Below are 107,380 nucleotides of genomic sequence, written 5' to 3'. Positions count from 1 at the left end.
GTCTAAGAGGGGCTGATGGAATCTGGATGGATGGATGGACAAACGGCGGGATGGATGGAGGGATGGAGGGACGGATGGACAGATGGACGGATGGCAGCTCTGGTTAACAGAACACAGCAATCCCTCAGCTTTTTTGAGGAAACAGCCAAGAGAGTCTCTGCTCCCTTCCAAAACCAGGGAATGGAGGCAGAGGAGGAAGGGAGCCAGCAACATGGGGCAGTGAGGATACCGTCCAGGGAGAAGACACGTGTCCCCAGGGTGGGTGACCCAGGCAGGGACCTCATGAGTGTCCCCACCCCTCCTGGGCTGGGTGAGCTGGCCCAGGCTGCAGGCTCCATCACGGGGATCTGGTGCTTTTCTCCAGGAGCAGCAAGGCACAGAGGCAGCGAGCTGGGTGAGAGCCCTGCGGGACCATCCTTGGGCTCTGCCCCGGAGTGTGTGAGGATGGAGGCAGCGGGAAGGAGAGGAGGAACCATCCCTGCCCCAGGCCTGGCTGCACCGCGCCGGGCTGTGAATAACAATCCCCTCGCAGTCAATAAACGCTGCTGCGTTGTGTAAATCAGCGTGTGGGGCCGGGGATGCGCTGCTGCTGCTGCTGCTGCTGCTGCTGCCGCCAGAGGAAATGAGAGACACAACCGCCTGCACCACCTCCTGCTGCCGGGAGCGGGGCTGGGGAAAGGGGCTCCTGCAAATCCATCACAGGGAAGAAAACAGGCCAGGTGGAAATTTCCATCTTTTCTCCTTGGCCGAAATAGCCGGAGTTTGGCTCAAAGAGCACCTGACTGCTGTGCCAAGCACGGCCTGGAGCTGGGGCTCAGCCTTCCTTGCTCCCCTCTGAGCTGAGCACCTGCACAGCTCGGCCCTCTGGTGCAAACGGGGATTTTTTGGGCTCTTTGCTTTGGCACATTTGTTCAGCTCTAATTTCATAGCGTCACCGTAAAATCTCAAAGCACCTCACTCCCCTTGGGGTACATCCCCTTGCTCTACACCAGACTCCATCACCCTCTTCAGGGAACCTTAGAAATGTAAAAGCCCACTGGGGGGTGAGTGTGGTGGGGTTCCCTGGCCGTGTGTGTGTGTGCTGCTGGTTGGCACCCAGACAGGGAGAGTGCTCCAGAAAAGAGCAGAATGAGCTGCAGCATATGGGCACCCGCCTTTCCCAGCGCTCGCCAGGCAGCATTACTCACCACAGGGATTCCCCCCAGGAGCTGGTTCTCCCCATTCCAAAGCCTCAGGAACAGAAGCAGGGGTGGTCCTTCAGAGATGACCAAGCTGAGAGGGGGACCTCAGCTCCCAGGAGGATGTGGTGTTCTCCAAGCCAGGGGGAGATGCTGCAACCAAACGCCTGGTGGCAAAAATCAAGTTTTAGCCTCCTCTCTAAAACCACACAATCAAGAGATCCTAATTTCAGGGGACAAGGGGGTTCCCTTCCAACAGCTCCTGCTGTAGGTGTGACAGAGCCATGCTGGGACACCCAAGGAAACTGCTACAGCTTGGAGCTCTGCAGGGAACACAGGGAGATGAATCCACCACGGTGAACTTTGCTGGGTGCTTTCTCTCTGCTTTCCCCATCCCCAAGTGCAGTGTTAGGCACAAACAACGCTGTCCCCCCCTCCTAAAATGCCCAAGGTGCCCCCTGAGCATGGGCAGGCTGAGCTGCCTCTGCCTGACAAGGGTAGGGGGAGTCCCATGGGCTGCGCTCTCCTGGAGTTTTGCTGGGCTCTTCAATTTTTTAAGCTGGCCCTGAATTATTCAGCTTCCACATAGTTGGCTCAAGGTTGGCGAGCTCAGATGCTCCTTGGGTTTCTGCTTGACCCACTTTAACAGCCAGGCAAACCAGCCAGGCCTGGTGCTCCTGGTCCCAGGCATGCTGGTCCCTGTGGCATGAAGGGTATCCCTTACACACAGCCCCAGCCTTGAGTCTTTCCCCCACATCCAACAGCCTCATCCTTCACCCACACTGCAGATTTTTAGAGGTATTTTTCTGTTCTCCCCTTCTCCTGCCTCTCCCTGCTGCCCCGTGGTTCCCAGCACCAGTGGGTGCATCCCAGCAATGTTTGCAGGATTACAAGGAGGGATTTGCTTGGCTCCATGAACCAGCCAACACCCTGTGGCCACCTCTCTCCTTGCTATACAGAGCCTCACCTCACTTCCCAGGAGCCTGGATGAACATTGACTGATCCTGCCGGCAGAATAAGAAGCTGCTGATTCATTTGGCTCCGAGATGCTGGATTAGGACCATCTCCAGAAATGTCCTGTATTGTTGTTTTTTTCCTTGCCCTTCCAGCCGAGTCAGGTTTTATTAATCATTGCTGTTGCAGAGGGGAGAGGAAGGAGAGACCTTTCAGTTGTCTGCACACCAAAAGCCTCAAGCCAAGGTTTTAAACTCTTGGGGACCATGGGAATGGGCTGTCCCTACTGTCCCCATCCCTGTGGGCACAGCCACGAGCCAGGAGCTCCTTAACCAAGCCGTGCTCACCCTGCCAGGCTGCCCTGGTTATTCTGTGCCCAGTGGGTGTCCCCTCTGCACCAGCTGGGGTGGGTGACACTGAGGGGGGGGGGGGGGCAGGAAAAGAAATTAAACATCTGCACCCCCCTTCCCACCCCCCTGGCTCAGTGCTCCCAGGAGCCCTGCACATCCATCTTCTCCACTTCAGGGGAAGAAGAGGCTGCTCTCAAGGCTACAATCCCCTCTTGGAAAAGCTCCTTTACACAGCCTTGCATCCTTTGCATCCTTCCCGGGGTCTGCTCCCAGCGCGGCCGAGCGTGTCGTGCCAGCCCCAGGAGCATCCTCGGCAGCAGCGGCTTTGCATGGAGACGCCAGGGATTAATCAGGGATGTTGCCTCTTGGCCAGAGTCACACTCAGGGGATTACTGGGGCCTGCAAGGAGCGGGGAGTAGCCAGGGAATTTGTTCAATGCAAGTGGAGGGGTTTGTCACAATCCGATTGCAGGCAAACAGAAATCCCCAGCGCTGGCAGGAGCTCAGCACTGGAGGCCGTGGGGATTAACTGGTTTTTCCCCAAGATTTGCAGCGAGGCTGGGGTGGGAGGAGATGCTCTAAGCCCAAAGCTCTGGGTTTAAAACCTTCAGTGAGATGCAGGGGCTGAGCTGAGCATCAGCTTTGGGGCACCCAAACCTTGTCCCAAGGGCAAGAACCAAATTCTTTCACGTGGATGCTCCAATTCTCCTGCAAGGCATTACTCTGCATCCCTCCTGCCCTCAAACGAGCCTGGGAGAGCTGGAGAAACCCTGGGAGGGTACCCATGGCCTTTGCACTCCCCTCGCTCCTCTTTGTTGGAACAGATTTGCATCCATCACTAATTAATCCAAGATGAGCTCCTAATTCAGCTCCTTGATTGCAACTTTGCATAATTGCTGCACGCACAGGCAGAGTGGCAGGACGGGGTAAAAAAGGAGATAAAAAAGGAGACAATCAGTGGTGGGCGTGGAGGAAACAACGCCGGGAAGGGCCGGTCCAGCCCGCTCCCACTCACCGGGAGAGTGTTTACAGACACAGGTTGAGAGAGATTTTTCTCTGGAAGGAGAAAATGGTGATAGTAACACTTGGAGAGGGTGTTTTCCTCGTGATGCGTTCACTAAGGGCTTCACCAGCAGCCACAAAACCCTCAGGCAGTGGGAAAACCAGGAATTCCAGGCCAACCCTTTTTCCTATTCCTTTCATCAGTGCTGCCTTCCTGCCCAGGCTCCCCTTTGCCCAGGTGTCAGAGTGAACGTTCCACCAAGGTGAGCAGGCAAACAAACACATCCCCCTGAGCCGGGCCCCAGGCCTCTCCCCCAGTACCCAGGTACATCCATCACACCCTGTGTGTGTAAGGGCTGTTCAACCCCCCAGAACAAACCCCAGGGGCTGCCTCAGGGGAGCCAACCCACAGCACGTAAGGGTGACGTGACCTCAGACCCCGGTGGCACAAAGAGTGGGCAAACCCCTGTTTTTGCTGCCAGCGATGCCCAAGCCATTCCCAGCAGGCACCCTGAGCAGCCTCTGCCACACAGGCTGGACTGAGTGTGCACAAACCAACCCTGACACCGGCTCAGGGGTTACTTTACCTCCTTCCTCTTCCTCCTCTGCTCACATCCCAGCCACAGCCATCCCCCTCTGCCGGCAAACACCTCCGCAGAGCCCGAATGTGAGCGACAGGGCGGCAAACAGCGGCGGGCAGGTCAGCCCGGCGCTCCCCATTCACCCTGCAAAAGAAAAGCCACTTTCAGCTCAGCCTTTTCTCTGCAAAAATGCAGCTCCCAGCGCAGAGGCCCCACGGTGGGGGTTGGAAGGGGGTTTGGGCAGCCAGGCTGGCCCCACCACCCCTCTTAATCAGCCGGGGCATGCATGAAGCCTAATGCTGCCGCCAAGATTTGGGCACTATTGACACACACGGAGCATTAAACGCCTTACGGGGGGATTTGCATAAGCTCGGGGAGGGAGGAAGAGCTCGGAGAAAAGTGTCGACAATGGGAAAGTAAATGCATTAAAGTGCTTAGGGGAAAAAAAAAAATCTGATAAAAGAATAAACCAGTTAAGGGAATATATTACTCATAGCCCCGTTATTCAAATCCTGCCTTATAGGAAATCCTCTTAAAGCGATCACCTGATTGTGTGTTAAACTCCTAATTGAATAATAAAAGAATTATGTATTTCTTCCATAAAGGCACAAAGATGGGAGCCCACGAGGATGCTCGGTGGCAGAGGAGATGAGGGAGAGGGGCCTTGGGGCAGCAGCAGCATCCAGGAGATGTGGTGGGAGATGTGGGAGCTGGGAGGGAGGGCTGGGAAAGGGGAAGGTTGCAGGGCTGAGTGCCTGGGGGTGGTGGAGAGCTTTGCTGGGATGGGTTTAGGAATGGTGGTGCCTAAAGAGAGAGCAAGACTTGATGGAAATCCAGGAAAATGGAAATCCAGGGCTCCTCCAGCCCCACTGGTGCAAGAGCTAAGAGGAGACACCAAATGTGGCCCCTGGCCTGGAGCTGCTGGAGCCCCCCAGATCCAGGCAAAGGAAATTCCAGGGGGGCTGCAGCAGCTCCTGGAGCTGCTGGGGAGCAGAGGGAGAACCATGTGCAGCCCCAGATGCTGCAGGAGAGGCTCAGCCCCTGCTGCCCCCTCCTTTCCCCGGCCAGGACCGAGGGCGATGCCTGCACAGCCTCTCCTGATGCTGCTGCCCTTCCCCCAGCTCCCTGCTATAAATAAGATGCACAAAAAAGGAGGGGGGAGAAAAAGAAAAAGAAAATAAGAAAAGAGCACATCACCTGGCACTCAGGAGGTGAGGGAGAACAGCGGGATTGACATGCACCAAACCCTCAGACTGTGCAAGGAGGGTGGGGGAGGAAAGGGGGGGAGAAACAAAAGAGCTAAAAATAGCCCAGGGAGCTGCTTTCTTCCCGGAGATCATTTTTTTTCCCAAGCCAGCTGTTTCATTTAATAAACAGGATTATTTATTTATTTCTCCTTCTCTTTACTCCACTTTTTACTGATGTTTTTATGACACTTTACCCGTCCTCACATCTCCTTTAAATGCAAGGCAAAAAACCAAAACAAAGCACTCGAAACCAAGGAAAAAACACCCCTGAAACCAAGGAAAAAAACCCCGAAACCAACGGCCTTGATGCCTCCAGCCATGTCTTGCGTTGCTACAGCTTTTTATAGGTAATTGAATATCCCAGAGCTGCACCTGCTAATGCAAACTCTGATATCAATAAGTGGCAGCAGTGAGGGCAGAGGCAGCAGCTGAGAAAACAAAGCTCCAGTGCCCAGCAAGCCCCAGCGAAGCTGCCAGAGGGTTTTTGTGAGGCAGGATTGGGTTGTTGGAGCCAGGCTGAGTGTGGGAGCTGGAAGGGAGCAGGGCTTGCAGGGAGGTGGGTCTGGAGCTCTCCTTAGGGACCTGACCTGGCTGAGCCAAGCTTGTGCAGGGCAGGGGGGTGAAAAACCTCCCCCAGTTCCCAGGGGAGATCCCCGAGCCCTGGAGCAGCTCCAGCCACACCGAGGAGCTCGCAGGTTTGCTCCACTCACGTCTCCAGCAGTGCCTGTGCCTCCCCCTCGATCCTGCATCCTCCAGCAGCAGCCAGGGAAATCAGGGATGACAGGAGCAGTTAATTTGAGCCTGCAGAGGCCATCTTCCCGTGCATGTGTTGTTTTGTTTCCAAATAGACTTTGAATAACGAATTTCGGATGGTAAAGAGAAAAAGCTTCGTCCTGACCTCTTGAAATGCAAATTGCCTTTCACCCTGGGAGAGATGAAAGGCTGTTTCCTATCTGAAACGGTAAAAGGGGGTGAGATAACGTCCCTGGCTCTGTCTCCCGGCTTTCATTTCCAAAATTGTTTTCGGGTGAGGAGAGGAGAGATGCTCTGCACGATTTCTCTGTGCTTGGTGCCCACAGAGAGCAGGGGAGCAGAGAGCCCTGTGCCCCACGGTGCAGAGAGAGGGGACACAGAGGGTCTGCATTTCCCTTCACACCAGCCCTGCTCCAGGCTTCAGCCAGCAGCAGAGGTTGTGGGGCCAGGTGAAGCCCAGAGCTTTGCCCTCCCCTGCCAGAACTCAATTTTTGGGCCCAATTCCAAAAGCTGCAGCATTATTTGCTGAGGAAAACACAGCAGAGCAGCGGCACAAAGGCAGAGCCACTCTGCTCTGGCCCCAGCACAGTCCCCTCATCCCAGCATGGATCAAGCTCCAGGCAGGAGCCCGTGGCACACAGAGCAGCCAAGCACCCTCTGCCTCCCCCAGCAGTTTTGGCTCAGGTGAAGGCAAACACAGACCAGTATTTTTCCCATCTCACATTTTGCTCTGGGCCAAGGAGCACAAGTGGTGCCCTCAGCACGCACAGAAGGTGCTGCAGAGCTGCTGAAGAAGTGGAGGAGGGATGATTTGGGAGTAAACAAGGGAAGGAGCATGGATGCACCAAGGGGAAAAGGCTGGGATGCTGCCAGCAAAAGAGTAGGGGGGTTATGAGAGGAAAAAGACTGGGATGCTGCTAGGGAATGTGCAGGCTGGGAGCTCCCAGGGGAGGAGCAGAGATACTCCCAGGAGAGGAAGGAAAGAACATGGATGTTCCAGGAAAAGAAGATTGGGATGGTACCAGAGAAGGGCAGAAAGAACATGGATGCTCTGGGGATGGAAGGCTGGGATGATCCCAAGGAAGGGACAGGAACCTTCTGTGGCCCCAGGTCCCTGCAGCTGCACCCAGCAGCTGCACAAGAGCAGAGCACAGCCCCCAGTGCTGGCCCCAAGAAACCTTCCCTTCACCAGCCACAGGCCCAGGCTCCTGGCCCATCCCTCTGCCTGCCCTCCTCAGATAAAATAAATTATCTCAGATAAAATAAACTATCAGCCCCGATCTTGAGCTGCTGAGGAGCAGTGGCTGATGGTGTCACCAGCCTCCCTCAAGCAGGGAGGAGAGGACAGCAGTGACAAGGGAGATGCTGAGGAGTTACACACACCAAGCTGGCACCCAAAAGTGACTCTGTACCCACCGTGTGGCCAAGGGGGATCTGATCACATGGACAAAGTGCATCCGTGCCCCTGCAGCACTCAGTGCTCCCCAGCCCCAGACTACACTTGTGGGGAAACAAGTCTCTCCTTTGCCCCTGCAAAACAGTATCCAGAAAATCAAAATACTGCCTCTAGCTTACTTTATGGACTTACCCAGATACAGCAATCTCCAAATCCTTTATTAAAACCTGTAAGTTAGTATAGCTCTCTGCTAAAACCCCCAACCCAAAACATAACCCAGTGCTGGAGGAGCCAGCATCAGATGTCCTCAGCTCCAGCAAGCTGGGCACAATGCCCTCAATTAGCTCATAGCTCATTAATTAGCCAAAAATCCTTTGCCAAGGGCCTGTCTGAGTCTGGTGTGGGTTGGATGTGGCATGGGAGAGGTGAATGCTCACAGACCAGCTGAATGTGGGTGCTGCAGAGGGGGACAAGCTGCTCCCAAGCCTGGGCAGGATCAGAGTGGTGCTGGTGCTCATCGCTGGCTCCAGTTCTTCCTTTCTGCCCACTGGCTCTAAAAATGAGTGGTGCTGCATCCACCTTGCACAGCAGCCAGGCCAGGGACGGTGTGAGCTGCTCTGCTGGGGTCTCACTCCTTCCTCTGCTCCCAGCAGCGTGTTCAGTTCAGCCACAGCCCAAGTGGGGCTGTTCACACCAGGATTGTGTTTCTGCTCAGTTGTTTCATCTTGGACTCAAGCCCTGCATAGTGAAGGGTGTCAAGGCCTGACCTCTGGGCAGATCATCACAGCTAAAGCCAAAAGCCTACTCAGCACCAAGAGAAAACAAGGAGGAGCAGAGGGATGAGTCCGTGTTTACCGTTGTAATAAGACAAATAATTGGACATGGGCTTGCTCTGTCCCTGCCCTGGAAACTCATGCTCAGTGGGCCAAACTCAGTACCAGCAGACAGAAGTGAAACTGCTGTCCTGAAGGCAACCACAGCTGCCTATTTCAGAGCTGGGTGTGACCCACTGTTTACAATCTCCCCCGTGCTTACTGGAGAATTTTCTGCTTTGCTCCCCTAGGGCAGGAGCAGAGGAGCTGCTGGGCCTCCCAAAGCATCAGTGGGGCTGGATGATTTTATCCACCTGGGACACAGGGGACAGAGGAGGCGTTGGCATCACCACAGCAGATGGAAGTCACCGCCACTGCCTGAATCCACTTCAGATCTTCAGTTTGCTCCAGGCAGGAGACAGGGAAACATCACCAGCAGCCGAGTGAACACTGTAGAGACACTCATCAGAGCCAGCAGAGCCGATTTTGCCTGGAGCAAAGGGAGGCGCAAAGCAGCAGCGACAGGGCAGCATTGCCCTCCAGAGCTGGATCAGGGAGGCGGCGCCTGCAGCTCCTCAGCCGAGGCTCCACCATGAAACAGCCACAGGAGAACAGGGAGAGCCTCACCCTCATCTCATCCCGCGTGCTCCAACACTGCCAGCAACAGCAGAAAGGCTTTTGCTCCTCTTGTCCACCCCGATCAAAGCTCTCGTCGCTGCTTTGCAGGAGGAAGGATTCAGAAGCAGGAGCTGCCTCCTCTCCCATCTGCAAGAGCTCGCTCCACATCTTCCTCCAGGGCTTGAATGAGAGAAGCAACAAGCCTGGAGCGACAGCACAGGGAGTGGGCTGGGTATGAAAGCACTGCTTGAGATGCATCCCGTGGAAAAAAAAAGAATAAAGGCACTTATCAAACTCACCTGAGCAGCATGAGAAAAATACACAAATTCAAGTCCTGGGAAGAGCTGCTTTAAAGAGGAACAAGAGGGAAAATTACATTTGCAAGCAAAATGTGCCAGGAAAAACTCAGCTTGTCCTTTCCCAGTCCCTGCAAAGCCCAAGCTGACAGTGTCTGTGCAGAGCAGCTACAAAGCACTGCTGAGACTGAGGGCTCAGAACTGCTGCTGTTCTGTTTGGGCCACGTAGCCTTACCCTGATCTTATCCGGCCCCATCTCCAAGTAGCAAACAAAAGGAAGAAGACACAGAATACTTATCACAACACAGATTTAATTTCTTAGGCAGTTATAAAATTACAAAGAGCGACGGGCTAGCAGTGAGAGCCAGACACTTGGTGAGGTGGAATGTTAGACAGATTTTTCCACTTATCGACACAGATACCAAACAGTCAGTGAGCACTGCAGGATGCAGGGTTTTCTCCAGGTAAGGAAGCAAATGCAAGAGCAAATAGATCCAGGTAGACCTAGGGCTGAGTCAACACCCCACAGAAACCCAGAGCTACAGGTTTGGGGAGAACTCCCCACTCCTGAGCTGGACACATGCAGGGTCCCTGCAGCCACATGGCCAAAGCCACAGCACTGACACCTGTAAGGAGCACAACGGCAGCTGTTTGCAAGCCAGAATTACAACTTCTTGCCCGTTATTTTCAAAGCAGTGTAAGATGAGATTTGCCAGTCAGAAGAGCATTAAAATGAAGGCATGTCATGATTAGAAAAATAGGAATTTGCTGAATTCCTTTGGTTGTACAACTGGAATCTGAAAGGATTTATTTACAGTCAGAGCCATGCTTTCTTCATTGCAAGCCTTTCACAGGCCAGCAGATTCCAGGAAAAGAAAGGCCTGCTCTCCACATGTGGAGAAGACACTTGGGCCTTGCTCTCAGATATTAACAGGTTAAATAAAGTTGACTGTTAGCCAGGACAGCTGGAGCACAGAATAAAACTTCCCAAAGCTCTGCAGTGAATCCCCACCAACGCTTTGGACAAAGACTCCTGTCGCTCTGCAAACAGCAGTGGAGCATCTGCACACACCAGTGGGATACTGAACAGCTCAGCAACCCACAGGGAAAGAAATCCTACTGTCCTACTGCATGCTGGTTGGTGCTAATGCCATTATTGGAGCCAAGAAAGCACAGCATGGGATGTAACAGAGAGTGCTGTGCTTGGGCTCAGCGCTCACCCAGCCCGGGGCTCCTCTGCTCGCTCCTCCCTTCTCACTGTTCCACACAGGTCAGACCAAGTTCCCTCCGTGCAGACACCTGTCACTGCATTAAAGGTCTTCTCAGGTATTTATTTGCATTCAAGCAGACTTGAAAAGCCACCACCTCTACCCCCACCCTGTGCAGAACACAGCCAAGAAACTCGCCGTGCAGGACCCAGAGCAGCAAGGTACAAGCACACACCTGATCCCAGAGGGAGCACTCACTCGTGCCAATGTCTTGTTCAACAGGGCACCAGAACAAACAGCTTTTACCAACCCCTTCATGCTTTCTACTTCCTCCTCCTCCTCTGCCAGGCCCTGCCTTTTAACTGCTAGATTGGTATCTATCACTTGTATTTTGGAAACAGTGACATAAGAAGAGACCAGGGCAGATAAAAGCTTTCTGCCTCAGAACTTGAATACAGAGTAAACACAGATGTCGAGACAGCAGCGAGGACCTGCACTCGCTGCCCATTTGCACATCAAGAGAAACAGCTCCTTCCCCACGGTACTCACTGGGAACTGATCCCACTGCAAGCTAAGACCTGAGTTTAGGATTCCAAGTTTTTCAGTGTTCCCCCCTCCCCAGCTTTGGTTGTTTCAGCTCTCTGCCTCAACCCTCCACTGAGTTAAAAGCTATCAAGAAGTGCAGCCCATATGGAGAGAGAGAGAGACAGGCTGTACAGAGCAAACACTGTCCTTCCAAGGAAGGTCAGTCTGAACTGAGGGACTGCACAGGTGTTCCCATATCCTGTGACCAGGAGCTTGTGGCCACAGCACAGGGCTCGAGCCTCCTTGGCTTGCCCTGGGTCTGTCAGAGCATCAGAACAGAAATGTTTAGACACCACCTGACTCACAGAGAACAACAGTGCAATCACATGCTCCACACTCAGGAGAGGATACAGCTGCAAACAGCATTTCTGGTTATGTTTAAAGAAAAAAAAAAAAAAATACATCTTTGTGTCACTGGGATAAACCCTCAACCTGAAAGGCTTCTAGCTTTGGTAGCACACCACAACAGGGTGGTTACTGAGGGCCTAAGGCCATCACAGGGAAATTACATCAGTCATGTTTTATCTGAGAAAAAGTTTATATCCTCATGCAATTAAACTACTGTCACCACTCTTAAATACACAGCCAGTGGGGACCAGAAACAAGCTGCTCCACCCTACTAGCTGGTCACTAGCCTCAGAACATTAATATTTTTGCTCTACAAAAAGATTTTCTCATTTACAACAGCAAGAAGGTACTTTTAACTGGCTTTCAGCTTCTATTTAAGAGTGAACCATGTAGGGCACAGCAATTCCACAGTGTGTGGCTCAGGAGAAGGAACACACTACAGCATATGGAAGACACAAATGCAGTGAATATGGGATCTCCTACTCACCCGTGGAAAATAAGGTAAGGAAATTAAGAAGGGAATAAAATTAGTACAATAAATGATCTCCATTTTAACAGTAAAGTTAGTAATTACATTTAGGGGGGTAACATGGCCTTTGCCACACTCAGGAGTTGTAAGACTTGTGTGCTTAGCAGACCTGTGTTGCTGGTGCATGTTTACTGCTAACTGTGCTTGTGGAGTCTAGGCCAAACCTCCAAGGATGTTATCAGGAATGTTAACCAGCTTTAGTCTGGAATGAGAAGACATCTCCTGGGTGGTTCAGTTTGCCAGCAAAGCTCACTGAGCTTATATTTACTTCAAGATTTGTATTTCACTCTGCAGCTTGGAACATCACAGCAAAGCTGAGAGCAGTAAAGCAGAAAATAAATAAATAACTGCAGACCATGGAATTGAGTTGTCAGCCAGACCTTAAAGTCAAGAGACCAAGTGAGGCTTCAGCATGACTCAGGGGTTTGCTGGGAATGTGCTGGGTTCTGGAGAGGACACCACAAGCCACTCCAACCAACTACTTAGGAGACAGTCAAGGGTTTGCAGTGAATAAACAAGCCTGATCCTTTCTCTCCCACACACACTTGTGTACAAACACCTTCCACTGACATGGGCCCACTGCAGCCTCCCTGACAGAGCTCTCCTGGCAGGGGTTGCCTCCTTCTTTGTACTTGTAGAGGCAGGGGAAGCCCATTTGCCCACACAGGGCTCTGGGGACAGAGCCCACTGCCTGCTACTGCTCCAGGGAAGACTTGCTCATGGTACCAATGCTAAAAGAACATCACTGCCTAGTAGTGGTAGGGAGTTCACACAGAGCTGGAGCACTCAGCCTCTGTCCTCCTCTTAAGATCTGCAATTTCCTTGCCTCTCCTGGTATTTACTTCTCTGCAAGCAGTCAGTAGAGAGAAAGGAAACAACCCACATTGCTACACAGAAGGCAAAGCAGGCTCGTTTTGGCAAAGGGAAGTAACACTCACCAAGTACTTCACTAATCACTTTCTCAATAACTGTTATCCAAGACTTAAGAGAAGGCACATTACAACCCTAAAAATAGTCTGCAGCACTGCTCAGCCTTGAAAAGCCCTAGTCAGTGTCAGGGCAGTCAAGGATTTATTCCAAAACTGCCAAAGAAACTACCAGTCCTTGAGTGTATCTATAAGAGGTACTCTGATGAGAAGGGGAATGGGAAAAAAATCAGAAAGAAAAGCATTGTTATGTAGCTGTAGAGAACCCAGAAGTAAATTAAATTTTCAAAATCATTTATATTTACATCAGAATCTGAAAAAAAAATCAAGAACTTCCACTATTAGAGCAGGATACTCAGCCCCAGACTGAGAAGAAGCAGGAATTGAGAGCCTTCTAGCAGGAAACCTTAAGGCTGTTTATAGAGTGGGGCTGCCAAACCCTACAGGGACTTCCCTCCAGCCTGACAGAATCCTTGCTTTGGATAATTCAAAAAGGTATAAAAAAAGGTTATTGCTACTCTGCCAAGAAAACAGGACAATCTACAGGAAAGAAAGAAAGTGCTTTCCAAGTCTTTTCTCAAAAACCCACAAGCTTATCAGCCACCACAGGCTACAGACACCCAAGTACCAAAGGTGTACAGACAACATTCTCCAACAATCCTTCCCTCATTCTAGCTCTTCTTCCTGCAGCAATTCCTTTCCTTCCCTGTAAAGGCACTTTCTAAATTCTATATCCTTACGCAGGGAAACACTTCCAGTTTTCCATCCCAACAAACAGAACAGTCCCACAAATACACAACATTCAGAAGGAATTTTAATTAACAAAATGGTCCAGGAAAGGGAAGGGAGAACCCAAAAAAAACAGGCCATTGCATTTGAGAGGTTGCATGTCAGTCACTAGGTATGCCTGCAAGCCCATGCACAGGAAACCATTTGGACCTTTGTCAGTGCAGAACTAGTCTCAGCTTCCAGAACCACTTCTCTACTCCTTCCTTATATAGGCTAAATATTATATACATATATAAAAAAAATACAAACTCGAGTTTGTTATAAAGTGGCTTCTCTCTCTCTCTCCCCCTCCTATGCTTGCTTGGCACATGAATGCATGCAAAGCTAAGTAGGCTCTGAGGGCTGCACAAACAGCAGGTTTTGGCAACAAAAAAAAATAAACACAGCTAAAATAGATAAGCAAGATTAAAAGCCACTGAATTGAAAACCATATATTTTTCCAATTGTATAGAATTAGAACTACAGCTACGACTTAAAACTGTAAGAGTCTGTCATCCTCTCTCCCAACTCATGTCAAAGTTCATAGCAGCATAACACGAGATTCCTCAAGAAACATCAAGCCAGTGTTCTCTGCTTCAGGAGTGAGTTCACAGGTCCAAGTTTAGTCTGTCCGAAGGATCATGGGGGGATGCTCACTGTCTTCATCCAATCTAAGTGAGCTGGTTTCATCTTCCAGGCAAGCTCCACCCACAGCACCCAGGTCATCCGTATAGGCTGGAGAGAAAGGAACAAGGAGTTGGGGAATCAGCAGCAACAAACTAAGGCTTGGATCCAGAGTGAATGCGTGGAGCTGAAGTACCAGGCATTACTTCAAATAGTTTCACTGCCACCCTATGTTTGTTTTTATCATGACTCTGTTTCACGACTGTGTTTCTCCAAGCCAAGAGCAGTTCATGATCAAAATTAAACTCCTGTGTGTGTGCAATGCATACTGGAGCTTTGGGCAGCTGCTGTTTTCAGCCTCCACTGATGCAGTGCAGTGGAGAGGTTGGCATGTGCTGACCGTCCTCCCTTTGCAGCGAGGCACTAACCTGGGTGCCAGACGTGGCAAAAGCTCCACTGACTTGGAGAGCTGCAGCATTAACCAAGTTCTCATCCTCTTGATTTATCAGAGCAGTGAATCAGGCTAAAAGGTCGCTGTTCCCATAAAGGAACAATAGCAGCATTTATTAACCTTTCATAAAAATTTTTTTAGAAAAGGGAGCAGTGCTATAATTCAGATGCTTTGCACAAGGTCTGGGTGCAGAACTGCCTCAAGAACCATGTGGCAACTACTGAAACTATCACTACAGCCATCAACCACAACTCAAGCAAAATTCTACCCAGAAAGCAGCAAAGACAAGTGGCCCATCTACAGAAAGCTACTGCACACCACGAGTGCTCTTTTCCTACTGCTCACCGAGGCTCCACCTCGCACGCGCGGTTACGCAAAGCTCGGTGCGGACGTGGACCAGCTCACGCAGCCATCTAGAAGGAAGCAACAGGCAGAGGTGCTCCCTGCCCCATTCCCAGCCTTCTCCTTACCATGCCTGCTGGGTGAGGAAGGCACATATGTACCTTTAGTCACAGCGGCACTGTACGTCTGCGCTACCAACGGCCGGTCGTGCGATGCAGACTCCAGAATTTCGTTGGCGGGCTCCATGCTGCCATCGAGCCTGCCAGGAAGAGAGGGGTTAGCTGGAGAGGTGATCTGCCTGGGCACAAGACAGCTTGAGCTGGCAGCCACAGCAAAATATTTCATCTGATGAGCAAGAATAATGTATGTGGAAATGCAACAGGAGGAACTTGGTCCCTCTATTCCAGAGGCCTGGCTAGAAAGCACCTGACAACCCTTGGTATTTTTCTGAAGACTCATCAGCATCAGGATCTAAATCCTAGTAGCTCATAGCAAGAAAAGAAAACCCAAAACCAGACTGCACAATTAAAAAACCCCATCCCAATCACCAATACTGTAGGTTATCTTGAGCTCTGTCACAACACAAGCAGTTACTTCTTACACAGATACTAGAAAGCCCTTTAGAGCACTTCAAAGATTAACAACTTGGTAAAGGCTTCCTTCTATGAGGCTTCACTTCATCTCCAAGCAGAGGTCATGTCTTTCCATGTTCAGATAAATGTATGATTTTTGACCATAATTGTAGGTTGACCAAAGCTGCAAACCTGAATTATCATCACAAGTTATTATCTTTAATTCCATGATTGATCAAGTAATTTGACTGTATTACCCTGGCTTTTCCTGCCAACCCTTATTGACAAACTGCATTGCCCTATTTCTCAAGTACTATTACAGAACACCTGCCTGGCCTATATGCAGGGAAGTTTAATAAGGACACCAGCAGAGAGAGAACAGGGATAATTTCACAGGCCAGTATTCCCTCTGTGAAGTCAGAGTAAGATCTTTCTCATGTTTGTAACCACTTCATTTATTGATGAAGAGGATGGTGTCACACGTTTCAAATTCTTGTTTAAGTAACTCAACTCAAAGTGCCAAGATGAAACAGGAGCACAGAGAGAGCAGCGATTGATCCCTCCCTGCACTGGGACAGGGTTCAGTTTCTGCTGGTAAAGCGGTGCTTGGTGTAGGGGATATCTGGAAGGAAGGCTCAGGGGGATTCTGAAATTACTCATTCATGTCAGAGGTCTGGAAAAAGATCACTTTGAAGAAATGTGCTGTTTTAAGTTAGACTTTTCCCAGAACAGAACTAAGTTTGAGAAGAAACTGAATTTTGAGAGGAAATAAAACACAACAGTTCTCAGCGAACGTGGACTTACTTGTGCTGCTTCATTAGTGTGCACTCGCCTCCTTCCTGGGGGTCTAGGTTGTACATGTAGAGATACCCATCAGCAGCTCCCACCAGCAGACGAGGGATCTTCTGGATTCTAGAAAGGTTTAGAGCAGAAGTTATTAAATAGCAGATTATTATATAACATAAGAAAGCATGCTCTCCTCCCTTCCCATGATTTAATGGTTAGACTCAGTCTCAGAGGGTTTTTCCAACCTAAATGATTCTATGACTTCAAGGCATTATTTTCCACACTAGCTCCTGGACAAGGAATGCTGTTAACAGTTAGAGCACCCAGGAAAGAGCGTGTAAAAGATTTATAGCATAACCACATTTTGGGGCTAACAGGATGCCACAGGAATCAAGCAATTATATATAACTCAGTAAAACAGATTCAGAAGTTACCATCCTGTTATCAAGCTTTGTGCAACTCCAGAGACAAATATTCTAACGGGAAGGATTTACTTATTTGAGAAATGTTACAAAGCTTAATTATTGCTTAAAGGGTGCTTTGAGATCAGAGGAGTGAGAGTACAGACATTAAGTCAATTTAGCATAAAAACTATAAAACCCCCACAAAGTAAGTTTACTACTGCTCAGCTTATTACTTTGGTAGCTGTGCCAAATGGGACCTGCCTTTGAGGAAGACAGCATAAAAGATTAGATTTAGTCCTCAAAATTAACTTTAATGAATGCTACGCTGTTTTAGAGACAAGAATTATATGAACTTGCTTTCAAAGACTTCTTTAATGGTTAGGCTGGATTGCCTAATTTTGCAATTCACTAACAACATACACCATCACTCCCCATAGCACTAATGGAAACAAATGCCATAGAAGCCCACGGGTCTGTTCTCAATATTCTTGCTTCAAAATTAAAAGACATCTTTAAACAACACTTAGAAATGGGCTATTCCTATCCACATATATCCAAATATTATGCCCTTTCCTCCTTCTCTCACAGGACTGAGAGGTGTTGGCTCTGCCACGTTGCTCTTAAACTGGAATGATCACAGGTGAGCAGTGCTCTGCTGCAGATGAAGCTGTGTTTTCCAGTGGCAGCCTCTCCAGAGCCCAAACAGCCCAGCAGGGTGGGCAGTGCAGGCTCCCTCTCTGTACTCACGTGGCAAGTGCACAGATGTTTTTGTGCCCACAGAAGGGCAGACGGACTGTAGCAAAGGCTCTACCCTGGTTGAACATCTCTGTTACTTGAGAGGGCAGGTAGCTTGTTGAGGCCATCAGCACTTTTCCAAAGTAACCTGTCCAGGTTGTAGGCTCTTCCTGAGGTCTACAAGTCAGAAGAGAAAAGTCACCCACTTTGCCTTCACCTTAGAGAGAGAAGTGTGTAAACACTTGAAAACATTTTATTTTAAAAGATATTAAGCAGCTGTTTTTCTTCAGAAATAACTAATACCCTTGAGAATTCTAACACACTTCATTTATACAACAGGACAAAATGTGTCCTCCAATACCCTCAGCCTGTTATTTAAGCATGTTTGATTGTAAACTGATACTTCTGCATATAAGACTGCATTTTATAACATTCATTATACAAGAGCAGAATCTACTGGAAAGCACTATGCTTCAGGATTTTATTAATCTGTTTATCACTAAGCAAATCATTGTTTCCAATAACTTCCACTGAAATGGAATTAAGACTGTCCTCTCAAATCATAAATAGGAAGATTTTATAACTTGGTGTCTTTTAAAGCTCCCTATATGCAACTGGAAGGCGTTGATGACATAGCTCTTCCCATATGGATGTCAGAAGAGGTGAAACAAACGTAACTGAAAATGTTAAAACTGCTCCACACTCCTCTGTGAAGGATGGCCAAGTTCTCTTTGGCAGAAAAACACCTTTTCTACTCAGTGGGAGAACAGTACACAGCTCAGCTGCAGTTGCTGATTCATAAGTGACTTCTTATGCCCTTTACTTTACAGTAGAAGTTCAAAAGAAGTCTGTCCACACTTTTGAGAACTCATTCAGGTGAGTACAGAACTTTTAATCCTTTTCCTTGAAAAAATCTAAAACACCTTTGAAACCTACTTTTCTTTCACAGTCTCAAGTTTGAAGATATGCACCGTCTCTGTGTTACTGGATGCAGACAGAAACATGCCATCCATGCTGAAAGCCAATGAACAGATGCTCACACACCTGGCAAAAAAGAAAAAAGAGAAGAAACACAAGGAAGTCAAACTATTTGGCTTAGTTAAGAGGATTTCTAAAGTCACCACTACTTTGCAAGTAACAAAAAACACCCTTCAATAATTAGCATTTTGAATTCTCTGATAATTTCTTGAAGCTATTCAAGCATAAGACTAAAGATGCTCAGCTCTGATGTTTACCAGATATGGGATCAATTAGTAACAATCTGAACTCAGTGTTACCCTCTATAAAGTACAGCAGAAGCACAGAGTTACTGCTCCCACAAACCTCAACACCATTGCACAATGGCTTTCACTGGCCACAGCATTAGAAGGATTTAGAAGAGAGTAAGAATATTAGATGTACTGCCTCCAATTTCCATAAGAATACAATATATCTTACAAAAGGTGACCCACTTTAAACAAGTTCCCTCACCAATAAATTTTAAAAGGCAAGAGGGAGTACAATTCTGACAGGATTGATTTATAGAATAGTCAAGTCCAAAGGAAGGAAATTGGAAAACATTCAAGCTGAAAGTGTTATAAGCATACATGCAGGGATGAATGAAGATGAAAACAGGCAAAAAAAAAATCAGGATGCCAGCTCAATTGCTGTACATACTGGAAATCAACCATAACGAATGAGCACCAGGTAATTAACCCAGCTGAACTTTACCTCTTCACTCCCCTTCGGAATTCAAAGAGTTTCTGTCCCTCTGGAATGGAAAACACTCTTATTACTGTTCCCTGCAAAGAAAAAAACAGAAATAGATCATTTTCCATTTCAAGTTCATTCATGTTACTAGCTCTAGTGAGCACAACTAGAAGCAGCAAACCACTCTGCTGTTAACTCATTGCTGTGATGCAGCCCAGATACTACATGAAGTATTTATGGAGCCTGTTTGTAGGATGTGTTTGAAGAGTACAGAAACAAGAGGTGGGAGCTACTAATGCAGAGAACAAGCTGTGCATCAAAACCAGCCCTTCTTATCATATTTGATCATGAAAACCAGCACACTAGACAAGTACCACGAGTGCAATCACTTGGATGTCTTTGTGCCTTTATCAGGTGCAATCAGTTATACCTTTATAGTCTAAGCTTATTACTCCAAGAGCAGAGGCTTCAGACTCTCTAATTTACACACATTACATGAACAATTTGTCATCACATGCCAAAGACTAGCAAAGCACTTCTCTCTATCTGGATTTTAACTGTCTTATTTTCATTAGGAAGACAGAATCAAAACAAGACAACTAATTTCTATTAAGTATCCTGCACTAAAGGGAGAAACACTCAGAGGACTGCCCTAATTACAGCCAGATTAAAATGTTTTATTTAAATAACCTTATTATCCAATATTTCACAGCATGGAAATTGTGTCAAATATCATTAACAGATCTTAACTTAGATTTCCCATTTTAAATGTAAGCCTTCTTTCCTGGCACTTGCACATGGAACTGTGCACACTTAAAATACTTAATGACAAATTTGATTTTTATCACTGTTAGCAAGGCAATCAAAAGCTCCCTTACCTTTTCTGAGGCTGTGGCAAGTTTAGTACCACTTGCATCAAATGCCAAAGCAGCCAAGGGACTGTCATGAGCTGGGATCATATTGGCAGCTCTCTGTAGTGAATCAATAAAATAGAACCTTAGAACAGCACAAGTTAAAAGCTACTTCTGACTGCATATTTAAGCACATTCAAGGCAAATATGGTTCTTAATTTCTGGACAACAGCTTCAATATTTTTTTCAGTAACTAAGTACATAAAATTATCACTGAGGCATATACATAGAGAGTACAAGCAGCAAGAAGACAATTCAAATAGTAATTACTTGGTTCCATCCATTTGCCCAATTCTACTCAATCGAATCTAGTATCAGCACTTGCATTTTATTTGCTAACATTCTGTGAAGCAAGAGATGCTGCAAACTGTTCCACAGAAACCTAAGTGTCCAGTAATTCCCCTCTGAACAAGTTAAGTCATTTTCAAAACCTGCATCTTTAGAGGTAGAAACAGCATTCAAGGATTCTTACCAGATTGATGGTGTCAAAGACTTGTACTTCTCCAATAGTTGCACTTCCTGGATAGGCCAGGTAGCAATTATCATTGTTTATTGATAAAGCACACAACCCTAGAAGGGATGCAGAAACAGGATTAGAAACAGGAAAATTCCAAGACTTATGCAGTAAAACTTCCTGATTCTGTGCTTGAATGTCCCAAAAATAACTCAAATTATCAACAGAAATAGAAACAAAGATAAGTAATCTCAGAGTCAATCTGCAATATATGCAACTATTTAGCATAAGTTTGTTTAATATAATACAGAAAAGGAACAATACCAACAGAGTTACAATAACTGATTAAACAGTAGAACTTCCCATGTCTGCCATGATTCCTAAAGCATTAACCTGACAAAGTCTTTAACAACACCAAGTGCTGTCAAAATCCAGCTTTTATCTCTCCTGTTCTTTTCTAACATTTCAACACATCCACTCCAGGAGACCAAATAACTGGGAAGATGCAGTTTAGGGCACAGCCTGCTACTTGATCTCAGCTGGATCCAACATGTAGGCTTTCAGACAACACTCATATTTGTTATTGTATTTGAAAGCAGAATTAACAGCACCACAGTTCCCTGTAGAGATCCTCATACACTGACACAGAAGGCACTTTTCAGAGTTCTGCTGATCATACCATCACATTTACCTGCAGGATTGGGAGGTGTCTCCCTGATTGTATGTAATACCTTCATGTCTCGTATGTTGTGGATATAAAGAGACTCTTCCAGACATACTATCAGCCTCTAGAAAAGGGAAAGAGGACAAAATGGTGATGTGGAAATGGAGTTCATATGGAGCTATCAATCCTAAAAAAAATTCTATCCCAAAATGCAGTAGGGACCTTCCAATAGAGAAGAGGTTGAACCCACCTGATGGGGAGAAGTAAGAATCTGACAGAAGATACACAAGATCCAGCTCTTGACACAAGCACTGCACCCCACTTCCCTCAACCTCACCAGGGCAAACTGAATTCCCATAACTAGTTTAAGGCAGCAAGCCAGAAACCTTCACTTAATTCTTATTCTGTACCAATTTACATGTGGAAATAATGGAAATTACTTTCTGCTTTGCTAAACAGAGAAAACAGACAAGACTTTCTAACCATTCACAAAGCCTATAACTTAGCCATAATCATTTGTGAATGGTCTTTCTTTTTTAACTCTTAGTAAGTTCTTCATCATCTCATTTACTTTGTAGACTACATGTGGATGACTAATTAGACATTACTCATTTTACACTAACTCCCTGTGCCAGAAATCAAATTACCCACTCTTTCTCTCATGACTTTAAACAGGAAACCCCTCCTCCCACGCTCATTTTTTGGGGGCAAAGTCAGACATTAAGGTTTTCTCCTCCAGATGCCATTCTCTCTAGTTTGAATGAACTGGTTAAAGACACAGAAGTCTGTACTTGCTGAAGAGCCTACTAATGATTTAGTGATACAGCAAACTATGCTTCCAGGTGCTTAAAAAATTCACCAGTTGCGTGACATGTTTTAGATTTGATTTTTTGAGAGGAATTCAGCAACAGCACTTAGAACCAAAACAATTTAATAGATCCCTTTAAATTTTGACCTGAAGAGAAAATGTCAGTCTCACATACTTTCACATTTAGGATAAAAGGATGATTCACACTGGGAGGGACCTCAGGAGGTCTCTAGTCCAACCTCCTACTCAAAGCATGCCCAGCTTACTCAGGGTATTTCCCCAAGTAAATATATGAACACAGAACCAAAAATACTTGACCAAATAGAAGTACTGAGATGCCATACAGAAGGCACACTTGGAAAAGTACTTCTACATTTCAAATAGCAATTCTGTCACTAAAGGAAGAGACATCAATCAGCAGAGGAAGGGCCAGAATAAGATCAACAAACCCCTTTCCCACATTTCCACTTTGGTAAAATCACTACTTACCTGTCTATTGAGTTTGACAGCCAAGATGGTGTTGGAGTAACTGTAGTTGCAAATCTCTGTCCCCTTCTTAAAGTGACAAACTTTCAGCTTGCGTGGAGCTTTAAGGCTGACTATGGCCACCAGGCTACTGGAGAAGAGCCTCTCCACAATGCACACATCTTCTGTGTCAGCTGAGCAACCACAGGAAGGAGGGAAAAATACACAGGGACATTTCAGGGGAGAAGAATGATGCACATCAACAGGAAATATTGTCTAAGAAAATCATGGAATCATAGATTCAGTCTATGCAAAAATACAGTTTAACACCACACACAAACATTCTGTCATGACAGCTCAGAGTCAAGGTGGGACAGGCTGTTAAAGCAGAAAACCTACACAGTGAGTGATGATTTCCAAAGATTTCCTCCCCCCTTCCCAAGGTGTCACACAAGTTTATGTTTCTGAACAGTGTCTACTCCCCATGCCCAGAATCCAACAGAAAAAAATCCCAAAGATACAAAACCCAGAAAACTGTTGAATTCCAGAATTTTACAATTTTCTTTTATCACTGCAGAAATCTAGGAAAACAAACGTTTTTTGGCCTTTTTTTGTGGATGCATTTGGGTTTTGTTTTTAAAGCTGTATTATGCTTCAAAGGGTTTCTGATGACCCAAACCCTTGGCATTTCCATTTACCCCTCTATGGAGAAAGAAAGGTTACAGAACTCAGAGAAGCTGGTGAAACTCATTTACCACAAAACTGCTGCAGCCACCAATCAGCATTTCCACACACACCATCTTTTACCTGACAGGCCCTAAGAGCAATTTGTGCAGGAATCACTGATGCCCAGCATTCATGCAGAGCCATAAAACATCAGATTTGCCAAATGTTTCTACTATGGGAGCACTGAAAGCAAAGGAGGAACACAAATCCCTGTGTGAGCAAACAGCAGGAGGGAGGAGAGCCCAGGATCTCTGGCAAAGATGATTTCAGAGCATTTGATCATAGCACAGCACTGGACCATGCTGGCAGGAGGCCAAGTCCCAGCACCAGGTATCCTGGCATCTGTGCCTCCCCCTCCATCCCATAAACTCCTCTCCAAAACCCCAGGAACACAGTGCTCACAGTTTTCATGGCAGTGAGAAGCTGGAGAGAGTTTTACAATGCTCTGCAGCTCTTTCACAGCCACTGGCTACACCTGCCCTTTCATTACAGAACCCAGTCAAGACAAGTGACTTGAGCCTTTGGCTTCGATCCATCAAAACAAATTTTTCAGGAGTCAGCTTCTGGATTAGCTCAATGCTTAACACATTCCAAACCATAAAACTGCCAGTAAAAAAAAACCAAAAAAACAACCCAAAAGAGCTTGTTTCTGAAGGCTTCTGTTTTGGCCAAGAGAAACATTACTTAATTAATTTGCACTGTTCTCATCAGCAGTGACAGAAACTCCATGAAAAAAGTTCTGTTCAACATTCTCAGTATATGGCACTGCCATCAGTGTGGGACATGTCTGCTTCCCAAGTGATTTTTCTGGGCAGTTATTTCAAGAAAATTAACACAAAATATTTAATGTCCTACATTTTTTTGAGAGAAACAGCCTACTTATGAAAAAGGAGCAGGTTTACACTCTGCATTTTCAGTACTCCATGCTACATAATTGACTTTTATCTACATCTTGTATTTAATATGGTACTTTTCCAGAGAAGACATAACAGCTCACAGAGGCTTTGAAAATTCAATTTTCTCATGCAACAGGGATAATGCATTTTAGTAATTACTTTGTTTTCAAGGAATTGTTCTCCATTTTTCTGATACTACAAAAAACACACAAAAAAGAAATACAAAAATCTGCTTCAATAAATGTAAGCAGAGACTTTGAAATGCAGAGGTCCATGTTCCTTGAATCAGAGTAGCTACATGAAAGACTCTCAAATATTTTACAGATGGAAAGCTGATAACCCATCCTAAGCCTGGAGTCCTTCAAAATGGTGACATCCTTTTACAAGAGTCAGAGGAGCAGCACTCAGAGACCCTAAACCCACAGTCTGACTGCTCCCAGCTCCAGGGTAGGCACAGCTTCTTTCCCCAGCAGGGACAAGTGTGCAGACACAGCTTCTGGGAATTGTCATCCTCCCAGGCAGGCAGGAAAACTGGTGTTTCAGAAGAGGAACAGCAGCAGGGATTCATATGGAAATAGTGCTGTCTTATGCTGCACTGATGGGAAGGGTGGGCAGCAGGGAAGGTACACAGGGAAGGGCACAACTAAGCCACCAGACAGAAGAAAAAATTTTCAATAAGCCAAATGCCTCAAAGGTATTGATAATCCTTCAGTCTTACCATACAAAGACTATAATGCAGACAGTTACCTTTAAAGAAAGGCTTTGTGATGGGCATTTAATTAAATTCACTTTAAAAATACAGGATGCACCTCTGCTCCTTTGTCTTCCTTGAACAGGAAGAAGAGATAAAATCTCCTCACAGCTGCCAAGTAATTTATGCTTCCCAACAGCAACTATTCAAGAGGGTACCAGGCTATACTACCCATCCTATGTTCAGCTGACCTGAATTAATCATATGTTTAGCAGCAATAAACCCTATAGCAATGCTGTTACTCAGGTTTTTTTTTCTATTAGTATTATCTCCTTTACACTACACAACTGAGCATTGCCAGAAACTCAGATTCAAAACAGAGTAAGAACAAAAAGAACTGCAAAACAAATTAAGTATCAGCAGCGAGGGGAGAACAAGCAAACACATAACAAGATTAGTTTCATAAACACAAGCATGTAGCATCACAGACAAGAGCTGGTTAGAGCCAGCTAGATTATGATCAGCTGTGCCTTTATTCCATTTTTAATCCAAGAACAGGAGCATGTTAGAAGCATTCATTAAGCCTTAAAGCACCCTCCAATCTAATGCTTGTTTTTACAGTGGGATCAACTGCTCAGGGAGTCAGGAGATTTGCAGTCACAGCAGAAGTCAGTGATGGGAGCAGCCACATCTCCCATCTTTTTTTTGTATTTCTCTCAAACACAAGACAGCTGAAGCATATTCTGCAGTTTAGTTTTAACACCTACACAAGAGTTGGCAGATCAATCTTCCAGAAGAGAAGGAGGGGTCCTTAACAGTGCTCACTCAAGACAAGAAGTCTTTAGACTCAAACTAAACTGGGAAGTGGGAGGCACTGGGTTTGAGAGGCCTCAAGACACCTTTCCTTGAGGAAAGGAGGTACCCAATGCACAGGAAGCCCTCCACCCTCGTATCAAGTTTTAACAGGCATGGTTTACAAGTCCAAGACTGAAAAGTTATTTGACTCATACAAAGAAAATGAAGGCTTGTCAATATTTCTATCTGCTTTGAACCAAGACTGTCTGGCTTTCACAGGCCAAACCACTGGATTTTTTATAGTGAGAGGACAAAGAGTAATGGGCTGAAACTCACAGAGGGGAAGTTCAGGTTCAGTATATGGAAGAAATTCTTCCCTGTGAGGGTGGGGAAGCCCTGGCACAGGGTGCCCAGAGAAGCTGTGGCTGCCCCTGGATCCCTGGAAGTGTCCAAGGCCAGGTTGGAGAGGGCTTGGAGCAACCTGGGATAAGGGAACTGGGATGATCTTTAAGGTCCTTTCCAACCCAAACCATTCTACTAAATGTTACCTCATACTCTGTGCTCAGCTTTCACACACTTAACACTCAGAAAACTTTAAATACCCAGGAGTTTAAGTCAATACAAGCATCCCAGAACAGTATGAAGACAGGACTGGAATCAGCAGGTCCAAATTCCAGCTTTTATCAGCTTTTGCAAGATGTTGAACAAGGCGCTTTTTATTCAATCTGTACTTTTTCTCTCAAGGCCTACCCAGAAGATGCAGTCCTGCCCAGTGCAGCTGACCTCCCAGGACATTTTTCAGTGTCTCGTGTAACAGGGACTCATCTGCACTGAGTCTCCTGGGGTGACACCAGGCCAGACACTGCAAGTGCCTGACATGCTGCAGAGGTCAGGTACATAAACTCCATGTAGAAAATGGAATCCAAGCCACTTATTAACCAGTACAACCAGACCATGACTCAAATAGGAAGGTGTAGCTACAACACAATTTAATCTGACCACAGGTGCCTAATTTGAACCTCTCAATTACTTCTCTCCATTGACTGTGTACAGAAGCAGGCTGTCATTGCAGGTAATGGGTGCTCTGAATCACACCCCATTTCCAAACTCAACATGCCACAGGGTCAGGTCACTTTGGGAATGGAGTCTGAGCACAGCTCTGTCATGGGATCCCACTGTAAGTGCTGACAGCACAGCAACTGGTACCACCTGCTCACATGGAGTTTACAGGAAAGCAAGGATACTCATGCATAGCACTCATAGCTGAGTGATTAGCATCTCAAAAAAGGGAAGTCTGTGAACTGCTGACAGAACAGGGGACACCACTTCTCCCCCAGGCCTCCCTCCATTTCACCTCAGATCCTAAATAACTGTGATCACAATTGAGAAGTTATGGGAATCTGAGTTATTCACCCTTTTGGATGAGCAAGCCTGCAGCTACCATGTTAAAGAATAATTTTCTAACAGAAAATATTAGGATAAAGAAAATGTAATTAAGGCTTTGTTTTCTTACTTGATAAAGATATATCAGTGTTTCCATGCCCCAACAGCCAGTATAAAGACCCAAAAGACACACTCTCACATGAGTAAATTATTATTTTTATACCCAGCTGCTATGGAACCTGGCTGGACATTATTAGAAAAGCAGAGTTCTCATAGCTACTACCAAATTTTGTACCTTACCAGCAAAATTTAAAATAAATTTAAAATAAATAAAATTTAAATACAGAACATTGATTCATACTTTTACCCTGCCTGCAATTACTGTTTTGTGTTTGTGTGATATTTACACTTAAGGTTCTTTTTATGCCAATTTCAAGCAACCTGTGAAAAAGTGAAACATTTCTTATTCTTCCCACATTAAGCCAACTAAGGGGATTAAAAAAAAAAAAAAAAGAAAAAGATACTCACTGCATTCATAGATCTGCTCTAATTTGTCCACAGAAGAAAGAGAGAAGAATTTGTAGCCTGATTTACTGCCAACTGCAAGGGATCTGCAAAAGAAACAAGCCAGTCAGGAACATCAACTCCATCAGTTGTGATTACCCTGGGACAGATTCTTACCCAGTTCTAAACCTCCAGCTGGGTTAGCTCAGTAAGGAAAGTGATAAAAAGTTTGTCCAAAAGAGCCATAACAGACACAGACAGCTTCCTCAATTCTGATTAGACCAAACAGCTTCAGAATTACAGAATTTGGGTGTGGAATTCTGCTTCACATTTATGAAATGAGGGTTCACAGCCTAAAGTAAACCTACTGCCCAATTCTCACCGGTGATTTCTTCACACAGGCTAAAAGCTTTAGTGTGGAGGGAAGATGATGACTTGAATAATGTAATGCAAACCAATTACATCATTGCCTCATCATTAGAGGTGACCTCCAGGACCTTTTAAACTGGGCTGTCTGGGGATTTTTGTTCTTTACAGTGTAACCATCCCCAGGCATCCCAGAAGAGTTTTCATATTAAAAAAAAAGTAATTAAAGACTGCCAACTCTAATTTTCTCTGGCTTTACATGATGATGTTCTAGCACCCCCACTGTCAGGTCCCAGTCTTACAGATACTGCATCTGTGATCAGAGGCACCCTCTAAAAAGTGCTAGGGACTGATGTTAAACAGATTGAACAATAGCAGAACATTAAAAAACTGACTAAAACCCCTTCTTTCCTCCATTACTCAATTTTCACACTTAGCTCACAGACCATTTAATTGCTTTTCCAGACAGAGTCAAAGGCAGGTCTTAAATTTTAAGCTAGAAAAACCTTTAGCCTGTCTTGCAGGTCTTTACACATCAAGGCAGCAGACAATGGCTCATTCTTGTTTCCCCTCCCCAACCGCAGGATGATTTTATGCCACAGATAAAGAAAATTTAAAGTCAATACAGTTTTACAGAAGTGCATTATTATGCTTATAGTTCATATATTTTTTACTGCCAAGAGACATGGAGGAAAATTCCAATAAAATACACTTGGATACCCTAAATTGTGGCAAGTCATTCAACACAGGGCTGTAATCCAACCGTGCCAGTTAGGCTGCCAAAAATGCCTTTCTGAACTCAGCAAGATGATTCTCTACAGTTCAGATGCACTAACAATTAATACAGCATTTGGAATACAATGAAGATTCCTAGATTTCATGTTCTTTCTGTATTTTCACTTGTGGCTCCAAAGTGAGTCTTTTTTAAATTTCAGCATACCCAGAAGATTAAAAATTGCTGCTCATATAGTTCACCCCCCAAAATTAAGCTACAAAATCAACTTCTGTAGGATGGTATGACCTTCTCTTCTAGAAGAAAATACAGCTGGCACAATCTGGTTAGGAAATTATGTTTGAGAAGGTTTAAACCTTCAAATTAAAACATGAACCATGCAAGCAAGAGATTCAATTCCACAGATTCAATAACCAAGATATTAAAAAAGCATATTAGGCTTAAAGATAGAGAAGCAATCATAAAACAAAATTTTGTTGCTGCTCCTCTAAGTCACCCTAGAAATACTGAATTTAATTTTCCTTCAGACAAAATCAGTATGTTCAGCAGTCTCCATCTGATTAATCACCAAAGACACTTCAGTGGTTTTGCTCAACTACTTTTGTACAACTCAACAAAAACTCACATTATGAAAAAAAACCCCCTGAAAGTCTAACTTGGTAAAACAAAGCAATGAGTCAGCTTTTCTTATATCATCTACTGTTTTCCTCAGAAGAAAGTTTCACAAAGAATGACACCAGAACTGTCACTTTGCAAAGGTAAACAAGCACTCCACAGAGTTAAAAATAAGTGGAGTCCCAAGACTCCTTGCAATATAAACGATCCACAAAAGACACAGGATGATTTCCTCACAGAGAACCCCACCAGCAGCTATTTGTATTTCTAGGCAGAACTGATTCCTGAATTGTACTTACAGCTTTAAATACAGAATACTGCTGAATCACTGTTTTACTGACAGCATCACTGAAAGCAGCAAGGAAACCAATTTTTCTTGTCCTATGACTATACCTCATTCAAATGAGCTGTAGACAATGGCAAACCTGAATTGTGTACATGATAAAAGTCATTAGACTGAGTAGAACCCAAAATGCAGAAGCACAAAATGGACCTTTCCATCCATGACAACTGCTTTTTGTTATTTATTTCAGGATCGAGGTGATGGAAGTCACAAATTATTTGTTTACACAGAGCACTTCAAGTCAAGATAATTAAACCCATTTCAGTGTACAAGTGTAACTGCAAAATAACCCCTTTTTCTTCTGGAACAGCAGTCTTGCTTTTGGAGGGTTTGCTTTGTTGGTTTGGGTTTTTTTTAAATGTAATCTTAAATTACTTCTTATGAAACTACTGGAAAAAGGCTTTTTATATGTAATAAGAACCCACTAGGCTGAATTATACCAGCATAATCACAGTGATTTAAATCTCCCATCTTCCCCTGCACTGATATTACACTTAAGCCCTTAAGACACCCACAGCCATCTAAATGGCCAAATCCACAAAACAAGGACCTAGCCAAAATTACCTCACCTCTGCAAAAATGTGCAAGCATATGGGCAGGAAATATTATCAATAAGCCATTCAGCTCCTGCTCAGATAGACAGTGGCCAACAAGAAGCTGCTGTGGTTTATTAGAAGCTCCTTTTACAGCATAGGTGTTATGCTTTATAATCACTGATTTTCAGAAGCTGATGAGAGACTGAAATTGAAAATAAAATAAATATTCTCTAAAATGGCTTTTTTTTCCTAACATTATGCTATACACATGTGGGTTTTAGCTCTATTATGTGCAGCCTCTATTACACACTTTAGACTGTGGACTCTGAGCTCTTTCATCATGAAGGTTGTCTCCTCAGTATAAAATTATCAATATAGCCATGATTTATGGAACTGTGTTTATCCACTTTTTGCAGAGATAATGCTGCAGACTGATCCAAGGCTACATAAATCTTGATAGTATTTTCAAGAGTGACTACCATAAATAATTAAAACTATCCTCATCAAGCAAACAGTGCTGGGAGATTTCACACATTCATTGGAAGATGCTGACACTTGCTCCAAGTGCACTTGCCTAAAGTGGGAAATCAGCTGCTTCAGTCTCTCTGGCTCTTTAAAGGGAACAAGTTTTTTCAGCTGGGTTAGAATCCTAAGGTTTTCTTTTGTTTCTTTAATATACATAGAGAAGGAAGAAAACCAGTTTTTTCCTTTCCATATCACAGAGGACCTTAACTATTAATCAGAAATATTCTACATTAATCAGAAAGTTCCTAACAAGGGCAGCTCTCTCAAAGATTAAATCAATTGCAGCTGCAGCATAAACATGACTCTAAAAGTCATTACTGCTTTAAATAACTGGTTAATTAAGCCTACTTTCATTATGATACAGTCTCATTATACTAATGTTCCATCTCATTTCAAAACTAATGTAAATTTCCACAGACAAAACATTTTGGCTTATGATGAGGAGAGGGAAAATAATAATAATAATGAAAGAAAAATCAATGAAGGCATAAGCATTGGAATTACTAAGGAAATGTACCTTGCTTTATTTCCCCCTCCAAAATATCTGCTGTAACACATCTCATGGGCATGTCTTAATATCAAAGGTCATTATTTTGGAAAAGAGATACAGAACTTCATACATTCAATGTTTTTGCCAGCAACATTCTGACAACCCACAAGAGATTTTCCCATTATTCTTGTATTAAAAGAAAACTCCAACTTAAATCTGCTACAGCAAAAGGAGACCATGCCTGCTCATCACTTCACACGCAGGCTGGGACAACAGCAAGTCCATAATCCAATATCACTATTCTGGGGCCAAATCCCCATCCAAATGGTCACACACTGAGCACAGTTCCTCTGAGCAGCCCCCCTCAGCTGCTGTGCCCTGTGCAACAACAGCAAGAAACACAACATACGCTTGTCTGTCTCAGCTTGTCTGTCTCAGCTATCCTCCCTGAGTGTGGGAGCTACGGGGCCGCTCTGTCCTTCCTTTTTTTGGTCTGTGTTTAGCTTTAAATTCTCCTTGGAATAGAGAGCTCTCCTGTCCTCAAGGATCACGGGTGAAGGACACCTGAACCTAGGAGAAACAAAGGCAGAGGAGTGAATGCCCAGCACCTAACCCTTGTTCCTCCCACCACAAGCAGTTTACTACAGAGTTCCAAACATCACAGGATAAGGGAATGAGGATACAGCTTCTGGGACACAAAGCATGCCAGGTGCATACAGAGACAGCAGCATTTGCTCACAATGTAGAATGAAACTGATTTATTTGGGAAATAAAGGGTAGAATTAAATTGGAAAGAAGAAATATATGGAGTGATACATTTCATGTGCAACTCCACACATAAATGAATGCAGAGCCTGAAGAAATCCTTGCCAATAAGGCACACACCAGTGTTTTCCTTAGAAGTCCAAACAAAAGGTTTCCTCTTCCCCTTTCATCAGAAATCTGTTTTCAAAACTGCAGTGACTACTTTGTTTCCAAATGCTGTCCCACAATTACTTATTTTAAAAAAAGATGACTAAAACTTCTCTATTCTGCCCACTTGCACTATTGCACAAGCAGGCTGTTTGGTGGGGTCATTTTTTGTGGGTGGGGTGCAAACTGAATCTGAACACCATTTGTGAGTACTTCCAAAGAATACCTGTGCAAGAGTTTAAATACTGAAAGTTTTACCTATTATATAAATACATACAAGCTTTGGGGTCCTGAAGTTATGCTTTGCTTTAAAAGTCACAAATTTCTAATCCATTAGCATTTCCCTTATGAGACCTAAAGCTTCTATGAGTTTGTGAGGTGTTTAATTTTTCATAAACCTATCTATGCTCAGTTTCAGCAGTTTTCCCAGAAGTGACACAAACTGCACTTGGGTTTTTCTCCCCAAGTATCCACTGTTCAAGATTTACAGCTGTAAAACCTACCTAGCACTGAGGCCACCCACGAGCTTCCACTGCCTGGTTTTGCTGGGACACCCGGATTCCGATGGGTTGCTCCACTTTGATCTGCAAGCTGGAGCTTCTGCCTCTCAATCAGGGAATGCCACTCATGCCAAGTTGTGCAATGATTGATTCACTGGGGAAAAGGGCTCAGTCCAAAACAAGCACACTAAGATCTTCTGAAAATACCCTTCTCTGGGTTTTTACTTAATGAAAACATTATATCAAAGAGAAGCCACAAACCAACTGCTTCTGCTGCATTATAGGTGAAGTGTTTTCAGGCAGAGTTCCAGTCCCAGCCAGTAATTCAAAACTCTCATGTAAATAAAGCTTGGGGCAATGTGGCATAAACAGGCAAGACAACACTTGCAATAATGCAGATACTATTCCAAGAGACAATGTCACTACACACAGCATCCATGAATGAATATTAGCCAAGTCTGGGAAAAGTGAGTGACAAAAAGCAGGATTGAGGATATCTGCTTCAGTCACCAGGGATTGCAACAACTGGGAACAGCAACTTGTGTGATGACAACATTCTTCTAACTACCAGCAATCCAATTTCCCAAGACTGAGAGCCAGCATGAAGCTCATCTTCCTACAGGAGAGAGTAACCAATTAGCAAATCATAAAATCAATTTCCCAAGATTGAGAGCCACCATGAAGCTCATCTTCCTACAGGGGAGAGTAACTAATTAGCAAATCATAAAACCAAAGAAAAGTTAGCTTGATACTTCTTTTCAGCAGCAACAAGCCCCATCTTTTCCAAAGTCAAGGAACTGGCTCTCCTGTGCACATAAGCAGGACAGTTAAGCCTGAGTGGAACTGACACCTTATTAGGCTGAAGGTAAAAGCTTTAAATGTAGTAACAACAATAAGCCCATGTCATTTATTTTCCAGTTTTGTCTGTCAGCAATTTTTCTAATTACTGAAGCACCTTAAAGCATGATGTGAGCTCTACTGACTGGGCAGACATAAACAAAGCTTGTCTTTCATATACTGCCTGAAAGAATATACATTTGTTTACCTTGCCTGTCTGGAGAAGGGCTTCAGTTACCTGTAAAAGTTGAAAACAGGTGACCTTTCTGAGGCCCAGCATGGGAAAGTGTCTTGCCTAATAAGTTCTTGTCAGCTCCTCTCACCTGGTGAACTGTGATCTCTTAGATATATAAAATATATATTCTATATAGTGTGTATATATATACATATATATATATATATACATACACACACTATATGAAACAGTATATAGAATATGTAGTATATATATTCTATATACTTTAATACTATATATATAGTATATATTTATAGTACACTATAAACTCTGCTGCCTTCTTGTTCCTCCACTCAAACAAGAAACTAGGAGAGATCATGGGTGGGAAACAGGAGAAAAAATTAAATAAACTTCTGTTTAAAAAATGTACACAATCACTAAGTTCTACTCAGTTTAGGAACTCGAATGCAACTTGGTTGTTTGGGCCACTTCCCACATCAGACAAGTGTTTCACTGAGAAGCTGCTCACAAAGGCATCTGCAAGACTGGTTTTATACTTACTGCTTGTCTTGGGGAGTTTTATTTAAGACAATGTTAGTAAGAAGAGATTTTCCCACCTCATCAACCACCCCATTTTATCTCAAATTAAGTGGCCTTTTAAATTAATTTTAGAGTTTTGAGACAAAAATATGAACAGGAGCCTTTTGAGATTTCTGTCATTTCTACATCAGATACCTGAATTCATAAATATTCAAAAATGACACAAAAGATCTAGTAACCCAAAACTTAGAATTGCAAAGATCTATGGGCCAGGTCTGCCTCACATAAAAGATACATCACCAAAATTCTCATCAGCTAATCTCAAGGTGATTTATATATAAATTGTATGTTTAAAAAATATAATTTATTGACACAATGGATATTAGAATACCAAACACAAAAAGAAACCCCAAACCAGCTCTCAAAGAACATTTTTTTGTTATTTACAAAAATGAAATGGGAAAAGTAGTGCAGTAGCACAACCAACTGAGCAATGAAATCATTGGCCAGGTGTCCCTTTTCTGTCCCTATAAACTCGAAGTTATAAAGGGATCACCTTTATGCTCCTTGAAGAAAGATTTCAAGGTGTACAAGCCAAAACTAACTTAGATAAGTTTATGCTGTATTTGCTTTCTTGCTATTTCTGTCTTGGTTTTGTTCTCAAGCCAACCTGCAACTCTTGTTCAAATTAACTGGGTTTTTTTGGTCACAACTCAGTGATCTTTAGGTACATAAAGGTCTGCACAAAGCTAAGGTGCAACTGGAAATGCAGAGGTGCCACACTGGAGAACAGAGCTGAACTTCAAAAAGTTATATATGATCCTTATAAACTGCAGAAGAAAGAGGTGACAAATCCCCTAATTATTATGACTTGGGTTTTTTTTTCCACAGTAATAGGTAAAAAATGAATGGTAGCTGAGCAAAACTTGGGCATGTTTTATATGGACAGAGTGAGCTCTATATGGCACCCACTGAAAAAATGTAAAAAGCAGTTGCAAAGTCTCTGCCTCGAATCAATATAGGGATAATGATTTACTCACAAATACACAGGGCACTACTGCTCCCCCCATCATTTACCACAACTTATTTACTGCCAGAGTCTCTTGTCTCAAACCTATCCAGCTCCAATTGCCCATCTCTTCACCCCCAACAAAGCCTACAAAAGCAGAGACTCTCCTCCTGTGATGTAACTGTGCTTGGCAGCCAGCAGAAATAACCTTCACAACTCCCATATGCTGCAGGACCTGCTGACGACAGGCACAGATCTCCCTCGTGAGGACAAGATATTGTTGCTTGCAAAAAGAACAAGTCGTTAAAAAAACAAACCCTCCACCACACACGTGGGCTACACTTTGTGATGCCTACCTGAGATCATTTCCTCTTACTCACTTCCTAAAACAAACCCCCTTTCTTGAGTACAAGCTCTTTCAATTCTTACTCCCTCCCCGGTTTCATTTCTCAGGTAGTTAAGACAATCGAATCCTTCTTTAAATGAACTTCAGTGCTCCAATCCCAACTAATAGGGGGTTCCTAAATTAAAAATACTGCTTTATAATACCCCATATAAAAACAATATGCACTAATTGATCTAAATATGCTGCAATGATTAAGTAATTTGTGAGACGTGCAGCTTGAGCCATCCCAAGCCCAAGGAAGTGCAGTTTCAAGTATCAGAGAAAGGCCTCTTCTCTAAATCAAAACCAAAAGTAACATGGGCTCATAAAATCACCTTCAAGCCTACGTCTCACTGCTTCAACATAGCAGGTGACAATAAAATAACTGTGTGAAAAGAAAGCTGCGAGGAACTTTTGGATGAAGTCTTTGCACGTCCTGGAATACTTGGGGCTCGCGTCAGGCCCTCCTAGGGCTGAACATCAGCAAAAAGCAGCAGGACCCCTCCTTCCATCCCCTTCCCCAGGAACAGCGAGCGATGCTCCCAAGCAGGAGCTCAACTTCCCCGGGGAGGGAGCGGCCACCAGGCTGCCGCCACCACCCCCGAGCCGCGTGGCCCCGGCAGGAGCGGCCTGTCCCTGTCCCCGCGGCTCCCCATGCAGCCGGAGGGCACCGGGGGCTGTTCCCAGCTTTCCACCCTGCGGGGGATCCCGGCCCCGCTCCAGCCCCGAGGCCCCGGCACGGGCCGGTTCCAGCGGCGCTCCCCGCCAGGGAAAGGGGCGGCACCGGGGAGACCCCAGCGGGCTCTGCCCGCGGCCAGGCCCGCTCAGGGTCCCCCCAGGCCCGCTCAGGGCCCCCCCGGCCGCTGCCACTCCCCGGTCCAGGCCCCCTCAGCCCGCCCCCCTCAGCCTCCCTTACGTGTTGTCCTGGTTGAAGTTGGCGAACAGCAGATGGCCGCTACCGGCGTCGCCGCTCTGCCCGGCCAAGTTCATGGCGGGACAGCCCTCGCCACCCCCGTCCGGCGGGGGGAGGACGAGGAAACAACACCGGAAGGCTGCACCCCTCAGCCGCGGCCCCCGCGGCCGCCCCGACCCCGCCGCATCCCCGCCGGGCCCTTGTTTACGCGGCGGGCGGCGGAGCGGCCCCGCGCCTGCGCCCTCCCGGCCGCCGTACGGCCAGCACGCCTGCGCGCGCGCGGCGGCGTGGAGTGGGTCGTGTTGCGAAGCTAAGCAGGGCCCGGCGCGGCCGGCGGTGGATGGGAGACGCGGAGCCCCGGGTCGTCGCGTCCCCGCTGTCCCCGGGCTGAGCGCGGCCACCGCGGTGCCGTCACGGTGGTGGCCACACGGTCCCGGTGGCCCCGGTCACTCCCCGCGCTGTGCCCGCCCGCCCGTGCCTGTGCAGTTCCGCTCCGTGCCACGAGATGTCCCCGAGGCTCAGCGGATGAGCGGGCGGCGGCTCCGCACTTGGGGAAAAAGGAAAAAAAAAACCCAAAAGTTGGGGCTGTTCGGGATGGAGAAGAGAGAATTGCGTGGAGGTATCAGAGCGGCTCTCAGTGCTTGAAGGGGCTCTTGGTCAGGATTTGTAGGAATAGGGAAAGGAGGAATGGGTTCACATTGAAAGGGAAAAATAGATACCGAGAGGAATTCTTTACTTGATGGTGTGGTGCTGGAACAGGTTGCAGATGCCCTCCCAGCCCTGGCAGTGTCCAAAGCCAGGCTGAACTGATCATCCTGGTCTAGTGGGTAACACAAATTGCAGGGGGAAAAATAAAAAATAAACCCAAACAAACAAAAAACCCAACGGAAACAAAATAATAATAATAATAATAATAATAATAATAATAATAATAATAATAATAATAATAATAATAATAATAATAATAACCAACCAAAAAACCCCAAAACAAACAAAACAACAAAAAAACCCAAAAAAACCCCAAGAAAACCCCAAAACCAAAGTCACACACACCCACACCCACACACAAAAAAACCAAACCAAAAAACAAAAACAAAACAAAAAAAAAAAAAACAAACCAAAAACCAAACTAAAAAAAAACAACTAACCATCCAACCAACAAAAAACCCCACCAAAAGCAACAACAAAAAAACTCCACCCAGAACTGAAAAAGCAATTTTTGGAAATGGGATCAACATCAAGAGATTAATACAGAAAAGGGTAAATCTCACAAATATGAACCACCAGGTGCTGGGTTTGTGCCTCTGGGACCATCTGGCTCCAGAGGGTTCACAAGTGGAGCCCTGTGGAGTGATGGAGCCTCCCCCTCATCAGCCTGTGAGGCTAAAGGACCTCCAGCTGCTGGCACAGAGACCCCTCCAAATGGCCCAAACCCAAGTGCCCCAGCTCCCTGCTGCCCTGTGCCCACCCTGGTGTGTCCACCAGAGCCAGTCCTATCCCCCACAGTCACCTCTGCCTCTCCTACCCCTGCTGCCAGCACATCCACATGTCCTGTAGCTCTTCCTACCCATCCAGAGCTTCTTTTCTCCTGGGGAGACTTCCCCTGCTGATGGCAGATTTTAATCTCAAGTTGTCTCTTTTTGTACCTGTTGGCTCTGGCAGTTCCATGTGCAGGAAAAGGTCCCTCCCTGGGGAAATGGGATCCCAGCGTGTGCTGCCAGGAGAGCCCAGAGCTGCCATCCCTGCAGGTGTGGGTGCTCACACTGTCCGCTGGGATCCCCCCAACCCTTCCTCAGGGGACAGTGCACAGAGGTGTCTCCAGATGTGGGAATCCTGGAGGGAATCACAGAATATCCTGAGATGGAACACACACAAGGATCAGAGCCCAGCTCCTGGCCCTGCACAGACGCCCCAACAATCCCACCCTGTGCCTGGGAGCGTTGTCCAAACCCTCCTGGAGCTCTGGCAGCCTTGGGGCTGGGACCATTCCCTGGGGAGTATATTCAGTGCCTGACCACCCTCTGGGGGAAGAATTTTTTCCTACTATCCAAACTAAACTTCCCCAGACAGCTCCAGCTGTTCCCTTGGGTCCTGTGACTGGTCACCAGTGAGAAGAGATCAGAATGAAGGAAGAAAACATCCCTGGGCTTCATGAGCCATTCCTCATCTAAAGGAAAACTCTGCAAACTCCACCCTGCTTTGGTGACATTAAAAAAAACCCCAACTGTATTCAGGGCACCCCAGAGTATTGGAATTTCTCCTTACAATTACTCAGATCTTTGCAAGGTGGGGAGTGCACCAGGGATGGGAGAGGAAAGAAAAACAAGCTGGGCTCGTGGGCAGAGTTGAGAGGAGCTGCTGTGCAGGGAGGGGACATATCCCAGTGGGGTACAGGTGCTGTGAGCATGGACACCTCCCCACCCCAGCTTGGAGCAGCCCCTGTGATTCCCTGTCTGCCAGGTTTGGAGGCATTGCTGGGGCTGGAGCCATTCCCCAGCACGATGCTCCAGGCTTTGGTTGCCATAACAACTGGATTCAGGCTTCAAAAATAGTAACTTATTTTTCATTCAATTTGCCTTTTGCCCTCTGAGATGGATCTATTTTGGGATGGATGGTTTGCTTCAGGTGTCCCTTGCCAGCACCCTCAGCTGTGGGCTGGGGTCTTTGGGGATGGGGCTTATTTTGGTAAATGTGATTTATCATCCTTTCTCCTTCCTCTTTCTTCAGGCCCAGAGAACAGGTACAGCAGGGCACAAGAACCATGACATAGGCTCTGCCAGAGCTCATCATCTGGGGAAGGAATTTGAAAAAACCCTTCCTGGCTAAGTGGCAGAGCGTGGGAGAGGTTTTCAGAGATGATCTCACTCTGCATCTCAGCTTGGACCTGCCACTCTCAGCCAGGCCTTGGCTGTCCCAGATATCCTTCTGAAAATGGGGTTTATTTACTGCCTCTGCACCTCCTGGATCCTGCCTGGTCCCCACTGGTGTCTTCCATCCACAGTGGGAATCGTGCAGGAAGGCTGAACCTGCTGCTGGATCCTGGGGTGCTTCTGGTGTGCTTGGGGGACACCCCACAATGCAGCTGCACCTGCAGCACCCCCTGAGGGATTGAGCTGCTGTTGGAAGGGCTTGCAGAGGGTGCCAGGATTAATCCATGCTTTGAATGAAGGGATTCCTTCCTTTTGGTCTGCTTTGGCTTTTGGAAGAGCTGTGTGTGCCCCATTTCCCATGGAAGTGGCCATACAAGCACAGTCCTTCTCTCCAGGATGTCCTCAGCTGCCCCACTGCCACAGCTCCAGAAGGAGAGGTGCTGTTGGGGTGACCAAGGCTCTCCAGATGTTGCTGACCTCTCCTTTCTTGTCCCTCAGCTGCTGGCCTGAGGCTGCCTGCAGTCCCTGTGTGAAGGATGACCCCCATGGGCCCCCAGACAAGCCCCCATCACCTTTTGTATCCCCCCTCTGAGCTGCCCAACCTCAGACGTTCCTCAGGATGTCACCTCCTGTAGGAGCCTGCTTGAGTGATGTAGAGGAGGGAGGGGTGAAGGCTTTACCATGGAGATGGGCTGATTTTGTGGTCCTTAATCCTTGCCTTGCTGTCGTGCTGCTTTATCCCCCTTCTCCCCAGCAGGGAGGGGTGGCGGGGTGCTGGAGCTGTGCCCCCTCCCAGGGGCACCACGCAGTGATGGTGGCAGAGCCACCCACCCCAGCCTCTGGAAAATAATGGGGAAAAAAATCGTTAAAACCTAATAAATAAAAACAAAGCCAAACAAACCAGCTCCTTGGGGATGGCGCTGCCCCCGGGGTGGGCAGAGATGCCTCGGGGACGCTCGGGGGAGACCCAGCCGGGAGGAGCAGAACCGGGGGGAGCGGGTGGGTACCGGGGGGAGCGTCTGACTGCCGGCACTCGGCGCTCTCCCCCTCCCCGATGCTTTAATCACATTTTCAATTCAAATCTGCTGCTATTTGATCCCCCGGGGGTGGCAGCGGGGAGGGTGGGGGATATTTTTAGCTGTGCTTAAAGCTGCCGGGGGGCGGAGGGAGATCGCGCAGGTTGCTGTGGCCGGGAAGAGTTGGAAGGGATTCCCCCCCCACACCCCCCTTTCTTTTTTCCCTCCTCCTCCTCCTCCTCCTCCTCGTTGCACATCTGAGGGCGGCAGCGGGGCTGGCTCCCCCCTCCCGGAGGTCGCCTTTGTTTTGCCCGTGTCGCTTCTCCCGAGCGGCCGAGGGGGCGGGAGGGGGCCGGGGCCGGGCTGGGCTGTGCCGTGCCGGGCTGGGCTGGGCTGTGCCGGCCGCCCCTTCTCCCGGTCGGCAGCCGGAGCTCGCCGAGCTGGTGCCGTTCCCCCGGGCCGGGGCTGAGCAGCCGCCGCTGCCCGGGACCCCCATGGCACCGTCGCGATGTTCGTGTCTCGGCTCCTGGATTTCCAGAAGACACGCTACGCCAGGTAAATCCATCGGTGCGGCGGTCCCCGACCCCCGGTGCTCCCGGACAGCTCCCCGAGCCCTCCCCGGGCACGGCTCGGCGGGGATGGAGCCCGAAAGGATCTTGGAAAGCTGCTGAGTGCCTCAGAGCACAGGGCAGGTGCGGGCTGGGCTTTCGGCTACCTGCTTTTTTACATCCCTAAAGGATTCTCGGCATCCTTGGGAGCCTTTCGCTGGCTCTAACTTCACCGCGGCTCTCCCGCGGCAGGATCAGGATCCTGCCTTCCCGAGGGAACAGAGCCTAACGCTGGCTCCAAACCCCCATGGAGGGAGCGATGCGATCCAGGGTCCTTCTGCACCCCGGTGAAACCCCCTCGGGACGGCTCTGCCAGCCTGGACCCGCAGGCTCAACAGGGTCCCCATGGGATGGCACGGGCGGTGGATCCTTCTCTCCCTCCATGAAATCCCCAGGGAGCTTTTCCAGCAGCAGCCGGGAGTTGTTTGGAGAGCTCAGGTGTAGCAGGAAACCTCCCGGTGTTACCTGTGCGGGGGGGAAACCTGAGGATTGCTGAGCACAGGGTCAGAGGGCGCTTGGCCACACGCGCGGCTGCGGGATCAGGTGTGGCCTTTGTCAGGGAGCTGGCAGGTGACGCGGGGACAACACCTGCCCGGGATGAGGCAGGTGGCACCGGGTGCTGCACAGGTGGGGACAGCGGCTGCTGGGGGCGCTCAGCCCCGCACCGAGAACAGGCTTTGCTCCCAGCTCCCTGGGGCTGTGGTGGTGATGTTTTTCTGCCTGTGTAGGGTCCCTCGGGCTGGCACAGCCCCTGAGGGCACTGAGCTCTGTGCTGCCACTTCCAGACTTTCTGTGGTCCTGTTAGGGGTAGATACCAGAGAGAAAGTTGTGTGAAAAGAAGCGGTGATGGTGTTTCTTGCTTGCTCCAGGTAGGATAATCTCTGAGGGATGTTTGTCTGAACTGGGTAAGGACAGGAGACCATCCTCCGACCTCCTCCAGCCATCAGCTCCTTTCCTTACAGGTATCCTGTGGGGAAAACCCATGCTTGCATCTCCAAAACCCTGCCTGAAATGTGGCCCCTTGCTCAAAGACCCTTTTGAGGCTGTGGCTGCCTCCTGATAACCTTTGCTTGCTGAAGAGGCAGGAGGCACCCAGCAGATCTGCACAATGTGCCTGGTACAAAACCCTGTGAAAAATGGAGAATTCAAGACTTTCACACCCCCACCTTTCACTCCCCCACCCTGCTGGCATGCAAAGGACAGAGCTGGGGGAAATGGAGCTGAGCAGAGCTCTGTACCCCCAGAGCAGGAGGAAAACCATACCTTTACCCCATGACAGGGGTGCAGAGGCTCTTTGGGAACTGGGCAGCAGATCAGGGGCTGCCCCACTGACATCAACTCCCCTCAGCAGAGCCCATCTGCCAACCTGTTGCTTGATTTATCCTTTATCTGCTGCCTGCTCCAGCCTTGTGGTGGTCCTTTCTGGAGACAGCTTGTTCAGTGGGATGAGGCATTACAGGGATGGTGCCCACATGCAGGGCAGGGGCTCTGGGGCACAGGGAGGGGCAGATCCACAGGGAATCCTCCAGCTCTCACTGTGTGCCAGGGCTGGGTGGGGAGCAGCAGGAGACGGGAGCTCCCTTGGCTTTCACCCCAAGAAAGTCCCCAGCACGTGATGCTAACCCGGGGCTTCCTGTATCATCACAGAGATCCTCTTAGCCCAGTGCTCAAAAATAACAGTGGGATAATCCTTGTCCCCCCTCCCTCTGTGTACACCAGCTCTGCTCTCCATGGAAATGCTCTGCTGGGGCATGTCCCAAAAGAAACCCTAAAGCTGCTCCTTCCTTTGTGCCTGGGATGCTCTTTCAGGGAGCTTTGAGGTGGGAATTGGGGTGAGCAGAAGCCAGGGGACTCATGGTGGCACATATCCTTCAAGGCAGCAGAATCAAATCCTGTGCTCAGTTTTCACTACAGGAAAGGTGTTGGGGTGCTGGAGCAGGTCCAGAGAAGGATAATGGAGCACAAGTCTGATAAGGAGCAGCTGAGGGAGCTCAGCATGGAGAAAAGAAGGCTTGGGGGGACCTTCTCAGTGACCACAACTCCCTGACAGGAGGGTGCAGCCAGGTGGGGTTCAGGCTCTGCTCCCAGGGAACAAGGGACAGGATAAGACAAAATGGGCTCAAACTGCACTAGGGGAAGTTTAGATTGGATATTAGGAAAGATTAAACCAGGCTGCCTAGGGAAGTGGCTGAATCACCATTCCTGGAAGTTGTCAAAACCACATGGGGATGTGGCACCTGGGGAAGTGGTTTAGGGGTGAACATGGCACTGCTGGGCTCATGGTCAGACTCCATCTTAGAGGTCTTGTCCAACCTTAACAATTTTGTGATTCTATCTTGCAACATCTTTTCAGAGAATGTAGCCTTGCTTATGGTGTTCCTTGAAAAAAAACCCCAAAAATATCAAAGTTTTCCTTGTGGAGGAAAAGCCTGAAACAGGCTTCATTTTTCATGTCATTTTATCTAATTTTGAGCCAGGACCAAGAAAGGAGGAACTTGGCCATTGATACACCCAGCAAAATGAATAAATGAAACACAGTGTGGTGATGAAAGACCTGTTGTGTGAGAACAAAGAGATGAAAAGCCGTGATCAATGTGGGAACGTTCTGTGAACTGCCAGGAGAAAACTCAGGGCTGGAGGGACACCAGGCTGTCTCCAAATCCCTCCTGGCTGGGCTTTGGAGATGCAGAGCTGGGGCAGAGGGGAAGGAAGCAAAGGGAGGAGCTGCCACCGTGGTGGTGTAGGGTGCAGGCGATGCCATTTGAAGTTATAAATGACAAACTCGGTGGTTTCTGCTCTGCTCTGGGGCCCGGGAGGCTCTTTCATCACTGACACCGTGGGGAAATGGAGTTTCAAAGCTCGGTTGCTGCAAGGCTTTCCCTGTCACTCACAGCCCTGACAGGCAATATCCATCTCCTGCCCCACGGGCCGGGTTTAACCGCGACACCAGCACAGCACCAAGTGTGAGCAGATGTGATTCCTCCTGCTTTATCCAACCACCACAGGGTTATTCCTCCCTCCCAGCTCACCAAAACAGTGCTGGGTTCCTCCCAGACCAGCACATCAGACCAAGCTGCATCTTTATCACTGGGCTCATTGGTCAGGTTACACTGACCTGGTAACCAAACCCTCCTTGACCCTCACCACCAGCTTTGACCCTCTTTTGGCCCAGTTTTAACTCAAACATGGTCTGGTCCTTCCTGCCCACGTAGCTGCCATGGGGCTGAGTAGTTAGTTCCCTGAATGCTTCCCAGATCTTGGCCTCTCAGAGCGGTAATTGGAAGGAAATGTGATTAATCAGGGAGCTGCTGTACCCAGCCAGCTTCAGCCTCTCTGGAGCAGCACTGGAGAGGTCTCTGCTGGGAGCTGCAGGGCACTGAATCATCCTCACAGACTGATAGCAGCTCCTTGGGTTTGTCCATGGTAAAGGCTCTAAATCTTACTGTGTTACTGCCCTGCATGGGTAACACAAAGAGAATGGGAAAATCCACATTGATGTCTCAGCCCAGGAGCAGGGGCTCTGTAGGTGCATGGTCCAGGCTTGTCCTCACCTCCCTGTGCCTGCAATGCAGGCATTGCCACCTCCTCACCAGCATGAGGGGATGGAGGTCTGAGCTCTACACTTACTCAGACCCAAATCCTCTGAATTTGGGGAAAGGCAGGTGGAAAGACCTTCCTTGTTTCTCCCTGCACCTGTAATTCTTAAGCAAAGAGATATTAATCAGCTATTCTGGCACCTCTGGCCAAGACAGGAAGAGGAGAACCAGCAGGAATAGGAGAAATAGGAAATGTTGGGGTGCTCAGACTCCAAACACAAGGAAACCAATGCCAGGCTGACAGCCTGGACAGAGCAACCACATTGGGAAGACCTGTTCTCCATTGCTTTGCCATGAAAACATGAGCAGCCCTCTCCTGCTCCCACACACTCCAAGATGCTTTCCAAGAGCTCTGCTTCCCCCACAGCCCATGTGGGATGGAGCAGTGAGAAGGGAAACGCTTTCAGTGTTGATACCACAGCCTGAAGCTCCTCTAGAGGCAGGGGCTGCTCACCTTGCAAGCACCAGCCCCATCAGGACCTGTCAGTCTGTCCCCAGCTGAGCAGACAGATCCCCCCAGATGCAAAAGGCACTGCTCCAAGAGATGGGGAGGCCCTCAAAATCCCTGGGAAAACCAGGATCAGCTGCTATTACCAACCAATTCCATGCTGGTTGCTTTGTGGGGCCAGCTTGGCTCAGATACCCTCTTAAAATGGCACCAGTAGGAGTTACCTCAGGGTGCATAATGGGAGCCAGGTGTTTGGAAGGCAGCAAGCTCTCAGAGCAGCATTTTTGATGGGATGTCCACTCAAACTGCCCTGTTCCAGCCTCTGCAAGGGCTGGGGCATCCAGCAGGACAGGCTCAGGTGGGGACCAGCACACTGAAGATGTGCAGGAGTGGGCAAACCAAGCCCCATGCCTTGTGCTTTTGGGGCAATGACGGTCTCTTGGCTGCCTGGGAAACACATGATCCTTCCCCTCCTTCAGCTGGTGTTGGATATCAGCCTGATGTGATTCTTTGGCACAGTTTGCTGTGTCCAGCTTCATGAGGTAGCAGCCAACACCACCCATGGGAAATTCAAGCCAGTGCCCAGCCCTGCAGGTCAGTGACTGTGAGAAATGGGGCTCTGCCAGGGCTGGCCTCCCCTCCTCCTCCTCCTCCTCCTCCTCCCTTCCCACACCCCCAGCTCCACAGTGAGACAAAGCCATGCCAACAAGTACAACTCCCAAAGAAAAGAAGGGAAAAAAGCACAACTTATTCCAGCCCTTCACTCCTGAGGGGTGCCTGGCTGCAGCTGCACGAGGAGTTCTGTTTAATATCCAGAGATGCTGCTGCCAGGGGCTGGATCTGAGAAAGGCAGAGCAGACATGGCCAAACACACAGATCAGGTCTCTCCAGGTGTGACAAACGGAACATTTTCATGCAGAGGGAGTCCAGAGGGGCTCTCTGTGATAACACTGAACCTCTCATGATAACATGATACCACAGGTGTCATATTCCTGCTGGATGAGTCAGAGACCACTGAGCTGAGCCAAGCAGTGCTGACCTTCAGGAGAATTTGGAGTCAACTCTGTGCTCCTGTTTGAGTTTACAGCCCGGGTTTGCTGCTGCTGAGGAAAGGATTTTGTGCAGAAAGAGATCATCAGGTCAGGGCACGGAGCTGGCTCCTCTCTGTGCTGAGCAGCAGCATTAGACACAGCCCTGCTCTCTGTTGTAAGTAATACTAATGGAAATCTTACTATCTGTCTGCTTGGCTGGTGAAATACATGATTTTCCTTCTCTGCCTTTGCTGTCCAGAGGCATTTGCTGAATAATTTACAGATATGATTTGTACTTGAGCAGCATCTGGGAATCCTAAGTGAGAGCCTGGCTGTGTCTCCCAGGCCATGTTGTGGGGAGGTTTTATGAACCTGGGACTGCTCACCTGCCCATGTATTTCACAGTCACAGCCAGGGTTAGAGGCTGGGAAAGCTCCAGCCCTCAAACTATCCAAATCTTGTGCCAGCAGGCACAGGATCCAGTGGTCACACTCACTCCTGGGGCTGCTGCAGTTAAAGAGGCAAAGCCAGCTCAGGATTTATCCCACTGACTCCTTGCTCAAGGCAAGGCAGCAAGGAACATGCACAATGACTTTCCAAACAAGAAATTAATGAATAATAGAGGATTTGCAGTCCTGAAAACAGTCCTTCCAACATTCACCAAACACCTGGGACATCAGAGTCATTTTGTGACTAATCAGCTGTTGTTGGATGTCTCATGAGTACCAAATGAAACAAGAAGTCCCAGCTCAGAAAGTAATTTGGGAAACATTCACCAATCCCATCTGTTGTGAATAAACAAACAGCTCTGCTGTGGTTGCAGGGTCATGAATTACCTTGGAAGAGTTAGAGATACCATCCACATAGAGAGCTGGGGAGAAAAAGAAACATCCCTGCCCACAGGAGGGGGATGTGGACAGTTGGGAATTACTGGTGAGTTTCCACCATCAACCGAGCCTTGCTGGGTGTACATGGGCTCTGGTGGGTGCAGAAATGGTCAATGCCTGGCTTGGAGCATCCCATGGTTGTCCCTGAGTAAAAAAGGAATTTTGGATGCCCTTGGTACTGAGGGGAAGAGCAGCACAGTCCCTCCTGCATCCTCTGGGGGTGTGTCAGGGGTTGCCTCCTCTGTCCCTCCTCAGGGAACACCTGTGCCTGTGGCTCAGAGCCAGGGACAGCACGGACCTGGCTGAGCATGGGGCCCCTCTCTGGGAGCTCCTCTGAGTCAGCAGCAGCCCTTGCTCATGGGTTCTCAGGGTGTGCAGGTTGTGTAGTGCCAGGGCATGGTCCAGAGCCAGCCCAGGGTGCTCAGAGTGCTGGGAATGAGCAAAACTGGGATGGGAGGAATGAGGAGATGGGTGATAATTGGATCTGCTGCCCCTTTTGACTCGCTTTGTGGAAGCAAGGCTTGCACCGGGGGAATCTGTGTGGGTTACTCCAGAAATCTGGTGAACTTACCCATGAGAAAGGTGAGGAAATGCTGGCTTAGATAAAAAACCCTTAAATTTCCTGCTCCATGCCCAAGCTGCCAGCTCCTTGTGCTAGGAAGTGTGACAAAAAGAAAACCCTGGGTTGTCCTGCTCTGCTCCATCAGCCTTGCTGCCCCTCTCCCATGGGATGGGAGTCAAAGGAGGGGCCCAAGGCCAGGCCTGGCCCAGGAGCTGCTTCCAACCCAGCTTTGCAAAGCAGCAGAGCCATATGTGAGCGTGGGAGCAGGCAGGCTCTGAGGAATGGGCATGGAAGGGAGGCTCCAGCCCCCAGCAGGTGCCACCCGTGCCCGTGTGGGTGGCACTGCAGATGGCACTGCTGGGCAGTGCCAGCCTTGGTGTTTCTGCTTCCCAGTGGCAAACATTCCCACGTCAATGGGTAGGAAGGAAAAGCAGGGTTTAACAAGTGCTCCTGGGCTGGATAAAGCAGTAAATTCTGGGGGATCTCCTGGGCTCCAGGTGGGCCATGGGGGTTTCCTGCTGGTTCTGCACCCTGTGGGCCCTGTGGTGGTGAGCTGGACACAAGCAGCAGCCAGGCCCCAAGCCAGCACACGCTGCTCCCCAGGACTCAGCTGACTACAAACCACACAGCAGCTCAAGGGATTGAAGCCTCTTACCAGGGATGCAGCTGGAGCCTGAGCAGATCCCAGATCAGAGGCAGGGCCCCTGCCAAGCCCCAGCTTAGGGGATGCCACCACAGCAGCTCCCACGTGAGCCCCAGGACCAAGCCTGACATCTGTGCTGGGTGTGCAGCCTCAGGGCTGTCAGAGCAAACCCAGGCCAGGCCCTGAGGAGTGAGAGAGTGAGATCTGCCCTGCAGGGACACATCTGCTCCATCACTGACACCTCAGGCATCACAACACTTATTCTACCAAGGGACAGCCCCAGCAGGACTTCCCTCCACTGCTGATCAACATCCAGCAAATCCTTCCTCTCTGACCACAACCAGGATCTTCCTCTGTTGCTTTAAAAGCAGCTGTGACATCCAGGCACAAGAGGAAGGAGAAATGCTCTTCCTTTGCAGCCAGATCCCCAGAACTGCCCAGCAGGGAACAGAGCTTGGAGGAGCCCCAGCTCCTTGGGCAGGAGGGTGGATGTGCAGCAAACCCATCTCCACAGGCTTTAGGCCAACTCCTGAGCAAGCCCAGCCCTTTTATAATCCATCTGCAGGTGAAACCTGTAGATGTGAGCTGCACTGGGGAAATTTGTATCACCTGGGATGACCTTGGACCTGCTGACTGCTCCTTTGTCCCCATGGCACCCAGCCCACAGTGCACAGACACACAGACACATGCACAGCCTGATTTATGGCAGGCCTGGGGAGGGCAGGTGTTGGAGCAGCTCTTTCCAAGGGCAGAGGCCCAGCTCACAGCTCCCCATCCACATCATTGGGGTGATTTTACACCCTCCTCACATTATCCACCACTGGCTTGCCTAAAGGATGTCAAAATTATTATCCTCACTTGGAGAGAGGGGAAAGGGGAGTGAGAAGGACATGAAGAGATGTGGCAGAGGGCAGCCAGGGAGTTGTGTCAAAGGCAGGGCTAAATCCCATCTATGCCAAATTGCAGCCTGGCTTGGGCCTCTTTTGAGGCCTTTCCCCTCATGTGTGCAGGGGACAGCTTTCCTGAAAGTGTCCCATGGCTCTGCTTGTGTGAGTGTGTGGTGACCATGGAGTGACTGATTCAGGTTCTCTTGGTGCCCTCAGGAGAGCTCAGAGTCCCACATGAGCCCTCCTGAGGAATAATTTAACTCTATCCCTTTCTTCCCTTCTTCCCACCCTGGTGAAACAAGAGCCCGGCAGATCTGCACGATTTTGGAGGCTGGAATTTTGTTGGTGGATAAAAGTCTTTTAAAAAACTCAGTAAGAACCCCTAAAGCCATATTAAAAAAAAAAAAAAAACCCAGCCCAAGAGAGTGGGAGAAAGAGCAGGAGAAAGGAGCAGGCCTGGGAAGGCAGCTCTGCACTCTGCCCAGGGACAAGGGGCTCATTGTTTCCCTGGCCAGAGCCTGCTGTACTGGCCCTTTTCAGGCTCCCTCCCTGGGAAAGGGGCCAGGGGAAAGCAGGCACAAGTAGGGCAGGCAAAAACCCTGGGATTGCAGTGAATAACCCCTGGGCAGACCCTCAGCAGCCCCCCCTCTTCATACAGCAGTTGTAGGGGTGTGCCAGGAGCAGCACCAGGAGGAGAAGGTGCCCAGGAACCCTTTGGTTCCCTGCTTCCCAGACAGCATCCCTGGGAGTGAACATGATCCTGACCCTGCTCCTGCTCTGTCTTTGAACTTCTCTGTGTCTTGGATTTGCCATCCTGAAGCACCTGCTGAGTGCAAATCCAAAAATTCTTGGATTTGCACTGGGAGCACCCAGTGGTGTGTGAGCACCTGCTGGTGGCTTCCTGCACCCAACAATCACAAATGCTGCTTCCAAGTGTATCCATCTGTCTGTCCAGCTTGGAGCTGTGCTTTGGGGCTGGTTCTACACACTGTCTGCGGGCTGGGAATGCTGCAGAGCTCCCCATGCCCTGCATTCATGCCAGTGTACACAGGGATGGCACAAGCTGGTCCATAAAATCCTGGAGGAGGAGGAGAGGAAATGACCTCTGCACCCCTGGGAAATAAGGTGCAGCCAGGGACTTATCCTGCCTTGCCAGGAGATGTGCCAACACCAGCTGTTCCCATTTCTGCAGAGGGAGGTGACTGTGGAGTGACTGATTCAGGTTCTCTTGGTGCCCTCAAGAGAGCTCAGAGTCCCACATGAGCCCTCCCGAGGAAAAATTTCACTATATCCCTTTCTTACCTTCTTCCCACCCTATGAAATGCAATTCCCCTTTGCTATGCAAAGCAAGAGCATAGAGGACCACAGAAATGTGCCCAATTAACCCCAAAACACAGTGCAGGTGCCAAAAGTGGGGCTCAGGCTGACCCCCCAGGTCCCACTTCCCCGATGCTCCATTTCCCACCATCCATAGGATGATGCTTACTAGAAAGCAGGAAAATAAGAGCAACCTCTCCCCAGCTCAAAAAAACCCAAAAAGGTTCTTCCTCAAGGCTGTTGTCCCTCTGGGAAAAGCAGGAGTTTGTGGTGCCCCTCACCACACTGTTCTGGGCTTCAGGAACATAAATGCTCTCCAACCTTGTTACATGGACATGGCTTGGGTGGTCCTTCCCAGCTTCTCTACCCCTGTGCCAGAGCTAGGGAGGATATTTACACCCCAGGAAAACCTTCCCAAAGGGTCTGGGAGTCCCCCAGCCCTGGGGAGGGGGCTGTGGAATTGGATCTGTTTTGCTGTTGTGATCAGCACCAGCCAGAGCAGAGGGAAGATGGAGCAGGCTTTGTTAAAATCAATAAATTGGAGGAAAAGGCCTTGAATGTGTTTCTTCAGCAACTGTGACATCAGTGTCTGTCTGTCCATCCATCCTCTGTGTCCCATCACAGAATCCTGTGTTTGAATGGAATTTATGCATCATGTATGAAGTGTATGACTATGCAACAGGCTATTGCTTTTAAGGGTCAATCCTTTGTTAACGTGGGTTCTTTTTTGGGCTCGTGCTGCCCAGAAAAAGGTACCCGGATGTCCATAACTCTTTGTTTTTGTTATCTCATATTGTCCTAATTCAAATTGTCCAATTTATTATTACTCTAATTGTATTACTAATTTTATAACCATTTATAACCATTATTTTTATTATTTTTATAACCATTTATAACCATTATTTATAATCATTTTATTTTTATAACCATTTTTATTACATTCTATTAAAAATTTTAAAAACAAGTGATTGCCGTTTTCACAGCAGTCTGTTAGTTTAAAATTATCAAAAGATTTTTGTGAGTTTTCTAATTTTGGCATTAATGCTGGCGATTTTTCAGGGTTTAGTGTCCCCTTTTGGGTCGAGAAATCTGTCCCAAACACTGGGGGTACTCTGGGGGTGTTTGGTGACAGTTCTTTTTCGAAATTCTTTTGTGTTGGGATCAAAGGGACAGTTTTACGGCAGTTTTACGACAGTCGCGCTTTACGGCAGCTTTTACGACAGTCGCGATTTACGGCAGTTTTACGACAGTCGCGATTTACGGCAGTTTTACGACAGTCGCGCTTTACGGCACCTTTTACGACAGTTTTACGACAGTCGCGCTTTACGGCACATTTTACGACAGTCGCGCTTTACGGCACCTTTTACGACAGTCGCGCTTTACGGCAGCTTTACGACAGTCGCGCTTTACGGCACCTTTTACGACACCTTTTACGACAGTCGCGCTTTACGGCACCTTTTACGACAGTCGCGCTTTACGGCAGCTTTACGACAGTCGCGCTTTACGGCACATTTTACGACAGTCGCGATTTACGGCAGTTTTACGACAGTCGCGCTTTACGGCACCTTTTACGACAGTCGCGCTTTACGGCACCTTTTACGACAGTCGCGCTTTACGGCAGCTTTACGACAGTCGCGCTTTACGGCAGCTTTACGACAGTCGCGCTTTACGGCACCTTTTACGACAGTCGCGCTTTACGGCACCTTTTACGACAGTCGCGCTTTACGGCAGTTTTACGACAGCTTTACGACAGTCGCGCTTTACGGCACATTTTACGACAGTCGCGCTTTACGGCACCTTTTACGACAGTCGCGCTTTACGGCACCTTTACGACAGTCGCGCTTTACGGCAGCTTTACGACAGTCGCGCTTTACGGCACCTTTTACGACAGTCGCGCTTTACGGCACCTTTTACGACAGTCGCGCTTTACGGCACCTTTTACGACAGTCGCGCTTTACGGCACCTTTTACGACAGTCGCGCTTTACGGCACCTTTTACGACAGTCGCGCTTTACGGCACCTTTTACGACAGTTTTACGACAGTCGCGCTTTACGGCAGCTTTTACGACAGTCGCGCTTTACGGCACCTTTTACGACAGTCGCGCTTTACGGCAGTATTACGACAGTCGCGCTTTACGGCACCTTTTACGACAGTCGCGCTTTACGGCACATTTTACGACAGTTTTACGACAGTCGCGCTTTACGGCAGCTTTTACGACAGTCGCGCTTTACGGCAGTTTTACGACAGTCGCGCTTTACGGCACCTTTTACGACAGTCGCGCTTTACGGCACCTTTTACGACAGTCGCGCTTTACGGCACCTTTTACGACAGTCGCGCTTTACGGCAGTATTACGACAGTCGCGCTTTACGGCACCTTTTACGACAGTCGCGCTTTACGGCAGCTTTTACGACAGTTTTACGACAGTCGCGCTTTACGGCACCTTTTACGACAGTCGCGCTTTACGGCACCTTTTACGACAGTCGCGCTTTACGGCACCTTTTACGACAGTCGCGCTTTACGGCACCTTTTACGACAGTCGCGCTTTACGGCACCTTTTACGACAGTCGCGCTTTACGGCACCTTTTACGACAGTCGCGCTTTACGGCACCTTTTACGACAGTTTTACGACAGTCGCGCTTTACGGCACCTTTTACGACAGTCGCGCTTTACGGCACCTTTTACGACAGTCGCGCTTTACGGCACCTTTTACGACAGTCGCGCTTTACGGCAGCTTTACGACAGTCGCGCTTTACGGCAGCTTTACGACAGTCGCGCTTCACGGCAGCTTTACGACAGTTTTACGACAGTCGCGCTTTACGGCACCTTTTACGACAGTCGCGCTTTGCGGCACCTTTTACGACAGTCGCGCTTTACGGCACATTTTACGACAGTCGCGCTTTACGGCAGTTTTACGACAGTCGTGCTTTACGGCAGCTTTTACGACAGTCGCGCTTTACGGCACATTTTACGACGGTCGCGCTTTACGGCACTTCGTTTTATGGAACTTTTACGGCATTTTACAGCATTAATTTTTTAAAGTTTTTTTTTTTAATTTTAAAAAAAATTTCTATTTTTAAAGCTTTTTTATTTTATTTTATTTATCAAATGTAAATTAATAAATGTAAATCATTTATTTTTAATTAATTTTTAAACGTTTTTTTATGTAATTTTTATTTTATTTTTTTATTTTTAAAGCTTTTTATTTTATTTTATCAAATGTAAATTAATAAATGCAAATCATATATTTTTACTTAATTTTTTAAAGTCATTTTTTATTTAATTTTCATTTTATTTTTCTATTTTTAAAGCTTTTTATTTTATTTCATTTTTCAAATGTAAATTAATAAATATAAATAATATATTTTTAATTAATTTTTTAAAGTTATTTTTATTTAATTTTCATTTTATTTTTCTATTTTTAAAGCTTTTAAAGTTTATTTTATCAAATGTAAATTAATAAATGTAAATAATATATTTTTAATTAATTTTTAAAGTTATTTTTATTAAATTTTTATTTTATTTTTCTATTTTTAAAGCTTTTTATTTTATCAAATGTAAATTAATAAATGTAAATCATTTATTTTTAATTAATTTTTAAAGTTATTTTTATTAAATTTTTATTTTATTTTTCTATTTTTAAAGCTTTTTATTTTATTTATCAAATGTAAATTAATAAATGTAAATCATTTATTTTTAATTAATTTTTAAAGTTATTTTTATTAAATTTTTATTTTATTTTTCTATTATTAAAGCTTTTTATTTTATTTTATCAAATGTAAATTAATAAATGTAAATCATATATTTTTACTTAATTTTTTAAAGTTATTTTTTATTTAATTTTCATTTTATTTTTCTATTTTTAAAGCTTTTTATTTTATTTCATTTTTCAAATGTAAATTAATAAATGTAAATAATATATTTTTAATTAATTTTTTAAAGTTATTTTTATTTAATTTTCATTTTATTTTTCTATTTTTAAAGCTTTTTTATTTTATTTATCAAATGAAAATTAATAAATGTAAATAATATATTTTTAATTAATTTTTTAAAGTTATTTTTATTAAATTTTAATTTTATTTTTCTATTTTTAAAGCTTTTAAATTTATTTATCAAATGTAAATTAACAAATGTAAATAATATATTTTTAATTAATTTTTTAGTATTTTTATTTAATTTTTATTTTATTTTTCTATTTTTAAAGCTTTTTTACTTTATTTATCAAATGTAAATTAATAAATGTAAATAATATATTTTTAATTAATTTTTTAAAGTTATTTTTATTTACTTTTTTAAAATTTTTCTATTTTAAAGCTTTTTATTTTATTTATCAAATGTAAATTAACAAATGTAAATAATATATTTTTAATTAATTTTTTAACGTTTTTTATGTAATTTTTATTTTATTTTTCTATTTTTAAAGCTTTTTATTTTATTTTATCAAATGTAAATTAATAAATGTAAATAATTTATTTTTAATTAATTTTTTAAAGTTATTTTTTATTTACTTTTTAAAAATTTTTCTATTTTAAAGCTTTTTTATTTTATTTATCAAATGTAAATTAATAAATGTAAATAATATATTTTTAATTAATTTTTAAAGTTATTTTTTATTTAATTTTCATTTTATTTTTCTATTTTTAAAGATTTTTATTTTATTTATCAAATGTAAATTAATAAATGTAAATAATATATTTTTAATTAATTTTTTAAAGTTATTTTTAATTTTTATTTTATTTTTCTATTTTTATAGCTTTTTAATTTTATTTATCAAATGTAAATTAATAAATGTAAATAATATATTTTTAATTAATTTTTTAAAGTTATTTGCATTTAATTTTTATTTTATTTTTCTATTTTTAAAGCTTTTTTATTTCATTTATCAAATGTAAATTAATAAATGTAAATCATATATTTTTAATTAATTTTTAAAGTTATATTTTATTTAATTTTCATTTTATTTTTCTATTTTTAAAGCTTTTAATTTTATTTTATTTTATTTATCAAATGTAATTTCTTGCCACAGTACGTGATGAGGTTGTTGTGGATTTAAAAGAAAAAACATTACCATGTCTTTGTCAGTCTTCCATGCTCATTTAAGCTGGCCGTTGGTGATTTGTAGTATTTTTTAAAATAAAAACCAAATGCTTTCCCTTTGTAAGTAAGTATGCTATGAAGACGGCTTCAAAGGAAAGGTGATTAATTACCATCCAACTGTTGCTAAATTCATTGGTTGATGGTCCATATACTGCATTTTTTAATGTTACTGATACCTGATACAGACCATTCCCAAGCCGTTTGATAATTATTTATCAGCCATGTGCCTGCATGGGGAGGGCATCCCTGGTGTCCCTGGGGTGGAGGTGACAGTGCTCTGGGCACAGCCATGTCCCCAGGGATGTGGGGGGACATGTCCCCCAGCTTCTTCCCAGCCCTGCTCAGCCCCATTTACCCCCTGTGAGCCCTGGTGAGCGTCTGACCTCCCCTCTTCCCCCTCCTTCTGGTTATTAAAAGGGAAAATAAAGGGAAGCAGACAGTGGAGGGGAGCTGGGGACAGGCTCCTGGCAACGCTGGGGACAGAAGCCTCCTCCTGCCAGGGGGACATGGCTCCAGCACAGGCAGCCCTGGTGAACAGAGCAGTGGCAGCTCGGCCCCTCCATTCCCCCCTGAATTCCAGACATTTTTTGGTGACGAGGACCATGAATTTCTTGCCACAGTGCCAGGGTCTGGCAGGAGGCAGGGCAGAGGCTGGGGACAGGACCCCTCTGTGGGTTGTCACTGTCACCTGCTGGGGCTCCCCTCACCCCACTGTGGTTGCACAATTCCCCACACACCAAATCCTTGTCATTTGAGCCATTAAACCATCCTGCCTCAGTTTTAACAGGCAGTGGGGCCAAGCAGGCAAGAGATGCCAGAGTGGGTGGGTAGGGACAGGGAGAGGGGACATTTCCTGCCTTCCTAAGCATCCCCGGCCTGAGGCATCAGCCTGTGCCCAGCACAAGGTCGTGCCAGCCCCTGAGCCTCTTTGCTGGGCACAACTCAGCTGTGAAAGGCTGCAGATGGTGCTGGAGCTGGGGGCAAGCAGGGTCACAGAGCAATTAGCCCAGGTCCTGCCCTGCAGCTCAGCTCAGCCATCCTGACCTGGCCACAGCAGGAAGAGTCCTAAAATCCCTGATTTTGAGGAGCAGGGAAGGAACCCTCTCCATTTCCCTGTTTCTCATTCCCTTTGCTAAGCCTCCACTGCTGTCTCCTGCCAGAAGAGGGTGGTGGATGAGGCTGTGCTCAGAGCTGTTATATATGCACGTTTAATTTGTTGTTGCACACCTAGAAATGCAGTGACACTGTTTTTTATCTCTGTCTGTTGGTCCAGCCAGGAAATCAATATATTCCTGTGAACACCAAGAGCAAGCTGCTGCCTCCTAAGACTAAGAGAAACAGAAATAAAGATGCAGGTTTCCATGGAAGGGCAGCAGGCTTTCCCCCACAGGAATCTCTGTTGGGATGTGCAACCCTGGGGGTAGATGCAGGTGGTACCCAGAAACCAAAGGCCTTGCAGGGATACCCTTTTTGGAGCTGGCCACGCTGCTGTGACATGAAGGTGTCACCCCTGGATGGGTTGGGGTCCCACAGCTCTCCCCTATGTTCCCTCTTTGTTGCTGGTGCTCTTCCCACCTCTGCCCACAGCCACTGGCAGAGCTGACTCCTGCCTTCTTCTCTCCAAGCAGCAGCAGCAGCTCCCAGGAGCTGCTCCAGCCTCATCCATGGCTGAGCAAGACCTGGGCAGCTGGGGACAGCCAGATGGACAGGCTGTGCCCTGGTGTCCCTTCTGCAGGGCAGCTGGAGCAAAGCTGAGCCATGGTAGGGCTGCAGGCCCTGTGCAGATCCCTCCAGAAGGGTTTTGCTCCATCCCTGTCCCCTGAGTGTGTTTCTCTCCCCACTCTCTGCAGGTTCATGAATCACCGTGTCCCATCCAACTGCAGGTACCAGCCCACGGAATACGAGCACGCAGCCAACTGTGCCACCCACGCTGTGAGTCCCTGTCCCTGGGAGAGGGAGGATAGTGCTCATCCCTCTGGGGATCCACTGAGGAACCTCAAGGGACACCCAAAAACATCTTTGTTCAGCTCTGGGGCAGTCACTGCGAGTCTGAGGCAAATGTGCTCGGTGTATTCCTAGGGATTGGGATGTTCTCCCTCCTCTGCCCTGGGAATTTGATTTTCATCTCCCTTGCTCTCCCCCACTGTGGCCCCATGTCCCTGGGGAAGCTGGCTGTGGGCTTGGTGGGGCAGAAGTATTTTCAAAGCTCCCTGAAAATGGATTGTTTCACAGCAAGAGCTGTGACAGGTGCCCATGGGGCTGTCTGTGTAGCAGTGGGAGGGACCTCTCCCCCCACCAGGGTTTCTTTTGGAGCTGACAGTTCCCACTTTGAGTCCTGAGAGATGACTCAGACACAGTCATCCTCCTTGTGCCTTCCTCCTCCTCCTCCCTACCTTCTGGACAAACTATTTTGGAGCTGCACCATGCAGGGAGGGACCCTGCCTGCCCCTTAGGGGTGGTACCTTTGACCAGAAGCTAAAGAAACACCTGAAAGGAGAAGTGGAGGCTCTATTGTAGCTCCTTAATGGAAATGCAGAGAGTCAACAGCAGGTTTGCTTCCCCTTCCAGCTCTGGATCCTGCCAAGCATCCTTGGCAGCTCCATCCTCTATATCCTCTCTGATGACCAGTGGGAAACCATCTCAGCCTGGATCTATGGCTTTGGCTTGTCCAGCCTCTTCATTGTCTCCACCATCTTCCACACCATCTCCTGGAAGAAGAGGCATCTCAGGTACCATCCCTGACTGCTTGGGAAGGGGGGGAGGGTTCAGATGCCCCCAGTGCTGTGACCCATCTGTCTGTCCTGCAGGACCGTGGAGCACTGCCTGCACATGTTTGACAGGATGGTGATCTACTTCTTCATCGCTGCCTCCTACGCTCCCTGGTGAGTTCCTGGTGCCTGGGGCCTTCACCTGCCCCCACTGAAGGGGAAAAAAAATCAAATCATCCTGGTTCCAACAAAAAGAGTTTCCCTCTCTGGCTTTGCTTCTTCTTGAGATTGTACCTCACCCCTTTCCACAAAACCTTCACATCCTATGGATTCCAACCTCTTGAAGTTACAAGATGCTGTGGTGGGACAGCCCCGGGGGTGAGGGGCTGAGCCCAGCCCAGGGTGCTGCCCTGGACCCACCTCACCACAGCCCTGGATCTTGCAGGTTGAACCTGCGGGAGTTGGGTCCCTGGGCCTCCCACATGCGCTGGATCATCTGGATCATGGCATCCATCGGCACCGTCTACGTTTTCTTCTTCCATGAGCGGTGAGTGCCTGCACCCCCTGGGCTGGAGGGCGTGTGGGACCCGGGCCAGGAGCAGGGACTGCTGCCATGAGTTCCTTCCTCCATGTGGTGGCACCAAATAAAAAGCCAAAATCTCCAGATGTCACCCCAGAGTCCCAAGTGTCAGGTCCCAAGCCGGTCTGCACATGAGGACATGGGACCTGCTGTGATGGCACTGCCACCCCTTCCTCTGTAGCACTGCTGTGGAAATGTCAAGCATAAAACTCAGCCTCCCTCTGTCCCTGCTCCAAGCTGCCTCTCTGTCTGTCTGTCACAGGTACAAGCTGGTGGAGCTGGTGTGCTACGTTATCATGGGCTTCTTCCCCGCCTTGGTCATCCTCTCCATGGTAAGGCCCTACTTGGGCTCAGACTGAGGGACAAATCCCTCAGGATTTTCCTCAGGATGGATTTGAAAATTCAGAGCAGTTTGCCTCCTGTGGGCTGGTGCAGTCTCCAGGCTGGGTGAGGGATAAAGCCATCCCTGATATGATGTAGCTCACCTTGGTTCTGCAGGTGCTTTGGCTGCCTGGCAGCACCACATGCATCTCTCCCAGATCTCCTTCCTGGGCTCTGTGGTTTGAAAATTATAGGATCACAGAATCATAGAATGGTCTGGATTGGAAGGGACCTTAAGGACCATCTAGTTCCATTTCTCCCAGGGCTGCTGGGTCCCTGCTGCCTTGCTGGGGAGGAGGGTGTAGCAGAAGGCAGAGAAGCCCAGAGCTGCAGCTGGACACCACTTCTGGTCTCAGTGGGGTGGTGGGGAGTGGTCAGACTGTCTTGGCCTCACTGAGCATTGCCTGCTCCCAGCCCAACAGGGATGGCCTCCTGGAGCTGGTGGCTGGTGGCTTCTTCTACTGCCTGGGCATGGTGTTCTTCAAGAGCGACGGGCGCATCCCCTTCGCCCACGCCATCTGGCACCTCTTCGTGGCCATGGGAGCTGGCACCCACTACTATGCCATCTGGAGGTACCTGTACCAGCCTGGGGCACTGGAGACCAAAACCTCCCCTCGGTAGAAGCCTTAGAGACGTTGTTTGTGCCACCTGGCACGTGGGGGCACAGAGGGCACTGGTGACACAGTGGGCTCACCCCAAACCACCCCCTCGCCCCATGGACAGCAGCTGTTGGTGCCCTTCCTGCACACACAGGAGAGCCTGGAGGTTGATTTTAAATGTTTTTCTTTTTTAAGCTCGGGAACTGTTTGTTTTTTTAGGCAAAAGTTTCAGAACACAGTGACTGACTGGGCTGTGGGCTGACTCACAGTGACCACTCACTGGGAGCTTTGCTCACTCACCTGGTCTTGAGCATCCCACAGGACTGGGAAACTTGGCCCCACATGCCCCAGCTATGACACCCTGGGTTTGGCTCCTGGAGTCCTTAGAGTGTGCCACTGAAGGGACTGGAGGAGTCAGGGTGAGGGGAGAGACCCAGTGGTGGAGGGGGATGTGGTGACACCCCTGCACCACCTGGTCTGGCTCCTAAATCTTCCTGAGTCCTGCCAGCATTAACAGCTCCATCCCAAGCCCTTGAGGGGATGGCCCATACTCAACAAGCCTTACAAGAGATTGAAACTCGAATCTCTTCCAGGGCATCCCAGTCCCTGAGCACTGGGAAACCCTTTCTTTAAGCCAATATGAAGTGCACAACTCATCCATACATCCCTGGGATCCCCTGTGGACATTTTCTCCCTGGAGTTCTCGGTTTTCCTCTCCAGCCTGGTGCCAGTGGCAGCCTGAAGCACAGCCCAGCTCCCAAGCCCTGCTGCATGTGTGCCTTCAGCAGGGAGCACAGCTGGGATCCAGCTCCTGGTATCTCCCTGACTGGGGTCAGCCCAGGGCAGTCCCTTTCTCCTGGAGGGAGGGCAGAGAACCTCCTTGGACTGGGATCACAGGGCTACCTGCCTTCTCTGCTCCCATTTTGCTGATGAACCTATTGCTCATCAGATTTAATTCCACTTTTGGAAAGATTTCTGGCATTCCCAGGTTGCTGCAGGGCAGGAATGCATCCACACAAAGCCTGGGTGTGAGCTGTAACGGAGAGGTCCCATTGATGCTCAGTTTTTAGATGTCTAACCATGGCCACACAGTGGGACATGGGACATCCATCCAGCTGCTGGGAGCAGCAGAATGGCAAAACCACGCCTGATCCTGCTCCCCAAATGTTGTTGTTCTATTATTTCTAGAGTCCTATATTGTTGTTATCAGATTTCTAAAGTCCATACCTCTTCGGTGTGTTCTAATGGCTGCAGATCTTCGCAGACTCCTTCTTCTGCATGCTGTTCTCTCCCAGTTCAGGGCTCCTCCAAGGCTCTCCCTGACTGGCTTACCCACCCCCTTTTATCCCAGTTATCTTCATTGGTCACAGCTGCAGCCCATCAAGGACAACTGGGACCTCTGGGGCAAAGCCTCTATACAGATATTCAAATACATTTCCTCTACTGTACCCAAACACCCTGGCAGAGCTGCTGGAGCCAGGAGGGTGTGGTGGTTTGTGCTGGGCTGAGCCTGCACCTTCTCCATCAGCCCCAAAGGAATCAGTTGCCCATCACCTCTTTTTGGCCTTTGATTAATCACAGCTGCAGCCTCTGGCACCATGTGGCAAGCGAAGGAGATTTGTGGCCACCATCCCACATCTCCTGTTTCTCCAGCAGCATTCCAGGGAGCTGAGCAGAGCTTAGGGCCCCCCAGCCTGTGGCACCCCAGGACTGGCTGTCCAGGGCTGTGCCACTGTGCAGCACATCACCAAAGAGGAAGCACCTGGATACTCGCCCCCCTCCTGACGTGGTGCCTGTGCTTGTCAGGCTGGCAAAAATATCTGCTGGGTTTTACTTCCACAGGCAGGAGGTTCCTGTAAAAGGCTCCGGGAGCTGTCCCTGGCACCCCAGCCTGGCGTGGGGCTGCTGGGACTCTGTGCCCAGGGCACCCCAAAGCAGCCTTTGGGCTGGGACTGCCCTGGGGGTGATGGGTGGTCTTAGGGATGGGGGTGAACGAGCTGGTGTGAGCCCAGACTCTGTTGCTGCTGCTCTGCCCAGCCCTGGCCCTGCCACCTGCTGCAGGTGCAGAGGTGGAAAAGGATGAGCTGTGAGTAACCAGCAGCTGATGGAGCATATCCAGGGTTGGAACAGCAGGATGCAGAGATCCCAGAATGGGAGATGCCATATTTTCTGTCTGGCAAGTCATTACCCTTCTCTGTGCCTCAGTTTCCCCATCTGTAAAATGGGGGTGCAGACCCTGACCTACCTCACAGGGCTCGTGTGAGGACCCCGTGAAGCACTTGGAGGGCAGCCAGAGCTGCACAAACCCCTGCTTCACTTTTCCCTGGCTCTGGGGGAGCAGGTTCCCAGAGCCACCCTGGGGCCTGCTGACAGCTTCAGCTCTCCTCGCTCTCTGTGCCCAGATGCCACGGGGAGCCACGCTGGGGTCAGAGCAGGCAAACAGCGCTCCCAGCCCCAGGCCACTGTCCCCTGGCAGGGCTGAGGATGCCCAGGGACCACCATCCCGGGCTTCACCCCAGGGGATTTATCTCAGAAACTCTTTTGCCATTTGTGGTCTTTTGGCCCTAAATCTGTCCCAAGGGCTCCTGAGGCACAGGGAGGTGCCAGAAGGACCTTTCTGAGCCTGCTTCATCTCAGTCTCCTGCTGAAAATCCAGGGCAGGACACCCAGCAGGAGTGGATGGCCAGGCTCTGTTGGGAACAAAGCCACCCTGCCTTCAGCCTGGATTTGCAGAGTGGGCTTCTCTGTAAGTGAGAGGCTCCCCCTTTCCACTTGCTCCTAAATCCTCCCTTGCAAAGCATGGGGAACACAGAGCAAGTTATTGGATTGTCCTCCTGTTTTATACTAATTTTAAATGACTCGTAACATTCAGGATGTTTGTGGAGGAGGGCTCGAGGGATCTTTTTAGCATCTCATGTTTTTCACCATCCATCCTTGTTCAATCAGTATTTTATATTTAACACAGTATTGGGTCAAATACAAACAAATGTAAGGAAGATAACACTAGTGGATGTTGTTTCCTGTGGAGTAGGATCGAAATAAAAACTCAAGATACCTCACTCTTGCCTGCTTGTTAAATCAAAATTAGTTCCCCTGCAGCATCTGGAAATAAACTCATTTTCTGTCTGACTCATCCCACGTGGCTTTGCTCCCTGGTGAGGAGAGGAGCCACTCAAGCAACTGCAGGGATGGCACTGGGGTGCTGAGCACTGACTCACCTTGGTGCAGGGATGGCACTGCCAGCTGCTGAACAAACAAACAAACAAACAAACAAATCAATCAATCAGTGAGTTTGCTGACAGAGCCCCTGTGCCCAGCGGTGCTGGCTGAAGACTCATCAGCAGCATCTCACCATGGCAGCTTCAGCACAGCCTGCTCCAGCCCTGCCATTTCCCCTCCTCGTGGCTGAGTCAGAGGCTGAGGTGTGGAGGGAGCCCCAGGGCTGGCACTGAGGGGATGAAGGATGCCAGAGCCATGGAGGAGGAGAAAATCTGTGGCAGACTGGGCAGGGGGCAAGCACAGCCCCTTGCTGACCCCACCAGCCTCTCCTGTGGGCACTGGCTCCTCTTGGAGGGGGAGAATTTGCTCCTCTTGGAGGGGAGAATTTGCCCCCATGCTGGAGCTGCCTGGCCTGGGCTCTGCACGAGCACTGTCTGCCCTCTCTGCCATAATTACAGTGCTGCATTCCCCCAGGCTGCCGTGCTCAGCAGCTTTCCCAGAAAACCAGGGAGGGTTCCCTGCTTCCAGGGGCAGCTGAACTCACCCCCAAACCTGACCCACAACTTCCACCTCGCCCATCATTCCTGTGCTGCTGGCAATTGGGCTGGACTGGGAGGCCTCCTGAGTCTGCTTTGCTTTGGTGCTGTCATTCCCAGAGGGTGTCTGGGTGGCAGAATTGCTTTCCCAGCCAGAGCACCCCTGGACAGGGAAACACCCTTTACCAAAAGGAGACATTTTCACCAAGGCAAGCAGAGCATCAGTGACCATCTCAACCTGAACAAGTGATCCATCCCTCACCCCTGTCAGGCACCAGCCTGTGTGCTCCCCCAGCAGTCTCCAGGTCAGCTCTGGAGCTGCTTTGATAAAACCTGTCTGGCCAAAGCCAGCCTCTGCCTGCAGAGCCCTGCCTGGCTTGCTCCTGGCATTTTCACAGAATCCTAGAGAGGCTTGGGTTGGAAGGAACCTCAAAGCTCATCTTGTTCCAACCCCTGCCATGGGCAAGGACACCTTCCTCTAGACCAAGATGATCAAAGCCACTTCCAACCCAGCCTGGAACACTTCCAGAGATGTGGCAGCCACAGCTTCTCTGGGCAACCTGTGCCAGGGCCTCACCACCCTCACAGGCAAGAATTCCATCTGACCCTGTCCTCTGGCAGTGGGAATCCATTCCCCCTTGTCCTGTCACTCCATGCCCAAAGTCCCTCTCCATCATTTTTGGAGCCCCTTTAGGCAATGGAAGGGGCTCTAAGGTCTCCCTGGGGCCTTCTCTCCTCCATCTTGATCATCCCCAGCTCTCCTAGCCTGGCTCCATAGGAGAGGTGCTCCAGCCCTTGGAGCATCTTTGCAGCCTCACTCCAATAGCTCCACGTCTGTCTGTGCTGCAGACCCAGTGCTGCATGCAGTGCCCCAGGTGGGGTCTCAGAGAGGGGGGCAGAGGGAGGCAGAACCCCTTTCCCACATCCCAGCCCTTTCCCAGTGCCAACCCTTTCTACAACCTGACCCTTTCCCAGGGCCGACCCTTCCCAAATCCTGACCCTTCCTAAATCGCAACCCTTTCCCACAGACCCTTCCCTTATCCTGACCCTTTCCCAGTACAGACCCCTCCCTCATCTCGACCCGTTCCCAGTACAGACCCCTCCCCAAATCCCGACCCCTCCCCAAATCCCGACCCCTCCCCAGATCCCGACCCCTCCCCAGATCCCGACCCTCCGCTCCCGTCGCGGTGGCTGCGGGCAGTTCCGGTGGCGGCCGCGGGGGGGCGCCGCAGCCGCGCTCGCTCCGCCCCGGCGGGACGGGACCGGCCCGAGGTCCCCGCGCAGCCCCGGCGGCTCCGGGCGGCTCCGGGCGCTGCCGCCGCCGGGGTCGCGCCGAGCCTGCCCCGCTCCGACGGTGAGTACCGGGGCCGCGGGGCGCGGGGGGCGAGGGCGGACCCTACCCCAGGGACCCCCGGTCTTGGGGGGGGGCAGATCCCCGCTGTTGCGTCCCCGCTGCACCGGGCGGCAGCGTTTGTTTCTCGTCCCCTGGGAAGCGGAGGCGGGAGGAGCTCGGGGCTTGTCCGGTTGCCGTGGGAGACCCGCGCTGCCCGCGGAACCGCACCGGGCACGGCCGGCGGGAGGGCTGTGCCGGGAACCGCAGCGCCCGAGGGTCCCTGTCCCATGGCCGGGCACACGGGGAGCCCTCCCCGCACCGCGGGTCCCTGCGGGTCCCTGCGGGTCCGTGTCCCATCGCACATCCCTTGGGATCATCCCCGTTCCATCCCCCTTGGGCTCCTTCTCCCCGCGGAACTCTCCTTGGAATGCGTGTCCCCATTCCGTATCCCTCAGGATCTGTCTCCCCAGATCCTTCTCCCATTCGCATCCCCCTCGAGATTCCTCTGCCCCTTGCAAGCTCCCTGGGATCCCTCTCCCCATTCCATACCCCTCGGGATCCTCCTCCCCGTTGCATGCCCCTCGGGATCCTTGTCCATTTGCACAACCCTTGGGATCCCGCTGCTATCCCATACCAGCCGTGTCACCTGCATTCAGCTGCCTGCGACTGTGGTGGCATCCCAGGCCATGGCAGGGAGGTGCTGAGATGATCTGTGTCCCTGTGAGGCTGGAGCAGTTTCATGCTGAGTTGTAACTTTAGCAGAGAAAACTCAGGGGAGTTTGCTACTTGCTTGGGAAGTGCTTATTTTCAGCTCTCTCCAGGACCAGTTAATTATCGCTGGAAAAAAAAAAAATATATTGCTAAGGTCTTATAATTAGGCAGCCTACGGAGACTGTGGAGCTCGGGAGGCAGCAGAAAGCAAATGCTTTTTGTGCAGGGTTTCTGGGGTGTGTGAATAGAGCTGCCCGGGCAGAGGGCTGGCATTTGCACTGCTGCATTACCGGAGAGCTGGGGCACGTTGGCGGCTCAAAAGACTCTGCAAAATAATTACAGGGGGAAAAAACCCACCAAGAAAAGAAAACCTGCTAAAAGGACCCCTGTTGTCCTTGTGAAATCAGGTCCCAGACTGTTACAGTGTTTGTGGAGCGATGCCTTTGGGACAGGCTGTTGGTGTTTTTGGGGTTGCTTTTCCATCCTGTTTGAGCAGTCCCGGGGCCGCGGGGTGCAGGCTACTGCAGGGTGCCTGCTGCTAATAATAACGTGGTAAGGAGTTTACCCGCCCTGATCCGGCTAAAGACGGCACCGAGAGAGCCACGGACATCATCAGCCTCCGGTCCGCCCCTAGATTAGGTGGATAAAACTCACACAAGGAAAGGCCGGGCTCTGGAGCGAAAGGAAGGGAGCGGGGGCTCCGGTCAGAGCCGAGGGGTTCGGGCTTTGCCCTGGCTGAGGGGATGGGATCTGCAGAGGGGCAGGATCTGGAGCCGAGGAGAGCACGTCAAAGCCACCAGGGCGTTCTCATTTCCTTTGCTCTCCGAGTTGTAATTTGTTCCACATTGCAGCGCCGGCCTCTCCCTCCACTCGCAGCATCCAGGCTGCGGTCGCTGCCGTTAGTCCGGGGCTGCCACTCCAGTGGTTTCCATTAAAAAAAAAAAAAAGAAGAAAGAAAAGGCAGAAAAAGAAAATAAAAGAAAAATTTCAAACAAAGACGTGAAGAAACAGCTTTTCTGATTCCTATTCTGGGGTGGTTATAGCTGAAATCTCACCACCCATCTATGTGCCGGGATGAGCCCCGGGGAAATTCCAGATGATTAAAAAGTGTTTTAATGGTGTTGTTGCTCTTCCCAAAAGGGAATAAGATGACCTGGTAGCTACAGGTTGATTGGCTTCATAGCATCCCTCCAGGGAGAAGAGGGAGAAACCTGGCTCGGGCTTCAATTGATTAAAGACTTCAACACCAGGAATAAATTCCTGCCATCCAACGTGGCTGTATGGAAAATAACTCCTGGCAAGAAATGATTTCAGTCTCCAACATGAGAGGTGACTCTCTGGCTGTAATACACTTCTGAGAAGCAGTTGAGTTATGGGAGGTGATATTCTTGTAAAAATCTGCACTTTCCAGTATTAAAAAAGTCAATCCAGTCCAGTATTTAGAGCTGACATTGCACAGTGTCAAGAAAGCTGGTATTAAATAAACGTGATCCATTTCCAAGGCAGTTATCAGGGAGATTATCACTGCTGGGCACTGCTAGCTGGTAACATGGACTTGGTGTTTTTATCACTAATCTGGAAGAAAGGAGATGGAAATGATTTCTGGAAAAACCTGGATCTGACCCAGGGCAGCTGAGTGTTAATGGTTTGTACAAATCCGGGTGGTAAGCTGAGTGAGAGAAAGGCATCCTCACTGGAGCAGAATGGAACATGGAAATCTCTTACACCCAAAAATAATAACTGTGGCTGGACGTGGTTTCCTGTCCCTAATCTGGATGGTAAATTTTCAGCTGGAGCTGCTTGCAGATGCTGGGAGAGGCAGCACAGGGGCAGCAGTTTGGGGGGCGGCTGTCTGTCTGTCCCCATTTCTGCACTGGAGAATTGAAAATTTTCAGGATAATGTGAAATTTGGCTCTGGGGAACAAAATAAATAGCAGTTATTTGCATTTCTGGTCAGAAACAAATTTGGGCTTATGGCAGCCAAATCCAAATTTTCCTTCTCAGCAGAGGAGATGTGGAGTCTGAGGGGAAGGGACTAAGGGGCTGCAGAAAGGGTCTTACAGGTGGAGAGGAGGAGGCCATCCAGTGAGTCCACTCATAAATCAAAGAGGAAAGAGGAGGGCTTGGCAAAAGCATCTAAATACTCTCACAGAGGAGAAAATACATGGTAGCCAAAATCTCGTTAATTGAGCAGAGAAAAGATGGCAAGAATCAATATCTGGCAGCTGAGGGCAGGCACATTGGAAATAAGGCATAAATATTTTACCAGGAGGAGTAAATCATTGGAAGAAACGTGGGGCAGCAGAGGTGGGGGCAGCACCTCTTTGCCTTTTGCATCACAACCTGCAGAGTTTCTCCCACAGCCCCCAGGCTGGGCCAGCAAGAGGGACTGGATGGAACCACACCAAGGCCCTGATTAGGTGATTTAATTAGAGAATGATGCATTTATCTTTAATCATGGTGGAGCCATGGAAAGGAGTAGCTCTTGTGCCCTGATGGCTCTCCCTGAGGAGCACCCATGAAATTCCTGGTGGCACTTGGCAGGTGCCTCTTTCAGCTCTGTCTCTGGCCACCAGTGGCTGTGTTCTTGCAGATCTGCGGTGGGAAGGTGAGGGGACAGTGCTTGGTGGCTCTTCTTGATGTCCAGCAAACCAGACTGAGATTCAGGAGGACAGATCTCAGTGAGCATCCCAGCAAGCTGGGGCTGCTGGGGGAAGGAACTGCCCCAGGGCTTGCTGTGGGTCAGGGCATCCCCAGCCTGGCATCCTTGGGGACACGTGTGCTTAGGAGAAAGAGATAAAGGTCACAGGGCTGTTGCTGGTTCCATCTACTCCCCTTCTCCTTTCCTTTTTTTCCTCCTTCTTCCTTTCCTTTCCTTTCCTTTCCTTTCCTTTCCTTTCCTTTCCTTTCCTTTCCTTTCCTTTCCTTTCCTTTCCCCTGCTGTTCTCTCCTGGTCTCCCATGTGATGGGATAGGTGCTGTTGGTTATAGATGTGGTTCAGAATCCCACATTCAAACATCAGGACCATGTTGCAGAACCTCTGAGCCTTCCAAACCCACCACACTGCGAGCAGCTGACGTCCATGAGCAGCCCAGGACCTCTCCTCCTCTTCCTCTCTCAGAAACGTGACAGACGCCTGCCCAGGATGGTGCACAACGAAGGGCAAAGATTGTTTTGAGAAGGAGGATGAATGGAAGGGAAAAAGGCACGTGAGAAGGATGGCAAGGTAGGGCCTGAGTGCTGGCTGGGGGCCCTGGGAAGGAGCTGCTCACCCGTTCTGGGAGCAGGAACCTCAGGCCTGCAGGAAAGTCCCCAGTGGTGGCTGCAGAGTCAGGCGCGGTGGTGGAAGGACACGTGGTGGCCACGTGAATACCGTGGGCATTTGTCACAGCTCTGCAGAGCTCACACAGAGCTGGCTGTGGAAAATAGCTGGTTTTGGTGTGGTCAGGCACTGCTGGGAAGAGGTGAAGGATCTCACTAGGAGGCAATCCCAGGCTTTTGACTAATAGGTGTGTACCCGTTAGAGAGAGAACGTCACTGAGGCTGGAGAAAGGGACTTGGGAAAGTCTGGATCATGCTGCAGGCCTGTGTCCTTCCAGGGAATGGGCCTGCAGTGAGAAGAGGGCTCAGCTGGGCTGGAGATGTCCAGGAGCTGCTGGAAGGTGTGACACTCTTGCTGGCTTGTCCTGAGGCAGCTGGGGACAGCTGGAGCATCCTGGGTCCTGCAGCGGGGCTCAGGGGGATTGCACGTACCAGAGACTTCCCCTTGCACCAGAGATTTCCTCCTTGTACCAGAGATTTCCCCCTTGCACCAGAGATTTCCTCCTTGCACCAGAGATTTCCTCCTTGCACCAGAGATTTCCTCCTTGCACCAGAGATTTCCCCTTGCACCAGAGATTTCCCCCTTGCACCAGAGATTTCCTCCTGGAGGAGATGCCTGTGTCCAGCGTGCCTGAGCGCACGGATGTGGGAGGAGCCCCTTCCATTATCATCTTATCCTGCCCATTAGAGTCCTCAGGGGGATTAAGGCTGGGTGTGTCCTGCTGTCTCCAGGAGAATGTGATTTCTCAGGTCACCCAGGCTGGTGCCTGGTAAAATCACGCCTGTGCTGCTCTAGATGCTGAAAATTGGGGTGACACCACCTCCTGATCCAGGCTTCTGATTTTTACCTGGTGAAAAGTCTTTGCCCCTGACCTCTGTAGGAGCTGCATTTTATAGAAAGAGTAAAAAAATAGCTGTGCTATAAATAACACATTCAAAACCAGGGACCTGCAAGAAGCAAGGATGGTGTCTCTGTGATGTGGGCTTGGAAGAATGATTTTGCCACCAGCAGATGGTAAAAGGTTTCCCTTTGTGCTGGGGGGCAGTTCAGGGTGGAGGAGATAAAATCCGTGAAACCAGTGATTTGATGACAAAGCCTTGTCTTTTGCATCCTTGATGACAAGGTCCTGTAGGGACTCTGGGGCAGTTTTCCTTGTGGTCAATGTTAATGAGGGCTGGCAGGGCCGTGCTGGAGCCTGGGGCAGCTGTTCCTGAGCCTGACTGTCTGCCAGTGCCCTGACCTGCTCCCCAGGTCGGGGCTGCCAGGAGATGTCACACAGCAGACATCAAGGGATGTCCCCAGGGATGTCCCCAGCGGGAGCAGCAGCTCTGGGCTCAGCTGGAGAGGGAGGAGCAGCCAGAGCCCCAGCCCCATCCCTGCCTCAGTTTCCCCACTTGCAAGGTGGGAGCAGGAGCAGCCTTACCTGAGCCCAGTGATGTTCTGGGGCAGTGTAAAACACAAGGTCCTCAGCCCTGCTGTCCTGCTGGGACTCCTGCCCTTCAGCACTCCAGGAGTCAGTTTTGGAACCTGCAGCCTGGGGACAAGGACAAACCCCAGCATTTTCAGAGTCCTGGTGGAGCCGGGGAAGAGGAAAGGGGTGACTTGGGGTGCAGCAGGATTACACAGCTCCCAACCACATGCTTAGCATCTGGTGCCTCAGTTTCCCATCTGCAGCATTCCCTGTGTCTCTGGCTGTGGGATGGGGGGATGCACATCCTGCAGCAACCCTCCACATACAGCTGGGAGCTGGTTTCTGGGTTAGAAGGTGACCTCTTCCATTAGCAGCAGGGACTTTTTTCTCTGCTCTTTTTTCCTGAATTAGATGGTGGTTTGGAGGCTGTCCAGGCCGAGCATCACCCTGCTGATAGTGCTGAGTTTGCTCTGAGGCATGGCTGTGCCCCAGCCACTCGGGGCTGCAGCTGTGGAAGCTGCTGGCACCTCACCTGTGCCCAGCCAGGGACATCTGGGTGACCCAACTGCTGCATCCAGCTGTGGATGGGACATTTGGGGGTTCCTCTGTGTGTGCGTGGAGTCTCTGCATGTTAGGAGGAGAGAGAGAGCCCAGTTTTGTCCCAGCCAGGAATGCTCAGATTGTATTTCCTGACCCTGCTAGCAGGTCACAGTGTGGCTGTGGGTCACCAGCACCACACAAGCACCAGGTGCTGGCGCAACCAGGATGGGATTTCAAGCCATCTGCAGATGGGGACAGTGACATCAGGCAGGAGGGCTACCCACCTAAATCCAGAAGTGATTTGTGGTTCCTGGTCCATTCCAGGGGATTGAGGAGCACTGGGAGCTGCCACATGGCCTTGGCCCATCTCCTCCAATCACTGCCCACTTGGGGCTGCCCTGAGCAGCCCTGCCCTGGGCTAAGGAAGAGCATCCTTGTTAGTGATGCCACCCTGGGCCTGAACGTCCTCCACAAACAAGCAACAGCCAAGAGATTTGCCAGAGTCAGGGCATTTTTAGAAAGGCTAATTAGAGCCCATTTTCACCCTGTGCCTCTCGCTGAGCAAAAGCATTTAGCAGTGACCTCAGAGTGAGCGAATTTGCACTTGAGCTTTCTGTTTCACCTCTAAAAAATGGGATTGCTCCATAAACTCGTTAGTGAAAGTAACTCCTGATGCCTTGGCTGCTGACCAGGATGGGCCCCGCCAAGTCCCGCTGGGCTCTGCTCTCCTCCTCTGGGTAAGAGGGGCCTCTTGATATACATGATGGAGAAATGTGGGGCCTCTCCAGGCTGTGTTTTCAGGGACAAATCCATCCAGGGGTAACTGTGCTGGTGCCAAGGAGCTTGGCTGAGCTCTTCCATTGGTGTTTTGGGTTACATGAGGGAAATGGCCCTCTCTGGATCTGCCACCTTGGAGGTGACATCGGCTCCCGCTCGCTCTCCCCCGCTGCACATCCACCCTCCAAACCGCTCACCTTCCCCTTCTTGCTCTTCCCTGCCCAGCTGTGCTTCATGACGACCTCCCCCACCATGTTTTATGGACCATCCTCCAGCATGGCTCCGCCGTCCAAGAACCGGCTGAAGCGCCAGAGCCGGCTCTTCTCGCAGGTGCTGTACCGCACCCTGAGCTACAAGGACCGCGGCTCAGCCCCCTCTGCACCCGCTGAGGACGACCCAGCCGAGCTCTCCACCCAGCTCTCGGCCCCTGGCATCCTGAAAATCTTCGGGGGCAACATCTGCGCGGGCACCAACTACAAGAGCGTGCTGGTGACGGGCAGCTCGGGCGCGCGGGAGCTGGTGAAGGAGGCCCTGGAGCGCTACGGGCTGAGCCAGCTCAGCGCCGCGCAGTACGCGCTCTGCGACGTCATCGGCCGCTTCCAGGGCCCCGAGAAGCAGTGGCAGACCGAGGGGCTGAGGGTGCTGGGCGACCACGAGAAGCCCCTGCTCATCCAGGACCTCTGGAAGCCCAGGGAGGGCTTCTCGCGCCGGCTGGAGCTGCGCAGGAGGGCCGAGGTGGAGGAGATGGCGGCCAGGGATGTGGACACCACCACTGCAGGTCAGAGCTGGCTGTGGGGCAGGGAGAGGGGTTGGGGTGCAGCCCCAGGAGCCTTCCCGCACCAGAGGCTTTCACACGTGGTTTGGGTGCGGGGGTTGGTGCAAGTGGCAGGCTGGGCACGTTTTAGCTGCAAGGACTCAGCACTCTCCTACATCAGTTTGGTGTCTGTGACCTCAAATATTTACCCCAGACAGTTTAAGGGTTAATGACAAACCCTGCCCATGATTGGGGAGCAGCAGGCAAGAGCATCAGCGTTTCCTCCTCTTCCCATCAGTGAAACAGCACCGTGGCATCCCCAGCTTCGTGCCTGGCAGAGCACTGCCCTGCTCCCCCATCTCCCTCTGGGCATCCCCCAGGCCTGACACCCCGGGCAAATCTGCAGGAGCAATTAAGGAAAATGAAAAGCTAATGAAGAGAGAGCAATGTAGGGCAGGAGAGCCCCTGCAGCGGTGCCTGATGGAGGCCAGGGCTGGCAGGAGATAAGTGCATCATTAGGAACCAGCAGCAGTAATGAAGCTTTTCTCCTCTTACCCTCAGATGAAAGTCCTGTGAGGATGAGGGCAGAAGGGTTTAAAATCAGATTTTTACTTGCACAATGTGCTTGCTGGGTCAGACCTGCTGACCAGGCCCCAGAGGTGTCAGCCACAGCGTTTTGCTGGGATGGGCCCCAGCAGTTCCTCACACCTGTAGGGAAGAGCTGTTACTGTAGGGAAGAGCTGGTGGTGATGCAGGATTACTGTGTGTGCTTGGCAAAGAGGAGCCAAGTTTCTACCCCACCAGCAGCAGAACAAATGGTCCAACCTGTCCCACACCAGGGGCGACATAGCTCCTCTCCCACCCATCCTAACAAAGCTGGAAAGAGCCCTGGCACACAGGGAGGAGAGCAGAGGCAGCTGGAGCCTGCCCAGCTGCAATTTTCAATTGGGATTTCACCTGGTACTTGAGGACACAGGGCTGCCTCCATGCTCACCATGCCCAGCCTGTGGCTGCTCAGGGAGGGGATGCCACCGGTGCTCCCAGCTCATTGCACACAGACACAGAGGTGGCTCCTGCCAGGGCCTGGGCCAAGGAGGTGGATGCTCTGCTCTTCTCTTCAGCTCTTCCTGCAGCCAGGATCAGAGAGATGTGAAGCACTTTGGGAAAGCAGCAGCTCTAAAAACAGCTTCAGTTGAATGGAGGGAAGGGCAAGAGCCCAGTGAGGGGTGCAGCACTCGGGGGGCAGGGCCATGTGGCAGCTCCCTGCCAGCCCAAGGTCACATCCACAGCCTCAAATCCTCCCCTCGGATGCACAAAGCAACTTTCCTCCATGGCCTGGATCCTGGGTGGGCTGGGAGTGTGGGAGTGCAAGGCTCCCACCCAGGCAGGGAAGCAGCAGGGTCTGGGTTGCCCACCAGGCCTGGGGCTGCACCCTTGGGTCATTTCCATGGAGGAGCAGCTCCTGGTAGGGGCCTGTGCTCTGGATGTGGAAACAAGCCCGTTACGCTTTCGTTATCACTTCATTTGTTTCAGCACTCCTGGGTGGGGCTGTGGAAATTCCCCATTTTTTAACCTTTGGGCATTTTCCATAGCTGACCAAGCTCTTCAAAGACAGAAGCTACACCCACAGTCAGGCTGTCTGCTCTGCAGAGTACACAGCCCATGGTTGGCTTACCTGGTAAAATCTCACTCCTGCAGCCCTTTCTCTTGGTGGCACCAGGGGCTCTGTCACCAGTCTCACCCTGGCATGATGGGGGGTTGGGACCACCCTTTCCCACCTCATCTGCAAACTGCCAGGAATGAATGTGAGTGATGCAGCCTGTGACCCAGCACCCCAAAAGGACCCAAAACTCCTGGTGTGGGGGGTATTGACCGTGAGTGCCCTCCACCAGGGTCACCCTTGTCACCAGGCTCAGGCTGGCAGAGGTCCCCTTGCTGAGCAGCAGCTGCCTGCCCAGGGTGGTGAGGCACTGGCGTGGAAAACACGACATCTGTGCAAAAGTAAAGGGACTTCAGGCTTGCAGCTCCCTCAGAGAAAAGCAGAGGAATGCTCAAATCACCTCCAGGGCAATACCTGCAGGCCCTTCCCCACACAGGGCATCGCTGGAGCAGCAGGACTGGGACCACTGGGGTCATGCAGGTGCATCCCTGGCTGAGGGAAAGGCTCCACATCCACCCATGACCTGTTAGCAAATAGCTTAAGACTTTTATCTGCTCAGTTACCCATTATCCTAATTAGTTTATTAGCTGCTTCCCACTGGGAAGGGCAGTGCTGGCTCCTCATGCCACTAATTAGCAGCACAGGTAGGGCCTCTCTGCAGCTAACGAGGCAGCCCCTCTCTCCCTGTGCCCCCAGCCCTGCTCCTTTTGGGGAGCACAGTCGTGGAGATGTAGGGAAAACACCCACAAACTGGAGGATGGTGCAGCCCTTGGCATCTCAGTGGCATTCATTTTCCAAAATATCCCCATTTTGTACCAGGTCCTGTCCTAACTGGAGCTTTCCCAAGGGGCTGGAGGCTGAACTGCACATGCAGCTCCAGAAACTTGGGATTTAAGCCTATTATTCTAAAAGATGCTCTGGCAAATGCCTTTGAGGATCTGGCTTTGATATACCTTAGCACAACTGCATCCAGGGAAGATTCCCTGCAGAGTCTGCAGAGCAATTACATTAGGAAGGACTAGCCTGGTCTTAGTCCCTCCTGGGTACATTCAAAGCATTTCTTCTTTCCTGGGGCCCGTGGAGTTATTTGTTGATTTATTTCTCAGCCAGGAAAAGCCAACCTCTTTCCTCAGCTGAAAAAGAGGCAGATCCCAGCCAAGATCCCAGGCACCACAACTATAAGTTTTTCCTCTGGGTTGCAGGATGGGTTTAGAGGCAGCAGCTTGGTGGGGTCTGGTGGATGCTGCCCGAGGGGGGCCCAGCTCTCTCTAAGGATGAGATCCAGCCCTGTGTTAGGATCTGATTAGTGAGAGATGCCTCTGTCTGAGCTGAGGTGCAAACGAGACAAATGCTGAAGTAAATAATAACAGATTTTATTAGCAGCCAGTGTGAGAAAGAGAGAGAGAAAGAAAGAGAAAAGGGGTGGGGGGACAGAGACAGAGCTCTTGTTTTGAGCTGGTGCTGTCTTGGGTTGGTGGTTGTGGATCTCCCCCTGCCAGAATTGCCTCTTACCCAGTCAGAGCTGATTCAGCACAGTTGCTGAGTTGCTTCCATTAGTTTCTTCCTTATCTTGGGAGTTCTGCCAAGTGTCCTTGTGGCCTGTAAATTCTGTATTCTTTATGCCCACTATCAGTGGTACATTCCTTTTCCCAAGCCTTTTTAACCCCTAGGCCTGAGATCACTGGAGCTTGTCCAGCCCTAAACTTTAACAGGGCCTAACACCCTGACAGCAGTACCTCCTTTCTACAGGCCAAGTCCTGGCTATCCAGGGAGGAATGAAATATTTGGGGATGCTCTTTGAATCCTTACATGCTGTTCCCATCCCAGTCTCCATGTGGATTCAGCAGCCATTGGCTCTGCCCTGGTCACGCTGCCCTGGAGATGTCCAGGCTGAGTTTTGGGTAGGATAACCTGCACATGCTTGGGAGGACAAACCAGTACCAAAGGATGAAAAAAACCTAACCCAGTTTTATGGAGGGACTTTGTTATGCTCAGGAAAAGAGCAGTGTTTATCTTTCCAGCACAGCCCCGGGGTTGGTGGGAGCCTGTAATGGGGGCAGTGAAAAAGCAGCTTTTTCCTACACAAAATAAATACAGAAGCTTCCTTTCCCCTCGATAAGGGGCTGGTGAGGGCCTGTCTCTGCAGGCAGTGGGACCCCAGTCCTGCTCTGTCCCACTGAGCTCCAGCAGCAGCTGCTCCCCAGGATCCAGCCCCACTCCTCCCTGCTCGCTCAGCCTGGTCTGGGATCTGCATTGCCCCAGCTGTCCTTCATCCTCTGGCCCATTTCCATGATGTGGGTTGGGGACAGGGCTCCTGGGGGGAGCTGAGGTGTCCTGCAGACACGTTTGGGGTGGCTTTTGGCATCCCCAGCAGTGTGGTTTGTGTGGGTTTGTTGTCCTCCCTGGATGTTCCATCTGTGCCGTGGCCAATTGCCTTTTTAAGAAGGACACAGGGCACGGGACTGCTTGGGGTGGCTTGGCTGTGCCTTGCCCTAATCCCAAGGCATGTAAACAGCAGGGGCTATTTTCTCCCTGTCCCACCCCCCCTCCCCGTCCCCATCTCTTTGATTTTCCCAGCAAAGGAGCGCTCCATTTAAAACAAACAAACAAAAAAATGTATTTCAGAACCAGCAGCCCATTCCTCACCAAATAAGGCAGATGATTTTTTTTTTTTTTTGGGTCTGAGATTGTGAGTGTCCCTTTAAGCAGCCCTGGGCACCAGGCTCTCTGCTTTGCCGTCCCCAAATCCCGCTGGCTGTCCCCAAACCTCGCTGTCCAGAGCCGGGAGCAGGGCTCTGGCTCTGGCGCTGCACCGACAACGCTGCACTGCTGCTCCTGCAAGCAAATCCTGTAGGGTTTTTTTCCCCTCTCTTCGTCCTCCCCGAATGCCAGTGACCTGCTCCCAGGAGGCTGCCCAGCTGAGGTACGAGCATCACCCCTCGGACACACAACTTCCAATTTCTCCTGCAGAGCTCCAGCAGCACGGAGGGACCCAGCGGGATCCCCCGGCTCTGGGGGCGCCGTGTGAGGGGCTCCTTCTGCAGCTGGGCCCGGCCTATTCATTCACTCCGGCTCCTGTTTGTCTCACGGACAGACAGCTCTGCCCGAATTGATGCTTGGAGAAGTTAATTACGGCTCGTTCCTGCTGCAGCCGGGCTCCACTGCAGCTCCCATGCCTGGCTGATGCTCCGGGGAATTGGGGGGGGGTCCCTGCGGTCCCCACTTGCTGCTGGCTACCCACTGCCGAAGGGTTGAAAGCCGAATCCAGGCTCTTTTTTTTTTTCTTTTTAGCAAAGATTGAGTGAAATTTCTTTTTAGCAGGGATTCCCTCTCCCCCCAGCCCTGCAGCGTGGCCGGGGCGGATGGGGGATACTATGGACCGGCTGCTCTCCATTCAGTGAGGTTTGGGGGTCAGGGAGGGCAGGGACACCCCCGTTTTAGCGGTGCCATTAGCACACTAAACTCCGCGCCGGTGTCTCGGCGTCACCTTTCGGGGAGGGCAAAGGACCGGGGGACACCGGGGCAGGGTGGGTGCGCAGCGCCGGGAGGGCTCCGGCCGCTCCATCCCCGCTCCGAGCTGCAGCATCCCTCCCGCAACACGCGGGGTGCTGCGGCGGGGCGGGGGTGCTCCGGGGGGGGGGGGCTGCAGGGGCTGAACGCCGCTCTGTCCCCCCCCATCCCCATCCCCGCAGGCATCAACGCCCAAGCGCGGAAGCTGCAGCGGCACCGGGCGCGGGGGGCCCGGCGGGCGGCGGGGGCTGAGCGGCGCGGGCCCCCCCCGGCCCTGCGGCGCAGCCTCAGCGAGACCAGCCTGGGGACCCCGGCACGGCGGGCAGGGAGCGGGGCCGGGGCCGGCGGCGGGGCCCGGCTCCAGCGGCACTGCTCCACCCTGCCCGGCAGCCCGGCGGCGGCGCGGAGCGGCGGCGGCAGCAGCAGCAGCAGCAGCAGCAGCATGCGGTACTCCCTCTACCAGTCCCCGCACCTCCTGCTCCTGCAGGGCTACAGCCAGCAGCATGTAAGCACAGCACCGCGCCGCCTCCTGCGCACCCCCGACACCCCCCGCTTCCCTCCCAGCACCCCCAAGCCCCGGGGAGCGGGGCTGCTTGCATGGCCGGAGCTGCTGGGGTCGAGGGAGGTGATGGTGGTGGTGGTGGTGGTGAGGATGAGCATCCTTTAGGAAATGGGCTTGGGACTTGCAGCCTTGTCCTCAAGTCTGTTCCCGGCCTGTCCCCAAGTGCGGGGAACGCGGAGGCAGGAGCCGTGACCCCCTGCAATCGCCCGGAGGGATGCAAGGTGATCCCCGAGCAGCATCCCTGCCCCGGCCCGAGGGGGCCCCGGTTCTGCCGGTGGTGGCTGAGCTGCCCCGTCCCCCGTCCCCGGTCCGGCTCCTTCCTCAGTGGCAGATGGAATCAGAGGCTGCGAGGAGAACAGCGCAAGGAGAACTGCAAAGGACAGGGTCGGCTCTTGCAGTTAATGGCTACTTTGTGCCCGCTGAGTGTCGAGCTGTTCCAAGTTTTTGGCAGGGTGACACCGGCACTGCAGCCATCCCGTTAGTGCTGCTGGGGAAACTGAGGCACGGGTTGGTCCCCTGAGCTGCCTCGGGGCGTGCGGGCAGGCTGCAGGGAAAGGCAGGGCCAGGGGTGGATGCTCTTGTCCCACTGTCGCCCCGGGCAGGGGGGGCAGGCATCGCTGCAGTCTGGGGCGAAAAGGTGGGAAGGAAAAGCAGCTGTAGAAGGGATGAGGGGGAGAGGTGGAGGGAGGGCTCCTTCTGTCCAAAGCAGCCCCATCTACTGCATGCCCAAAGTCATTGTGCCCATTTATTGCCATGCCCAAGGCAGGGATCACTGCTGTCCTGCTTGGCAGCGAGGAGAGTAAAAAAACAAAATGTAAAAGTGCAGTGTCCCCCCCCAGGGGACAGCTGGGGACAGTGAGGGGACAGCTGGGGACAGCAGGAGGCTGCAGCACTCACTGCATGGCAGCAGGAGGGTCCCTTCTCCCCCTCCCCGGTTCATGCTGCGTCTCCTCGCTCGGCAGGACAGCTTGGTGTACCTGCTGAACCGCGAGCAGCACACGGTGGGCCAGAGGACACAGGCGAGCAAGCCCAGCATCAGCCTGTCCGCCCCCGACATCCTGCCCCTGCACTGCACCATCAGGAAGCTCCGACCCTCCCGGCACCGCTCGGAGGAGAAGCTGGTGCTGGAGCCCATCGCCGGCGCTGGCATCTCCGTCAACTTCTCCGAGGTGGCCCGGACGGTGGTGCTGCGGCACGGGGACCTGCTGTCCCTCGGCCTCTACTACCTGCTGCTCTACAAGGACCCCATGAAGGCGCAGCCGCTGCCAGCACAGACCCTGCTGAGGCTGCGGGCCCTGCACCCCGAGGCTCCCCACGTGTGCGGGGCGTGCGGCAGCCTGCTGAAGGACAGGGACCCCAAAAAGTGGGGCCCGTCGCCCGGCGGCGGCCCCAGGACGCCCCGCAGGAAGCTGCAGCTGGAGTTCGAGCCGGCGGCCCAGGATGTGCTGCTGCGGCGCATCATGACCCTGATCGAGCCCGGAGGGGACGACCACAAGCTGACACCCGCCTTCCTGCTCTGCCTCTGCATCCAGCACTCGGCCACCAACTTTGAGCCGGGAGACTTCGGGCAGCTGCTGCTCAAAGCGGCCAAAATGATCCAGAGGACGGTGTGGGTCAGTTGGCGGTGGGACGGGGTGTTTTGGGGTGGGGGTGTTGCTCGAGCCCTCCCTGGGGGCTCCTCCTCAGCCTGGTCCCTGGTGGCAGTGAGTGCTGGTGGGGGTGGTGCTGGTGCCACCCCATCCCACGGGTTCTCACTGTGCTTTCCCCTTCTCTCCCTGCCCAGGAGCGGACGCGGGAGCTGGCTGAAAAGCAATCCCAGCAGTAAGTGCGACCCTCCTTGTTTTACCTCAAAAAACGGGGAGAATTCAACCTGGTTCTTCCTCCATGAGTGAGGGCAGTCCGTGGCTGTCAGCCAGTGGTGCATGATGAGTTTTCCTGCTGAATCCCACACATTCTGCTCTCTGGTCCTTTAACCACATGCCTGCACAGAATGAGTGGGTTTGGAAAAGCTCAGGAGGGAATAGGACCTGCAGCAGCTCTGGGGTTTTCTCTGATCCAAGACCTGGTCAAGGATTTGCACTTGTGGCTTCAACCTTGAGTGATACAGTAGGAATGTCCTTATGTGTGAGCCTGACCTTCCTCAGGCTGGACACCCCTCAGTGGAGCTGAGATGGAGCTGGCATTGCATGTGTGCATCCAGGGGTGGTGGCACAGCGTGCCCCAATGCTGGGAGCACCATTCTGGGACAATCACAGTGGTGCAAGGAGCTGTCTTCCCAGCCATGTCCGAAATCCCATCTCTAAAGCAGTATCTGGAGAAACTGTTGGTGCTTGCTGTGAGCTCGCCTTTAGAATAAACTTCAAGGATGCTTCCCAGGCCCTTCCTATAGCAGGAAAAAGCAGTTTAGCAATTAAGAAATGACCCAGATGCTTTTTGTTTTATTTTTGAACAGCCCAGGGCAGGTGAGCTGGCTTTAACTGTCCAGAGCTGGCAGGAGCAGCACATACCTCTGGGGAAGGGCTGCTCTTCAGCCATGAATATTTAGTGCTGTTCATCTGTATTAGGGGAAGTCTTCCCCAAAAGTGGCACCCCATAAAGGCCAGGTGGCCTTGATCAGCCTGGTCCCCACAGGGTCCCCTTTGCCACCCCACAGAGCAGAAACCTCTGAATTTTTCCTTGCAAAGGGTCTTTCTAAGGGGAGTGCTGGGCTTGGGGGTGTGGGGATGTGAAAGCTCTCTGGCATTGCCCCAAACTGGCTGTTTTCTCCCCAAAAGCCTGAGTGGGGACGCTGAGGAGCAGCAGGTGTAACACCTGCTGTGTCTCCCCAGCCAGGACCCTGCCACCCTGTCCCGCTTCACCATCACAGACCTCCTCCCAGACCTGCAGCACATCATCTTCTGGATGGCCAATGCCATCGAGATCCTCTACTTCGTCCAGCAGAAATCACCCACCTACATCCAGAGCATGGAGGAAGAGCTGGACATCAAAGGTAAGTGTGGATGCAGCATCCTGCCTGTTTTCCCAGCCAGAGCAGCTCTGCTCTGCTAATCCCCACTCACAGGTGCTGGTCAGTGCCCTCGAGATGCTCCATTAACCCTCCATAATCCTCATCAGCAGGGACATCTCCGTGCTGTGGGCTGGGGGAATCTGTGGGAGGAGCAGCCTCACATCCTGCCCTGGTGCTGCCCAGCTGCAGAGCCAGGTTGTGTTGTGTTCACACACGAGTATGATGAGTTTTCCTGCTGAATCCCACACATTCTGCTCTCTGGTCCTTTAACCACCATGCTTGCACAGAATGAGTGGGTTTGGAAAAGCTCAGGAGGGAATAGGACCTGCAGCAGCAGCTTGTGGTTAATGCCCTGAGGGGCTTTCTTCACCCTGGATTTGCAGGTAGCCCTGCAGAACTGCTCACTGGTGAGCTTGTGTTAATGACAGCAAAAGGGGAAAAAAGATAGAAAGGTATTAAAGCAGCCTCAGAAACTTTCTGGTCTATGCAAAAAGTTAAAATGCTCCTAGGCCAGGCAGGAGCTGCCAGCAGTGATGGGAGCTCTGGGGGACAGCAGGTGGGAGCTCCCCGGGGCCAGAGGAGCCTCTTTGCCTTGTTGAGGGATCCCGTGGGGATGATACAAACCTGGAAATCCTAATAACCCACACCCTGGGAGTGTGGGGGCCTCGCTGCTGCAGGTTTGCTCCCCCGTGCTCCTCTCCTCCCTGCAGGCTCCAAGGAGTCTCTGTTCTCCTCGACCATCACGGCCAGCGAGGAGGCGATGACGGTGCTGGAGGAGGTGATCATGTACACCTTCCAGCAGTGTGTCTACTACATCTCCAAGGTACAGCGGCACACGGGGCCAGCACCAGCATCCCCAGGGCTGTGCGGGAGGGTTTTTTTTTTTTAAGCTTTCACTCCTTGGCAGTTGCACCACGCTGAGGTGTTTTCCTTCGGGCTGAAGTTCCCCGATTTTTTGGTCGCAGCCCAGGGAAAGTATTGAATTACTGCGGCGTGTTTCCTGGTCTGCAGTGCAGCGGCTCGGGGGAGGTGTTCGGGGAGGGCTGCTTGGCTCGGGCCAGCGCGGCATAATGGTGTGATTCAGAGCGTGATGGAAAGTGATGGAAAGTGATGGAAAGAGGCCCCTGGCCCGCCCGAGCCGGGCGGCAGCGGGAACAGAGCGGGCAGTGTGAGGCACAGAAAGGCTGCCCTGTGCAGGAACGGCTCCCTGCCACCGGCACCGGGCACACGGGGCTGCTCCCGCTCCCGAGCAGCGCCTTCCTCCCCTGCGCCCTCCTCCCCTTCCCTCTCCCCGGGAAGAAGTGAGTGCAAGGCACTGCTCTCCCATTTAAGCAATATGGAAAATCATCCCCATCGATCCTGATTTCTTTCACCTTCGTGTCCAGCTGATTGGTTGCCGCCCTGGTTCACATCGGGTTTTGCAGATTTTAGCTGGTGTCACACATTATCTCTTGCAACTGCTAAAAGTGACCAACATTATTTTTTACAATTTTTACAATATTTATAATTTTATAATATTTATAATTCAATAACATTTATATTTTTATGTTATTTATAATTTTATAACATTTATAATATTAATAATTTTATAATATCTATACTTTAAATAATATTCATAATTCTATAATTTTGATAATTTTATGATTGTTATAATTTTGCATTAATTTTTATATTTTTAAAAATTTTGCGTTAATTTTTATAATTTTTAAAACTTTTGCACAACACTGGGGCCCACGGAGGCAGGGTGTGAACAGGAGCAGCCCCTTGCTGGAACAGCACTGGCAGGGTTTGCTTGGCTTGAGGAGCTGAAGGAAAGGCTCGGCTCGTGCAAAAATAGAAAAACCCCAGCAAACTGAGTCTGCTGTGACCTTGCTGCTCTCCCTGCAGTGTCTGTACGTGTCGCTCCCTGCCCTGCTGGAGTGCAACCCCTTCCAGAGCGAGTGCCGGGAGGGCTGGCGGGGGACTCCGCCTCTGCCCGAGGAGCTCCGCAGGGTCGTGCTCATCTACCAGGCTGTGCTGGACCTGCTCCACCAGTACGAAGTGCACCCCGAGATCACCTCCCAGATGTTTGCCTACCTCTTCTTCTTCTCTAACACCCTGCTCTTCAACCAGCTCCTGGATAAGGGTCAGTCCTCCTTGAATCCGGCAACACATAGGGGACTGAGTTATTGGGATGCCCTCCAATCCATCCCAGTGCCACCTAAAGGGGTACAGGAAGGGGCTGGAGATGGGCAGGTCTCAGCATTGCTACAGGCAGACCAAGCACAGACCCAGCTACTGGCCCCTGGATTCCCATTCCCAGAAGAGGCTAAACCCCACAAGGATCCCATCCCATTCCATTGCCCCTTCGAGCCTGAGCAGAGGAGGCTGAGGGCAGTTAATAGGGGCAGCTCATTAATAAACTACAGCAGCCTGAGGTGCTCATTAGCCCTCATTAACGCAGCTGCCCCCTTCTTAGTGCCAGGCAAGGCCCAGCCACCACCAGGAATTGCAGCCACAGGATGTTGGGGACATTAACCCGAGGCAGGGGCTGGGGGACAGGGGGGCTGTTCCCTGATATGGCTGATGGGTGCTTTGCCTCCTCAGGCTCCTCTCTGGGCGGCTATCACTGGTCTCAGGGGGTGAAGCTGCGGGCCAGCGTGCGGCTGCTCCTGGAATGGCTGCATGGCGCCGGCTTCGAGCAGCTCTCCCAGCAGTTCTTCTCCAAACTGGCCAGCGTGGCCAACCTGCTGGCCATGCCCGGCTCCCAGCTGGTGCAGGTGAGGGATCCCAGCCCAGGGCTCGTGGCAGTGGGATAGGCATGGGCAGGAGAGCCCCTGCTCAGTGTCTGGGGGGTCCCTACACTGATGTGTCCCTTTTGAACCTGCCACCAGCTGCCCTCTCCCAGGGTCTGTGGTGGGCAGTACCCAGGAGAGGATGGTTCTCTCCGGTTCTCTCCATCTTGCCTGACCTCTCCCTCCTGTGCCCCTAGAAGCTCCTGCTCCTCAGAGGAAGCAGTTTCTCACCTCTGCCATGTGCTGTCTCCTCACACAGATGACCTGGCCATCCCTGCGAGCCGAGTTCCCAGCGCTGAGCCCCGCGCAGCTGCACCGGGTGCTGAGCCAATGCCAGGCAGTGATGGATGTGGGCTGCATCTCAGCATGGCAGCCCAGTGAGGAGGAGAGCTCAGCCACCTTCCAGCCTGGTGAGTCCTGCTCAGCCTGCTCCAGTCACATACAAACCAAACAGGTCATTCCCTTCCCCTTCCTGGTGTCCTGTACTACCTTCAGCAACTGGTAATAACCATAGCCCCAAAATTCAGATATTGCAAAGGATGCAAAGTGCAGGAGGCTTTTTCTGCTGTTCCAAGTGAGGGATGCTGCTGGCTCAAGCTCACTAAATCCCTGGTCCCAGCTGGGAGACTGCACATGGCTGAGAGCTGGGAGGCAGCAGTGGGGTGCAGCCCAAGCCAGTGCTAACCTCCATCCCTCCCTCTGCCTTTCAGATGATGTGCTGGAGTCCTTTGACAACCACCCACCCATCATCCTGCCCAGTGGGGGCTTCAAGGTGGACCTGGAGGTGGAGACATTGGATGACAACATCTACAGACACCTCCTTTACATCCGCCACTTCCTCTGGAGCCTGCAGAGCAGGAGCCCCCACAGCAGCGAGGGGCCAGGCTCAGCACTCCCAAAGGTAGCCTGTACCCCACAGAGGGGCTGTTCCTCTCCTGGCTGGGCAGGAGGGTCTTGGGTCCCTCTGCAGACCCCTCCAAACCCAGTGCCAAGGGCTTGCTGCCCTTGCCTGCAGCCTGGAGCTGTGGCAGTGCCCTCATGGAGAGCTCCTGGAAGGATTAGTGCTGCTAATCCCCCAGCACGGGGGGCACGGGAAGCTGAGCTGGAAGGACAGGCTCTTCCCAGCAATCTCATTAGGGAGGGAGGGGAGATGTCTGTGGGCAGTGCTCCCCTTCTCCCTGTGTGTTCCCTGTCCTCCCTGAGCTGCACCCTGCCCGTCCCCAGCAGCCAGGCTTGCACAGAGGTGCTAATTAGCTAATGCCTGTAAAGCACAGGGAGAGTGATATGTGCTGTGGGTGCTAAGCTCAACTGCCATGTGGAGGGTGTCCCTTCTCCTCTCCCATCCTGTCCCCATTCCCTGCAGCACTCACAGGCCCTGCTGCTTCTTCCTGTCACCCTGGGGCCACATTGCCCAGCCCTTGTGGCACAGGAGGAGCTGTGCTCCCTTGTGTTGCCTTCCAGTGGGATCCCCCCAACAGAGACATGAACAGGAGTCCCCTCCTGGCTGGCTGCAAACACCCCCAGCACAGCCCTGGCCACCAAACCGGGCTGTGGGAGCTGTGCTGGGAAGCCAGGACAAGCCTGGCAGTGTCGGAATTGCCAAGGCTTTGGATGTATCTGGCAGCCAGGAAAGCAGAAGGGTGGTGGGGCCAGGTGGGGAGTGAAAATCACACGCAGGGGTCCCACAGCATTTTCCTCCTTCTTTAAGAAAGAGGCATGCCCGACGCCGGAGGTGCTGGAGGTGAGCGAGGGCCCGGCGGCCGCCCCAGGCAGCACCATTGCAGTCCAGGAGGATTTTTGCTGCCTGGGGGGCTGTGCTGAGCCACAGGGGAACCCCAAACTCTGCCTGGCCACCAGCGCCTGCCCCTGCGAGCCCCCTGCCGGCGAGCCCCAGCTCCAGGAGAAGCTCCAGCAGCTGCAGCTGGGCAGGAGCCCGGTCCCCAAGGGTGGCACGGTGCCCCCAGACCCCTCCTGCCTGCTGACACCACCCACCACCCCCCTGAACTTCGACTCGGGGAGCCCGGAGTCACCGCAGGGCACCGGCAAAGGGCTGCAGGACGCCCGGAGGAACGGGATGAACGGCACCAAAGGCAGCCCCCCTGAAGGTACCGAGAGCTGGCTCTGCCCCGGGGCTGTGGGGCTGGGCTGGGGCGCTGCCAGAGCCCTAAGCCTCTCTCTCCCTCCACTGCCAGGCTGCTCCCCGACCCCCTATGACTACCCCACGCCGGAGTCCTCCAGCCGCAGCTCTGCCACCGATGACTTCTGCTACGTCTTCGTGGTGGAGCTGGAGAGGGGACCCATCGGGCTGGGGATGGGGCTGATCGATGGCGTGGTGAGTTCTCAGCTGATGCCCTCACACAGCTGGAGTGGGATGTGGGATGTGGTTTGTACCCCAAGAAAAGCTGATGGCTTCCCACAGGAGCTAGGCTGCTTCTCCTTGGGACAAGGAGGCACAGAGGGATCTCTCAGTGGATCTCTACTTACAGGTCACTGTGCTGTGCGTGCAAAGTCCACAGCTGTCCTGCAGCTGGGGAGAGCAAACAGGCTCACCTCTCTTGTGGAAAGAAAATGACTCAGCCAAGGTCTTTCCTCCACCCTTCAGCGGTGGCAGGAGAAGCAGAGAGGAGCAGGGAGGCTCACAGGGTGACAAAACAGCTCCTCCTTTGCATAAGGAGGAATCTGACATTGTGGGGTGGATCACCCTTTTAAATGGCCTTTCACAGCTGTGCTGTTGGTCAGTAGGAAACAGAGCATCACTGAGCCCTGGGACAGTGTGAGCTCCCATCCCAGCATGGCTGCAGGCTAACGATGCTTTACTCTTAATTAAATTGAACAAGAGCAGGTTGCCCTCACCTCTCCTTTCTGTGTATAAATTGATATAAAACCAAAGCTTATTTCCTTCCTGTTACTGTTAGCACCATCCCCATCATATTCCCAAGCATCTCCAAGATCCCACTTCCCATCAGGCTTGGTGGTGAGCCCTGGGGGAGAGTTACCCTGCCTGGAGAGCTAGGTCTTTTGGGACCACAAATCTTTGTGTCCCTTTTTTTGCTCACTGCCTTCCCCTGCCAACAGCACACCCCTCTGTGCTCCCCGGGGATCTACATCCGCACCCTGATCGAGGACAGCCCCGCGGCCGCCGACGGCAGGCTCTCCATTGGGGACAGGATCCTGGCTGTCAACGGCACCAGCCTCATCGGGGCAGACTACCAGAGGTGAGCCTCACCTCAGCACGGGGCCTGGGGTGGCACCAGCACTGGAGGAAGCACTGTCAGCTCCGGGTTTCCGGCCGTTTTGCTCCAAGGGTTGCCAGCGCTGCAGTGTTGAGGATGCTGCGGTACCAGAGACCTGCAGGGAGAGGAGTGACCTGCACAAGACACCAGAGAGGGGGGAAGGCTGTGGGTTTGGAAGAGGGATTATGGAGCATAATCCATATTTCCCTCCCCAACAACTGGGGAGCATAAATGGGAAATAAATGAGAGCTCCAGAGATGGGTCTCAGCAATGCAGAGCTGCTGCAGCCCCATCCCACCCCAGGTTTCCTCTCAAAGGTGGTGGGATGAGACAGCTCAGAGGCAGAGCCCAGGTGCCCACAGCACAGAGCAGCTTTGGGCTTGTTTGCTCTTGTTCTGGCACCACTAACCTGGAGGCCAAGCCCTCCACAAAGGTACAGGCAGGAGAGAAACAGCCCCTGCTTGTAGCCCTGAGCAGGCACAGGTGATTGGCAAAGGGGGGGTGTTTTGTGAATGCCCATGACTGGGCAGGCTCCTGAGGGGCTGCCAGCCCTGAGGGGCTGCCAGAACTCACCTCTGTCCCTGTTGCTGCTCCCTGCAGTGCCGTGGATCTCATCCGCTCCGGGGGGAAAAAGCTGCGGTTTCTGGTTGCCAAGTCGGACATTGAAATAGCCAAAAAGATCAGTTCCAGCTCCTCTTCCTCCTAGTCCTTGTGGTACAGGAATCCTGCAGCAGCTTGTGGCTACAGCTCTGGTCAAGGCTGACCTCAGGGAGCCTGGAGTGCAAGAGGGAGGACCAGGACTCCACAACAGCCCTCGATGTGCTTTTGGACACTTGGCCCCTGCACTGCAGCAGAAAGGACATGCAAGGATGGTGCACGCTTCTCCCACTGCACTGCCTGGGAGCATCATTCCTGATCCATTGCCCAGCCTCACCTCATACCCAGTGTCATCCTTCTCAGGAGCTTTCCTGTTCTTTTGTCCCCTCTGGCAGGGGGAGGGAAGGGAATGCTCCCACCATGAGGACTTGTAGGCAGGCTCCTCTGTTCCTCTAGGCTGGCAGCCCTGTGGGATATTTTATGCTGACAGGCAGAAGGCTTGAAATACCTTTGTGTTTTGAAGAGAGCATGTGAGGCAGGCGTGGGCTTCACTGTGGCAGTGGCCACCTGAGGTGCTGGCACATCAGGCTGGAGAAGTGTGCCCAGCTCTGGGGGTGGTGAAGGCAGCACAAGCACCCAGGAGTGGGATTCCACACAGGATGCATTGCCAGGAGTTAATTCCCCTGGTGCCATACACTAGCTCAGGTGCCTTTTGGCTGCTGTGCTACAGCCCTGCCCCAGGATGGGAAGCAGCTACAGCAAAGGGCTGACACCACCAGCAGCTCCTGAGTCCCAGGGAGAGCTCCCTGCAGAGAAGGACTCCCTTGCCCTTGCTCTGCAGATTTACTGCCCAGCTCTGGCACCACGATCCCAGCTGAAGGCAGGGACTGATGGCAGAATGTCCCCACAGAGGGTTGGTGTCACCAGGAAGCTGAGGGAGCCCAGCAGCACTCGGCACTGACAGCAGCCCAGGCAGACAAGTGACAGCTCGGCTGTCACCATGTTCTGCTCCTCCTGCCCATTGCAAGGCCACCCTGTTTCGTGCCCTGCTTGGAGCATCTCCCGGGTGTGTGCAGCTGAAATGCCGACAGGGGATGATGGACAGCAGAGATTCCCTTTGGGAGGAGTCGTGGATATCCCAGGAACCGCCCTGCTACCTGCTGCCGACCCTGCTGTCAGCTCAGCCGAGGGTTCAGCTCCATCGTGTGGCTGCCCGGGCCCCGCACACCCGGCCTCCTGCTGCCTCTGCTTTTAGCACCATTAACGGGATAAACCCAACCTGATTTCCACATATAGACAGATACTGAGACCTAGTTTAGCCGAACCCTATTAAAACAGCCTGCAGCAAAGCCCTCCATCACACGCTGCACGGTGCAGGCTCTGGCAGGGGATCAGATACTCACATGGCATCTCACAACAACACTGCTCTGAGGATTGTGATGCTAAAACAGGGCTGGCTTTAATTACACCTCACTGCTGCAGTTCTGGTTCCTGTGCTTAGTCTTGCACGTCGCAGGAGGAGATGCCAGAAAACTCCATGCAAGAGAAATGCTCCACTACTGGATTTCAATGCAGCCTGGCCTGCTTTTCTAGGCAAGATGGACCAGGCACCTTCTCTGAGACACGAGTGCCTTGCTGCTCTGCTGGGCCACGCTCACAGCCCTGCCCTGGGGTGCTGCCCCAGCAGGGACTGGGAGCAGTGCATCCTCCTGCCACTGACTCAGCTCTACAGGCAGGTGAGCAAGGCTCAGGACTCCTGGTGATTCACTTCACTTTCAATCAAATAGGTATGCTGGCCTGTCATCCTCCACAGGACTTGAAATGGGCTGCCTAAAGCCTCTGGGCAAACTGCATGCACTCCTTACTCCCCTCTGCCCCGGAGCCAGGGCTTGGGGTGAGGCTTGGTTTGCACTAGACAGTGCTGGGGCTGCATCCTGGCATGTTCCAGCAGTACCAGTGCAACCCACTGAGCACCCCTGGAGCTGGAAAACAGCCCCAGAGCTGTGTGTCGCTCACAGTGCAGTCAGGGATTGAAACAGACTGTAAATAAACCCTGCTCTTTACTAGTGTGCATGAGGGCTGGCTTCTCCCAGGAGGAGCAGTGGGATGGACTGACTTCCCTGTGTGTTAATATGTACAGCTGAGATGTGTACAAAGCTCTGGTGCAGATCCTGAGCACAGCATGGCGCCTGTCGGACACGGTGGATGTTAAGAAATGCTCTGTGTCAACAATAAACTGGATCAATAAACCTCCCTAAGCCCTGCTCTGGCAGCTGTCTCTTGGATCTCTCCATGTTCACTCCAGTGGTGAGACACAAGAGCAGTGAAGGCTCCCAGATGTGATGGAGTCAGTTCTGCTTCCTCCAGCTCAGGCCTTTGCCTGATCTGCTGCAAGGAGAGGCAAGAGAAGCAGCACGTGCAGGTGTAGTGAGAGCAAAGGGGAGGGGAAACAAGGCAGAGGAAGGGAGGGAACAAGTACATCTCCAAAGGGACAGGGTGTGCTGGCAGGGTATTAATGCACCATTCACTCTCCTGCAACATTTGCAGAAATCCACCAGGATTTCAATGCATACTCACCAGGAAGGGATAAGACAAGCTTAGGAGATAAAAAAGCAACAGGCACTAGGACAGAAATACAAACAGCCTTAGACCAGAGGAGCAGCCTCAGCTCTCCTTATTCCTGTTCTCTGTTCCATTCACAATCATTTGTTCCTCTTTTCCAGTTAAGATCAGGGCCTCAGCCTTGAGTGTCAGCAGTGTCCACTGAGTTACTGCCCTCACACTGGCATGGAGCCTGGAGCAGGCTCCAGGAGCTGGGTGACCATCCTCAGGGCCAAAGGGAGGGAGTCATTCACCTCCTTCTGAAACTGTGTGCTGGCCACAGGTGGGGTGAACACAAACTGAGCCACGCTGGGCATTTTCAGCAGGTTCATGAGCTCAGTTGCACGTATAAGGATCTCCTCAAGGTCTTCCTCACAGTAAACAGAGGTGACAGCAGGGCTCTGCACAAATGTCCTCATCTTGGACAGGAACATGGACACTCTGCAGGAGAAAAGGACATGGATATCAGCTGGCAAGACCTTTTCACCCAGCCAGGTCACTGCTTCAGTGTGTAAACTCCAACAGATTAGTGCAGGTGACGGAGCATTAGTCAGCAGATGAATCCCACTCCTCCAAACTGTGCCCTTCCACAGCTCACCTCTGTCCTTTTTCAGTTCCTTGACTCAATTATTAATTATCACCAGCAAACGCCCATTTGGACCCTTGAGATCTGCACATTTCAACCCTTGGTGGGTGCTCACCTGGGGATCAAGTCCTGGCTGCGGGCTGCCAGCTTGGTCAGGGTGGCCATGAGGACACTGATGGCACGGGGGGCACAGCTGGGGGTGCTGGCCTGTGGCCTGAGCTGGGTGATCTCAAAGAGCACGGCCTCCAGGGTCTCGAAGAAGCGCGTGATCTGCTCCACCGTGCAGCGCTTGTCGTGCGACACCGACAGGAACTCGCCAACAGCCCACGCCTGGTGCCAGGCCAGAAGGGAGCACAGGGAAGGGGAACTGAATCATTTTTAGGGAACAGAAAATCAGGTGAGAGTGCAGCTGGAGCAGCCCTGCTCACCATGTGGGTGAAGATGGCCTCCTTGCTCTGGATGTTGCTGACTGCTCCTGAGAACTCCAGGATCTCCGTGGACAGCTCCACCACGAGCGCGGGGCGCAGCCCGCAGAGCATTGCCAAGTTTGAGCCCAGCACCCTGGAGCAGAGACAAGGGCCCAGCTCAGAGCAGGGCAAGGTGGTGATGCTCAAAGCCAGGAGGAGCTGGCAGCACCCAGCCACTGGCACGGGGCTGTATCCTCAGGATGTTCCCAGCCAGGATGAAGGTGCAGCCCCCATTTTGCACCCTTCAAAGGTACATCACAGTGGGTCAAAGCTGAAAAGGCTCCTCCAGGAGGAAGGGCTGGGAGCTGGGCTGTGCCTCCTGTCTCATCTCACCTGTACACATCCTCTTTAAATGCTGGGATCTCATAGAGATGGTCACTCCTCTGCAGCAGCAGCACCACCAGCTGGTTTATCAGAGAGCCATCTGCAAACTGAAAGCCAGCCCTTGTTTCAGCAGGACCTGTGACATCCAGCAGCCAAACCCCAAAATAACCAGCCAGGTGAGACAGCTGGCAGAGAAACTGCCTGATCTAGGAGGGGAGCTGTGCACAAAGCAGGTATCAGGCGCTCACTGTGCTCTCATCTTTCTCCTTTACAGCTGGCTGAGAGCACAGAATGAACCTGACACTGCTCCACAGAGCTCTTCTGTTTTTCTGGATCAAGTGGCCAGCTCAGTGCTGGTTCATGCCAGTACCAATCCCACCCTCCCCTCTCTCAGAGCTGCAGCATCTTCCCAATTTTGCTTCTACAACTGCTCTTCACATAACAAGAGATCCCTGCAGCGCAACTGGGAACTGAAATCCTCCAAAAGGACCTACCTCTGCCACCACCCTGAAAAAGAGCTCCAGTAAGACAGGGACAGTCTCTGCACACTGCACCACCCTGGGGCTGCCAGCCAGGGATCCCAGCAGCTGCCGAAGTGCAACCAGACTGTGGGCAGAAGAAGAGTCACTGCTGAAGGTTTGTTCCCAGTTGCCCTTCCCGATTCCCCACAAGGCCTTTGAGTGCTGGCAAAGCTGACAGAGGAAAGAGAAATCCACCTCACGGCAGCTCAGAGCAGCAGTGCCTTTCCCAGTAATCCCAGTGCTGCCTCCCAGAGCTGGATGGCTGAAGCACACTCCAGGCAGGCTCCTACCTGTCTGGAGCATCCTCGGGAGCAGACGTGGTGCGGAGGAGATACTGGAACATGCTCTTGTAGAGGGGATGGTGGAAGACCTCCAGACACGTGGCTGGTTTCCCAGCTGGGTCAGCCCCAGCCTTCTCAGAGGCAGGAAGAGCTGCTGCCCTAGCAGAGAACACAGAATGTGCTGCACTGTGAGAATGGGCCAGGGCAGAGCTGGGATCCTGAACACCGAACAGCAATCCAGGTCTAATCCAGGCTCTCTGGAAGGCAGAGAGCCAACCTGATGAGCTCAGGCCCCCCCTATTAAGGCAGCAGTTTCAAACTTGCTTCTGTGTCAGGCCTGGGAAAGGGAAAAATGGCACTCTGTCCCTCAGTCATCCAAGCCCACTAACATCAAGGATGGCTCTCTTTTCTAAGCACTCCAGAAAAAGCTGTAATATCAGGAGGACAATGAAGAGCAGAGATACAGCCAGTTCCAGTCCTACCCCATCTTCATGGACACTCACAGCTCCTAAGATCTCAGGAAGAAAATTCTGTGTGCCTCCAGGAGAACAAAGCCAAAACCAGGGCTAAGAGCAGGAAAGGAAGAATAGGTATTTCACCTCTGTATTGAGGTGGTAGCTTGTGGTAGCTCGTGGAAGCCTCAAACATGTGACAACCATTTGGAGCTGGAAAGGGAGAGGGGAATGGCAACAGCTCCCTGAGCCCCAAAGACAGTCCAGTACTGAAATGTGAGAGCTGGGCACCTTCCCTTCCCATGTTCAACACATTGCTAAGAAAACTGGGCTGACATCTGTGCAGCCTTGTGTTAACCTGACTGCAGTGATTGCTCTGTGCCAGCTGAGGCTCAGGAGTGTGCACTGGGCTTTGGTCAGTGCTAAGATGCTGATTAACAAGTGAAAGGAAGGGAAGGTGCATTACCTCAGCTGGATGTCCAGAGCTGCTGTCAAACAGGGCAGGTCAAGCAGCAAATGGAAGATCTCAATGGTTGTGCCTGGATCCAGCAGAAATGGGAGAAGGTCCACAAACTCAGAGATCAGAGATGGGCTGTTCCACGCCAGGAACTGCAAGGAACAAGCACAAACTGCTGCACTTCCTGCACTTCCTGCACAATCCCTGCTACTCCATCACACACCCAGACAACTCCACACTGTGACCAGATGGGATGAGAAGGGAAAGTCACTTCTGAAAAGAAAAAGTCTGAGGGTTTGGTCAAAACCCAGGAGCCTGTTAGAAGCTCAACACAGGCCTCTGGCAGCTGTTTCAGTGGCTGGCAAGCTGCAACTTACTAAACTTTTCCAGAAACAAAGTGCTGTGTCCTGTGTTCACTGCACTCCCCAGCCCTCTACAGTCCTGCCAACCCAGACTCTTCTCTCCTGGCAGTGCTGAACACACCCAGAATCCTCCTCCCCTTCGAAATCACACTTGTGTTGTAACAATCCTTCTTGCCTGTACTCTCCCTAGCACTGCCATGAAGGCACATGGAGCCTGTGGGGTACAAAAATGAAATTCTAGGGCACAGAAGGGAATGTGAAGCAGGCTCTCCCCTCTGCTGCTCCAACACACTGTACCTTGAAGAGATTTGGGAAGCTCTGCCTGAATATACTGGAGGAGTCTGTGAAGAGCTGGCTGTTGTCTTTGCAGAACTGGACAAATTCAAAGGCCAGTGATGGGTTGTGGAAGAGCTGAGCTGGGATATCAGTGAAGAGGTGTTTGTAGATGGCATCCAAGTCCACAGCTGCCAGTCTGCCTGGGAGGACACAGCACCTTGCTGAGCACAGCCCAGCCCAGCCAGCAGCCCTGCCAGGGCTCCAGGGGCCAAGAGAGATCTGGGCTATGTTCCTCTAAAGAGCAGGGGACATCCCAGCTCCTGGGGTAGGATCATCCATACCAGAGCACAGGCAAGGTGGAATTACCAACTCTGGCAGGCAGCAAAGTGCCAGGACAAAAGTGCTGTGCTGGAATAGGCAAGACTGGATCGTGGAGGAGTGGGTGGGAGCTGAAGACTTACTGTGGTTCAGGAAGAACTGGGCAATGGGCAGCAGTGCCCTGGCATAAGTGGCGTCCCCACAGATCCTGCTGTGCAAGATTTTCAGGAAGGAGGCAGCACGGCACACGTAGGAGGAGTCCTGCTTGCAGATGATGTCCATGATTATCACTGCCTCAATGAGACACTGCAGGAGAGCAGAGATGAAGAATGGAATGGGGGAAACCACAACTCTCAGAGCTTGAGCCCCACCTCTGTGTACTTACAGCTTTTTGCAGGTCTCCATCATCTTTCTTCAGGGGTCCTGCCAGAGAAATGAGTCCAAGTTAAGCTTTGAGCCCACACAGGAACATGAGGCTGTCAGTTTGAGCACTAACCCTGGCTTCAGGGCAGGCAGGAACACACACAGATCCTAAATTCAGGCCAATGAGGAACTGCCTACACACAGATCCTAAATTCAGGCCAATGAGAACCAAGTTTCACAGCCTCCCCTGCAAATCAAGGAGGCAGAACACGACTGCTGCCTCCAAATCCTTCCCAACACCCCAGCTCAGGGCTGGTCAATGGCTTCTCCCAGCAGCTGCAACAGGCCCCATCCCTAACAGAGGATTCCAGAGATCCCAGCCCAAAGGTGCAGCAGTATTTTGTGTTTTTCTCCCCCTGGCAGGACTCACGGCGGGTGCTCTGCTCCACGAGGCGCTGGCAGTACTCGAAGGCTTTGTCCCGCAGGCGCTCCCTGGGTGGGAGCAGCCGGCCAGGCGTGGCTGGAGCAGGGACCATGGATGTCACAGAGCTGTCCCCTCCTGCTGTGGCACCTGCACAGTGAACATCACACGTGTCAGCTCATCACAGAGCTGTCCCCTCCTGCTGTGGCACCTGCACAGTGAACATCAAACGTGTCAGCTCGTCACAGGCCATGGCACCCACGCAGCAGCCCAGCAACAGAGGCAGCTGATTGTCCCCAGGGGCAGAGTGAAGAACAGGAGGCTGAGGGAGAAGGGAATGTTACAAGAATATTAAGGAGATGCTGTCTCACATCATCCAGGCTTTCCTTCCTAGGAATCCATGGGGCTTTGTCTGAAAACAGGAGACTCACCCAACAAGTAATTCCCCAAGGAAGTATCAATAAGTATCAGTCAGGAGGTTTAGTGATATTCATTCCCAAACTTTCCCTGCTCCTAAGTGCAAGATCTCTGAACTCTTGCCCATAATTCTGTCACTTAGAATGAGAGGATGGTTTGGGCTGGAAGGGATTTAAAGCTCATCCAGTTCCAAAGCCACTGCCATGGGCAGGGACACCTTCCACTATGTCAGGTTGCTTCAAGCCCTGTCCAATCCAGCCTTGAGCACTTCCAGGGATGGGGCAGCCACAGTTTCTCTGGGCAACTTGTGCCAGGGCCTCCCCACCCTCACAAGGAATAATTTCTTCCTAATATCTAATCAGTTTGAAAGAGAGGAATTCCTGGGTTGCTGGTGCAGCCACCTCATATGACAGATACCTGAGAGCACACAGCCTTCCTGGGGCTGCAGACCACACCTTCAATCTCTACCTGGATTAAGGGTGTCCAGCTCCTTGCCCCCATAGCACAGCAGCCAGTTTCTCAGCATGGAGAAAGTCTGCACGTTGAGCCACTGGTCCTGTGTGTAGTGCTGAGCCACTGAGAGCACTGTGAAGAAGTCTGTTGCAACAGCACCATCCACCTCTGTGATAGGAGCAGGCTGAGAGGGAAGATGCAGCAGGTCAGAGCCCCAGGCATATCCCACAAAAATGCTGAAGAACAGCAGCACTTCTAGACTACCCATTTCCAAAAGAAGGTGATTCTGGGAATTCAAACCAGCAGGTAACAGACTAACAAATGCTCTAGTGAGGTCACCATGGCAACTCAGCACTCACCTGTTTGGTTCTGGGACTGGAGAAGAAGCCTCCAGAGGGTTGAGCCATTCCTTGCTGAATGCTTGCATACCTCAGCCAGTCAGCCAGCTTTTTACTGACAACATTGGTCTGTTCTGTACAAAGGAAGTGACAGGGTCATTGCTAGATGGGGCAGAGAAGCAGCCTCTGCAACATGTCCCTGTTAACCCTCAATTCCTGTGCTTTTTCTCCAGCCTGGATCACTCTCTGACCCAGCAATCCATAAAGAAACTGCTACCCCAAGGTGGATGTTCTATATTCCTCATACCCCCTCAGGCAGGGAGTGAGTGCTGGAGCCAAGGACTCTGCTACCAGATCACCCAAGAGACACTTGTTCCTTTGTCTCCATCCACAGCTGCTGTTGGGAGGAATGTACAAAACCACTGTCACATTATTCAGGCAGTGTCAGGCTTCAGCTCTGCAGCCAAAGGCACAACTCCCTCCCTGGGAACTCTCAGAAGCTGGGGCAGGTGATCCCTCCTGCTCTGCCAGCCCATGCACCCAGCCCAACATCCTCCCCCAAAGCTTCTCTGGCACACTGCATGAAGTACACAAACCTCACAGGAAACTCCCAGAAACTTGCTCACAACTCCCCAGCATTTTAAGCCTGGAATGCTCTCCTAGGGTAACTCCCCACTACCCACCCAGTGCTGCCTCTCTGCTGAAGAGCACCTCTAGCTGTTCCTGCTGCTCTCCTGACCACGTGCACAGGCACATCTCTGTTTGTCTCTCTCTCTTGGCTTGATGCTCTTCAGGACAGCTACAATTTCACACTCCTGCTGCATGTGGAGACCTCAGCTAGAGCACGTGTTCCTGTTATACAAATCCATGGCCAGGATTTGACTGGAAGGCCCAGTCCCAGTTCTGTGTGGTGGAATACATCTCACCCAGTAAGTTCCCTTTCCTCACAGCAGAGCTCTCTCATTTGACGGCACCTTCCAGCTGAGAGCCTTCTGATCAGTACCCAGACCACAGCCAGGTGGCAATCTCAGCCCTTCCTACAGATTTACCTTCTGTTAGGGATTCTGGGGAAAGGCTGATGACATTTGCCAGGACAGGAAGAAGGAACCGAGCACTCTGACCCTCGGGCAGTCTTCTTTCAAGGACCTGCACAACACGCTGCCCCACAGCTGCCACTTCACCCTTATTTCCCTGAAAAAATAAAGAAGAGGTAAAGATAAATAATCTACCACTACTAGAGACCAATCTCCTCCACCAGGCATCAATACCAAAGTCAAACACAAAAATAACAAACAGCACAGGGGGTTTTAGCACATTTTACAGAGATTTTCTGCAATTTGAATTCACAGATCCCAAACTGTGGTGCTGCTTATGTGTGTTTTTACATCCTGGAACTGCAGGACAGTCCCAAGGCTGGATATGGGAGAGAGGAGCTTTGTGAGGCAGCACATAAATAACACATTGCTAGTTTCTGTTTCATTTCCTTTAGTTAAGCAGACTCAGATGAATGTCAGAAACATTGGAGACGTTTCTAAGCACACAGTGAAACTCAGAATGAGAAGTTTCACAAAAATATTTTACCTTTAACAGGCACAATAAAAGTAAAAGGAGAGGAAAAAGAGAAGTTTCTAGCTTGTTCCCTAGACAGCACTCAAAACAGGGAGATCCTCATGTTTGCTTCTCTTCATGGAGAATCTGGACCTTTGAAGTGTCATTTGCATTTACAGTTTTACATGTTTTGTAGGTTCTGTGTATGTTTTTTATATGTGAACATTAAAGCCAATATCATAAGGAGAATATCTAAAATCTTTCCCAGGTTCAAGCAACCCTGATTTGAAATCTATTCCAGCAGCCAGCTCTAAAGGGTTCTTTTGGCTTCCAGGATCTCAGTGTCTAAACATGATAATTTTAAGCATTTTTTGTAGTTAAGTGCTATACACAAAAATCTGCCATTTTTTTCCCATGCAAAGCAGAATAATGAGATCCTTTAAATAAACATTGAAATACCTCTGCTTTTTTCTACATACTTACAATTGATTTTCACTCTCCTTGAGCTCAGGGAGGAGCTCAGGAGAAGGGAACAATCAAAAAGCAAATCCATATTGAGAAGGGAAGATCTCTGATTTGACAGGTCATTTACCTGAGCCAGAAGGACAGAGGATACCAGGCTCAAGAGCTTTGTATCTTGAATCTCATCACAGGAGAGGACAAGATCGTTACAAGGTGACATCTCTCTCAGGATGGCAGCACACAACACCTGAATCTGCTCAGGAGTTTTGGGTGAGCACAGCACTGTCTGCAACTGCTCCACAAACTTGCCATCGAGCCTGCAAGAGCCACAGTAAACACCACTGCAAGGCAAGAAAAGATCCAGATGTTTATTTCCTGCATAATTTTGGCTTTGGGATGATCCCCCTTGACAGCGCCTAATGCCACTCACCACTTTCATTTCTGAGTAAAGCCTCAGTGACACCAACACTTGTTAACCTTGCTGCAAAAGGAGATGGGCACTTCTGCTTAGCAAGGGGGTGTAAAGCAAAGAGGGGCTTTGTGTTCAAAGTGAACTTAGGGTTTTCAAGGCAGCGTGTTATTTTAAAGCCCTTTCTTTTTGGTTAGAAGGTAACGCTTTGCATTTCGAACATCCGGGGGGCACAAGGCACTCACTCACTTGCGGGGGTACTTGGTGGCGGCCACGGTGAGGTGCAGCCTCTGCAGCCCATCCACGGCCTCGGGGCCGGCCTCGGGGCCCTGCAGCAGGGCGGACACGCGGGCGGTGAATCTCCGCAGCTCCTCCTCCTGGATCTCCCTGCCGGACCGGTCGGGGCTTGTCAGAGCCCGGGCCCCCTCGGGAAGCTCCGGGCTGCAGGGTCGGTACTCACCGCCCGCCCCTCCGCCCGGCCCCCCGCTCCCGCCAGCACCCCCGCCCGGCCCGAGGGGTCCGTGCCGCTGTCCCTGTCCCCCTGTCGCACCTGGCCTGCCGGAGGAAGCTCTCGGCAGCCGCTGTGAACATCCCGGCCCCGCCGCCGCCTGGGCCCGCCGCGCCGCGGTACGCGGCCAAAGCCGCCCCCCATGGGCGGGCGGTACGCTGCGCTGGCTCCGGGGGGACGCGGCGGCTGCTGCACAAAGGTTCCGCCCGGCGGGAAGGGCTCGCAGAGGCGCGGGGCGGGGGTGACCAAAATCCGCGCTGGTGGCTGCAAAGGGACTGTCCGAGGGGCTCTGTTATTATCTGCAAAGGGACTGTCCGAGGGGCTCTGTTATTATCTGCAAAAGGACTCAAAAGGACTGTCCGAGGGGCTCTGTTATTATCTGCAAAGGGACTGTCCGAGGGGCTCTGTTATTATCTGCAAAAGGACTGTCCGAGGGGCTCTGTTATTATCCCCCACCTCAGGAGCCTGAGCACAAGCTGGGCTCTGAGGCCACCCCACTCTAGGCATTCAGACCTATGGAGAACATCATTACATGGCAGAGATGGGAGCTGGGGCTTCTGCAGCAGTGATGGTAAAAGACAATAAATGTATCAGCCTTTCCTGCAACCTGTTCATAAAACAGAGATTTCCAAAACGGGTATGAGATGTTAAACCAGCTGCTCAGTCTTCAGCACTCCCAGAAGTTAGAAATCCACCAGGACCTTCTCTCCCGACTGCTAACACAGCTGGAGCGGAGGAGATGCCAGGGGATGGGATTTGGCACTTTGCCTTTGGTAATTCCCTGCCCTGTGCTCTTCTGGCATTAAAGTTCATTAGCACCATGCCTGGGCAATCAGCCAGCAGAGCAGCAGCACGCAGGGAGCCAAAGACAGGATAATGTTAAAATACACCACCCAGAAAGGGCTCTGGATCAATACATTTGCTCACTGTGTACTGTGTTATTAATTTTTTAATTAGTCAATTATAAAAAACCCATCCTGTAGTAACTGAAGGGAGACTACAAGAAAGAGAGAAACTTTTCCCAAGGGCATGGAGTGACAAGACAAAGGGGAACGGCTTCAGACTGAGAGGGCAGGACTTGATGGGATATTGGGGAGAAATTCTTCCCTGTGAGAGTGCTGAGGCCCAGGCACAGATTCCCAGGGAAGCTGTGGCGGCCCCTGGATCCCTGGAAGTGTCCAAGACAGGCTGGACAGAGCTTGGAGCAACCTGGGACAGTGGAAGATGTCCCTGCTCATGGCAAGGATTGGAACGAGCTGATTTTTAATGTTCTTTCCAACCCAAACCATTCAATGGTTCTAAAATTCTATGAATTACAGCTACTCTATGTCAATTGAGGCCTTAAAATATATTACTATTTAATTTTGGAGCTAAGAATGTTTAGTCAAAATAAACCCAGAACTTAAATTGTAGCTGCATTAGGAAGAAAAAGGAGGAAAAGTCTAACTACAAGACAGATAAAGTATTGTCTTCTGATCTCACAGGCTTAAATGAAAACAATTATTATAAATTACAGGGGAACACACTGGAATAGTTTAACTTTCAAAATAACAATGTTTCACTTCATGACAAAACAAAAGCTGGAGCTGGAGGAATCCTTTATGAGCCCCAGGGGAAGCATCACAGATCTCAAACACACAAGTCCATATGTTCACTCTGCTGTGAGCCAACAGCTGCCCAAATAACTGACAAGGGATCAAAAGTGGGGTGTCTGAACTCCAAACACTGCAAGGTGTGCAGATACACACTTCCTTCCTACAGGAAAAAAAAAGGAAAAAATATTAAACACAGTCCCCTCACTGCTGCAGGAAACTCAACCCCCCTGTGATGTTACACTGCAAGGAGTCAAATCTGGCACCCAGAAACAGCAAAGCAATTTCAGGGCATTTTCTCTTTCATATATAATTTTATTTCTGGTTATAGAAACAAATGCTAAGAGGAGAAGCAACATTCCCCAACCACATACATCAAATTAAGGTAACAGAACAGTTAAAATAAATGAAAAAAAAAAAAAAAAGTAGAAATTTAAACCTTTGTTATAGCTTTAAAATATTAACGTTCTCGATACATTAGAAATCACATTCAGATCTCAAATTACTTAAAAAATGTATGGCTCTATATTAAAAAAACAAACAAACAAAACCACTGTATCCCATCTGAAGTGGAAACACAGGTCCTGCTCCCGGGATGCAGGATCCCACACCCTGCTGGGAGCCAGGGCTGCCTTGAGCATCTCACAGGAGCAGCAGCATGGCCAGAGAAAGAACATGAACTTCACATCCACTGCCCCCATGGAGCTCCCCCCTTGGGATACACACCTGCTTTTGAAAAAGCACTGATAACGAAAACAAGTCACAAAAAAACCCCAAAACAACTTTTGATATCAGCTGTAAAAAAAAAAAACAAAACAACCCCACAAACCCCAAAACATCTGGCTGGAGGTGTCTTGCACAGGCAACACCAGGAACTGAAATGCAAGCATGGCTTTAGTTTCCCCTTTCCATCACCTTCTTATTTTATAAAATAAGTGCCAAACCGAGGTGAAAGGGGTAAGGCTGGCCCAGATTTCTGTAGCAAACCCTTCTGTGAAGCCACTGAGGTATTTCAGGTTCTCCTTTCAGCCTTCCCCAGGGACTCGGTGGGAATGAGCATCTGCAGAACAGGGGGGAGAGTTGGATTTTTCTGAGTTTGTTTTTTATTAGAGCAATTATTCAGAGTTGGATGTGAATTTCCAGCTTTACCATCCGTTGCTCACACACAGCTTTTGATTTATCCCTAAACAGCTTTTAACAGTCCTTTGGATAACAGTCCTTTGGATAGCTACAGACTCTTAAAATGCTCTTTTTGGCTACGTGGAGGTTGGCTGGCAGGCTGGGCAAGGCCAGCCTCCTCAGCACAAACAGCATGTCCAGAACCCAACACAACATATGGTCTTGTAAGATTTTCATATTTTAAAGCCATTTTCTGTATCACTATATTTGAATGTGTTTGGTTTTGCTTTTGTTTTTTCTTTTTTTTTCTTTTTCTTTTTTTTTTTTTTTTTTTACATTCTGTTTTCTATTAAAGCAAAAAGATCTTACAAATAATACTCTGGTTCCCTCTACTTCAAGCCCATTTGAGGGAGAAAAAAAAAAAGAGAGATTAAGCAAGTTTAGGTTTACAGTAATTCAATTGCTACAGAGCCAACTTAGCAGCCTGCCCACCTCCCAAGAGCAGCATATAAATCAGCAGAACATCAGGATGTTCTGCACCAGACTTTTAGCAGCAAGACAGTGAAACAGAAGGAATTCTCACTTTTTCTGCTCCATTTAAACCTCATTTTTCATCAGCTACCAGACATTTCTCCTCACCGTTGCCCTTAGCTTTAAGGAAGGCTCTGTCTCAGACTGCTTTAGGTGAAAGTGAGGTGGGGTAGGAGCAGGACAGAGAGGTCCAGATCACAGCATAACCTGGCAGCAGACACAACCAAATATTAGGGGAAGTCTGGGTTTCACAGGGGCTGTTTTCTGCTGGATGAGGAGGAAAGCTGCTTCCTTTCACTGCTCCTATTCTGGTCACTCTTCCTATCACCAACCCTGTCCTCCCTGAAGAACTGAAGCCCCATCACCAGGCAGGGATTGCTGAGGTGAAGCTTTCACTCAGATCCTCACAGAGAATTTCTGCTTCTGGAAGAGCAATTAGGATTAGGAAATCAAATATCACTTGCTTTTGTTCTCAAAAGATCCAAGTGGTTCAAAATACACCCTTCTGTGAATTTAGTGATCCCTGTGGAATTAAATCACATCTGAACTCTGGCCAGTTCAGTAAAATTTACTCCCTGTGAATGGAAACATTAGAAAAACTCTTCTGTGCTTGTTTTTAAGGGGATATAGACACACCTCACCCCAAAAAGAGACAGAAGCATGACAAAAGGAAAATAATCTCACCACAGAGGAAAAGAAACAATTTCCTAGTGCCCCAGTGTTAGCTTAGCCACCTGACAGAGAGGAATTCCTCAGCCTTGCACCATCCTCGTGGACCCCCCATCAATCTCCTCTGTTAGAAATCAGGTCCCATTACTGACAGAGCAGAATCTGTAAAGAACTCCCTGATACTGCACCTAGAGAGAACTGCAGACAAGAAAGGATTCCAGCTTTCATTAGTGCCATTTGGGGGGGGTTTCCTTGCCAGAAAAGCAGCGTGGGCTGGGGTTGCTGCAAGCAGGACAAAGGCAGAAGCAGGGAGATCCTACACAAGGAAGATGCAAGTACCAAGCTGCCTCTCCTGCTCTGTGAGAGGAATGAAAGCAATCACTGAAGTAAAGCTGCTTCCACTGGTTGCTCACATTCATTACAAAAATAGGTTTATCATTCTTTCAGAGTCAGTGCCTGGTGCAGGAATTACCAACACTCTGTATAAAAGTCTGTGTAAGTACCATTCAAGAGAAGGAAATAGTCATGGACCATTTATATATCTATATTGACACACACGCTCACACACTCACACATTAATAAATATAAATTTTATGTTTACACAGATCTAATTTAATATTCTCTGAAAAAAAAATATTTAAAGGGTTTCTTCCTTAGCTGCCACCCATGAATTGTCAAATTTTTTTTCTGTCTTGAGAGCAAAGGAGTAGATTTGGCACAACTACCCTGTGCTCTGAAACTTAAAGTGACACATAAGGAGAGGACCAACCATACATTCTGAAAGGTTTTAATTCAGTGTTGGTAAATTGAAAAGGTATCAAAAGAATTTTCCAAACATATAAATACAAACGTCACAAATTGATTCAAAATTTGGAATTTAAATATAGTGCTCCAAGAAAACCAAGTATTTTTCAAACTGTCTTGCTCAGGCCAAAGTAAAATGCTCCCTGGTGTATTGCTGCCCCATGAAAGACACCCTAACATAGAAAGCCCACTCTCAGAGCTACAGAAATCCCACTGCTGGTCATGGCATGGGAATCCACCCACACCTGCACGCACAAACACATGCACTGACCTGCAAACAACCCACCCAGCAGAGAGAGGTGCTGATCTAACACATCCCAGCCCAGGAGCTGCCTGGGAGCCCAGAGAGAGATTCCCCAGCCATGTTTTGATCAGGTGCAGATCAACATGCAAGAAGGCATCAGCTCCAGCAGCCCAGATGACCTTGTAGTGTACCTGTTCTCTGCAGCACAGCTGGCTCCTTTGGAAGCTACACTTTCCAGCAGTAGTGTGTATGCTATAGTAGCAGCAGCTTGGGCATCATTTTTCACCCAGAAGGACACAAGAAGTTCTACAACAGATTGTTTACTCGTGTAACTGCAACCTGACACAAGAATCCTAGCCAGATGCAGACCTTCAAGAAATGGAATTAAATTAGGAGTTGGATTAAAGAACTCTGGAGTTGACAGATGTAACTACAAATAGAGGGGAAAAACTGATGAAGAGCAGAAACAGGAGCTGCCCAAGAGACTGGCTGGCAAGAGAAGACAGTTCATTTACTGCAGGGTGGCATCTGCAAACTCAAAAACTCAGTGTGCAGCAAGGGCAAAATTATGAAACGCATCCCGTTCCTTTAGAGGTTCATTCTTAATGCCCTAGTCCAACTTATTAGCAGCAGGACTTAAAAAAAACCTCAAAGATTTTGCAGCAGGTAGAAACTCAAGGCAATTTCCACATTGGATTGAAACTATCACTTGATAAGATTAAGCACAGATATCTTTAAAAGTGATCAGGATCCTTCAGTGCTGCTTCCTGCTCAAAAAGACCCAAGCTAGGACTGTTCCTTGGAAGAGAGAGACAACATGGTGGCCTCTGCACAAATGCAATCCAGTCCACTCTGTGATTTGTTCCTTACACTTTACATTTGCCTTGCAGCAAGAGACCAAACAGGTACTGGGCTGTACTGGCAGAAGTGCAGCTACCAGGCCAAGGGAAGGGATTCCTCTTCCAACCCATCCAGCACTCCCCAGATCATGTCTGCAGCACTGTCTCTGCCTTTGGGCTCCCCAGCACAATTCCACCTGATGGATAAAAAGAGACCAAGACAACCAGGCTGGTTCAGCCTTAAGAGAAGGAACAAATTGGAAAAATCTTACCGGAATCTTCAAGTTCCTATTTGCCACACACAGAGGAGGCAGAGATGGGCTCTCCTCAGAGGTCAGGAACAAATGCAGCTGCATGGGAAATTCTTATGTTGCTGAGAAGTTTTCACCTTGTGTGGTGAGAGTGGATTCTCTAAGGAGAGGTACAGAACTACCACTAGGTGAAATGCAAGATCCTCAAATCCAGGGAAACACTTCTCCTTCACCCTACATTTTGACATTCACTTGCACACTAGCACACACCAGTGATACCAAACAAATACCCCCTTGCTGACACAGATGAAAAGTTCCAACACCAACAGAACATCCCCAGCAGGCAGGGAGAAGTGTTCCACACCACACTGCAAAGAGTTCAGGTCAGATGCTCTCACTTGCTTAGATACAGGTCCCTAGCCTTCTGTGCTCCAAGTTTTATTCCATTGTGGGCATTTCACTACTGAAAAAGGAAAAAAAAAAAAGTGGAAATTAACTCTGAATGACAGCTCTAAGTCAGTACAAAAGACGAAACATGCAAAATCAAGTTTACTCCCCCCAAAATTTGATGCTAGACCATGACATTGATGGCAGAAGCACTGTAAGAGCTTGAGCTGTTATTTCTTTCCTTACAAAGCTTTAACATGTCTCTGAAAACACTGTCCTGAATAAGCTCTGTCCAACAGTAATATGTCTAGAACACAGCATGAAAATTCATTCAGGGCGACCAAAATGACCTTTCTCAACCTGTTCTGGAGCTCCATGTATTCCACAGGTATTTTCATTCTTGAGTCCTCAGGCAGAGCTTAATGCAAGGTGCTGCTCCTGTCAGTGGATAAAAATGACTGGATATGCTACAGGGGACAGTGTTAATGGCATGGGGGAGGGAGGAATATGGGAAGGAAAAAGAATTGAAAAGAATATATGAGCTAATCATGAACTTCAATTTTGTGCTCAGCACTGTGCTGTGTTATCACTAAATCAGATTAAATTGATCTTTCTCTAAAAAGCTTTCTGTATCATAAGAGCCAAGGTCAAGACAAACAACACGGAATTCCAGTGGAACAGAACAAAGAACGACTGCATTCAACTCTTGCAAACTGGGGCAAAGAAAGTTGCTATAAACTAACTGTGATCAAAGTAAAATTAGTCAATGTCATTGCCTAAGGTGAAAAAAAAATCAATAGGGAATGGGGGAAAGTGAATTCACACATGAAGAACTTGCTTTTACAGTTTTCCCAGGTCCAAGTTATTGCAGTTTAAATATTCAATATGCCTTGACCTTCATTACACAGAAAGCAGAAAATCCAGTGAAACCTCCACCTTCACTTCCCCTTAAACCTTTAGTTAATGTAATCAAAGAGGAGATGCAACTTTTTAGACAATAAGAACAAGTCAGATTATAAATTTAAAATAATCTGAGCACTGCATATAACCATTAAGGTAAACATTTTCTTTCTAGTTGAAGACTTAATTCTACCACCACACCTCTGCAGCCTGGAGAATCAGGACTGGTATGTAGAGAGAATGGTGCTGTCATCCAGACTGATCAGTGCTGAAAGAATTCATCTGGAGGCCTGAAAGAAGATGTCTTCATCTCACATGTTCTGGATGAGGACCACACTTTTCCACAGCTCTCAACACGATCTAGCAGGAACAGTTATTTTACCTGGTACCAGGCAATGTTTAGCCAAACCTACAAAAAAATCTGCAAGTGGCAGGACTGCTTCCTACAGCAGCAGAGGGATGCAACAGACTGATAAAGCAAAAACCCCCTGACAGGGTGAACTGACAAGCTCCAGACATCTCAAGCAGAAAGGGTGAACAGAACAAAGATATTTGCTTATCCTCAACTCCCATTTGAACCAGCAGGCATTGTGAGCCACAAAAAGAAGAGACCGAAAGTGTTATTCTGTTCTAAATACTCAGGAGGCAGATCTACACATGCAACCTGAGAATGGACTTTCAAGAGGTATCTACAAAGCAGCAGCTTTATGGTGGATGAAAACATTGTCACTCAGCTGATGTCTTTCTATGGTGCTGGATTAGTTTACAGAAGTTCAGGGTTGAATTACTTAGACTCTTCAAGAGAAAAGCATCAGCAAAGAAAAATCCACAGAATCTTGGCAGCTCCACATTCTGAACAGTTTTCTGTTGGTTTTTCATCTTGCTCTGACTCACCCAACATTCTGGAAACCCAAGGAGTCCTGTGCTTCCGGAGCGCTCCCGAGCCTCGGGGCTGTTTCAGAGGCGTGCCTGTACCT

General features: G+C 50.0%; 4 protein-coding genes across 5 annotated transcripts; 2 read left to right on the top strand and 2 right to left on the bottom strand.

The window, feature by feature from the left end:
* Positions 1-9,477: 9,477 nt before the first annotated feature.
* On the bottom strand, positions 9,478-36,565 carry WIPI2 (WD repeat domain, phosphoinositide interacting 2). 2 transcript variants are annotated; one of them, XM_066560561.1, is made up of 12 exons: positions 36,333-36,565; positions 27,475-27,557; positions 22,480-22,649; positions 21,210-21,306; positions 20,537-20,634; positions 20,032-20,124; positions 19,175-19,245; positions 18,401-18,508; positions 17,477-17,641; positions 16,344-16,451; positions 15,096-15,226; positions 9,478-14,285 (listed from the first exon to the last, which is right to left on the bottom strand). In XM_066560561.1, exons 1-12 carry the CDS (start codon positions 36,404-36,406, stop codon positions 14,173-14,175), a joined length of 1,311 nt encoding a protein of 436 aa, XP_066416658.1. In that variant the 5' UTR covers positions 36,407-36,565; the 3' UTR covers positions 9,478-14,172. The 2 variants fall into 2 exon arrangements, with proteins under 2 accessions (XP_066416658.1, XP_066416659.1); XM_066560562.1 differs by having other exon boundaries at positions 15,129-15,226.
* A 4,012-nt stretch (positions 36,566-40,577) lies between these two features.
* On the top strand, positions 40,578-62,616 carry MMD2 (monocyte to macrophage differentiation associated 2). The gene is made up of 7 exons (XM_066560819.1): positions 40,578-40,770; positions 57,140-57,221; positions 57,858-58,018; positions 58,097-58,171; positions 58,443-58,544; positions 58,840-58,909; positions 59,373-62,616. The coding sequence occupies exons 1-7, from the start codon at positions 40,724-40,726 to the stop codon at positions 59,577-59,579; spliced, it is 744 nt and encodes a 247-aa protein (XP_066416916.1). The 5' UTR covers positions 40,578-40,723; the 3' UTR covers positions 59,580-62,616.
* Positions 62,617-68,546: 5,930 nt separating this feature from the next.
* On the top strand, positions 68,547-89,775 carry RADIL (Rap associating with DIL domain). The gene is made up of 15 exons (XM_066560609.1): positions 68,547-68,582; positions 71,632-72,184; positions 77,513-77,835; positions 78,855-79,505; positions 79,676-79,713; positions 80,721-80,881; positions 81,610-81,722; positions 82,787-83,024; positions 83,486-83,658; positions 83,933-84,083; positions 84,384-84,574; positions 85,382-85,778; positions 85,866-86,005; positions 86,749-86,888; positions 87,507-89,775. Exons 1-15 carry the CDS (start codon positions 68,547-68,549, stop codon positions 87,610-87,612), a joined length of 3,411 nt encoding a protein of 1,136 aa, XP_066416706.1. The 3' UTR covers positions 87,613-89,775.
* On the bottom strand, positions 89,545-99,200 carry AP5Z1 (adaptor related protein complex 5 subunit zeta 1). Its single transcript, XM_066560611.1, has 17 exons — positions 99,110-99,200; positions 98,809-98,946; positions 98,281-98,467; positions 97,190-97,331; positions 96,162-96,274; positions 95,818-95,986; positions 94,942-95,082; positions 94,534-94,571; positions 94,292-94,454; positions 93,852-94,030; positions 93,202-93,344; positions 92,293-92,442; positions 91,976-92,087; positions 91,491-91,588; positions 91,119-91,251; positions 90,806-91,020; positions 89,545-90,545 (listed from the first exon to the last, which is right to left on the bottom strand). The coding sequence occupies exons 1-17, from the start codon at positions 99,148-99,150 to the stop codon at positions 90,281-90,283; spliced, it is 2,427 nt and encodes an 808-aa protein (XP_066416708.1). The 5' UTR covers positions 99,151-99,200; the 3' UTR covers positions 89,545-90,280.
* Positions 99,201-107,380: the final 8,180 nt, after the last annotated feature.

Source organism: Molothrus aeneus, chromosome 16 (assembly GCF_037042795.1).
Source record: "Molothrus aeneus isolate 106 chromosome 16, BPBGC_Maene_1.0, whole genome shotgun sequence".
Lineage (NCBI taxonomy): Eukaryota > Metazoa > Chordata > Aves > Passeriformes > Icteridae > Molothrus > Molothrus aeneus.
Note: the sequence above shows the minus strand (reverse complement) of the source record. Positions and strands in the feature narration are given on the sequence as shown.

Bases quoted from the DNA above. Each gene is read 5' to 3' on its own strand.
- RADIL (XM_066560609.1), top strand. From the start codon at position 68,547: ATGGAAGGGAAAAAGGCACGTGAGAAGGATGGCAAG. The intron at 83,025-83,485 runs GTCAGTCCTCCT...TTGCCTCCTCAG, and splicing joins CAACCAGCTCCTGGATAAGG to GCTCCTCTCTGGGCGGCTAT. The intron at 83,659-83,932 runs GTGAGGGATCCC...CTCCTCACACAG, and splicing joins CCGGCTCCCAGCTGGTGCAG to ATGACCTGGCCATCCCTGCG.
- WIPI2 (XM_066560561.1), bottom strand. From the start codon at position 36,406: ATGAACTTGGCCGGGCAGAGCGGCGACGCCGGTAGCGGCCATCTGCTG. The intron at 16,452-17,476 runs GTGAGTACAGAG...AAACCTTTCTAG, and splicing joins AACATCTGTGCACTTGCCAC to AATCCAGAAGATCCCTCGTC. The intron at 14,286-15,095 runs GTAAGGAGAAGG...CTTTCTCTCCAG, and splicing joins TTCCTCACCCAGCAGGCATG to CCTATACGGATGACCTGGGT.
- MMD2 (XM_066560819.1), top strand. From the start codon at position 40,724: ATGTTCGTGTCTCGGCTCCTGGATTTCCAGAAGACACGCTACGCCAG. The intron at 57,222-57,857 runs GTGAGTCCCTGT...TTCCCCTTCCAG, and splicing joins CCAACTGTGCCACCCACGCT to CTCTGGATCCTGCCAAGCAT. The intron at 58,019-58,096 runs GTACCATCCCTG...TCTGTCCTGCAG, and splicing joins TGGAAGAAGAGGCATCTCAG to GACCGTGGAGCACTGCCTGC.
- AP5Z1 (XM_066560611.1), bottom strand. From the start codon at position 99,150: ATGTTCACAGCGGCTGCCGAGAGCTTCCTCCGGCAGGCCAG. The intron at 98,468-98,808 runs GTGAGTGAGTGC...TGGCTCTTGCAG, and splicing joins GCCACCAAGTACCCCCGCAA to GCTCGATGGCAAGTTTGTGG. The intron at 94,455-94,533 runs GTAAGTACACAG...GCTCTCCTGCAG, and splicing joins ATGGAGACCTGCAAAAAGCT to TGTCTCATTGAGGCAGTGAT.